The sequence below is a fragment of the Lathamus discolor genome, chromosome Z (genome assembly GCF_037157495.1).
Source record: "Lathamus discolor isolate bLatDis1 chromosome Z, bLatDis1.hap1, whole genome shotgun sequence".
In the NCBI taxonomy this organism is placed as follows: Eukaryota; Metazoa; Chordata; class Aves; order Psittaciformes; family Psittacidae; genus Lathamus; species Lathamus discolor.
In genome coordinates this window covers 397,022-541,200 of record NC_088909.1, presented here as the reverse complement: position 1 = coordinate 541,200, position 144,179 = coordinate 397,022, and the positions used below count along the sequence as shown (strand labels likewise).

General features: G+C 41.9%; 5 protein-coding genes across 7 annotated transcripts; 2 read left to right on the top strand and 3 right to left on the bottom strand.

Annotated features, from left to right (window-relative positions):
• Positions 1-14,949: 14,949 nt before the first annotated feature.
• On the bottom strand, positions 14,950-32,782 carry SHCBP1 (SHC binding and spindle associated 1). Its single transcript, XM_065663267.1, has 13 exons — positions 32,644-32,782; positions 29,030-29,200; positions 28,369-28,484; positions 27,539-27,747; positions 26,425-26,517; positions 23,874-24,107; positions 23,608-23,776; positions 22,244-22,364; positions 18,586-18,717; positions 17,591-17,709; positions 16,759-16,845; positions 16,290-16,431; positions 14,950-15,546 (listed from the first exon to the last, which is right to left on the bottom strand). The coding sequence occupies exons 1-13, from the start codon at positions 32,750-32,752 to the stop codon at positions 15,212-15,214; spliced, it is 2,037 nt and encodes a 678-aa protein (XP_065519339.1). The 5' UTR covers positions 32,753-32,782; the 3' UTR covers positions 14,950-15,211.
• A 23,696-nt stretch (positions 32,783-56,478) lies between these two features.
• LOC136004696 (histamine H3 receptor-like) lies at positions 56,479-61,766 on the top strand. The gene is made up of 3 exons (XM_065661451.1): positions 56,479-56,758; positions 56,838-57,004; positions 59,329-61,766. Exons 1-3 carry the CDS (start codon positions 56,503-56,505, stop codon positions 60,211-60,213), a joined length of 1,308 nt encoding a protein of 435 aa, XP_065517523.1. The 5' UTR covers positions 56,479-56,502; the 3' UTR covers positions 60,214-61,766.
• An 842-nt stretch (positions 61,767-62,608) lies between these two features.
• Positions 62,609-87,179, bottom strand: VPS35 (VPS35 retromer complex component). Its single transcript, XM_065661450.1, has 17 exons — positions 87,101-87,179; positions 80,524-80,622; positions 80,056-80,152; positions 79,166-79,289; positions 77,496-77,678; positions 76,139-76,352; positions 75,290-75,373; positions 74,714-74,823; positions 71,561-71,657; positions 71,322-71,470; positions 70,607-70,814; positions 69,947-70,102; positions 68,227-68,349; positions 67,096-67,275; positions 65,653-65,892; positions 64,818-64,961; positions 62,609-63,520 (listed from the first exon to the last, which is right to left on the bottom strand). Exons 1-17 carry the CDS (start codon positions 87,101-87,103, stop codon positions 63,341-63,343), a joined length of 2,391 nt encoding a protein of 796 aa, XP_065517522.1. The 5' UTR covers positions 87,104-87,179; the 3' UTR covers positions 62,609-63,340.
• A 117-nt stretch (positions 87,180-87,296) lies between these two features.
• Positions 87,297-94,125, top strand: ORC6 (origin recognition complex subunit 6). Its single transcript, XM_065663597.1, has 7 exons — positions 87,297-87,412; positions 87,745-87,874; positions 88,679-88,842; positions 89,959-90,048; positions 91,686-91,798; positions 92,989-93,060; positions 93,462-94,125. The coding sequence occupies exons 1-7, from the start codon at positions 87,348-87,350 to the stop codon at positions 93,602-93,604; spliced, it is 777 nt and encodes a 258-aa protein (XP_065519669.1). The 5' UTR covers positions 87,297-87,347; the 3' UTR covers positions 93,605-94,125.
• A 1,215-nt stretch (positions 94,126-95,340) lies between these two features.
• MYLK3 (myosin light chain kinase 3) lies at positions 95,341-137,742 on the bottom strand. Of its 3 annotated transcripts, XM_065663595.1 has the most exons (16): positions 137,673-137,742; positions 136,887-136,943; positions 135,176-135,316; positions 131,923-132,026; positions 114,823-114,913; positions 113,431-113,857; positions 110,229-110,746; positions 108,652-108,757; positions 107,467-107,560; positions 107,058-107,167; positions 106,209-106,350; positions 105,158-105,228; positions 100,688-100,816; positions 99,512-99,664; positions 98,074-98,206; positions 95,341-97,065 (listed from the first exon to the last, which is right to left on the bottom strand). In XM_065663595.1, the coding sequence occupies exons 4-16, from the start codon at positions 131,929-131,931 to the stop codon at positions 96,994-96,996; spliced, it is 2,055 nt and encodes a 684-aa protein (XP_065519667.1). In that variant the 5' UTR covers positions 131,932-132,026; positions 135,176-135,316; positions 136,887-136,943; positions 137,673-137,742; the 3' UTR covers positions 95,341-96,993. The 3 variants fall into 3 exon arrangements, with proteins under 3 accessions (XP_065519667.1, XP_065519665.1, XP_065519664.1); XM_065663593.1 differs by lacking the exons at positions 131,923-132,026; positions 135,176-135,316; positions 136,887-136,943; positions 137,673-137,742 and adding an exon at positions 130,560-130,693; XM_065663592.1 differs by lacking the exons at positions 131,923-132,026; positions 135,176-135,316; positions 136,887-136,943; positions 137,673-137,742 and adding an exon at positions 118,344-118,977.
• Between the last annotated feature and the right edge of the window lie 6,437 nt (positions 137,743-144,179).

Sequence of the window (144,179 nt, the reverse complement as noted above, 5' to 3'; positions counted from 1 at the left end):
AGATGTAGCAGTTTTAAAATTCTGCCTACGTATTAATGGCCTAGATGTTTAGATTTGCATAAAGAGCTGGTTCGGGGTAGGGTTTGCAAAGCCTCATTTTTGAAAAGTGTGAATATCAGAAAATATCTTTGTTTCTACAAACACGTATCATACATCCAAACCACAAGAAAATACACACTCAGCCACTGAAGGAAATCAGGTGGGAAGAAAATTCCTATTTTGTTAATTTTGCTTATTGTTTGCTCATATTTGCTTCTGACCTTCGTGAAAGATGCCCTCATGGGCAGGAATGAATGTTGTCAGCACTGGTTTTTATTATCTTGCAAACACTCCGCAGAGTTCATTCTGTGTCCATTTTCCATGATTGAATCATGCAAACAGTCCTCTCCCACAACAGGTGTAAACCGTTCATCTGTGGGAACATGAGAGGCCACTTTTTTCCTAGACCCATTTTGCATTCATCACTTCACAGTGTGGTTTCCTCTGCTTTCTCTAGCAAATGTTGCTCAAAGTTTCCTTATTCAAGGCTGTGTGGAGTGGCTCCATAGAGAATTATGGACACTGTGACAGATTGGCATCGAGGCACCCAAGGTAGTCAGCAACAGAGCTGAAGTACAGTATCTTTAATTATGAATTTCTGATTGCAATTTATCTCCACTGACCTGTATGTAAGACTGCTTACCACAGTCCCTAGCTCATGTGGGGAAACCTTGTAGTGACAGGCAACCAATACAGTTAGATATAGTCAGCTGTAAAGCAAAAGCTTTACAGCACCGAGCTGTATGGAACTCCACATCATCAGGCACTCCTGCAGGTAGACCATTCAGGAAAAGCCTCACTGAGTTTTTCACTGCAGCTATTTATGAAATGTAACAGAAGTAAAAAACAAAAACAACAAAACAAGGCAAACAAGCAACCAGCACAGAACGGTTTTGCTAATTCCTTCAAGTTTTCAGTTATTGCTGTTCTCAGAAGGAACACAGAAGTCCTAAAGACAGAATGGCTTGCCACACTTAATTGTAAAGCAAATAATTGCCCTTCAAATAGATTTTCAGGTTACTCAACCTCTACCCATCCAGCTTTTCTGTTTTCCTTTTGGAAGGAAGTGGGGAGAATTTTATTTTTTTTCCTGGATGAGATTTCACAATTTTTAACCTTTCAGCAACCGCTAAGAGTAATAAAATGTTGTTCAGCTCCCAAAGCCCAGGAATGGAGGTGAAAGAAAAGACACTGTCAGAATTGCTTTACTCTACATTCACTGCTTAAGGGAAGCAGGAAGACATCCCTGGATAAGGAAATAGCATAAACCACACTTGACCCTATAGAGGATTCCTCATGACTCACAGAGAATCCATCTGTTCAGTTTAACACCAGCACATTTGTCATTCTGTCAGTTACCACTAGAGATGTTACTTATTCATGCTTTCATAATCCCCTGCATATACAAAATATTCATCTGTGTGTCTTCAGTAATTAATGTCACATTACCAAAGGGGAAAACAATTTCTCAGTAAAGCACAAGTAACTCACATCTTACATGTTACTCCACAAACTCCATGTAGCAAAGACCTAGCAGAGATGATTATGCATAAAACCAGAGGGCCTTGACAAATAAGAACAGGATACCTGTCAGCCTTCTTCACTTGGGCTGTCCCTGAGGTAAGTAATGCAGAATGAATCAGATGTATTCCTATTTCTACAGAGAAAATACAGTTCACTGCTCTATTTTTGTGCTTTCAAACACTAGACACAGTTCCAGATTTTAAGCTCACAAAGTTATTTTATTAGGAACATGTATTTTATCTCCATCTGCAGGTTCAGTGTAAAACAACCACTGGTCTAATATGGAAGTTCTCTCTTCAGCAGACCACAGTGTAAATATGTGAGTGTACACATTTCACTACATACAGTGAAAACCTGTACTGAGAATGAACAGGCTACTGCAAAAGATGGTCAACTGCCAAGGGGGGTGGAAGAGTATTTCTAAAAGGAAGCAGTAGTGCTTCCCAAAGGAAACACAAAGCAGAAAGGCTCTTTAAAAGGGACTCTCAACTAATGCACAAGACTATTGAGTGCAAATCAGCCTTCTTCTGTCCTTATCCAACCTGGAATAGAGCCACAGTGGATAAATTTTATGCATGCAGAACTGAAACGCTATTAAAATCTGGTATAACATAGTGTTCACCAGCTCTTGCTCTACAAGGCATTGTCTCTGCAATTATAAATGAATACTGGCCAAATACAGCTGGCATTTGGCCTAGGAACAAGGCATGGGTTCTCTAAGGCAGAGGAATATGTAGAATTCCTTAAAACAACTGTTCACTTACAAATGAGACAACACAAGCCTCAGGGGAGCCATAGAGCTTTTGAGGTCTTAAATTTTTTCAAAGTGAAAACTAAATGGGGCTTTCTCCGCCAGTGACTTCACAATATAGCACAATAGTGATTCCAGTGTGTTCCTCTGACAAAGAAAGGGAAAAGACGTACCAAGAGCCCCAGGCAGTAGGAGTTTGAGAAGGAATTTGTACCATTACTACTCTCACATCCTTTTTGGTGTGTTACAGCTGTAATGGTACATATTCTTCCTGTACCACATTTGGCACATTACAGTGTAATACAGCAAGGAATGGAGGTGTTCTCCATGATTGCCACAACACTACAGGAGCTCCAAGGAACTGGTGAGAATGTTTACCACTGGTGGTGTACCACATGAGCAAACCATGCAAGAGGCACTGAGCAGCATTAGTCTTCCAGTAAATCTCTGTCATGTGCTAAGCCTGGCTAGGTACCAGAGCTTTAATCCAATTGCTCTTTCTGAATCATGTTTACGTCATATTCTTCTGCAGAAAATGACATTTCTCTGATTTTTTAGTGTTAGCTCCTCTTTCCTTTATGTGTGTGCAGCTCGGATTATGATGGATCATAGAATCATAGAATAGTTAGGGTTGGAAAGGACCTCAAGATCCTCTAGTTCCAACCCCCCTGCCATGGGCAGGGACACCTCACACTAAACCACAACACCCAAGGCTCTGTCCAGCCTGGCCTTGAACACTGCCAGGGATGGAGCATTCACAACCTCCCTGGGCAACCGATTCCAGTGCCTCACCCCCCTTACAGTAAGGAACTTCCTCCTTATATCCAATCTAAACTTCCCCTGTTTAAGTTTTAACCCGTTACCCCTTGTCCTGTCACTACAGTCCCTGATGAAGAGTCCCTCCCCAGCATCCCTATAGGCCCCCTTCAGGTACTGGAAGGCTGCTATTAGGTCTCCACGCAGCCTTATCTTCTCCAGGCTGAACAGCCCCAACTTCCTCAGCCTGTCTTCATACGGGAGGTGCTCCAGTCCCTGATCATCCTCGTGGCCCTCCTCTGGACTTGTTCCAACAGTTCCATGTCCTTTTTATGTTGAGGACACCAGAACTGCACACAATGCTCCAGGTGAGGTCTTACAAGAGCAGAGTAGAGGGGCAGGATCACCTCCTTCGACTTGCTGGTCATGCTCCTTTGGATGAAGCCCAGGATACGGTTGGCTTTCTGGGCTGCGAGCGCACACTGCCAGCTCATGTTCATTTTGTCATCGACCAGCACCCCCAAGTCCTTCTCTGCAGGGCCGCAGTGCCCTGCAGCATATCAACCGAACCACACAGCTTGGTGTCATTGGCAGACTTGCTGAGGGCGCACTCAATCTCACTGTCCATGTCAGTGACAAAGATGTTGAACAAAACCAGTCCCAACACTGATCCCTGAGGGACACCACTCGTTACTGGTCTCCAGCCAGACATTGGGCCATTGATCACAACTCTTTGTGTGCGGCCATCCAGACAGTTCTTTATCCACCCACTGGTCCATCCATCAGATTGATGTCTCTCCAATTTAGAGACAAGGATGTCGTGTGGGACAGTGTCAAACGCTTTGCACAAGTCCAGGTAGATGACGCCAACTGCTCCACCCCTGTCCGTCAGTTCTGTAGCTCCATCATAGAAGGCCACCAAATTGGTCAGGCAGGATTATGTTTACAAATATGTAAAGGGTAGGTGTCAGGATGATGGAGCTAGGCTTTTTTCAGTGATATCCAGTGATAGGACAAGGGGCAATGGGTGTAAACTGGAGCATAGGAAGTTCCACGTTAACATCAGGAAGAACTTCTTTACTGTAAGAGTGACAGAGCACTGGAACAGGTTGCCCAGGGGGGTTGTGGAGTCTCCTACACTGGAGATATTCAAGGCCCGCCTGGACAAGTTCCTGTGTGATGTACTGTAGGTTACCCTGCTCTTGCAGGGGGGTTGGACTAGATGATCTTTTTAGGTCCCTTCCAACCCTTGGGATTCTGTGATTCTGTGATTTCCCCTTAGTGAAGCCATGCTGGCTGTCACCAAGTACCTTGTTGTTTTTCATGTGCCTTAGCATGCTGTCCAGGAGAATGTGCTCCAAGATTTTGCCAGGCACAGAGGTGAGACTGACTGGTCTGTAATTCCCCGGCTCTTCCATTTTCCCCTTCTTGAAAATGGGGGTTATATTTCCCTTTTTCCAGCCATCAGGAACTTCACCTGACTGCCAGGATTTTTCAAATGACTTTTGATGATTTCGTGGCATAACTTTGTTTCTATGGCTTTTTTCCCACCCTTCTTCCTCCCCCCCCCACCCCACCCCACCTCCGCTGACACTCCCCAGGTGAGAAGTTTACTGAAATTGGACTGCTGCACAGGTCAAGTGTTCTCGCTTCTTGAACTCATCACAATTCACGAGCTGACTCTGTGTACCCATTTCATCAACTGAATCACACCCAACATCCATTGATGAACACAGTAGCATGCATTGATTGTGTCCATCTTTGAGGAGGCATATCAGCCTGATTTCAGCTGATTCCATTTGTTATTCTGGTCTGACTCTTCTGCCTGTCTCTTTAGTGAGGTGCTATGGGGATTCTCTTCAAATCTGTTTTCTTCTGTTCTTTTTGAAAGCACCAGTTTTTTCCCCTACTCCCTGTAACTAAGAGGTGAACATTGCCAGGGGGAAAAAAAACAAAACCAAAACCAAAATGCCCAAACAAACTCTTCCCCCCCACCCCCCCCCCCCCATTTTTTCTACTATGTTCCATTGCATTTGTACCTTCTAAAATACTTTTAGAAGCTTTTTGCATGTATTTCTGTTAAAAGACCTGGGGATCTTTCATCCCTTCTAAGAAAACAAAATCTTTCCAAGTACATACTCTTTTGCCAGTTCTTTACCAGGTTCTGTTCATCCCCAACACCTTGTATGTGTCTGTTTCTAGCACCCTCTGTCATGGTACTTTAAAATTATGAGATAGAAATGGACCTGACCTACTTGCAGAAGAAGCTGTGAAGACAAAGACTACACGATTTAAAACAAAAGCAAAAGGGTCAGCAGCATTCACCCTACTGCAGGACTGTTGATACATAACAGGTAGGGAGGAGATACTGACAATAGCCAGAACATCTCGTAACCAGTTTCCACAACAGCTTTCTAAGGCAGGCAGCTTGGCACAGTGTTTTCAAATCCAGTCAACAGTTACTCATGAAGTGTTGCCATCGGTAGCATGTTTCTGATCGCATGGCACCATCCTCCACTTAGCAAACTGGTGCATCCTTAGAACTGGCTATGAAGGCTTGGAGATCGGAGGTCACATTATTGTAACACATGCGAGGGGTTTTGTTACTTCTGATTTTTGCATCCTGGTGGTTCCTGTCCAGAGAAGAAGAATTTTTTCCTTGTATTCTGTTATTTTCCTCTTCTGCTTTGCAACTAACTAGATGAAAATACTTGCCACCTTCTCCCAGTGTTCCTATTGAGTATTCACTGCAAAATCTTTCAACATACTGAGTTTAAACTCCACCCTTTTGTTTCTCAGTTTCCTTTCCAAAGTAGGATTCGATTTTCTTGTCTTCTAAATTGTCGCAGTCGCAGTAATTCTTCTCCTTCTTAGTGGCTGGTGCAGTGCTGTGTTTTTGATTTTTGGCCTGGGAACAGTGCTGATAACGCCGATGTTTTCAGTTGCTGCTCAAATGTTTGCTCTGGCCAAGGACTTCCTGAGCCTCATGCTCTGCCAGGGAGAAGGGGAAGCCGGGAGGAAGCAGAGACAGGACACCTGACCCAAAGTAGCCAAAGAGGTATTCCATACCACAGCACGTCATGCCCAGTATAGAAACTGGGGGGGAGTTGCCCAGAAGGGCAGATCACTTCTCAGGTCGGGCTGGGTATCAGTCAGTGGGTGGTGAGCAGTTGCATTGTGCATCATTTATGTTTGTTGTTTTTTCCCCCTTCTCTTTTCAGTTTTATATTCCCTCCCCTTGGTATTTCCCTTATCAGTATCATTATTGGTGGTAGCAGCAGTGATTTGTGTTATACCTTAGTTATAGACTGTTCTTGTCTCAACCTGTGGGAGTTACATTCTTTTGATTCTCCTTCTCCCCATCCCACCAGGAGCAGGAGGGAAGAAGGGCAAAGTGAGCAAGTGGCTGCGTGGTTCTGAGTTACCGGCTGGGCTGAGGCTGACCACCTTCAGGTGTAATTTCTGAAGTGCTTTACTGGCTTTATCTGAAACCTGTGCTCCTAAATAATTCAGGCTCGTGACTCCAGTGCAATCACATTTAAGAAAAGCAACATGATGAATGAAGGCCAGACTGCTGTTTCTAGTAATGACCAGTGGCAGAAGCATAGAGTAAAACAATTAGCAATTTTATACAAAATTTCATAGAAACAGCATTATTGCAATTGCAAAACTAAGAGTATATTTCCTTATTAAAAGATACAGCTTAAATCAAGCTGGTTATCCAACCTATAATGTAATTATATTCTAAGAAGAATCCAAACACCACATGAAAGAAAGTGGATTCTGAGAATGCTTTCCCTATTAGCTATTTCTGGAATTAGGGTGGGAAGAAAAATGGTGAATTTCACCATAACATAGGGCCCTTATACATGATACTGGTTTCATCAAGGTTTCTGTCACAGCACTTATGTTCTGTAACATACATTTATCGGACTGAAAGATAATTTCATCTATGCCTTTACTATAATTTCCCTGTAACATCAGTCTCAGACAACTTTTCCCAATAATATAGCAATATAGACAAAGAAAATTCTATACAGCACTGCAAAATAGTTACTGGTTTGTTGAAATTACTCCCAGTCAGTGAAGGAAGAAGATCAAAACTACATTGCATTGAAATGTCGCAATTGATTTGTCATTAGGAGTAAAAATACAATTAGTTCACATACCTAATGGGAAAAAACAAAATCAATGTTCATCTGTGTGGGAGGGTTTTGGCAAGTTGTTTATTGATTTGAAATAAATTGCAGTTTAAAAATTCAAAGAGATTAATTGACTGAATCACTTAACTACTATTCAGCAGACAGCAGGAGTAAGCCTGGTGTGCACAGCCAAAGAGACAAAAATTATCATAACAGAATGTCCATGCATAAAAAGATACACTGAAATAACAACCTAAATCTGGTTAATTCAGCTGCTCTCCCTGAATTTAATTATTCTAATTAAAATCATCAAGCAGCTCCTGTGAGATGACTACAGGCTTGCTTCTTCATATCCAAACGAAAACACGAAGCTTCACAACTGAAAACCAATCTATTGATACAGGATACAGCACCAAAAAAGAAATAAAAAGCATGACAGTCTTAGGAACCCCCAAGAACAGAGATGGATTACTGGAATACAAGACAGCGACAGTGGAACGCTGGCTACACGAGGCAGTCACGTGCTTTACAGCATGTTCCTACTTAATCAGGTAGCACAAAGGAGGGACTTTGAAGACCGGGAAAGCAGTAAGATGCAAGACAAATGCCTTCACACCTCCTGTCATCCCATTTTAAGGCCAAAAGATTCTTGCTTTTTATCCCCATATTTCAGTCAGTCTAAACAGAAATATCTTATGTATGTTAAAAAAAGGACAAAAATTATCAGGAGTTCTGTCTGCCCCCTGTGTCAAACATACAAAAAATTCACACACGAAAATGTATTGTCCCTCCCATAGGATACCCACTTAGTACAAACTGTAGCAAAAAGTAATTGCAGATGAGTTCAACCCTAAAAAAATGGGTTTGAAATATCCTGGAGAGAAAACAGAATTTGAATCTCATTTTTGAAAGTATTTCTAGAAGTACTTGTCTCAAAATAACCAAGTCCAAAAATCCAGAAGCTTTTAGGTAGAAGAATGTTAACTCTAAGAAAAGGGGAGATGCTAGCATTGCAACATCTTCACCCCATACAGTGAAAAAAAGCACGTCAAGCCTCCTTCTTATTTACATGCATTGTGCTTTCAAATACTCATTTCTACATTTCTATAATCTGCTCCCAGGCCCTAAGGACAGTAAGAATTATTGTTTGCTCCTATTATGAAGTGTAGAAACCAAGAAAAAATGGAAGACATCATTGAACAGAAGAGTAGGGCAAGACCACTACATCATTATATTAGAGAGTAGAATAAAAGGGTATTTGCAGGCTGCTTAGGGTCTTATGGCACAGACAGCTTGACATGCAGTTACACCACATCCACACTGACAGAGGCGCAGGGAGGAAATACTCAGGTACTGGAAATGCCTTCCTAGTGTCATGAAACACTACTGATAGCTTAAATATCATTACAATACCAATATTCCAGTCACAATCTTATTTGTTTCAGAACCAAACAGGGTTGGAAAGCCTTAGAAGCGCTGAGCATTAGGCCACCTCACTTCAGAGAAAGGTACACTGCCAGCCAAACATGAACTTTAACCTGCAGTGCTTTTCTTCCAAACTGCAGTAGCACATCAGTGAATAGCACTTCCTTAAAAAATAGCTGCATAGGGTGACTTTATGAGGACTGAGAATGTGCTAATGTGATAAATTAAATATAATTAATTAATAATTTGTGACAAACATATTTCACACTATTAAATAAGCTCACCACACCTGGGGAGAAGTGTTTGAACAAAAGGGCATGTTTTAAGCGTTTGAAGGAAAGATCTAAAAGACTCTCAAGTAAAGTGATACTTCTCTTAGACTACTGCTTTCAAGGTTTAATTTTTAGCTGTGAGATTTAAGGTCTTACTCAAGTGGGTTGAGACTACCCAGTTACTTACCAAATATTACACAAGTGCCTCATACATTGCAAGTGACTCAACCTGCAAACCATGACATGCTAGTGGACCTACTACAGCAGCAGTCAATCACAGGAGTCAGTCAAGATCAACTATGGGCAAGCATGACAAAAGCTGAGATTAGTCTGAACACTAGTGCTCCTAATGAGCCACAGGAATAAAAGCATTTGTAAAAAGGAGGAAAGGGTAACTACTGCTGCTAGATTTTGATAATCAATTCACCAAGTAAGAAATCTGCCTAGGGGCATAAGGAGGAACTGAACCAAGGAGCTGTCTGAAAGTTAATCTGTGAGAAGTCCAGCACCTCCAGCCTATTTCCCAGCACACGACATCAAAACGTGAATTGCTGAGTTGCATCAGTATCTATTAATAAAGTGGCCTGTTACACATTTCAGTTACATGAGCATTGTCTTCCAAGGCATGTGTAGTATTACAAGTATTTGGACAGTGACGTTAGGAGTTGCACTCAAGTGATATCTACTCTACACATACATTCATTTCTATGTCCTCCATCTCCTCTCCTTCCCTGTCATTCAGAGCTTAGTTCCTTGAGATTCAAGTCTTATCAAGAGTTTAAGCACAATTTTATATGCAGTTCCTGCACAAAGGAAATTACTAGAAGTTGTGCTAGCAGCCTCATCTTTTCACATTCTGCTCCTTGACCGATTGACAGCCTGCACAGTAGAACCACTGTTGGCATCTGGCACAGGAACAGGCAAAATAATAAAAAAAATGGTGGTAATAAAAGCATAAGAGTTACATTTTTATCACTGTCTTCATAAATGTAAAGTTGAAATTTAAAACACTGAGATCAGAGTCCATCAAGAGATAAACGAAGCCTAAAATGCAGTGCAAGGGAAAGAAATGCTACCTAAACACCACAAAGGCCGCTCACTCAGGAGAATTAGTTTTGAAAAGATCACAGAAGAATGTTTTTAGCCCCAGTTCTTTAATAAGGATTTTACTCAGGTAATAAAGGCAAAATGTTAAAGCATGAAACATGGCCAAGTGACTTGATGAATAGCTTAAGATACTAAACTACTGCAGGCTTTGGCATTTGACTTTCACTTGACTCAAGTATTTCTTCATATTCAATAAGTGGGAAACATTCATGGTTTCTACACGCTGAGATACTGCAATGGCATTTGTGTTCATCAAAACGCAAAGCTTAGTCCTGAAGTCAAGTTTCCCAAGGACAAATCCAGCAGCAGTGGACTGGGAAAGCTGCAATGAATTCTGTGCTTTACACAGTGGGAAAAAAAAAATGCCTAGGAGTTACTCCTTTCTCTTTTCCTTTCTATCAGCTGCTCACACTAAAACAAGGCATGTACTGAAGAGAATTCTGATTGGTATCTCCATTTAAGAATGGCTAGAGTGAAGAATCTGGATCAGACTCTTCTCATCCACTTCCAGGCAATGCATTCCTTCCTTTCCAGTGAAAGCATAAACCTACTAAGCTGCTTTCACAAGTTATTCCACAGCCAATGCGCTGGCAAGGTGCTTTTCTCCCTCTTAATACTGTATCTGATTCTGTTTCAAACCGGGCACCACCAACCGCTGCCGGTCAATCGCTGAGGTGAGTAGCTCGGGAGAGGACGCCTTCAGCACCGGAGCGGGGAGAGATCAGCGTCCAGGAGCCTCAACTCAGAGCGCCCAGAGCCACCGAGGGAGCCTCGAGTCCTCGACAGGCCCTGCCCAGAGCCGGCAGCTCCGCGGACGCGAGCAGGGACTCACAGGGGGCGGAGCCGGGAGCAGCGGCACCAGCCCTGAGTGGGTAGAAACCTGCCCTAGGGGGCGCGAGCGACCGGGAGCGCGGCGAACAGAGCGGGACGAGGCAGTTGGCGCGGGCAGGCGAGTGGGATGGCGAGCACCCGTCCTATGGGCAGGGCCCGCTCTGGGAGCTCTGCTCTGGCTGCGCCGGCGGTGGCAGCGTAGGCACCCAGACGGAGCAGATGAGAGGGGAGGCTGCAGCGCAGAGCTCCGATTGTAGGGAGTGCCTGCACTGGTCTGGTGAGGGAACAGTGCAGGGTGGGCAGGGCTGCGCTCTGTGCTCCCTGGTGGAGCTCCTCCTGCAGCAGGGGCTGAGTTGCGGGATGCTGTTAATAGACTGCAAGACGTCAGGGTAGCTGAGAGGAAGCAGGGCTGCTTGCTCCAGCCCCAAACTGTGCGGGGGCCTCAAGCTTCCCCTCCAGCTCATGAAGGAAAGAAGGAGGCCGTTATCCCGGGTAGCTGGAAATTAGTGACAAAGAAGAATAACAAAAGAAGGAGGAAAAGGAAAATTAAAGGCAAGGGGCTTCCTCCTAAATCTGTTGTCCCCACGCAGAATCGCTTTGCTGTCCTGTAGGAGACTAACGAGGAAACGCACTTGCACCACAAACAGCCGGATTATGCACGGGTAAAGATCTCTACTGGCGCTACAAAGAAAAAGCGGCGGGTTGTAGTAATAGGGGACTCTACTTTGAAAGGGACAGAAGCACTCGTCTGTCGGCCTGACCCCATCTCGAGGGAGGTGTGCTGCCTACCAGGAGCACGGATCAGGGATGTTACAGAGAGGCTGCCTGCTCTAGTAAGTTCCACGGACTATTACCCGCTCCTGGTGATCCATGTGGGTGCTAGGGATGTAGGTGGTAGTAGACTGCGGACCATAAAGAAAGACTACAGAGCCCTGGGAGAGGTGGTTAGGGGCTCCGGTGCTCAGATAGTCTTTTTGTCAATTCTCCAGGACACAGGGGAGGACCAAGAAAAAGCTAGGAGGATTGGCCAGGTCAATAGATGGTTAAAAGGGTGGTGTCATAGTCAGGGGTTTGGGTGTCTTGAACATAGGACTGAAGTTAGTAGGCCAGGTCTGTTGGGGGCTGGTGGAGCTGCTCTGGCAAAGAAGGGAAAGAACAGTTTTGGTAGGAGGTTTGCCAGACTGGTCAAGGAGGCTTTAAACTAGATGTGTTGGGGGAGGGGGGCATCATTCCATCCCAACAGACCCAGTCAATTACCAGAACCTACAATAACCGCTCGGAATAATGTAGATGCATTCCAGCTGCTCCAGCCAACAAGCTGGCTTCAATTGGAGCTCGTCTCAGATGCCTCTATACAAATGCCCGTAGCATGGGGAACAAACAAGAGGAATTAGAGATGTGTGCACATCTACGGGGGTATGATATAATAGGCATCACAGAAACATGGTGGGATGGCTCCTATGACTGGAGTGTTGGAATGCAAGGTTACAGGCTCTATAGAAAGGACAGGCCTGGCAGGCAGGAGGGGGAGTTGCCCTTTATGTTAGGGATAGGCTGGAGAGTATGGAACTCTGGGGACAGGTGAGCAGTTAACAGAGAGGTTGTGGGTCAGGGTTAAAGGGAGAACAGAGATGGCAGATATTACTGTGGGGGGCTGTTACAGGCCACTTGATCGAGGAGAACCTGTGGATGAAGCACTCTACAGACAGATAGGAAAAGCCTCACGCTCGCAGGCCCTTGTTCTCCTGGGGGATTTCAACCACCCTGACATCTGTTGGAATGATGGCACTGCACGGCACAAGCAATCCAGGAGGTTCCTCGATTGTGTAGAAGACAACTTCCTTCTGCAAGTAATAGAGGAGCCGACAAGGACAGGTGCCATGCTTGACCTTGTGCTCAGCAACAGGGAAGGGCTTGTTGAGAATGTGGTGCTCCAGGGCAGCCTTGGATGCAGCGATCACGAGATGGTCGAATTTGAGATTCCCCGGACAGTGAGAAGAGCGTGCAGCAAGCTCATTGCCCTGGACTTCAAGAGAGCAGACTTTGGCCTCTTCAGGAGCCTGCTTAGTAAGGTTCCATGGGCTATAGCCCTGGAGGGCAGGGGGGCCCAAGACTCTTGGTTGATATTCAAGGATCACCTGCTACAAGCTCAGGAGTGCTGCATCCCAACTAAAAGGAAGTGCGGCAGGAGGGCCAGGAGACCTCCTTGGATGGATAAGGAGCTGCTGAGGAAAATTCAAAGGAAAAAAGAGGCTTATAAAAGGTAGAAGCAAGGACAGGCAGCCTGGGTAGAGTACAGGGATGTTGTCCGGGAAGCTAGGGACCAGGTTAGGAAAGCTAAGGCCCACTTAGAATTAAACCTAGCCAGGGATGTTAAGGATAATAGGAAAGGATTCTACAGGTATGTAGCAAACAAAAAACAGACTAGGGACAAAATAGGCCCCCTGAGGAAGCTTTCGGGAGAACTGGCTACACAGGATTTGGAGAAGGCTGAGGTTCTGAATGATTTCTTTGCCTCGGTCTTCACTGGCAAAGGCTCTGACTGCACCACCCAGTTCTTAGAAAGTAGATGCAGGGACTGTGAGAATGAAAACCTTGGGCCCACTGTAGGAGAGGATCTGGTTTGAGACCATCTTCAAAATCTGAATGCACACAAGTCCGTGGGACCTGATGAAATCCATCCGCGGGTCCTGAAGGAGCTGGCGAATGAAGTTGCTAAGCCACTGGCCATCGTATTTGAAAAATCCTGGCAGTCAGGTGAAGTTCCCGACGACTGGAAAAAGGGAAATATAACCCCCATTTTCAAGAAGGGGAAAATGGAAGAGCCGGGGAATTACAGACCAGTCAGTCTCACCTCTGTGCCTGGCAAAATCTTGGAGCACATTCTCCTGGAAGGCATGCTAAGGCACATGAAAAACAACAAGGTGCTTGGTGACAGCCAGCATGGCTTCACTAAGGGGAAATCCTGCCTGACCAATTTGGTGGCCTTCTATGATGGGGCTACAGAATTGATGGATAAGGGTAAAGCTGTGGATGTCGTCTACCTGGACTTGTGCAAAGCGTTTGACACTGTCCCACACAACATCCTTTTCTCTAAATTGGAGAGGTATCAATTTGATGGATGGACCACTCGGTGGATAAAGAACTGGCTGGACGGCCGCACACAAAGAGTTGTGGTCAATGGCTCGATATCTGGCAGGAGACCTGTAACGAGTGGTGTCCCTCAGGTATCCATTTTGGAACCGGTCTTGTTTAACATCTTCATCACCGACATGGACAGTGGTATTGAGTGCGCCCTCAGCAAGTTTGCCGATGACACCAAGCTGTGTGGTCCGGTTGATATGCTGGAGGGAAGAGATGGCATCCAGAGGGACCTGGACACGCTTGTGAGGTGGGCTGATGCCAACCTTATGAAGATCAACCATGACAAGTGCAAGGTCCTACACCTGGGTCGGAGCAATCCCAGGCACAGCTACAGACTGGGCAAAGAAGAGATTCAGAGCAGCCCTGTGGAGAAGGACTTGGGGGTGCTGGTCGATGAGAAAATGAACATGAGCCAGCAGTGTGCGCTCGCAGCCCAGAAAGCCAACCGTATCCTGGGCTGCATCAAAAGGAGCGTGACCAGCAGGTCGCAGGAGGTGATCCTGCCCCTCTACTCCGCTCTTGTGAGACCTCACCTGGAGCATTGTGTGCAGTTCTGGTGTCCTCAACATAAAAAGGACATGGAACTGCTGGAACAAGTCCAGAGGAGGGCCACGAGGATGATCAGAGGACTTGAGCACCTCCCGTATGAAGACAGGCTGAGGAAGTTGGGGCTGTTCAGCCTGGAGAAGAGGAGGCTGCATGGAGACCTCATAGCAGCCTTCCAGTACCTGAAGGGGGCCTATAGGGATGCTGGGGAGGGATTCTTCGTTAGGGACTGTAGTTACAGGAGTCAGCTGCAGACTAGTGATGCTTTAAAAAAAATATGAAGACATAGCAATAATGCTGCACATTTGTTGTCCCCTCTTCCATGATGAACCCTATCTATACCCAATCTATATTTTCTTTCTTTGCAGGTTTTGTTTGGGGTCTGGGTTTTTTTTTTTTGTATAATGAGAAGTTAAAATACACCAGAGAATTTAATAAGAGCCAGCAAAGCAGCAGCATCTGTAGATAAGCAGAATACATGCACAGTCTCCATGGTAGAGTTCTGTTTTCTACCATGTTATCCATACTTGCAGCAAGGAAGCAAAGCTCCCACATACTATACACATATACTATTAATAAATATTTGTGAAGTTTTAGTAATGTTATGGAAGGCTAATGGAACAGATTAACTTCTTGGAAGGCAGCAGTGAAAACAATCTCTTATTGCAATGCCATTAGGAGTCAGGGCAGAAAAGACAGGTACCAAAACTTCCTTTCCCATTCCATTTGAACTGATTGCCCACAATAGAAACAAACATTTCCTGTGACATGAAGTTGCCATCAGCTTGTGTAATTCCCAGTTCACTCAGTCTTCTCTTCTCCAGCTGTCTCTTCTTTGCCAAAGTAACCATGAGTTCATGTGCAATTCTGTAATTGCTTTCAGTTTGTTCAGAAATCTCAGCTTGCTCATAAAGCTCCAACTCCTCAGTTAAACATTCAGGTGGTATTTCTTGCCTGAAGCCCTCTACACAGGCTGTCCCATTGCCTGACTGGATAGGCTGAGTATTCCCTAGGTCAGGAAACAATAAGAATGTCATCAACAATCATGCTAAACTGCAAAATAATTTAAAACTCCTGGAATTAAGTTTTCTTCAGTCTTCACATTTTCATCTCATCTCACTCACTTTTTGGATAGCTAGTTAGTGACAGCCACCTATTCCAAATACCGTGTAAGATGTTTGAGGAAAAGGTTTCCTCTTGAGATGACATCAATTTGCCAAGCAATGTAAGACATGTAAGATAGTATGAAAAATACAGTGGCCACATTCTGTTTTCTGCAGAGAAAAAAAAACCAAACCCAAAAAACCTGTGCTGGGAGCACAACTCAGCTCTAACACACACAAAAACAAAAAACAAAACAAAAAAAAAAAAAAAAGAGAATTATCATGAACCAGAAAGACTGTAAAAGAAGCCATTTCTGCTTGCTGGCTGCTCACGCTCTTGTTTCCGTATGACCTGAGGAGGTCCATCAGTTATACAGGCTCTGCTTAGCAGGAAGCACAGATCAGGTTCATAAGGACTTTTCAGTGAAAGTGCACACATGCCATGAAGCACAGATATCCAAAGTGCTTCTCTGCAGCAGGTTTATCCTTCAAGAGATTCCAGTGTTCTGAGACTTACGAACATTCATTTCAGCTAAGTCAATGTAGATTTCATTAGAAAATTTAAGACGATTATGAATTAGGCAATCAAAAAACCTGGGTATACTACATTTACTAGCTTTGGGAGTTTCTTATAGGAAGAAAAAAATACCTTTTGTTCTCTCTGCTGATGCATCCTTCACATCAGAGTGCATTGTTGGTCTAACCAGGACCACACCACATTCTTCATTATTATGGATCATATTATTGGCCATGGTTATCTTGGGTATGTCATGGTGTTCACCTAAGAAGTTCTATGGCAAAGAAATGGAAATCCAACATGTTACGTACAGCTAAAGGGGTGCAAAATTTACATGTTTTAGGTAGCATAAGTTCTATGCATTGGCTAGAATTTTATCATTTGCCTATGCAGGTGATATTGTAAAAGGCATTTTCTTTCTGCAGATAAGAAAGAAAATAAGTATACTGCTTTGGTGAACAAATGTCGTTATCATCATGTGTGACATATAAAAGTTCTAACATAAGGCAGCAAGGTTATAAAGCCAGCCTAAACACAAATTGTTTGCATTAACTTTAGCAGCTATAAGCTTTAGAATTAGTACATTCTGCCTTGAACTTACATTTATGAGTATTCCCTCCTTGCAGTGGTGTATGCCATTGCCCAACAAGGTGCACGTACTACCTGGATATATTGCCACACCAGCACTCTACAAGATGAAATTGGTAGCAGTTTACAAGTAGTTCAGACATTTCCAATTTAACTAGACAGCTCCACTGCAGATCTTTTTATTCATCTAGCAAATTGTGCAACGCAAAGTTGTGTTACCACTCCAGCTTCACAGCTTTGCTAACCAACCTAAGCAGCATACTCAAGTTTGAGGCCTTGGGCATAGTGTTATAGCTACCAGTCCGTAAAAGCTCTGGTAAAGAGTAACTGCATAGTTGTGCATTACACTCGTGTTCTTCACTTAAGCACCTCAACACTCAAAGCCCCATCATTCTTTGAAATGTCCTAACTAGAGTTCGTGTCTGTTCTCTACCATCCCTCTGTGAGAATCAATGGACAAGCTTTTCAAAAAGGGCATTTCATTTGCAGAAAAAATGAAAGGTTTAATGAGAAAATTTGTGGGCAGAGAAAACAAAAGATCACTTCATTCTATTACATGAATCAGTCCAGCAATGCAGCAACAATTATGTCACAGATATACCCTGTTATTACATAATTTTCATATCATCACACGCAAATCAGCATGAGACACTTCACTAGGTACTCTTGGAGGCTACAAGATCCCTGGGACCAATCTCCTTAAACTCAGTAATGTGTAGTTGTCCCAAATGAGTTTGTAAAGGTTCTCTCAAGGGCAACACAAGTCACCCCACTATAGACAATTATTTCCAAGCAGAAACCTTTATTTTAATTTGGGAAACCAGCCACAGTTAAGAATTTTGTACCTTGGCACCATACAGATCTGAGTTTTTCATTAACAGCTCAGCTGAAGTTTGTACTGTTACACCTACAGTTTCACATTGTAACACACAATTCTCCAGCGTTGTTTTACCATGATGGACATCTATATACACAAAAAAGAAATACTGTTAAATTAATCAGTTATGCAAAAGCAAACCCTTCCTACACATAGATGGACTTGTAGCAATTTTGCAGTGTGATAAAATTACTATTTTAATCTTATCCACTTCAGGTCCACATGCATGGTGTGAGCTTATGCTATTTTTTTAGTATAAGCCAGAACCCTGTTGCAAGGGAGCACGAGTCAAGAATTTCTTAGGGGTTCTTTGGCTTTTTTTTTATTTCTTTGGTTGAAAGTGGCAGCAACTATTCTTTTTTTGATTTAATGAGATACTGAATGCACGCATACAGGTTACAAAAAAAAGATACTTTAACACCTTTAAAACCAAATGTCTGTGGAGGCAAAATTTTAATTTTCTGCAAAACCTTCTGCAAAGACAGAAGGACCATGGCCAATAAATTAATTGGGTACAATTTAGAATTATTTGAGCCTCAGTTTGACTGTGCTGTCAGGAAAGTTCTACACTACTTCTACAGCATATGGCATTCCTCAGTGGAGAGGGTTCTTTTTTGGAAAGAGAAATTATTTCCTCTTCCAGGTTGCCTGACAGAGGCTGTGCAGCAGTCAGAGCCAGGCAGCCTTAACAGCAGAAAAATGATCCAGTCAAATGATCTTACCCAAATATAAGAATAAAACACAAGAACCACAATAGCTTAAAAATGCAAAAAGTAGATCTTATTTTGAACTTCACATTATGAGCAAGTCAAAAAAAGGGGGGGAAGCCTGGATATTTATACTTTTAGGGCTCCTCTCTACAGTATTTTGTTAAAAGTAGTAAACTCCAACACTGTGTCCCAGCTTTAATTCTAAGAGCAAATTATGAAAGTCACAAAGAGATCAAGATACGTTTATACTTACTTAAAATCCCCTCCACAGCATCATGTTGCACTAATTTCAAACTGGAGATCCTTATATTGTTTCCTGTACAGTCAACAAAGTTGTCTCTTTTCCCTCGTTTTTCTATCACAATATCATCTGGCAAGCCATAGCCTTGAAGCAGAGGTGAAAGATTCAAGTTTGAGGAATAATTGGTAATAGGTGCTAAATTACAGACATTTAAATATGGAGGTTACAGCGCTGAGGTCTAATATCTTGAATATGATTTTCCACCCAGTGGCCAGGCTACACCATACATCCTCTCTGAACCAAGGTACAGGTTCTGAGAACTCAAGAGTTACCTTACTTCAATGACAAGCTATAAAATGTAAAGTTATTTTAGACAGTTGAGCAAAAGGGTAAGTGAGCTCAAATTTGCCAAGGCCAAAGTTCTCACTCCCAGAATTTACAGGTGAGCAGGGCAATGCAGTAGCCAAGGACACTGACACCTGCAGTCAACTTGCAAAGTGCAGAAGTTCAGAAGAGCAGGCAGAGGTTCCAAAGAGCAAGGGGGTATAAAAGCAGTCACCACCATGACACAAGGCAGGCAAGTGCAGAGGACTTGATATTCTTAGTAAGCTTCACTGAACTTTCATATTTAAGTGAAACTTGGGTCAAAATTTAATGTTCCTGCATTAATGGGCTTCCAGATTAATTCAGATCAGAAAAGAAACTTTCAAACATATGCCAACATTGATTTACAAAACCATCCACAGTTGTCAGCATTCAACCACTTACAGGGAAATTTATGAGCATGTAAAGCTCTTACTGCTTGTCACTGACAAGAATCATGATAGGGAAAGCAATAATGCAACATTTATTAAAGCAGCATGAGTCCTGTCATCAAACTCAGATAAGAAGTGCCTGAGCAGGATGCTAACTTTTAGCCAAGTACCTAAATAAATATGGTAATGTACAAGTAGAAAGCTTCAAAAGAAAAGCCTTTGAACAAGAGTTGGCAGAAAGTTTTAAAGACAGCAGATTTAATGCAAATTTAAGTGACTGACATAGACTGTACTACTAAGAAATCTTTTCCTACTGCTACTGATTTATGGTCACCCCTGGGGAGGTGGTATGGGGCAGTTTACTTCAGTACATAGAGAGAACACTACAGGACAGCAAATAGCACATATAGTTTAACTTCACACCGAAGGAGGTTATTATCCAGGGAAAGAGTTTTGGGAATAATTGTCCTACAGACTACTCGCAGTTTTTCCTAATGTAATGGTTTAAGCCCAGCTGCTAACTCAAAACCATGCAACAGCTAGCTCATTCCCACTCCTTTTATCCCTGCCCCTGCTGCCAGGGGAATGGGGAGTAGAATCGAAAGAATGCAAGTCCCGTGGGTTGAGGTAAGAACAGTCTGGTAACTAAGGTATAACACAAAACCACTACTCCTACTGCTAATAAGGGAAAAGACAAGGGGAAAGAACATAAAACTAAGAGGAAAAAGGAAAAAAAATTAAAAAATAAACACAAGTGATGCACAAACAATTGCTCACCACTCATTGACCGATACCGAGCCCGACCCGAGCAGTGACCTAGCCCTTCCGGGTAATTGACCCCAGTTTATATAGTGGGCATGACATGCTGTGGTATGGAATACCCCTTTGGCTAGTTTGGATCAGGTGTCCTGTCTCTGCTTCCTCCCAGCTTCTTGTGCCTGCCCCTCCTCACTTGCAGAGCAAGAGACTGAAAAGTCCTTGATTGGGGTAAGCTTAACGTAGCAACAACTAAAAACATCAGTGTGTTATCAGCACTGTTCTCATACTGAAAGTAAAAAACACAGCACTGCACCAGCTACTAAGGAGAAAAATAACTGTTACAGATGAACCCAGGGCACTTCGCCATGTTTTGGCTTGCTTAACACTGCACCTCTGAAGTAGCAGCTCTAGTGAAAAGGAAGCCGTGAAAAGATAAGGCATAGAGGAGGAAAGAGTCACCTGCTGTCAGTGGTGCTCAATACACAAGGTCATGGCAATATGCTGTAAGCTCAGTGACTGCCCAGGGGCTAACAGCAATAATCATCCAGTAACACTGACCACAAGGGTTAAATGGGCTGATGCTGCAGGTTCCCATCCAGCTCGAACAACTACTATACAAGCAGAAGGAAAGTCCTTAGGTGCCTTTGCTGCACACTTTTGTCAAGTGTTAATTTTACTGTGATTTCCTGCAGTTGCTACTGCTTTTACCTTTCAACCTTAGGACTGACTTGCACCATAGCTGGAAAAAAAAATAAAAGCTCCACTAAGCAAAGGGACGTTGTGTCTTCAATGAGTCACTCTTTCATCCCCAGAAAGCCACCCAGATGGCCAGCTGCTCAGATTAGTGTCAGCAGCATTATTCTTCATGCTCCTACTTCAAACAGTTTTGGCTGCTCCTATTGCTATCAAAACTTCTCTAACACAAGTCCATGTAAGATTAAATACCCTGGCAAGTACTCATTATTCAGAGTGACTCATACTGAAGATACATACGCATACGCCTTGCTCCTTAAAACAGAGCAGCGTATTCTTTAATAGGTGTGCTATTGCAGCATTTGTATTACTGCTTTCTCAGAGCTAGAAGAGCAGTGAATACCACCCCACAATTTTAGAACAATGTCACTCTTGCAGATAAATAAAGCACTTTAGTGCAACCCTTTATCCTACAGGTGCATTGTCTATCAGCATGTGTATCTAATAAATCAAACATACACAAGAGGACAAGAATGAAAATGACACCCATAAAACAAGGCGGGCAAGAAAAATCAAATCCAGAACAGCAGGAAATTAAACTCCTAGCCTTCTTCTCATTAAGAACTTTTGACAAAACAAAAATGCAGCTAAGTATCTGAACAGCTGCACAAGCCTCAGTGACGTACTGAGTATTACAATGCAGATTGTGCATGCCTAAAGCAGAGGAATTACACTGAGATAGGAGGAACTTTGAGGAAGAGATGCAACTTATCCTACACAAGACAGAAATACAGAAGTATTTAAACCAACTATTTTGCAAGAAAAATGTGATCACATATGCTGTGTCTATTTGAACAGCAAAAATAAATCCACAGCTCCCTCTTCTACCCATGTGCCTCACATAATGTAGATTCAAATTGGCAGCCCCCCCCACACACATCGTTGACAGGCAGTAAATGCCATAAATAGCACTTTGCTCTTGCTCTCTGTATTCACCAGGACAATACTGTCTGGGAGTCTCAGACTGCACCTCTGAAGCACATTAAGACAGGAAAAGAAGTACTTTTAAGTTACTGGTTCTAAAAACTGAAGCCTCTCAGAATGACTTTTCTGCTTCTGAGATTAAAAATGAAAACATCAAATCCCCTATATTTCTTTTGAATCTTCTGTATTATATATATATAAACAGGATTTATCCATACAAATGGTTAGCAGGAAATTATTAATTTGCTGTTAATCATCAAAAATTTGCAGTTTATTTGCAAAAGTAATTACAGCCAATGAAACAGCTTACTCCATCCCGCATTAGACATGGCTCTACAAACAGAAATAGGAACACTTTGAAGAAAAAAAAAATCAAAAAACAAATGCTCCCACCAGTCTCCACAGAAAGTAAATCCTTCTGCAAAGCTTGTTCAATACATTGTTTACTTTAAGGACCTTTATGCTATCAAACCTTCTACCTTCTAGTTCAACTGAATCAGCAATGCAGAACACGTCATCTACAACATAATGACCAGGACAGATGATGACTCTGTCTCCTTCATAACAGGCATTTACAGCTGCCAGTGGATCATTGTGAAACTGTAAAAGACAAACATAATCAGCTCCTGAAAATGCTGTAAAAGTGGATGCATTTATGCCCGTAAAAAGCTTGCTTTTCAATTAAAAGTTGCTGCCTTTGCTTAAAAGAAACCCCTTTTAATGCACCAATAATACAGAATATCTACTTTGAATTTATGAATCATATCACATTCTGGACAAAAACAGGCTTAAAACGTTCCTTCAGTATTTTTGTCATGTCCATTCCCCCAAGAGAAAACTGGGACAGAGACACAGATTGAAGAGCATATGCATCAGAAAGCAAACCTCAATACGGCCTTGGTTTGAAGCCAGCTTTTGAATTGTGCCTTAAGTGACCTACCATGAGTAACTACAGAAACAGACAACAGAAGGTAATGTAAACTCAGCCACTAGATTTGAACTGGTTTGAACACTGACATAACCCTTTACTCCTGCTGCAAGTCACCCCAAGATAGAGTTCAGATATTACAGTAGTAAATATGGGGTCCAGATAGTCTTTTTTCTTGCCTGAAGAGGGCGGGCTGATACCCTTCACAAATACTATTGGGGATTCTGTACTAAAGGATTACAAACAGTGCAGAAAAAGTGCACATTTATTGCTTCCCAGCAAATTCCAGGGTAAGCACAAGAAGAGCACTTTCAATTGTCAAGTTAGAAAATCTGATTTATAGCCCAGAAGTTAATCTAGGACCTTCCCTGTAGCTCCATTGCGGCCATCTGCAAGTCATGAACATGATCAGAAAACAGCAAGCAATTTTATTTGGGCCCAAGGAATTCAAACTGTTAACCGGTAAAGTGGTAAGTCCTGTCTGAATTCACTAGAACTAGACTGCTCTAAAATAAATGTATCTCCTACTCGGAACTAAAACAAGAGAATGACATTTCTTCCTTGAAATTCTAGGTCATTATGAGCAACATCAAAAGAAAACAGTATATCAGAATTATATAGAAGTATTATACCATAATCATGTTTCATTGTAGAATTACAGGTTTATCTCATTTCATACGCACAGGAAGGAAACTGCCTGTATAGAGTACTCAGCAGACAAATGAATTAAAAGAAATTATTTGTATCATCCAGTCTTACCACTTACAGTTAAAATTCTACTGCTTTTTTTGAACTGACAAAAAAAGAACACTACAAATGTAGTGTCTCGTACATGATAAATTAACTTACTCTTCGTTATTGTTTCTCAAGCAGAAAAAAAACCTATTAGCAGTCAGACAAGTCCTGCTGCTGTACCTGTATTTCTTGTTCTTCACCACAAGATTCAGGGCAAAGTTTGTCCCTTATCAATGACTGCAGCATGCTTGCAACCATGGTTGAGGACACAACATGAGTGATCTTGGCACCTGTTGGTCTCAGTCCTTTAGCTTGGAGACTGCTGTATTTTTGGGAACCACACACGTACCTAGAACAAGAGCAGTGAAGCCGTCATTGTTTTATTTAAGACTGCCCATGTATAGTTTCCCATATGGCCCTCCTCCTTGCATAAACCCACCAAGTACCTCAGCAGAGGATGCTCAATTAGTTTTAGCTTTCGTTTTAAGTGCTCTATTTTCTCATGCAATTTTAGGCCTTCCACCATGGAGACATTTTCTACTTCCGAGTCCAAATCACTGCTTGATAGGTGGTTCCTCACATCTAAAAACTTGCTGTAAAGCTCTTCACATTGAGACAAGCAGTTCTGGTAATTGGCCACAAGCCCAGAAGGCACACGGTGTTCAAGGATGTCATAATGCCTGCAGTTCAGAGCAAGGGGTCAATTATTTCACACTAACAATTTTTAAATACAGAATATGAGAACAATTTTTAAACACATTAAGTACATCAGTACTTCAGTCTAGATTCTCTGCAGTTTATATCAACACTGCTAGTTTCTGAAAGCAGCAAACCAAAAATATGAAGAGACACAAATAAATTACTTGCTAAAGAGTTGGCCATCCACCTTGAAAGATTATACGCAATTATCAGAAATCATGGTAAAACAAAAGCATAAGCACAGCTCTAAAAAATGGTAAGTACTTACAAGGTAATTATATATAAAAATTAGTCTTTTAAGCGTTTAATAGAAAAACTGAAATCAAAGAAAAATCCTGTAATGTAAAGTCTCTATTAGCACGAATCTAAACTACCTGAACAAAACTGCAGAATGAGAATAAGAAAGGCTTTATCAGCACCAGATGAAGATGGGAAGGCACTGCACAGCAAAATCTGCACCATCCCAAGAGTAACCTCTACAAATGAAACTGCAAGCCAGAAAATGCCAGCCCATAGCTGCATTGCCAAGGTCAAAAGATGAGGACATCTGCTAGCTAGAGAGTGCCAAGAGCTTCAGGGCCAATTCAAGTAGGACCAATCACGGTCACTACAGAAAAGCTGGACATCAATTAATGACACAAATAAAACAAGATTTAATTATCTCATACCATTTTTGTAGGGAACCAACTGAACACAGTATACATAACTCTATTTGAGAGGCTGTGTGAAATAAAAGCAAAGTTGAGTTCCCTCAACTTTCAGAGATTCTTTAAAGGGTGCACTTAAAGCATGCTCCATGAAAATTTGTAGTCACAGCAGTCAGTATCTATACAGAGTGAACAAAAACACAGAGCCTCACAAAATTTTGGCAATGGCGTTATTAGAAACAGAGTAAGTCAATGCAGCATGATTAACAGCAGATGATTTTATAGCAATATAGAAATACAAAAGATCTGAAGGAAACAATTTTGTACACAATTCATTCTACAGTTTAGAGCACACACTATGAAAGTGCATAAACCTATCTTGATTTTTCAAGCTTTAGTTATGTAGTTCATACAGCTTTACTTAACTAACATGCAATGTAAAGCTACTGTCTGTTCCCATTAAAACAGCACACACCAGACACCTGAGAAGTTTAAAGCATATTGTGTTTCCATGCACTGAAGGTTAACGTTATTCATGTGCTGAAGCATCAGAGAATAAGAAAGCATAACATTCACTTTTCTACTTGAAGATATTTTTTAAACATGTTGGATTCTTGCTAAAATGGCGGTAAGGCCACACAGTCTTAAAAAAAATAATAAAACATTATCCTATGGCACATCATTCTATCCTAGTTTCATGCCATGGCAGATCTCCATGAGGCTGGAAAAACTCAACAACAGAACAGCCATTTGCTGGAGAGAACTGGTATAAACACTTCAGAAACATGTATAGTTTCCATATATAACACTTCCTCCTCATTTGCGTGATATCAGAAAAATACAGGCATATCCCAGTCCTGTTTGAAAGAGTCACATTGTGTCCTGTTTGAAAGAGAGGCCTCCAGCCACCTTTCTAATGTGGAGAATTTACTCATTTTCTTTGTTAAGTACGTGCTACATGCTACATTCTAAATAGCATTTCAGGGTAGGTTGCGAATATTCACTGATTTAGTTCCCCAGTATCACAGCAGTATCAAACCTGTATCTCAATGACACACAAACTTCCAGATACTCATGGTGCTAAGTTATGATACTTACAATTATTCTTTCCAGGTATATTTTATGCTTTGGTTATTTGATACCCTCAAAACTATAACCAGATCATGTCCTTATGCACTGCTTCAGTTCCACATGACAGGACAGCATTTAAAACCAACCTACAGAAAACCTAATGCTGACTAATCCCACTAGGGAAAGCAATGCATACATTCCTCCTTCAACATGACCGATTCATAATTTTTGTTTACATTCAATTCCATTCCAGTTCTTTCTCTACACCCAGAGGCATCAGAGCATCCCCTGCTAGTATTACAGTTCCCATTCACATGAAGGAGGCTATAGCTAGGTCTGGAGTGCCATCTGATGGAAGGTCAAAGATTATAGGGAAAAACAGAGGGTTCAGAAATCAAGTGGCAGTCTCAGCTGCACTCTTTTTCCATAAAAGGTTTTGACTATCAGAAGTGAATGCTGTTAGAATACATTTGCTCAAATTTACCAGTAAGAAAAGTTTTTAAAATCTAGCTGTGTCACTATTCCCACACTACCTTTCCCTGTGGTTCTATCCAAATAATATCAAAGGTTTTGCACTTACAGTTTCAGTCGAGGCTCAACACATCGCACAAAGTAATCAAAATCATCATCCTCCTCCTCATCCCAGGCTCTCCAGATGCACTGGTAGAAGAACCTTTTGAAGCAAAGTAAGCATTTAATCACACAAAGGAGACCACGTTTACCTGAGCAGGAAGAACAGCACTGAAAATGCAAATGTAACCAGTTTGAGAATTCATCTCAAAGCATCAACTTCCCCCAATTCCGTGTTACTGTAAAATATTTAGCACACACAAGTTCTCTGTTGTCTACCTGCATAAAGAGTTTTATTTTGTGCACTAGAGTTGAAAATCCCTAAAAAGCCCAAGTTCCATTTTCATCAAGACAGTGAACAGATAAAAGCTGGATTTGGATGTTGTTTGGTTTTGGGGAGGCATCCTTCAGCTAAACTTTCTTTTTGGCAATGAGCTTGTCACCTCCATCGTTTAAGCTTAGATATCTAATACAGAGTACCTCTCAGCAGAATGTGTCTCTTCTCTCCTTTTTCACCCACCACTTCTGAAATGGCCCATTTTCTAGACAGGAAGGTCATTCCCCCTGTTTTAGCTGTTTCATCCATCTACTGCCTATTTGTACACAGTATTTAGTATACGAAAGCAAGGGAGATGGAAAAGAGACAGAGGTGATAAAGAAAAGAAAATAGAAGACATGAACACTTGAAAAATAGAGAAAATTCAGGGGAGGAGGCAAAAAAGAGAAAAAATAGAATAGAACAGAAAAGAAAAAATCCACCAAAATGTCACAGAAAATAAAGGAACACTGCACTAGAGCCAGCAAGGTGATACAGCCCAAGGAAATCTAGGCAAAAAGAAGGAAAACACAAATTATTTCCTTCCAAGCTCTTGACACAGCAAGCAGACTGACAATAAGCTGCAGCCAAACATACCTGGTTATTGTGTGATTACCTGCAGCTGCAGAGGACACCACAGATTTTTCTTTGCACGCAGTCTTCACACAATACCAGTCACCAGTTTTGCTTTGGAAAGCTTAGCTTGTGGAGCTGTCAGCATGACCACAAGAACTCAGTGCACCACCCACTGGATGCTATCAGAGTGTCATTGTTCAAGACAAAAATTAAACTTTGGGTGTTTTCCTACCTGACATGCTCCACAGCTAGTGCTGTGTTGTCAAACTCTCCTGACTCGTCATACACAACCCACAGCTCCTGCAGCAGTATCTTGCACTCCTTCAGCTCCAAGAGCTCCTTCACGCACTCCAAAGTAAAGGTGCTGTCCAGCGACTCACACAGGAAAGGCTCACTGAGTTGCACAACTGCTTTCAGAGCTGAATACTCCACATCAACAACCTGTTAGAACAAATAGTTCTGAAGATTTCTCAGAACCTTAGCTGAGGAGGGCTAACATGACATGTGTATGTCAGCAGCATGTACTCATCAAATATGTAATGGAAATGCCAGTTTGAACATCCAAGGTTTGCAAAAAGATGTATGACTTGGACACTGAGATACCTAGAAAAGAAATATCCCAAACCAGCAATCCTCAGTGGGTCTGTGACAGGAGCACAATGTAGAAGAGCAATTGTCAGTACCAAAGTGGGCTAAAAGGAAGAATTTTGCTGATTAAAAAAACCACAAAAAAACCAAAAAGCCCTGAGAAATTATCAGATCCTGATACTTGAAAAGATTACATTACACCAGCCAGCTCTGGACCAAGTATTTATTCCCTCTGTGCCCAGTTCTACCTCACAGCTTGCTCACACTGACTTGGTGTTCCCCTTCCAGTTTCAAACAAGGACCCTTAAAAGAAATTTCCATTGCTCTAGCCATCACTAGCAATTAAATATGAAAACATTACTATTTTCTGTCAGCTCCTAAACTTATAAGTGATCTGTCTGTTAGAGGTAAATTATGTTAGTTGGAGACAATGCCTGAGCATTGTCTCTCACTGAGCAACTGCATTCTATTTACCTCAACAAGGACTTCAAATACATTAGTGCGCCAGATTGCCTGCCATCCAGATGGTTCAAGGACCTTCGCCAGGTACTCAGCTGTGAATTCTTTCACTTCAGAAACTTTGCAGTCAGCTAAAGAAATTGAAGACAGCAATTTATGCAAAGATAGAAGTCATTCAGCTCACCAGAAAATGAAAGTAAACACAGTTGGAGTCTTTCATATTTGAAGTTTGAATTCTTTCTGGTTTGTTCATAACCAGCAGCATTTCTGCTGTGCGTCTCTCTCAGAAAGCTGGAGAGACATCTGTTTTGTCCTTCTCTAGAGGAAAAGATTCAGTACTCAAACTTCCAGGTACTGAAGGTTTCAGTGCCAGTAGTATTAAACAGCTAGCCTGTGCCTTACTACACACAAAAAAAGTACTAGTAAGATCAGTTAAAACAAGGCACAGAATCCAGTATTATTACCTCTGCCTTTCAGAGTTTATTTACTTACACTGAAACCATTGCCTCCTGATCCATCAGCAATAGCAGCATAAGTGATCACAGCACACTACATCTTTGCTAAACCCAATTAAGATCACCTTACAGTTTAATACAGAATCAGCTCCACTTAAACTGGATTATTTAATAAGTCACTACAAGAAACCTCACTGCATATTCTGTAAGAAATTACTTACCTAAAATATAATCCTGGTAAGCTTTAAATCGCTCATAAAACAAAAGATGATTGGTGTTAAAAATATCCGGAAAAAGCATATTCTCATTTGGCACAGTCCTTCCTAAAGCAGTCCCTGGTTTATCGCCACTGCCATAATCGCTGCTGGAATCATCATCTTCCTGGAACAGATCTGGGGAGAGGAGTGGGAACAAAGCAAAGCCCACATGCTGTCAGTTCAATGCAATCATCAGTCACTCTATTCCAATAGAATTACTTTTCAGCTCAAGATCTATCACAAACCTGCTTTCTACAACATGTTTTAAATTATCCTCAGTGAAGAGACTGCCTTATTTAGTTACTTGTTCTCTTCTTCAGGATGGTTACTGATTTGGAGAAAACTCCAGGAACAAACTTGCCAACAAAGTTTTCAAGCTGACAAGCAGGTATTCTTTATTGCGGCGCTGGGAGACACGGCGGATAGCTCCTCCTAACGTGTGTCCTTGTATTGCTACATGAGCCGCCCTTATATAGTCCCTGGGCATATGTACATATTCATGAGGCTACATATGGATTACATCATTTTCCAGAAAGTTCCCCGCATGCATACAGAACTGTGGGGGTGGTCTCTGAGGGTCATCTACTTCTTCCAACAATCTCCATCACTTCTGGCAGCCTTTGAAGCACGCGCACTAGATGCTTATACCAGCTTAATTGGTTTGTTAGCACCAGAGGCATAATAATCCTCCTGTCCTCCTACTTATCAGTTGGTTTAACTGTAGCCCATCCTGGACACCTGCCATTCTCAGATACTCCTTATCCCTGTGTCCTGTTCTTCTAGACTGTTTTTCTTAAAATTATGTCAACTATAAAGATTTATCTTGTACAAGAATTCTTACTATGTTCTCTAGCTGTACTTTTTTTTTTTGTTATCATGCAACTCCGTAATTTTCCATTGCTACTGTTACAAAGCCATCAAACTTAACATTACTTAAAACTGATTCTAAAGGTTTATATATTCCCTTTTGTAAATTTGTGCCCCCCCCTTGTCTCATTACCCTATATGAGAAGACGATTTCCCTTTTTGCTGCCACATGGCTGAGCTGCAGCTACATACTAGCTTACTTGGTGACATGGTTCAGTGGGAGGTGTCCCTGCCCATGGCAGGGGGGTTGGAACTAGATGATCTTGAGGTCCTTTCCAACCCTAACTATTCTATGATTCTATAAAATCCTTTAGGTAATACGTTACCATGCATGTACATATTATGCCTTGTTTAGTACACTGCACACTGCCTGCATCACCCAGACGTGGTATCAGTCAATAATCCAACTGCTTTTGTAACCTATAAAACCAGCTAATCCTATACACAACTGATCCAAAACAATGCACAGTACTGTGAGCAAAGAACAAAACATACCCAAGATGCATGATAAAAATTCAATACAAGTCTCAGCTAAAGATGCGTCTTCACAGCTACCCTTAAGTCTTTTCCTGTTCTTCAGTGCAGGCACTGATTTTGCATTTTAATAAATTAACAAATAACATGGAAATTCCAAGGAACATATTCAGTCAGAAGGGGAAGTGTAATTTTTAGCACACTTAAATGGACACTGGTTGAATCTGTTCTTTGAAGGTTACTAGGCAATGATAGCATCCCTTTAGAGTTCTCCAGAAAGTGTCTCCACTTGTGTTCCCATTACAAACTCAGTCATGATTGGTCTTATGGTATCACTCAGTCCTGGTCATCCCTAAGTTCAACAAATAGCATGGAAATGACTGCAGTAAACCAACGGCGATGATGATGTGGTTTTTTCCTTTTCATTAATGCAACACAATCAAGACACCCTCTTTCCCATAACTTGATACTTTAACAATTCCTAGGCTTCTGCATTTTTATTAACTACAGTCTGTCCTTTACCACATATCTAGATGTAATACGCAGATAGACTCTACAACTCATTAGAGTTGTAAAGTAGGTATGCTTTATTCAGCTCTGAGGTGCATGGGGATCACTCCTCCAAAAGCATGCGCACCTTTCCTCTGCCACTCAGTTCATTTGTATTACATATAATGATTACCTAAACATGAGATTGCTTCACACCTAATACATACGCAAAACCTATTTCCGTCTAGTATTATAATTAGTTTTCTGGCATTCGTCCCATTGGTGTGCCTGCGCAGTGCCTCCTGGTGGTGGTCGTTAGGGGGTCGTGAGGATGAAGGCTGCTTCATCACTGCACTTTCACGCAGACTCAATAGGGTTTCGGCTCCTATCCAAACCTCGGGTTCGGTACAAGCCAGTTTTACGTATCTTAAAGCAGAAACTTGTCAAGTTTGCAAATTTTGTTACTCTGGCTATCTTTTGTTCCTTCTCTTTCTAACGATACTATTTAAACAAGAATGTCTTCAATATTAAGCTATGAATCTTATTTACTGGAATTCTGCCTAGCAGCTGTAACTCCTACAATTCTGCTTCACCATTCTAGCAACTTTGACTCTGGTTCTGCTTCACCAAGCACAGCAACTGCTTAAGCAAGCAGGCACAATGTAACCCTTTATTACCAGGTATCAGATGTAGATATGTAAAAGAAAAAAAATCACGTTCTGTTTTTAACTCATCCCTTACATTTCAGGATGCTTCATGAAAGTTAGCAGTTTTGACCTCAAATTTGTTAAAATTTTACATATGTGGGGCAAAACTCAATCAGCAAAACCTAATCAGAAACAGTGCATGAGTCAGTTACAAGTGTTTAGGCAATGTAAATTTTCTTTGTAGCAGAAACACAAATAAAGGAAAAGCTGATTTTAAATCAAGAACGATTTATGAAATATTTTAAGCGCTTATTGTAGAACTGTAGCTATGCTGTAAATAAGGGTTTTTTTCCTACACACGCATAATCAGATCCAGGAACTACAATAGCCATACCCTGTACTAGAGCACAGCATACACTCCAGAACAAGCCATTTAATTCAGCTTGCACTTTGTTTACAAACTGCAAGCCTGTAACTTCGTATCAATAATGACCTGGCACTGAGCAATGATATTCCCTAGATACTAAAAGCGTCGATATTCCCATGCTGCGCTATTAAAGCAGAGGGCAGCGGTCTCTTCCAGGAAAGCGTTTTTCCTGTCAGCGTTTCAAACGCACGGATGTTCCTGGACGCCGACGCAAGTGTCTGCGGTTTGTACCCGAGACACCCCCCACGCTCACAGCATTAAAAAGAAGGACCGCTGTGTTCGTGTGCGCAGACTCCGGTGTTCCACCGCAGGGCCCCGCTCCCGGCGCGGTCCCGCCCCACGCACCTGCGGCCTCACGCACCGGGAAGCGCCGAGACGCTGCCGGGCGCGGCTCAGGGCGCCGCAGCCCCGTCCCGCCCGGGCGCGCCGGAAGCTGCACAGCAGAGGCTGAGGCGCGGCGAGCCCCTCCGCGGCCTGCTCTGGCTCACAGCCGCCCGCCTCCGCGGCCGCCTCACTGCCCGGCCGAGCCCCACTGCGGCTGTAGAGCCGGCCCCGGCAAACCGCGCGCCCCCGCCCGCGGCCTTCCCCGCGGTTCGCCGATCTCCTCCCGACCGCCGCCAGAACCGGGGCGCGCCCGGCCGCAGGCGGCCCCCGCGGGACGGGCAAGCCCCCACCTCGCTTCGCCTCCCCGGCGCGCTCCTGCCCGGCGGCGCTGCCCGCGGCTCCGTCCCGGCCCTCGCGCTGCGGCCCAGCCGCGCTCTCCGGCAGCCGCTGCTCCTCCATGCTGCGCGCGCCAAAAGTTCAAACTGCGCCAGCGCCACACCCCCCACAACGGCACCGGCAGCGGCTGCTCTTATTGGCTAGCGGCCGCCGCGGGAGGGCGGGGCTGCGCTGCGTTAAACAGCCAATAGCGGCCGCCCTCCCCCAGAGCCGCTGTCCCCCTCGCGTCGCCCGCGCAGCCCCCGGGAGCCTGGCGCGGGTGCGGCCGCGCTTGGCTCCCGGCTCCGGGCCCGGGCCAGCGGCCGCGCAAGGGGCGCGTGAGCGGTTTTAGCGCGCGGGGCTCCGCCGGGCGCGTTCTGGAGCCCCTGCGTTTCGGCTCCCGCGCTCTCGGCGCCGGCGCCGCCCGCTCGTCACCGACGCCTCGCAGCCCAGCGCGGCTCTTCCCGCCGCCGTCCGTGTGGTGAGCTGTCAGTGCAAGTGCCAAGGCCTGAAGGCAGACCGATGCGAGCAACGCTGGGCAGCTGAAGAGGTTCATTCTGAATGTGTTTAACCTACCAGATCCTGAGCAAAGAAAAGGTGACTGCAGGACGGGAGGGAAGTAGAGAAAGGAGAACCCCAGCCGCTGCAGGGAGCATTCAGTGCCCAGGGGATCATTGCCTGAAGCATTCACTTCTCCTCCAAATAAGAGCTATTTTCAGTCGGCTTTTGGAACAGTTGCTTCAGAACATAAACGGCCACGAGAGGGCTGCCTTAGGTTTAAACAGCTCCCAGCTCAGAGTTCGTGTTCACTTCCTGAACGTTGACAGCTTTCACAGTAGCAGGGCAGTGCCTACAGCAGTTTTCAGATCCGGAGCAAGCCAACAGCCCTGTCCATCCCGACATCACACGAGTCTGAGTCGCCGCGGGTCCGCTGAAACCAACCGTTGCCCATCGTAACCCCAAAAGGAAAGAGTTTCTCAGTCCCGAGGCCTTGTCTGTAGCGTGCCATCAGAACTTAACCGTTGCACTGGCCATGCATGTCTAATACTGATGTAGTTTTCACCTATCCTAATGAGATGGAAAAGTCCACTAAAACATATAAATTTCACCATGAATCCTATTTCTGGGGGAAGGTCAGCCTTGAAAGCAGAATGTGCCCATAAATGAAGTGTCTCTAAAATTATTTAAGTAATTAAGAGTTGGAAGTTTGTCCCTACTAAACTTACAATACAATGGAACACGGTGTTATATTTGAAGTGGGTTCCCCAAAATTTAAAGAGCAGAGTGACGCAGTCATTCACAGCATCAAGATTCTGCAATAGGCAACACACATTTGTATATTCACGCATGGGAATTTCTCTGATATGAAAGAAACTCCACAGAACGAGTAAGGGTTTTGAATCCACCCTCAGCAACACATACTAGGAAAACTGTATTTCAGCTGCACACTGAGTCAGGAGCAGGAGAGTAATGGTCAAAAAGAGGAAAAAAAAAAAAGTCAGTAACAGAGAGGAAAGATAATGAAGAAGCAGCAATAAGAACCTTCACAATAGGAACAGGAAGGAAGAGAGTATTTGGAAAGAAAAGTACTGGAAAAGGGATATTCCACCAAGATGAAGAAGATCATCTTTCAGCATTTAGGCCTTATGGGATGTTCCTTGTCTTGTACTTTTTTCAGCACCTAGAATGCAAAGACTATCAGCATGAAAGGACAGAAACAGCAAACACAACAGAGACAAAAACCAAGAAATGCCAAACAAAAGAGCAGAAAAGCAGAATGCCAGAAATAGCCTGGAAGATGTATGAGGAGCCAAAGTGAGCTCAAAAAATCAGAAAATGTTTTTGTGAGTGCAAGAGCACATGAGCAAGTGTTTTCCTGAACACAGGAGCTAAGTAAAGGATTCACTAAAAAAGCGTGAGGTGGCTACAGAAGGAAAGAAAAGGGGTAGCAAGTGAAGAGCACGCAAAAAATCTCATTCCATGATATATTTTAGAGGTCTGCTGTTACTCTTGCCTGTAAGTATAACTGTATGCATGGAGTAACTATATAACCATAGTAATGATATAATTGTAAAGTTATAGCTAGTTATAGGTATGTAGATTCCATATCATTTAAATGTTTATCTTATTTTTTTCTCCTCATACACAAGGTGAATTTCATCAGCGATTGCAACAGGAAGGTCAGTTTTTTTCACACCAAGGTGAAATACTGGCACAACATTGCAAACAGGACAATCCTTTTACCCCTATTTATTCGGTTTTCAGCATAGCTGGGGCAGAATGAATTCTATGTAAGACACTTCTGTAATGTTCACTTAATCATCCCCAATCCTTACAGCAGAGCTGGCTGATTTTTTTTCAAAGACGCAGTCCTGGCAGGGATTGCTGCTGCTGCAGGCAACTATGTCATGGACCACACAAGCTCCACTGTGGTCAGAAAAAAAACCGCTATTGTTGTTTTCCTTCCCCTCATATTGGAAATAGAAACTCAGTCCTCTTATTGTTGGAAATTTTCCACTTTCCAGCTTGAATGTGTATGCATAACGCAGACCATCCGTTATTTTCTTGAGCTTAAACAGTTCTTTTTCTCCCTTGATATTTGTCCTTCCAGTTTGTTCTTGAGCATAAATTAATGCTTTCCTGAAACTCTTTTGGTAAATCATGGTCTGTCTCTCCTTTTGAACAGCAGGGTCTCCATTTCCCTCATCTCACTAGTTGCCCTTCTTTTCACTTTTCCCAAAGCTTATTTATTTCTTGAGTAAGAGTGACCAAAAAAATCTGAACGTGCACAAGTCCATGGGACCTGATGAAATCCATCCGCGGGTCCTGAAGGAGCTGGCGAATGAAGTTGCTAAGCCACTGGCCATCGTATTTGAAAAATCATGGCAGTTAGGTGAAGTTCCTGATGACTGGAAAAAGGGAAATATAACCCCCATTTTCAAGAAGGGGAAAATGGATGATCCAGGGAATTACAGACCAGTCAGTGTCACCTCTGTGCTTGGCAGAATCTTGGAGCACATTCTCCTGGAAGGCATGCTAAGGCACATGAAAAACAACAAGGTGCTTGGTGACAGCCAGCATGGCTTCACTAAGGGGAAATCCTGCCTGACCAATTTGGTGGCCTTCTATGATGGAGCTACAGAACTGATGGACAGGGGTAGAGCAGTTGATGTCATCTACCTGGACTCATGCAAAGTGTTTGACGCTGTCCCACACGGCATCCTTGTCTCTAAATTGGAGAGACATCAATTTGATGGATGGACCACTCGGTGGATAAAGAACTGGCTGGATGGCTGCACACAAAGATTTGTGCTCAATGGCTCAGTGTCCGGGTGGAGACCGGTAACGAGTGGTGTCCCTCAGGGATTAGTTTTGGGACTGGTCTTGTTCAACATCTTTGCCACTGACATGGACAGTGGGATTGAGCAAGTTTGCCGATGACACCGAGCTGTGTGGCTCGGTTGATATGCTGGAGGGAAGGGATGCCATCCAGAGGGACCTTGACACGCTTGTGAGGTGGGCTGATGCCAACCTTATGTAGTTCAACCATGCCAAGTGCAGGGTCCTACACCTGGGTCGGAGCAATCCCGGGCAAAGCTACAGATTAGGCAAAGAAGAGATTCAGAGCGGCCCTGCAGAGAAGGACTTGGGGGTGCTGGTCGATGAGAAAATGAACATGAGCCGGCTGCAGTGTGCGCTCGCAGCCCAGAAAGCCAACCGTATCCTGGGCTGCATCAAAAGGAGCGTGACCAGCAGGTCGAAAGAGGTGATCCTGCCCCTCTACTCTCTTGTGAGACCTCACCTGGAGCATTGTGTGCAGTTCTGGTGTCCTCAATGTAAAAAGGACATGGAACTGTTGGAACAAATCCAGAGGAGGCCACGAGGATGATCAGAGGACTGAAGCACCTCCTGTATGAAGACAGGCTGAGAAAGTTGGGGCTGTTCAGCCTGGAGAAGAGGAGGCTGCATGGAGACCTCATAACAGCCTTCCATTATCTGAAGGGGCCTATAGAGATGCTGAGGAGGGACTCTTCATCAGGGACTGTAGTGACAGGACAGGGGGTAACGGGTTCAAGCTTAGACAGGGGAAGTTTAGAATGGATGTAAGGAGGAAATTCTTTCCTGTTAGGGTGGTGAGACACTGGAATTGGTTGCCCAGGGAGGTTGTGAATGCTCCATCCCTGGCAGTGTTCAAGGCCAGGTTGGATGAAGCCTTGTGTGGGATGTTTTAGTGAGAGGTGTCCCTGTCCATGGCAGGGGGGTTGGAACTAGATGATCTTGAGGTCCTTTCCAACCCTAACTATTCTATGATTCTATGGTTCTATGATTCTATGATTCTAAAATCAGCTGTCATACTTTTTAATGAAATCTCATTGCTATTGCTCTGGTCAATGAGATGTGTGCACTGCAGTCACCTAGATATTTCTAAAATGCTTAGCCTTATGTGAAGTTAGGTTGCCTTTCCCCTGAAATACTGAAACAGTGAGGAGTGCTGGCAGCAGAACTCTGACTTTTGAAATCTGAAATGTACCTTCACTCAAAAACATGACAGGGCAGTTATACAGTGTGTAAATCACAGAAGGCCATTAATTGCTTTACAGAAATAGATGCGAGTGCAGTATCTAAGGGAATGCAGAGAGGAACTTGTGTCTTGGCACTAGAAGATCATTTTATTTTGGTATTTAACTAGTTTAACCAAAGGAACACAATGGTAAAACAGATCCCAAATGTGAGATTTGGCCAGTCTGGGTGTCCTGACAACAGGCACATCGGAAGTAGTCAGATTACAGTAGCTCCAATGCAGATGTCACGTAGGCAGCAGTAAGAGTGTTTTGGCTCAAAGCCTGGTGGAAACCCACTGCCTGGCTAAGAGAAGCAGCCAGCCATAAGGGCTGCTAAAGCTGACGTGCAAGTCAGCCTACAACCCCCTGTGGAGCAGGGCTGAGCTGCAGTGGAGAATTACTGCTGTGCAAAATTATGCTGAGCTGTTGCATCAGCTTTCCTCAGCGCTAGGAAGATGGCTGCCTGTTATTAGAGATAAAAGTGTGCAGTTCACAGGTTCAGGACAGCCCTTCCTTTTATGCGTGAGCTTATGAAGAAAAAATACCCATCTACAGAAATGTATGTAGGAGAACAAACTTACCTGGTGACTCTGGACTAGAACTTCTTTATGTGCCATTGATTTCACTGGAGCAATGTCTGTTCATGCCAACTGAGAATTTGATTCCAAAGTTAAAAACTCAAAGAAAAATACAGTGTTTTATACAGACTTCCTATTCAAAGAAAAAATACCTTCATTCTAATTTGCTGCTGGAAGATAAAACCCTTAATATTTGTGGACATACATAGACTTCCAGTTGAGACCACAGGCTATTTCCTCTTTAAGATTTCTTAAAATAAGATCTTCCTTGTCATGTCTGATTACAGGGCAACCTTAAAATACACATTAAATCAGAAAATCAAAGTATTTTGTTACATGTAATGAAAAAAATTTGTTAGTTAATTTAAGGCTTCCAAACCAGAAAATGTTTATCAAATGCAGAGAATAAGCAGCTGAGACAAACCAGCAGAGATGTGATAATGATGGGAAAGAAACACCAAATATGCAGAAAAGACAAAAAGCAAAAACAAAAAGAGACTGCTACAGAAGACAGTGAAACAAACATTGTATGCTGTTCTTTTTCTTGTCACAAATTTTCTTGCTTGCCATAGCAACCACTTTATTACATCTAGGCCTCCATTTGCCCCCTATAAAATGGAGATATTTTTTTACTGCATGATTTGTTACTTCATTTGCAAATACTTTTATGTCTGGGGTTGAATGGTGCCGCATAGCTGTTAATTACTTGGGTTATTATAGAATCATAGAATAGTTAGGGTTGGAAAGGACCTCAAGATCATCTAGTTCCAACCCCTCTGCCATAGGCAGGGACACCTCACACTGAACCATCCCACACAAGGCTTCATCCAACCTGGCCTTGAACACTGCCAGGGATGGAGCACTCACAACCTCCCTGGGCAACACATTCCAGTGCCTCACCACCTGTCCTGGGTTGAGCAGCAGCAGTCATTTTTCTCCTTCTTAGGAGCTAGTGCAGTGCTGTGTTTTGATCTTTTGGCCTGGGAACAGTGCTGATAACGCCGATGTTTTCAGTTGCTGCTCAAATGTTTGGTCTGGCCAAGGACTTTCTGAGCCTCACGCTCTGCCAGGGAGGAGGGGAAGCTGGGAGGAAGCAGAGACAGGACACCTGACCCAAACTAGCCAAAGAGGTATTCCATACCACAGCATGTCATGGCCAGGATGTAACAGGGAGTTACCCCGGAAGGGTTGGGACTGCAGGGTTGGACAAGGTATCGGTCAGTACTCAGCTGGGGGAAGTGGGGTGAGTTATCTGTTGGCTGGTGCTGAGGTGTTGTATTCTCTTCCCTTGTTATTTCCTTTATCATTATTATTATTGGTGGTAGCAGTAGTGATTTGTGTGATACATTAGTTACTAAACTGTTCTTATCTCAACCCATGGGAGTTGCATTCTTTTCTATTCTCCTCTCCATCCCTCCAGGAGCAGGGGGAGGGCAAGAAGTGGGGGGGAAGTGAGCAAACGAGGTTTGTGGTTGGGTTTAAACCACGACACTGGGCCTTAGCCTTCCTAACCTGGTCCCTAGCTTCCCGGACAACATCCCTGTACTCTACCCAGGCCGCCTGTCCTTGCTTCCACCTTTTATAAGCCTCTTTTTTCCTTTGAATTTTCCTCAGCAGCTCCTTATCCATCCAAGGAGGTCTCCTGGCCCTCCTGCCGCACTTCCTTTTAGTTGGGATGCAGCACTCCTGAGCTTGTAGCAGGTGATCCTTGAATATCAACCAAGAGTCTTGGGCCCCCCTGCCCTCCAGGGCTATAGCCCATGGAACCTTACTAAGCAGGCTCCTGAAGAGGCCAAAGTCTGCTCTCTTGAAGTCCAGGGCAATGAGCTTGCTACACGCTCTTCTCACTGTCCGGGAAATCTCAAATTTGACCATCTCGTGATCGCTGCATCCAAGGCTGCCCTGGAGTACCACATTCTCAACAAGCTCTTCCCTGTTTGTGAGCACAAGGTCAAGCATGGCACCTCTCCTTGTTGGCTCCTCTATTACTTGCAGAGGAAGTTGTCTTCCACACAATCGAGGAACCTCCTGGATTGCTCGTGCCGTGCAGTGCCATCATTCCAACAGATGTCAGGGTGGTTGAAATCCCCCATGAGAACAAGGGCCTGCAAGCGTGAGGCTTTTCCTCTCTGTCTGTAGAGTGCTTCATCCACAGGTTCTCTTTGATCAGGCGGCCTGTAACAGATCCCCACAGTACTGTCTCCCACGGCTGTTCTCCCTTTAACCCTGACCCACAAACTCTCTGTCGACTGCTCACCTGTCCCCAGAGAGAGTTCCATCCTCTCCAGCCTATCCCTAACATAAAGGGCAACTCCCCCTCCCCGCCTGCCAGGCCTGTCCTTTCTATAGAGCCTGTAACCTTCCATTCCAACACTCCAGTCATAGGAGCCATCCCACCATGTTTCTATGATGCCTATTATATCATACCCCTGTAGATGTGCACACATCTCTAATTCCTCTTGTTTGTTCCCCATGCTATGTGTGTTTGTATTAGCTATAACTCATGTTCTTTGACAAGATTCCATCAGTCTTTAGACTTCTTTTTATAGCTGTATAAACTGAAACCAATGTAAACCTAAATAAATTGAATCTACCCAGAAAAGCAATGAAACTTTTGAAAATCTGTATAATTCCATTCCCTCAAAAATTCAGATCCTGGTATTTTTTATTAGATATTTTGGAGCTTCACATATGAGTTCTCAACCAAATGTCTACATTTATCAAAGATGGAGCCATATCACTGAGATCAATATTATTTGACTTCCAGAAGTTGGAAAAAGAAGAGCTGGAAATCAGCTGTTCATATCACTGCTTCTCTCTTTATTATGAGAGGATGCTTTCTTAATTGTTCTCTACTGTGACTTGAGTAGTTTTCAGAATCTTCTTAATATCATCTTCTTCAGAAAGGTGCTGAGTGGCCTCAGAACTGGTCTAATGGCCACCTTACATTTTACAATCCCAGTAACAGCATTGCTGATTTGTTTTTTCCTGTTCATAGAACATTCTTTTCTCGCAATTCACCTTAACAGCTTCCAAGATTCTTACTGCTTTGCCTGATGAGCACTGGGGGTTTTACCTACAAACATGCCTCGTATTGCTAACTCCTTAACTTTCAGAAATACAAGTTTCACCTGACTGACCTTGCAAACTGAACCTTTGCTCTTCTTATCAAGGAGTTGGTAAAACAAATTTTCACATTTCCACTCATTGAAGAGGACACTGCAGTTCTGCTTTCAAGTTCCACTGAAGAGCAGGCAAGGTGCTTCAGTAGGGGTAGAACTGAAAATTGAGTCCAACCGAGAACTGATCTAATTCAGATGGATTTTTTGTTTGCTTGTTTGTTTTGTGTTTGGTTTGGTTTGGTTTTCCTTTACTTTTTTCCTTATTTCACATATATTGAGGTATGTGTGAAATATGCCTCTCAGCCATGCTTTCCTATCAGGGAACATTCAATCTAGATGCTGACTTAAGGAAGGAATCTGCATAATAATGGAAAATTCAAGTCTATGCAGATTACTCAACTAAAACACATCTACAACAGAAGTGCTATTCATCAAGCTCCATTAGTATTGGTAGGCCCCTTCTCCAGATACTCAGCTCTCTGCAAGAAGACCTTAGAAGAGTCAAGAAGCAGTCCTTTTCTAGATGTTTCACATTTGTCAAGAGCCCTAGAAGAACAGACTAAGCCTTACACAAGGTGCTCCTCAACTGACTGTAGAGATACAACTGGAATATAGTCCATTACAAAATGTTTTCTTTCTTTGGAGACAGTAGGTAGGCAGATTTTACAACAGATGTTAAAATTGAAGTTGAGTGTTGATGGGAAAAATTGAAATTGTAAACAGGCTTCAGCTTTATGACTAATACTGTGAGATTTATTTATCAGGCATTTAACATTGCATAACAGAGTGAATGCTGTATTTTGTCCTGTTACTGTGAAAATTTTTGCTGGAATTAGTAAGAATGAGCATCATGGCCATCACTGGCTTCTTAACTTTCTCTCCCTCTAGAGCTCCTGACCACATCTTTGAAAGAATAGCAAAGATGCAGTGAGCAAAGGAGGAAATCATGATTACTGCAGATGCAGAACATGAGCCATTCATTAGCTATAATTATGGCAGGAAGAAGGCATGCTAGGAAAGAATGAAAACTGCTTGCTCTAGTGATTTCACATGAGCACTGCACCGCTTCATTCACTGTAAAGAAAACAAAATAATGACACGAATGCAGCTGTTGATGATGGGATAAGTTCTTATGATAGACACTTCCTCTTGTTTCAGTGAAAATTTTGAACATGGCTTTTTAAAAGTGATTCTCCTATAATTTCACAATAGTTCATGTATTTAAAGCTCTTTTTTCCAAAAGACAGCTGCATCGTTATCTTGTCAGCTAATAATGGCTCTCAGGTCTTAAAAATTAACTGTTACAGTGTGTTGGAAAAGATATCAATTAGCACAAAGTCATTTCTGACAAACACTTGCCAGTGGGTTTAGAATTATGTCTTAACAGATGGTAGTTTGAAAGGCTGGAGCTATCTAAAGTGTGCTGCTTTGACTAATGGAACAGTGAAAGGCAGCCAGTTCATCCTGGAACTGTTGGAACAAGTCCAGAGGAGGGCCATGAGGATGATCATGGGACTGGAGCACCTCCCGTATGAAGATAGGCTGAGAAAGTTGGGGCTGTTCAGCCTGGAGAAGAGAAGGCTGCGTGGAGACCTCATAGCAGCCTTCCAGTACCTGAAGGGGGCCTATAAAAATGCTGGTGAGGGCCTCTTCGTTAGGGACTGTAGTGATAGGACAAGGGGTAACGGGTTCAAACTTAAACACGGGAAGTTTGGATTGGGTATAAGGAAGAAGTTCCTTACTGTGAGGGTGGTGAGACACTGTAATGGGTTGCCCAGGGAAGCTGTGAATGCTCCATCCCTGGTGGTGTTCAAGGCCAGGTTGGACAGAGCCTTGGGTGGCATGGCTCAGTGTGAGGTGTCCCTGCCCATGGCAGGGGGGTTGGAACTAGGTGGTCTTAAGGTCCTTTCCAACCCCAACTATTCTATGATTCTATGATAAGCACAGGCACACTGGGCTTTAGCTGCTTTCGTGTTCTTGACTTGGCTTTCTGTGCTCTGCAGTCTGCTTAGCTCTTTGTACATAATCACAATAATTTTCCTACATACTACAGAATTATGCATATATAAGAATAATGCAACATAATTACATATACACTCAAATGATATAGTCAACTCTTTTTCTAATCGAATTCTTAAAATATTTTGGAATTTTAAAAATATGTTGAAGGCCTTTCAGGAAAAAATATTTCAGACAAAATGCAGATTTTTCTGCTCAGCACAGCAGATAATGGAGTGCACTCTAAGATCATGGTTTATAAACCAGCAGAGTATGTGACCCAGTGATCGCGAACAACCGCAGTGTATTAAACTAGATAAGAGTGGTCTGAATCTTACTTTTTATAGGTAGAATAGCATGTATCTTATTATATAACATATACGAACATTGTTGTTAGTAACAAATGACCAAGATGAAAGTTACTGTTTTGTTTGGATACCATAATTTGTGGCAAAAAGCAGTTAACACAAAATAGTGACAGACTAAATGGCATATGCTATCACTGTGTTGTACAGCACTTCGAGACACTCAAACAACATTTGCCATAGCAGGATTGCTTCTTTTACAATATTTCCATTATATTATAATCCAGAGCACCAACATACTGGTTTAAACCAGATGTAAAGAAGTGTATGTCTTGAGCTTTTATGTTAGGCATTAGGAAAAAAGACACTGACATCCTTTTGGGAATTGCAGCCGCCTTAGATGTTTTTAAGAAGAAATAGACAAGCATCTGACACTAATGAAGTGGTAATAATGAGCTCATCTTCAGGCAGACAGCTGATGAAGCACAGCCCTACTTCCCACAACCCAGCGTGCTATTTTGTAAACAGCATATTGAAAGATGCTCCCATCATACGAATGCTTTTTCACCCTTTGAAAGGTGATAGATGAAGGTGAACTTAACCTGTGATTGAAGGCATCTTAAAGGAAATAAAGGGCATATCTACTTGATGTATGTGTAAGAGGTCCCCGACTTGTTTGTGCTTGCTTTCTGTTGAACCAGCTTGTGATGTTAAGTATAGCTTTCCAAAGACTGTTTTTTCCCCTCTTTCCCCATCTGCCACTACACACACAGAGCTATTTAGAATAGTTATAGAATCATAGAATAGTTAAGGTTGGAAAGGACCTCAAGATCATCTAGTTCCAACTCCCCTGCCATGGGCAGGGACACCTCACACTAAACCATCCCACACAAGGCTTCATCCAACCTGGCCTTGAACACTGCCAGGGATGGAGCACTCACAACCTCCCTGGACAACCGATTCCGGTGTCTCACCACCCTAACAGGAAAGAATTTCCTCCTTATATCCAATCTAAACTTCCCCTGTTTAAGTTTTAACTCGTTACCCCTTGTCCTGTCACTGCAGTCCCTGACGAAGAGTCCCTCCCCAGCATCCCTATAGGCCCCCTTCAGATAATGGAAGGCTGCTATGAGGCGTCCACGCAGCCTTCTCTTCTCCAGGCTGAACAGCCCCAACTTCCTCAGCCTGTCTTCATAAGGGAGGTGCTCCAGCCCCCTGATCATCCTCGTGGCCTCCTCCGGACTTGTTCCAGCAGTTCCATGTCCTTTTTATGTTGAGGACACCAGAACTGCAGAACTGCTCTGTCAGCGCTGAACTGTTGCAGAAAAACTTATGGACTCAGTCAGAGATCAATGTCATCAGACAAAAGCCATTTATTACAAAGCATCTAACCTTTTTATACTGTTGTCTGCATCTGCTTACAATAGCTTGCTGTATTGTAATCTGATACATATTCTTCTAGCACACAGCAACTACGGCTACATATACAATTGCTCGCTGTATTATAAATGGATACATATACAATAGCTTAGTATATTATGCTTTGATACATATTCTTGCAGCACACAGCAACTAGTATACAATTGATCAAATAAGCATATGGGAACTTAACCTTTAAAACTTGCTAACAGTTCACTATTTTGCATCTTAGCACATTCCAGTTTCTTCTTATCTTGCTTGCACCGTTACTTTTGCTTCCTTACCCACATCCTCCTTCATCCTCGATTCATGTCGAGCTCCACGTAGGCACTTACCGACTTGGAAACGTGGCCATTCTTTGCTAAAAATCCATCCACACTGAACCAAAGCAGGTGGAAAGAAAAGGCCCAGTCCTCAACATAAGAAGCTCAGCTAGGTGCTGTAGTGATTCACTGGTGTACTTCCAGACAGCACAGCAGTATCATGGGAAGTTACAATTTTACTTTTACGAATACCAGGCCCCAAGGCCAGTGGGAACGCTTGGAGCAAGGAAGACATGCCATCAGTGGAGGAGGAACAGATCAGGGAACATTTAAATGAAGTGGACATACACAGGTCCATGGGATGTACTCCGAAATGCTGAGGGAGCTGGCCAATGTCACTGTAAGGCCACTTTTGATGATCTCTGAAGGGTCATGTAGGTCAAGGAAAGTTTCAAGGAAGAAAGCAAATGACACTCCTATCTTCAAAAGGGGCAAGAACAAGGATGCAGGGAACTGCAGGCCAATCAGCTTCCCTCAATATCTGGGAAGGTGATAGAGCAAGTAATTCTGGAAGCCATTTTCAAACACATGAAAGACAAGAGAGTGATTTGGAGTAGTCAGCATTAGGAGCAGAAAATTTTGCTTGACTAACCTGAAACAGCTACTAGCTCAGTGGGTGAGTGTATAGCACTGGATGTTGCTTATTCTGACTTCAGCAAGGCCTTCATGCATTGCATTTTATTACATCCTTGTAGATAAACTGATGAAGTATGAACTAGATATGAGAACTGTGGATCAAAAACTGATAGAACTGCCTGGGTCAAAGGGTTGCTGACAGCAGTATGAGTCCAGCTGGAGGCACTCACTAGTGGTGTATCCCAGGGTTCAACAACAGGGCCGACGTTGCTAACCTCTTCATTAGCAACCTGGATGACGGGACAGGCTGCACTCTCAGCAAGTCTGCAGATTAAACAAAGCCCAGTGAAGTGGCTGATAGATGGAAATGCCCACCCCATTATCTGCTTTAATAAAAAATTATTCTCTTGCTGGCACAAGGGCAACTTCATTTAAACTAATATAAAAAAAAATACTTGGTTTGTTAAAGTTCTATGAAAATAACAATATTAATATTTTTAGATAGATAAAGCTCTTTATTATTGCCATGGTTTAAGCCCAGCCGTAACTCAGAACCATGCAGCCTCTTTCTCACTCTACCTCCTTCCTCCCCGCTGCTCCCAAAGGAATGGGGAAGAGAATCAAAAGAATCTAACTCCCACGGGTTGAGATAAGAACAGTCCAGTAACTAAAGTACAACACAAACCACTACTGCTACCACCAGTAATAATAATGATAAGGGAAATAACATGGGAAGAGAATACAACTGCTCACCACCCACCAACTGATACTCAGCCCGACCGAGCAGTGATCTATCCCTTCCAGGTAACTGCCCCCAGTTTGTACAGTGGGCATAACATGCTGTGGTATGGAATACCTCTTTGGATAGTTTGGGTCAGGTGTCCTGTCTCTGCTTCCTCCCGGCTTCCCCTCCTCCCTGGCAGAGCATAAGACTCAGAAAGTCCTTGGTCAGGCTAAACATTATTAAGCAGCAACTAAAACCATCGATGTTATCAGCGTTGTTCCCAGGCTGAAAGTCTGAACCAGCTACTAATACTGAGAAAAATGACTGCTACTGCTGAACCCAGGACAATTATATTTTAACCCTTTTTTATTTTACTACTTCTTTTCAGTCTCTCCTCCTCTGTTATCAGTGTCCTCAATTAGCAAGATACCATGCTATTTGAAATAAAGGGCAACTTAAAAGCAATGACTGTTTCTTAGCTAAAAAGCTCAGCCCCATCCATGGTAAGGCAGTGATCCCATCTGTTGTCAGACATGAAAACAAAGTTTTGGGGAAGCAAATAGTAAAAATCCAATTAAAGCTGCATTAAACCGGTAGACGTAGAGAGTGGCCTAATTCCCACAGCTCCCAGGCAGTACAGCTGTGGTGTACTCAGCACTGGTTCAAAGGGCTGGTGTGGGAGGGAATCATGGATGTGCTCCGCTGGACAGAAGTGGCGGGCAGCATGGTGCTCTCAACTGTCATTGTGTTCATGATAATGCTGAAGAACAAAGGTTGGCTTGATAACAGCATGCCCGTCTCCTAACTCAGCTGTAACATACTAAATATACAGCTCCCTGCAAGACAGATAAAACTCCAGTACACCCAATCTTGTCTATGGAAAGCATCTTTTACTAACTTCTCTCTACTGGTGTCGAGTTCTGCAACACCTACAACCGCACCACTAGCATTTGCGTTTCACTGATGCTTCTATTTCTGCATTACTTAACTCCATTCACAGTAACATGGAGATTCATATGTTGTCAGTAGCAACATTATGTTAGTCACCCTTACCATGGTGCCCTGCACAGCAGAGTATTTCCTATTCTCCTGGTGGATTCTGGAGAACTGAACCTCTTTCAGCAGGCACTGAAATACAGAAGGTGACCGGAAGAGCCTTTCCAGGTATATCATCAATATGCTTCTAAAAATGTGCTCAGAGAGAGATCACACTTCTGACACATTGCAAACAGACTCAAAGACTTCCAAGAAATGGAACAATCCTAATGCCCCACATGGGCTTCATAAAAAGGTGATGTTGGTACTTTGCCAGAGCTTTCACCTCTAAGAAAATAAGGCAGAGAGAGAGGCAGTCAGAGAAAATGCTTTTCTATGGCCTCTGTTCCTGAGAACAGGAAGAGGTTTTCTCTAACTGCATGAAACAAACCAGGTCCAAAATGTGTTCAAGGCCAGGTTGGATGAAGCCTTGGGTAGCATGGTTTAGTGTGAGGTGTCCCTGACCATGGCAGGGGGGTTGGAACTGGATGATCTTGAGGTCCTTTCCAACCCCAATTATTCTATGATTCTATGATTGTAAAATGGAATATCCAGTATTTCCATACAATTGTTTTCTTTATGCCTCGTCCATCCTTATCTTTAGCTGTTTCATAGAATCATATAATAGTTAGGGTTGGAAAGGACCTTAAGATCATCTAGTTCCAACCCCCCTGCCATGGGCAGGGACACCTCACACTAAACCATCCCACCCAAGGCTCTGTCTAGCCCGGCCCTGAACACTGCCAGGGATGGAGCATTAACAACTTCCCTGGCAACTCATTACAGTGCCTCACCACCCTCACAGTAAGGAACTTCCTCCTTATATCCAATCTAAACTTCCCCTGTTTAAGTTTTAACCCATTGCCCCTTGTCCTGTCACAGAATAGCCCATCCCCAGCATCCCTGTAGCCCCCCTTCAGATACTGGAAGGCTGCTATGAGGTCTCCACACAGCCTTCTCGTCTCCAGGCTGAACAGCCCCAACTTCCTCAGCCTGTCTTCATATGGGAGGTGTTCCAGTCCCCTGACCATCCTTGTGGCCCTCCTCTGGACTTGTTCCAACAGTTCCATGTCCTTTTTATGTTGAGGACACCAGAACTGCACACAATGCTCCAGGTGAGGTCTCACAAGGGCAGAGTAGAGGGGCAGGATCACCTCCTTCGACCTGCTGGTCACGCTTCTTTTGATGCAGCCCAGGTTACGGTTGGCTTTCTGGGCTGCGAGCGCACACTGAAGCTGGCTCATGTCCATTTTCTCATCAACCAACACCCCCAAGTCCTTCTCCGCAGGGCCACTCTGAATCTCTTCTTTGCCCAATCTGTAGCTGTGCCTGGGATTGCTCCGACCCAGGGGTAGGACCTTGCACTTGTCATGGTTGAACTTCATAAGGTTGGTACCAGCCCACCTCACAAGTTTGTCAAGGTCCCTCTGGATAGCATTCCTTCCCTCCAGCGTATCAACTGAACCACACCGCTTGGTGTCATCAACAATTTGCTGAGGGCGCACTCAATCCCACTGTCCATGTCTCTGAGAAAGATGTTGAACCCTGTTTTTCCCTGAGTCTATCAAACATTATTCTGTATGGAACACTGTTCTGTATGGAACATTATTCTGTATGGAACACTGCATAATACGAACATACAGCCATGCTTTTCAAAACATATAATAGAACAAAATGAAATATCCCATATATTCCACTGGTAATATTTAAATAAGATACTGTACTCATTACGTGTCAATTAGCCTGGTAAAAACAAATTGTCACTACTACTTGCCAGAATTGATATGTACTTGAGGATGACAAAAAACAGTAGCTCTTAATAAAAGTCCAGGACTGAATCTGGTTATTTTCACTGTTAATCACACTGCAATGCCACTTATATTGAGCTGCTGTACTGCATGGGAACCAAGAAGTCCTGAAGAAACTTACATAGCCAGAACAAACAACTCAAGGATAAAGCATACAAGCAGGGCTGAAAGAGCAAAGCAGTAGGACAAATCCAAGCACAAGCAGTGAGTTTTAAGGTAGAACAACAAGGGGTGTGTGTTTGTATGTGCGTATAAATGTGCATGGAGAGACCTTAGTTAACCTAGGAAAAGACAACATGAAATCAGTAACAGAACAGACTATAGCTGCGCCCAAAAAAAGCACAGGTGAAACAAACCCACTTCTTTCTTAGGCACTAGAAAGAAAAGTATAGTAAATATTATACTGTGAATAGAAGAGGAGGTTTCTGGGGACATTCTTACATGATAGATACTGTAAGACATACTTACATGATAGGCCTGTAGACACATGATATTTTCTTATATTCTGCATCTAGAAGATTATATTAATCTATTCTTTCTGAGGCCCTGGACTTCTCCACAAATAATTTATAAAAAAGAAGGCTCAGTCTGGCATCACTTCTCTCTTCTAAAGCATCCCCCTTCAATACAGGTAGGTAGCATGGCTGTAAGCGTAACAAGCTAAACAGTTATTTCAGAGCCATGAACTTTGCATGTAACTGAGATTTTAAAGTACAAATACCTGCTCAGAAACAGGAAACCATGCCCTAATTACTGCTTTGAAGAGCTTGGGCATGTTATTACTACCTAAAATTGATTTCATGTTGACTATATAACTACATAGGTTATCTAATTCCTGTGCAATGAGCTAAAGTAGTCAACAGCTCCATGGATTACACAGTAAACAACAATTCAACTGTTAGAACATACCACAAGTTCTTCAGCAGTAATTTATGATGATACATAATTAATCACAAGAACACTAAGAAATACCATTTAATGAAATACACAGTGAATGCAGTGTACTACTGAAGAACACTAAGAGCTTATGCTTCTAACACAACTTATCCCAAAATTCATTATACTTACACTAGCAATTACAGCATGACAAAGTTTCAGTTAATACCTAGATTTTGCCTTTTACTTCAGTGACAGCAGAATGTCCTCTTGCCCATGATGTTCAAATACTTTTTTTTTTTCTTTCTATAAATATATATAAAATGCCAGCTGGTACTGTACCTTTGCTTGTGGCCTGTGCAGTGTTCAGGCATGCAGCTTTCTGTATTTAACACTGCATTTTACATTTGCCTGGCCTCCTTCTATTCAGTTCTGTGACAATGCATCTTTCATGCTTGTGTACCAGACACTGTGTTTATGTGCACGTGGCCATTACCTATGCCACAGCAAGCTCCAGAATTTGTTGTATCAGTGCAGTGGCCATCTAATGCAAACACCTGTGGATTTTAGCCTTCTTCATAATGAAGAACTGGGTAGTTCCTAATCATACTGAATTGGTAAGCTTTGTTCAGAATTTGAGTAAGGGTTGTTTTGGTTTGGGTTGGGTTTTGTTTGTTTGGGGTTTTTTGTTTGGTTGGTTTATTTTTGTTGTGGTTTTGTTGTTTGCATGGGTGTTTGGGTTTTTTTTTAGTGTAATTTTAAATAACAAACTGTGGTAGGGTAATTTGCAAAAACTAAGAGGCAGATATGTCTCAGTTTCTTTGCTACTAGAAATTGTACATTTCAAGTGTCCCATCATTTTTCTTGCAGTTTATTTTGCCTAGAAAATTTTTGCATAGCTACAGAAATATAAGCAGAACAATAAAATACCTTACTTACTCGATTCCTATTTATTTTGCCCTTAAAATGAGGTTCGTTACTAGAATAAGTGTGAATGTTATCTTAACAGACCTTACAACACGCAGCAGAGAAACTTACTATCAGCTTGCCACGGAAATACCCTCCTGGCTTGGGTTGAAGGAAGATGAAGAAAGCAAGATGTCAGATGTGCTTGGTCCTGGGGAAGGCCATAAAATTATAGAAAAGAAGATAGTGAGCAAATGTATCCAAATGCCAGAAACACTGTCTCCCAGGACTTCAGTATCACTTAGGCTAGAAATATTGTTGCAGATCAGCAAGATTACAAATCTGGACATTATTAGTGCAAACAAAAGAGGCGACAGGCCAGGAGAAAAAGAACTTTCCAAGGATTAAAGAAGAAGGAATTAAGAATGAGAAATAGGCCATAGTCTGGGTACCTCTGATTTTTAAAATGTCCTCATCACCAATACATTGTTAAAGAGATATTTTTTGGAAGTCTGTCCAGCTCTGAGTACAACCAAACAACATTCAGTCCTCTGTAATGTACCTGCAGCCAAGAGACAAAATTGTGATGACATTTTTTGATGCTGGAAAAGTGAAGCTACCTAAGTGAAATACTGATACATCAAGTCACCAGGATGGGAAGGATATGAATGCCAAATATGTTGCATTACTAAACTAGGTAATACAGGGTACTAATAATAATGGATGAAACTGCTGAATGTATCCAGAAGGAACAAAAGGAAATAAAACTATTTGTAGTGCCCATAACATTTTTCATTATGATGCTTCTCAATGCTAATATAATTTTGGTGTAACTTTAAGGCAGTCATCTATAGGATGACTATTTCTGGTACCTTATTGCAGTCTAATTATCCGAGTTCATCAGTTAAATTGTATTTCAAATCTCCCATCTATATTCATCAAAATCGTAAGTCTTACTTCTTGACAAATGGTTATTAGAACTATAAAGGCAGATGTAGAGGCGATGGCAGCCTCCTGCAGAACATGGTGCAGAAATGAATCCTCCTAATCACCTTGTTACCTCCTTGATACTGCATTCATGTTTACAAGTAAGCCCTACACAACTTCATTATAAGCAAATCACACTGGAAGAGAATGGAAACCAGTTTATTGATGTCTGAACAGGTGAGAATGGGGCTCATCAAGAACTGAGGGGACAGCAGTCTGCTTTCTTTGTGCTGTTAAGGACTTTAAGGTCTAGCCATGCCTTTACAAGTGCCTTAAAACCAGGGTGGGATAACTATAGCCAGCTGTTGCTAACAATACCTGCTATCCCACAAGCATCATTATGCACAGGACTTTATGATACTGAATGTTTCTTTACTAAAGAAAATAAAAGTCATCATCAGTAAATAGTAGGTAACAGTGTGTACTCTGAAGATGCCTTCCCACTGGCACAGACCAAATAGGTGTTTTTTCTCTACATGTGCAGGAACAAGAAGAATTAAAATATGAATTGCATCATATACATGGACAAATCTACAGAACATTAAACAAAATTAAGGGAAATCAGTATGCAAGCAAAACCCTGACTGGTAAAGGATATGAGGTTAATAGGAAATTATAGCAGAATTTAGTTTTCCCTGTTAATTTTATTAGGATCAGCTCTATCTGATAGCAGAATATGGTTATCCCGGTTACGGTAACCCTGTAACAGTTACCCATTATGGTGGTAACAGGTTCAAACTTAAACAGGGGAAGTGCAGATTGGATATAAGGAAGAAATTGTTTAGTGTAAGGATGATGAGGCACTAGAATGGGTTGCCCAAGGAAGTTGTGAATGCTCCATCCCTGGTGGTGTTCAAGGCCAGGCTGGACAGAGCCTTGGGTGGCATGGCTCAGTGTGAGGTGTCCCTGCCCATGGCAGGGGGGTTGGAACTAGGTGGTCTTAAGGTCCTTTCCAACCCCAACTATTCTATGATTCTATGATAAGCACAGGCACACTGGGCTTTAGCTGCTTTCGTGTTCTTGACTTGGCTTTCTGTGCTCTGCAGTCTGCTTAGCTCTTTGTACATAATCACAATAATTTTCCTACATACTACAGAATTATGCATATATAAGAATAATGCAACATAATCACATATACACTCAAATGATATAGTCAACTATTTTTCCCCCTGGCAGGAGGGTTGGAACTAGATGATCTTAAGGTCCTTTCGAACCCTAACTATTCTATGATTCCATGATTATACAATTTATTGGTTGAAAAACTATTCTATGATTCTATGATTCTATTTTTATGTTTTCTCAGGCAGTCTTTTCCTGGCCAAGGAAGCTTTTTTTCTGTCAAATACCAATCACTCATAGCAAGAGAACTGTTGACAACAACCTACAAATATAAAATAGGACCATTAGCAAGGAAATACCTTATTGTAAATTTGCAAAACTACCAGTGAATAGTTTCCCTTATGTAAGTGAAGGTTCCGTACACTTCACTGAAATGTGCAAGAAATGCCCTTCAGTCTACTAGGCAGAAAACCTTAAGTAAAGCTTTGGTACCATACAGCTTGTGGCACACTGAGAGTTAACATGTAGATGAAATCCTACAAATAACACAAAGTATCTTTAAAAGGAACAAACAGAGGAATAAACATTATATACAGTATGTTATCTGGTAAAAACCAAAACAATTAGCTTTGAGCTCAGATTCAGGAAAGATCCAAAGTAAGTGCGCTTACTACCTTCCTTAATCATACTTCAAAGAAGGTCTTCTTCATCTTCCAGCCAGCTGGATTCTGCCCACTATGTGGTTGCCCAAGTCAGTTTGGAAGCTGAATTTGGCCTCTTCTGGGAAAACTGTAATCTATCTGTGGTATGGGAAAAACATTCTGGTTTCCTGTCATTTATGTAGATCTACTCACCCACATATGCTAGAATCATGGGAAACTGCATGCTTCAGACCCCCATTTCAAAAATTACGTAAGGAAGTCTTATGGAAATGAAAACAATTACCACTAAAGAAATCACAGAAAATGAAAAACTAAAATTTCAGAACACGTCAGTATTGCTATGCCTTGGAAAATGTTGCATTTTTCATTATTTTATTGGGATATTGTTAATTCCTCTTTATCAAATCTAATCCATTGTGTCTCTTGCTTCCAAGGTTGGATAAAGATCAGAAACAAAATATGGATTCATTAATCATAGTGTTCTCCCTCCAGAACAGAACACTCAGACAATGAAACTGATGAGGTATAACTCTCTTCTCTTTCCTGTGCTTTTTTTAAGACCTTTTTTCCCCAATGTGTGCACATACATATACCACCATAAAGTGTATTTTAAGTAAAGTGAAGTTCTTCTCCCAAGAATTAATGTTCTTAAAAAGAAGTCAACGCAGTTCAGTAAAAAAAGATGGTAACTCACAGGACATGACAAAACCCTTTTTCAAGGGAGGGGAAAAAAAAAAGCTGGAAATCCAGGTTTGTAAAACCTGCTGTTCTCAGAGTGCTGAGACTTGCATGCATACTTGGGTTTGCTGTCTGCAAGGGTCTCTGGACAGCACAAATGCAGTCTTCAGCAGTAAGTCCTCAAATTGCAGAGTTACGGACTGATGGTTCATGCTTTTAGGAACAGAATTCTGTTGACAGTTGCAGTCATCATGCCTTGCCAAAGCAGCAGTAATAATGGAGCATCAGAATGCATTAAATGCAATTATGGGACTTACTGAGAATCTCAAAATATTGCAGGAGGTATTACACTACAAAAGCTGCTCCAAATACAGTACACAAGCATACATGCTCCAAACTCACTGAGCTGCTGTGAAATTACCTTAAAGGAGTTAAAGAATATAGTAATTATTTGTGAAAGAATAAATGAATCCTGCCACATTTTCCTGGTGATTGATGGAGATTTTTTTTTCTTTGTCTCTCTTGGCTGCCTCTTTTTTCTTTTATATTCCACACCACCACCAGATAGCAGTAATCATTAACAAGCTTGATCCTGCCCAAACTGGGCACAAAGAGAAGTGAAAATGGGTCCCCAGATTAAGAAAGAACAATAATAACCGTGATAATAAGCTAAAGAGTTGGTGTTCCTGTCAATTGTGCTTTGTGTGGCTTTAATTATTTGCTTTAGGGAGATGATGATGTGGGGGCATGTAAAAAGAGTATTTTGCTCATCCACATCAGACATGTAGCTGTCATTTCTGACATAAACAGACAGGTCCTGTCATCAGCAATGTAAATTGTAAAATCTCCCCTGTAAAGCTACTGATTTATAGGGATTACCTGGCCTGGAATTTGTACGTCCAACATTGACACTGGGTTAATGCTTCTCTTGGAGGAAAGGGCACTGCTACCCTGAGAACATGTGTTTACCCTCAGCCACATAACAGACAAGTTATTAAGCCATTCTTACTTGTCTTACCTGAAGTCCCTTTAAAAAGATTTTTAGAAAGCTACCAAACCTTCCTCTATATTTGTTATTTCAAACTGCAGATTCATACTAATCTTCTATAAAAGAGCTTACTGCATGTGGGACATTGGCTGAATTAAGTGAAGATTATGTACGTCCCATGATAGGTTTTGAGCAAGTTCTGTTTTCTTTTAATGATAAAGGACCTGTAATGAAGACAGCAAGTCTCAAACTGCTTAGCCTCTAGGGAACTCTCACGGGAGGGAAGACAAAGCCTATCAGTGGTGACGTATTTTAAGGCAGATGATGATACAATGGGCCAAATAACAGTAGTAGAGGTAGGCTGCATTTCCTCTCTTGAGTTATCCTTCAGCTTCGACAGGCCTCAGCAGCCTCTGCAGCTCATTCAGAGGTTGCTGTGTCCCACTCCTCCGCCTCAGCACTGTCAGCCATATTGGCAGAAGCTCGAAGACACCTTAGCCTGCTCCTGGCTGCTCATGCTGGGTTTCTGGAACAGACCTGACTTCTGTGATAAAACTGGGTCTCCAACGTATTTGTTACAACGCACTTTAAAATACACCTAAATCCACTACCAGTTTTGGAAAGTCAGGTCTCAGAAATACTGCGTTCCCCCAGGTTTTGTGGACAGGAGTGGCTGGGCACAGCAAAGCGCCCTTCCCGGTGCTGAGAGGCCGAGGTGACTGCAGCCCGGCCCGTGCCGGGGCCTCGGGGCTGGAGATCACCGGAGGCACAAGATGGCTGCCCAGACCTTAATGCGGCACGGCGGAAAGCAGCGCTCACCCGAGGGCCCCGAGGCCAGCAGGGCGGAGCGGAAGGGACGGCGTCGGGCACGAGCCACAGAAACAGCGCCGCCGACTGAGGGTGCCCCACCAGCGACAGCACGTGAGGAGGGCACTGGGAGCGCCGCTGGGGGCACGGGCGGGCGGGCACCGCGGAGCCGCGAGGAGCGGCAGGCGCTCGCTGGAACCGCTACTGCATGAGCGTGGCGAGGCGGGCTCGGGACGGAGCCCACCCGCTGCAGCCGAGCTCTCCCGGCCGCAGCCGCAGGCTCCGGCAGGCTCTGCCAGCCCGCCGCGCCGTGTCCGGCCCGTCCTTCCGCCGGCGAGGGCTGTGGCGGGGCGGTGGCAGGGGAGGAGCCACGCTGGGCTGCGGCTGGGCGCGGGGAGCGGTGCGGGTCTCAGCGAGAGCCATGGGCCAGGACTTGCCCTGGTTCAACCACTCCGGCAGCCCGCGGGCGGCGGGCAGCGCTCGTACGGGGGCCGGGCAGCGCGGCGGGCCCTTCTCGGCCGCCACCGCCGCGCTGCTGGTGGCGTTCATGGGTCTGCTGGTGCTGGCCACCGTGCTGGGCAATGCCCTGGTCATTCTGGCGTTCGTGGCGGACCGGAGCCTCCGTAAGCAGGGCAACTTCTTCTTCCTTAACCTGGCCATCGCCGACCTCCTGGTGGGTATGTTCCGGGGCGCCGGGAGGGGCAGAGGGCACCGGCCCGCGGGGCTGCCGGTGTCACCGCCGAGCTCTGTCCGCAGGCGGCTTTTGCATCCCCCTCTACATTCCCTACGTGCTGACGGGCGAGTGGAGACTCGGCAGGGGCTTGTGTAAGCTGTGGCTGGTGGTGGACTACCTGGTGTGCACCGCCTCAGTCTTCAACATCGTCCTCATCAGCTTCGACAGGTTCATCTCGGTCACCAGAGCGGTAAGGGCTGGGCTGGAGTCGGGGGGCTAGGTGGGCTGCCCTGTCAAGCAGCGGGATTTGCTTCAGTCACCGGGCTCTCAGCCGCATCGAACCTCACTCAACCCCCCCCAGCAGACGGGGGAATCAAGGCAGTTCCCCTCGGTCCTGGAAATAGTTCTGGGAGTAATCAACTTTGCCACAAACGACATTTGCTTCTCACTTTAACATTGGAAGAGGTACTCTGCTTTACCAACAGGCACAGCCGTAGGTGCTGCTGTTTCAGCTGAGTACAAGAGAGGTTCCACTCTTCTACACATTCTTAGCTATTTTTCAGCCCACTGCCCCACCCACACTTCCTTAAAACGTTATTTTAGCTTCATTGCTCATTCTAAGTCACGCTAAAAGACAATTATGCTTTTTGGCAAACAGCACAAAGAGGCTGCAAGATAGTTTTAACAATTCATATGCAATGATGTTTTACCAAATTCTTTTTTTGAAGAGGGAAAAATGAACAGATTAATTCGTAAACAGTCAACACACGGAATTCCTTTATTTTCTAGGTTCTGAATTAGCCATGATTTTTGCTTTCATAAAACAAACTCATGACTATACCAATAGTATAAACTGGATGGTTTAATCAAGGAAAACTGGTTATAATAAATTATAATAACCAGCCACTTTTAAATACTTCAAATCAATCCCCATATAAAAATCCCTTCCCAGGCAAGAGTACAGAAGCTGCCAGTTGGGTTAGGGCACTGTAAGAGCATACAAACAGGAATTTATGAAGTTCTAAATTATTCTCTATATCAATAAAAACACTAATCTTCCTACAAGACTGCCCCTGAAATCATTCATAGCTTTCTTAGGGATTGTAAAATCAGACCTGATTCAGACAAACTCGGGATTCCTCATCTTTGTGGGTATTCTACCAGAACAGCATTGGCTTTGGAGAGTGAGATCCACAGACTGGGGCAGTAATCATGAATCCTGTACAGAATTCAAGCTTGAGGACTTCATAACCCAAAACACTGTGTGGCCACATTAAAGCTGTGAAGACTGAATTCCCATTCACTATATGAATGCTGTCCAGTATACCAGGGAATTAGCCTGTTGAGAAGATCATCTTGATTTTAAGATTCTACTGAATGTTACTGCTAATTTGGTTTACTGACATTTTTTTGTACCTTAGTTTATTTTCAAAATAAGGGAAATCAGTTACTCTTCCTGTAAAGCACTTTGCGGGCCACAACACTCTATCTATACATCTTAATTGCAGAGAAGAGTTCTGCAAGTCTTCAAAAAAGAAAGTCATAAAAGAATGAAATTAAGGATATCAAAAGTAAAAGCTGTTACCCATTAATTTTCTTGTGGTGCTATTTTCACATTAAGGAAAAAAAAAGTATCTTTCTACAAAGCACAAAGAAAAGAACTTGCATGGGTGTTCTATGATCCTTTTATGTATTAAACTAATTAAAAATTAAACTATTTAAAAAATCTAAATGAGTGGATTCTGAAGTGCTGCTTTTAGACATTATGTAAATTGGCGTCACAGGTAATGCAACTGAATACATAAGCAACCGGTGACAACCACTTCTAGGAATAGTGGCAGTTGTTTGCCTTGGAAAAGCCTTGGTTTTCCAGCTTTTAAGATCTGATGCACATTCTCAAAACATATCCAGCCGCCTTGATACTGTTTGTTGGAATCCCTGTTTCAGAAACAGCTTTTCCATGGTACTGGTAAGCTCGGTATAACTCCTCACCCCTCACAAGTCACTGAGGGGGCCATCTCCGGCCAGCCATTTTTGAGATACTAGCAATGTATGTGACATGGAACTGTTGGAACAAGTCCAGACGAGGGCCATGAGGATCATCAGGGGACTGGAGCACCTCCTGTATGAAGATGGGCTGAGAAAGTTGGGGCTGTTCAGCCAGGACAAGAGAAGGCTGCATGGACACTTCATAGCAGCCTTCCATTATCTGAAGGGGGCCTATAGGGATGCTGGGGAGGGACTCTTCATTAGGGACTGTAGTGACAGGACAGGGGGTAACGGGTTAAAACTTAAACAGGGGAAGTTTAGACTGGATATGAGGAAGAAATTCTTTACTGTAAGGGTGGTGAGGCGCTGGAATCTGTTGCCCAGGGAAGCTGTGAATGCTCCATCCTTCATGGTGTTCAAGGCCAGGTTGGATGAAGCCTTGGGTGAGATGGTTTAGTGTGAGGTGCCCCTGCCCATGGCAGGGGGGTTGGAACTAGATGATCTTAAAGTCCTTTCCAACCCGAACTATTCTGTGATTCTCTTGTATGCTTCTATGATTCACTTCTCTCTCTTTCTCTCTCTCAGGTCAGTTACCGGGCTCAGAAGGGGATGACCAGAAATGCAGCGCTAAAGATGATCACTGTATGGATTGCTGCTTTTCTTCTCTATGGTCCAGCTATTTTGAGCTGGGAGCACATTGCCCAAAAGAGCATTCTCCCTGAAAGAGAATGTCATGCAGAATTCTTCTACAACTGGTATTTCCTAATGATTGCCTCTACTATTGAATTCTTTACACCTTTCATCACTGTTACATACTTTAACTTAAGTATTTACCTCAACATCAGGAAACGCACATCCCTCAGGAAAGAAAACCTATCACCTGTTCAAGAGGACTGTGAAATGAGTTTCCTGGGGGAAAAAAGGGAACACACTATATTTTTTGTAAAACCTGCTGCCAGACACAAACATGAGAAGAGAGCTAGCAGCATTTCTCCCCCCAGAAAGGCTTCAAGGGTTAGTCAACATAAGTGTGGCAATCAGTCACTAAATTTGAATGTCAATCAAGACCTTCCACCACTCCAGGTGGAAGTCGAGACCAAGCCTCATGGGAGTGGTTTCTACAAAACTACAGAAGGCATATACAGCACTATCAGCCGAGTGGATATGGCTAACACCATGGCAAACAGATTTAGACTTTCCCGGGATAAGAGAGTAGCAAAGTCTTTAGCAATTATTGTATGTGTGTTTGGTTTGTGTTGGGCCCCATATACGCTTTTGATGATCATCAGAGCAGCTTGCCATGGCCACTGTGTGCAGTATTCTCTCTATGAGACCTCATTTTGGCTTCTGTGGGTGAATTCAGCTATTAACCCTGTTCTATACCCGCTGTGTCACATGAGCTTCAGGAGAGCCTTTACAAAACTCCTGTGTTCAGGAAAAGCCAAAATTCATCCTCAAATTTTTATGTGAAAAGTGTGAAGTATCTTCCTTTCAGTGGGAGCATGAACTGGCTAATATTCATCTGCAAATATTACAATCATACACATAGCTGGAGAAATCACAGCAATGAAGAGAAAGGTAATTTCTCAATGCTCTTTGGGAATTACGGCAACAGTATATTTTCTGGTAACACTGCACTAGCATTACAGTGCTGAAAAGGGAATACAACATTTATGGCCAATAATAAGAGCTCAGGCTCTCACTTTTCGTAATTGTAAATACTGGTGGTAAGGAATTTCATAGTCTTAACCTTGGACCTGTTACATTTTATCCCCAAACCCACTCTAAGACACCAACAGTCTCAGCTGTTAAATGTAGGACGCTTTTCCCTCCACTTAGTGACAAGGCAGATGAGATCATGACCAATGCAAAAAACTAAATACTGGTGTCTAGGAAAAGCATGGAACAAGAGGAACCAGACTGATGAGGTTACCAGAGCAGCTGAGCAATTGTAGCAGGTAAGAGAGCACTGATTTCAGTGGAAAATGTGACTAAGAAATTGTACGACTAAGTTCAATAATAGGAATAAAAAGGGGGGTTGAGCTCTGAATAGAAGCTATGAGAATTGAGACAGTTCATGCACTGGAAGAGTTTCACCATGAGTTTCCCACCTCAGCTATGATTTCCTCCCTGCCCCCTGTCTGGATCCTGCATTGACAGGAATCTACTCAAGTCAAGCCTCTGCTCCTCCTCACAAGAGTGACAGGTATTACTCTTCTATCTTTTGCTGCAAGTATTGAGTAAGCATGATTAGCCTGAGATCTATGTCAGACATATCTTGCTATAGACACAGCTTTAGGTAAAGAGTAATTTTTACATTTCCCATTAGACTTTTACTGGTTCTGGCGAGTTCTGAAAAAATGTTGTCTTCCCCTACCCCATCCATTGGATCAAGTCACACTGGGAAAAAAAAAAAAAAAAAGAAGTGAAGCGTTCAGACATTTTCAAAGTCATGCACCATGAACAGCACAACTTAGAAAAGTCTGTTAAACTTTATAGCCTTGCTATTGTGTGTTTGAAAATCAAGAACCAACAACTACATACTGCTCTTACCATTTTGCCTGTGCCACTAGAGAAGCTTACACAGGTAGATCACCAAGTTTTGACTGTATTTGTCCTATAAGAGGTATCAATTTAAACGTTACTAATGATACAAGTTTGTTTCCACCATCATAAGCATTTTCTGCATAGCTGAACAGACACTTTACTGGCAGGTGATAGCTACTGAACAGCTGTAGTTGTCCACTGCCACAGCCAAAATGCATATTAGTACAGTCAATCTTTAAGTTTATAGACAGTATTTTGAAATAATTTACTTTGTAAAATTTCAATAAAAGCAATTATAACTGTGGACGAGTCATAGCTTTGTAGCCTTAACAAGTGGTACATGGGAAAAAGCACTAGTTACAACATTTGGGTTACTGCAGTTGAAACCACCACAAAACCGTTATTCAAAGACAGTTCCTAAGTTACAAGGACCAACCTTGAGCTTTAAAAAAACATGGTTAGCAGATACTGTATACTAGGAGGGCATACTGCTACTACATGAGTGGATCTACAAGAACATGATCATCATGTTCTGCTATGGATGTTTTATAATAAAGCAATCAGCTTAACAGTTCTCTTAGGAGGAACATTATCCAGATACAGAGCAACATTAAGGTTTTTCAACAGCATTAATTACACCACTTGGGCAAGTAAAGCCATTAGATCATCTACTTATTCCTCCTCCCCTCCAAGGCAGACTTACACATCAGTAGATCAATGAACTCATTGTTGTCTACTCCCTAATTCCTGTTTCTTAGCATCATATTTGCCTTTTTTATAAAACAGGTTACACTAAATTATTGGAGTCTCATTCACTATCTAATCAAGCCAGGTCAATTTTCACAAGCCGTCAAGAAACAAGGAAGTTCAATCAGTTAAACTTTATAACATTACATTCAATTAAGGTAAAACAAAATTTCAAAGCTTTCAGCAACTGGCATTAACTAACAGACCAGACCAGTTTTCAAAGGAGTTGCCATTGGCAGTTGTTCTACCACTCTGTTTCCTGTGGCTTTTCATGTAATTGCCACTCATTACTCTAGCACAGACCTAGAATCCAGTAGGATTTTCTACCACTCTCAAGATATGTCATAAAAGCATTTTGAAACGTGAACACATCATCTTGGCATCAGTTGGAAAAATACTGTGTTTGAATGATAAACTTCCACATCAGAAACATAGGAGCTTCCCAGCTTGTCCAGGTTAACTATGCCTTGCTTTTTCTGTCCCTACAGAACAGAAGTTCTTTTGGTTTTATCAAAAGGTTCAACATTAACACTGGATTCAACAGTGGGCTCTGAAGAGACATGAAACAACATGCGTTAATAGCAACTTTATTGTTTCACTGGTGCAAAATCATGATACTGAATAAACTTGTGTAATGTGTTTCCCCCTAAATTTACAGTAATGAAGGTTATACATATCTATATAGATTGCAATTTCTCTATTTTTATACTATTTCGGACAAAGTTATCTTGATAAATATACCCTGTGCACAGTATTGGCCCTCACTGAATGTCACAGAGCCTTAATATGCAAAATATAACTTCTGGTTTTGAACATGGTGCTTTAAAATTCTCCAAACATGCATTAATATATTCTAGTTTTTAGGGAAAAATATTACACTTAGTCTTAACTTGCATTAAAAGAGAAGCACAAGCAGAATCTGACATACAGTAATAGCAAAAATCGATGCTCTGTGTAAGGATCAGACACAGTTTCAGATGACAGTCACTGCCAATTTAGAACTCTAGTGCTACAGAAGCAACAGTGAAAAAACAGAAGAAAAATCAGAACCTGCAGAGCCTTACCATGTCACATGGATTTCAAAGAAAGTTTCAGCCATGCTAACTGACAAAACCTGCAGTCGCTGGTCCAACCTTTCAAATTGTTAAGAGTACCCCACACAAGTGTTTGAAGAGCCAGACTGAACACATGAATGTTAACTTGACATTTCTGAAAGGCTCAACCTATGAATCTACCTTAAAAAGAAAAACAAATAAACCATATGGTATGTAAATGAAAAGAAGTAAGTACAGTGTGTATCCTCCTAAAGAACAAGACCTTCATAAATTGGCCCCTCAGATTCTGGTGATTCCCTCCTCAGACGCAAGTGCTCCAGTGTGTTGTCAAAGTGTTTGTTAATTTGTTCTGTTTCTTCGGTAGACTCAAGGTTTGGGAGATCTTCTCTTATCTTCTGTATCAGCTGATTCAAAACCTGAATTGTCACCTACAGGAGAACATAAACAGAAGTCATCAGCAAGACCCACACAGAAGTGCATTGACATTGTCTTTAAAAGATTTGTGTCTAAACAGTTGGTATTTGGACAGTTCTTAGAAATATTGGCAAGGCTGTATGCAGACAAACTGTTGGAGACAGCCTTCTCTTGCTTCTCATAGGGCTACTCTGATTTCAGAGCTTTGTGGAAATTGCCCCCATGCCAGCAAATGTAGTTTAATCAGTCATTAATCTGATAGATTTATGACTTTTACTACAGCATTTCTCTACAGTTTATTCGACATAAATTGAAAAAGCTTTAAACCAAAAAAGCAGATAAATCAGATTGTCTGTGCGCTCTAATATAATGTTTCTTGTAAAAGTCAGTCAGGATGGTAATACCACATTTAAAGTAGTTCTTAGTGACTAAGTCACTGCCTAGGAAAGCACATTTGCCTAGTGAGTCCTGCAACGCACAGAACACACTGAATCCAAAGACTGTTTTTACATTTGCCAAGTGTTTTGAAAGTCAAGATTTTATTTTCATCTCCATCAGATACTGCATCTCCTATACTAGAACACTACAGCAGGAAGCCAGATCAGTTGTTGTGAAGTCAACAAATCCCTAAAATCGCTTTAGACATTCTTTCAGAAGTACAGGGTATTCATTGACATCTGCTCTTGACCAAATAATGACACTGGGGGGGGGATGTTGATCTCTACTTGATCAAACAGCTTTTTCAAAAAGTTTACTAGTTATGATCAAACAGCTTTTTCAAAAAGTTTACTAGTTATCTGCTAACAGCAAGTATATGCAACAACTATCCCAGATTGCAGATGCAAAATTTAAAATGGTACATGAGATGTCATTATCTGTTTCTCAGAACTAAAGCTTACACCAACCATTTGATGCACTCAGCAGTGACCTTAGTTACTTTCAAGTAGTGAATCACTTTCTTTCCCTTATGTACATATTAAGTTATGTACCTGTAAAGTTAGATGAGCAAGTAGTAAGATTTCAAGTCCTAGTAAGTTTTAATCTAACAAATATTTCTGGTATCTAAGTCCCACAATGTTTACGTTCATAACTAAATAGAAAACTTTTGGTGTTTTCACCCATGTAAGAATGAAGCTTTATCCCAAATTTTACTACCATATCCATAATTGGCTACTCTTACTGCCAGAACTTGTGCCTCTTACAACTACAGAGCAAGTTGAAGACACATGATTTGGGGTATAAGCATGAATGAAGAGCTTAAAGAAATCCTCTTTTAAAAAGATGCAATAGAGAGAGTGCATTTCCACTCACTGCCTCATTTTCCTTCTCATAAAAGTAGATGTATCTGTTCAGAATTTCTATGAAAAGCTGGACTTGCAGAGAGGGGTCCATGCACTGATTCGCTATCTTTAGAGCCTTCTTTAGGCATTCCATCACTCTTTTTCCTCCATGAAGCTAGAAGGAAAAAAACAAAGATTAGAAGATATAACAACCTTAGGGAGCTCCAGTGTTCTCTTCCCTTGGCACATTTCCTGGTGGTCCACTACAAACACAAAACTACACAAACTGGGCAAACAAGCTGTCATTGAAAAATTGACAGTTTAAGTCTTGTTAAATCAGGCAAAAACATGAACAGTTGTTGACAGCCCTCGATAATGAGATGAACTCAATCTTGTTAATACATATACTCATGCATACTTTTAGAGAAACAGATTTCAAACACTGCTTTTCATAATTACAACAGTTTATGTCACCAGCCCTGAAGAACACACAATTACTTTTTTACATTTAATTTCAATAATGCGTATCTTTAATTTGGTAGTTTAGTAGCTCACATGTAACACATCTACAATGGCAGACACATGCAAAATGCAGACTCTACTTTAGCAGCCAGTCACCAATTCCTCTCCAAAGTTTGCATGGTACTTCCACCCTTAAAATTGAGTTGTCTCTGTTTTGGTATTTATGCATGCAGCTTACACTGCAGTGCGATTTAGAAGCTTTATACATTAGAATACATTTCAACAAAGTCTACATCACTAAGTGATATATCTACTTCAGAAGCAAGTGCCTTCAGAAGAAGGGCAGAGCAAGGAGAAGGAAGGCAGAGGTAGGATGTGTTACACTGCTGTCCCTTTATTCTTACCTCCTCTCCGTTCTTGTCAGTATTTCGGCCAGACCAAAACAGATGGGCACAAGTACTCACAGCCCGGCACTGGTCTGGCTTCTTAAGGAGCTTAGAGGCCGCCAATGCACACTGAGTCCTCAAAGGCTCGTGGTTCTCCTCACTGAAACACTTCATCCTCTCAAATGTCCCAATTATCAAGGTGATTGCAGCCAGCTGCGCTTTTGAGTCACTAATTTCATCTTCATACAGAGAGAAGGCCTAGTCAAAGGAGAAAGCAAGACTCTTAATCACTGCTTTAGAACACATCTGCAAAAAAACCCAAATCACACGTGTCAGTGACAAGGCAGTAATGTGTCCAGTTTTACATTAGTTAAAAGCTTCATGCAGGAAAACAGATCTTTCATTGAGAGTGTCAAAATTATGTTAAGTACACAGACTGGAAATAAATCTTCCACAAAATACTTCTTAAGTGATCATAATAAACAAATGCGATTCTACATATAACCTGAAGATTGAGTTTTCCTCATTTCAAGCATCTGTTTGAATATGGAACCTCTGTAGCAGTAGTAGTCTGTGGAGAGCATTTGGTTATTTGAAACACACAGAACAGTAGAGCAGAAGTTGAGGGGTAGGTCAGTAACCAGCGCAGGTAAAAATCATTGGCACTGCTGCTACAATGATGAAGAGCCTTGAGAGAAAATACGAGACTAAAAATCTGATGAAACTATGAACCATCTCCAATAGAAGGCATGTAACTGCCATGCTGCTCTCATCTTCAGAATTGTGCTATAAAAGCAACTGATACAAGACAGTGAGGAAAGGCTGAGGTTATCAGCTACTTGGTTTAAGAATAAGCATTAGTAGCAGTATTAGAGGAAACGTTAGGACAAATCTTGAAACATGGATAACATTAAATACATTGGTTCTTTATCTGATTGGAAGGATGGCAATGTTTTTGCAACAAGTAAGGCTTAAGGCCAAGAAACAGACTGAAGTGGATTTTCACACTAGTTTATAATCGGTTTCAATACAAGGATTTTAATTAGAAAAGCCCAGCAGGACAGGTGTGAACAGTGCAAATTTTAGAGAACTTTCAAAGAGGGCTTGTGGTCAGGACAACACCTGCGTGACAGCAGGAGCTGTGACAGGCTTGGAAGCAGTGAAGGAGCATTTTTATGTTGAGAAAGCTGCACTCCTCCAGTGAGCCAACTACGCGAGCAGGAGGCAGTATTGCAACATACCACATGTTGTCAAACTGAGTATTCAAATCAGTGGCAACGGAACTTAATTCCACAGCAGCCTGGGAAGCAAGAATTAAGATGAGGAGTTTCTACTTAGTAGCATTAGCTGTCAGTCATTTCAAGATGTTTTAATTACACTGAATGGTTTAGTGTTCAGGAAACCTACCCAAGCCAAATTTAAGGTAGTACAGGACAGTGAGTGTAATAGTTGGACACTCACCTGGGACATGAATTCATAGGCCACAGTTTCATGATTCTCAAAGCCAATCTCTCCTGCAGCCAGTGCTCCTTGTAGGAAGAGACGGAGAGGCAGCTCTGCCAGTTCTGCTTTGATCAGAGCACTGATGGTCTGATGAGCAAACGAGAAGATCTTCTGGCATTTCTTTTCCCATTTGTCATCCTAGAGAAGAGGAACAAGCCAAAGCTTGCACAAGACTATTGCTACAAAGAGAATCTAAATTGTAACAAGATCTGTCAAATGCTCGTCTGTTTTCTTCTGTGTGCCACACCGGCACTTACTGAAGCAGTATTGAGTGCCCTAGCAGTACTGTGTTGACCTCAGTGGATGTTCACAAAAGTATTTCTTCCATTTACAAGAAGTTCACACCTATTTTTCCTACCAGCTCATAGAAACCTTCCTGACAAGTAACTGCAGTTACCACAGTTATGCTTAGAACATAGCTAATGAGGCTTTTGCTCAGTTAAATGGAGAAAAATTCTATTCAGTCTGGAGCATCAATCAGGAAGGGAGAAGAATTTTAAAACATTTTGAGGAGTGTTTTAACAAACAGCATTTTACCTTATTTCCCCACAATATATCCTCCAAATAAGGAAAAGTAATATTTTAGCTAAGTATTTCAATCAGAAAGCATTAAAGGGCCAAGATGGACCAGTGATTGTTTTAGTGTGCACTTCTGCAACTACTGTATGAGTTAAACTACAAAGAAACACTTGCTTTTAGAAACATTAAAATAGCATAGCTACAGATTTAGAAGTTGATGAATTTCAATATCTGGATTTAAATTGGTTTCATGCCAGCACTTGCAGTGTCCCAGCTCTCTGGTCTCCCCAGATAAAAACACACCAGTCACCTTCATGAATAAATAACTAACCAATTTCTGCTTCACCATTCCTCAACTGCTGAGGTAATTTAGTATGAATTGATAAAAATCCTCCATAAGTTAGAAAGCTCTTTACTTTTACCTCTAGTAAAAATCTGCCTCAAGAAAAAGCAAACAAAAACCTTAGCATTCTACATCAAGTTTTAGCATACAGACATAGCCAGACAAAATGCATTTTTAAGAAAGCCCTAAAGATGCAAGTACACAAGAGTACCTAGAGGTCAGCTTACCACTTTGGAGTTTTCTTTGTAGCGAAAAGCAAGCTGGTATGCAGCAAAAACCAATGGTGGCAGTGTAAAACGAATACGTTGGTTCCCACCTGCACCAAAGTGCTTCCGGGCAGTGTTGAGGATCTAGAATAGAAGCACTGTAAGCTTACAGCACCCTTGAAAATGTGTGTTATTCATATCTGTAACTTAGTCTGCGCTCTACAAAATCAGAAAGACACGGTGGCAGCATCAGACAGACTGCAGTATTTTGGAAGGACTACATACAAGTTGCTTTACTTGAATTAAATGTGTGCAGTCTGTATTATCTCCACAAACTTTTCTTGTTGTATTATATTTATTGCAGACACATTTCAGACTGTGCAGGAAGATGGAAGTTGCCTGAGCTTCCATTTAATAATGACATCAGATACATTCTGTCCTCAATGCAATGGAAGCTACAAAAGCGCCATTTTTCCCTACAGTAGCCTGTAAGAACATAGAAGTAAGAAGCTAAGTTTCATGAAACTCAACACACAAGTTCGTAAGGCAGCTCATACTCTGAGAGAGACTATAGCACTACATTCTGATAGCCACACCTGCAACTGTTGCCATTTCCCACTGCTGTTAGGTTTTCATTATGCTCATTAATGCTTCTTTTATTGCATTTCTCAGTTTTAAGCACAAGCCGCACATACAATATGAACACAATATTTGCCTTTTGCCCTTGTTCTCAATGAGTGGAGAGAGACTAATGAGCTCTCCTTGTTTGTACTCTTAGCTTCTCCCCTTCCCCTTATTTTGGGATTATTTCTATCCATTGATACAATTAGTCATGTATTCTCACAACCAGAATTCTTGGCAATAGCAAGAATCTCAGATATCGGAAATCATTCAATCCATTCAAGGCAAACTAAACATTAGAATAACCTGACTCCCTTTCAAATGGGACAACTCAGATACACCATATTTCACACTAAAACTTTAGAAACCAAATTTCAGGTAATTTCTACTAGAGATCAGAGTTAAAAAGTGAGATTTTTTTATTTTAAGTGTCAGAACAGTGATGGCTAATTTACTACAGCCAGGTATTATTACCTTGCTGTCTAGTCACAGCAGTCCATTACCACCTTGAAACAAGCACTGGAAGTGAAGCTCACTGTCCAACCCTACATACATTTTTAGATTACCTGAATTCTAGTTACTAGAATTCATGTAAACAACATGAGTAAATAGAAATCTGTCATCACCCATTACTCACTTTATTAGACACTTTAGCTTGTAATGCACTAAGGTGAATGAATTTGCATTTCAGCCCTCTTCCATACAGAATGCGTAATTTAAAGTGAAATACTGTGAAAGAGTTACGAAAATCCCATAGTCCTGGATTTTTTCCTACTGTTCCTGTAATGCAGGAAAATCTGATACAAGCATTTGTGATGCTTATCAAAAAGTACAAACTAATACAGTTGCATCAAAACTGCCACCTTATGCTTTTAAGTCGTTATCTGCTTTTTCCAAATACAAGCCATTTCATACTAGCATTAAACGTGTCACACAATGTTCTCTACCAAATATGTAGCGCCACAGCAGTGATGCCCCAGCACACTGTGATGTCCCAGCTACACACTGATGTCCCAAACACTACAGTCATGTCCCAGACATGCTGAAGTCTTGTACAGTAAATAAAGGAAGAACTGACAATTTACGGAACACAAGCATTTCAAAGCACTGATAGCCATACCAGATACTGTTGGTCGGGGTCATCTGAATGCAAGAGATGAATAAATCGCCCCACAAGACTCTGCTCATCAGCAAAGTCCTCAGGGTCAGGATCTTCAGCAGGCTGATCCGGTTGATCCTGGATCAGTGTGGATACCAAATTCATGATAGCATCAACCTGTCAAAGTCAATAATAGCTCTGTTTAAACCAAAGCAGCCTATAAGCATAAGTTGAAGTGAACTGGGAGCATCTTTACAGCCATTCACAGAGCTGATGAAGCATGAGCAAAGTCAGAGTTGGTGATGCTTTAGAAAGTATTAGTCTTACTCCCTGAAGTACGGTCCCTCCTAGCAGAAGTGGGACAGCACAGCAGTACAGAGGAAATTCCGATTCCAAAAGTACTATCCAGGTCTTCTTCAGGTAATTTTAAGGGGGTTCAGGGTCTTCGCTCAAACTTAACAGAAACAGTCTCTAGGATGAGGTTAGGTAAGATGTGCAAAGACAAGATATTTAAGAACATGGGTGAATGACTTATGTGGGATAAAGCTCTCCTACAAAGATGGGAAGAGAGGTACACAGGCTAGGAAAAAAAGCATGCCTTCCATGAAGTCTATGATTCTAAGTCACTCAGTATTTGTTTTCAAATCTTCAAATAGCAGTTCAAATTAACTTATGTCATACCTGTTCTTGGGATACAATTTCTGTGTTATAATCCAATACATTGCTAAGCACGTAACAACTCATGCTCTTCCTGGACTCATAATCAAAGTATTCAAAGAGTGGGTGAAAATGTTTTAGTTTCAGAACTGTCAGGATGTTGCTGTAAGTATCAACAGGGATTTTCAAAAGTCTAGTCAGCTCCTTTGAAACAGCACTGCTTGTTGCAATACTGAAAAAAAATACATGCAAAACACAAAATTAATAGTTCACACATGCAGACAGATTTAAAGTCTGTCTCAATACCAATTCTGATGTATAGCACAACATCTAAGCAACTTGCTGATACAGAGAAAGGAAAAGGTATCAAAACTTTTATCTTGCTCTTTAGGACATACAGTGGAAAATTCACATTTTAAGTTGCTGATGGCAGAAGCAGAGATTGTGGCTGCAAATTCAGCAAGGGGAGAACTCAGCTGCTGTAAGGGATGAACAGATAATGACTACACACTGCTTGGCACACACATTGTGTACTGTAGAGTGGCACAGTAGGATTTATGCACAGGTGAGCAAGTCCTGGTTAGTCAGTAGTATATCATGATCCTCTATAGCTTGGACCAAAGGCATTAATACTACACATCAAAGCATGTTTGCTATTTTGCTAAATATGAAACATAGAAGTCAAGATTTTCAAGTATTAATCACCACACCAAAGAGAATGCAGGAGATATTTACTTACTGTTCTAAATTAAGTTTGTTGAATATTTCCACGGTTGTCTCCAACACCTTATCAACATAGTCAACACGGTCTGGGTAGCATTTCATAGCCAAGTTAATGAGAGAAACTTGCAAAGACACCACATCCTCTGAGGGCATGTCCTGACGAGACTGAAATTTAAGACAGCACTGAGTGGATTAAAAAAAAGCACATAACTTGCAAAATCATCCCAAAACTGCATGCAAGAATACCCAGCATACCTGTATAACAGTAGCCACCTGCTGTGAAAATATGTCAAACAGTTTGATATCTGCTGGGATACCAGGTCCATCTTCACGATGTGCAAATAAAGCTAACCTAGTAACACATAAAGGAAAGCAGCTTGGTCAGCAAAGTCTTTCAACTTCTCAGATGCAGGCGAGAAAGAGATACTGACAAGCAAAGCAAGTCCTTTGGTATATTTGCAAGCTCTATTACAAGCAAAAAGAAAATTAATGGAAGTCAGAAATCTCAAGAGAAATTGAGCCTGGTAAATATCAGTCCTGGAAAAATGTGTTGACAGATAGCAAGCTGAAGAGCGAGCGAGAAGGACATTTCATAATCCCATGTTTTTCAGCTAGGAGCAAATATTCTGTTCTAGTAGAGAAAGAAGTATTCTACTCAGCTGATGGAAGAGCAAATATCCTGCATCTATTCAGTGATTTTACTGAAGTCAGATATCCAGTAGCACTCTCTGCAAAACAGTCTCTAGAGAAAAAACAGAAGAAGTATGCTGACTTAACTATGCTTTGTCTCCAAAGACAGACCAACATGTTTGGTACTTCCAATGTTTGCAAAGAACAAACTATAATGCAAATTTGAAGTGGAGAAGAATACTTTGGTGGGTTTTTTTTTTGGTGGGGGGTGGGGAACCGAAGCAAGAGATCACTATCCAGCACACATCCAAAGGATGCTGTAGACCTGTCTCTATCTGTAATAATGTCTCTATCTGTAATAAGAGAAAGTCACTCCAACCACCGTTTCTGCAAAAATCAGACACAACATAAGAAACACTACAGGAAGGCAAGCAATTTACCAAGGCTGCAGCATAAAAAACGCTCAGCATTGCTGTCTTTGCTTTTTAATTGCTAAGGGATTATTCTATACTGAATTACAGAAAGACCTACATACTAAAAATAAAAGTATTTAGGAAAAAGCACCTGATCAAAGTTTTTAAGTTATTAAACTTTAATTTTGAATGTACTTTGGGTCTGAAACAAAAAGGCAGATAAGAAAAGGCTGAGGTGCCAAGAAACCTCACTGCCAGTTAAAAACAGACATTGAACTACTATTGTATTTCATTAGTGTGGTAACAAGAAGACTTTCTAAAGCCAGGAACAATCACTGCTTTTTCTCAAAAGGACAAGGCAGCTTTTCTTGGCAACAGGTCAAAAGGTAAGGCCAGCATGTTACAAAGTAGGATAAATTGCAGGCAGATGGCAGCATAATTAAAAGCTGTGAATGGCTGAGTAAGGCAAGAAAGATCCCAAAGCAGCAAGGCTATTTGCAGAAAGATTGCATAACGGGAAAGCCCCATGGGAATACGGACTACAGCTTCACAAGCTTCCTCAGCAGTCACAGATGTTCAATTATCCTATACCAGCTGAGATAAAGATGAGAAATGCCAACAGGCACTATCTCCATGGGGCAGATTTGCACCTTAACTACACAATACTGAAACACACAACAGTTGCTCCTAACAACTCCAATCTAAGCACAAGAACATCTTCCCTACATACATGGGACAGATTCATCCTCCAATACTTGCAGTAACACTGCAGTAAGAAGCACAACTTGCCATAGTACAAAAATGATGAACATCACACCACCACACTTTTACCTGTGTCCTACAGCCAAATGAGAAAGCTCTGGAAGACACTACTAGTGGCCCAACAAAACACAGTAGTGGTAAGTCTAGGAGGACAGCAGGCTCAGTCTTAAGTCAGTTGCTTGCTGTTGTTTTTAACAGTGAAAACTTACTGTGGAGGTAATACCAAAGCTGTTCGAGTCCTCCAAGTAGACATGACTGCAAAAGCTACTTGAGGAAAACCTGGCAAGAATCACATTGCTATGCATTAATGTAAGTAAGAAGCTAGCAAAAAGTTGTGACCTCTGTTGAAAGCAGTCACAAGACAGACAGTTTCAGAAATCAGGATGTTATAGGCAATGCCTTTGGGGTTTGGAGGTTTTGTGCTTGTTTTTTTGTTGTGGGGTTTGTTGTTTTTTTTAAAGCTAACTAAATTGTGAAAACCCTCACAAAACCACAGCTGCAAAGTGCAGAAAACCAATGAACTCCTGTGAACATGTCCAGACGAAGGTAGAGCTGTTTCTCTGCCAAGTGCACAAATACTGAAAGATACTCCAGTAAGACTGAAGTCCTTTACAAATAGATCTGATGTAACCTGAAGAAAACAAGCTACAGATTTGTTTTTACTATAAGATCCTAAGTTATACCATTCATGCTTAATATATACATGTTCCATCTCCAGACATTAGAGAAGACAAAGAAACAAAACCACAACAACTATACTCATTGTTGAATGCCAGTAGGACTCAAGATCCCTATAGGAACTGAAGTCCATATATTGGTATGTGGACCAAATACACAAAGGAACATACATTTGTGTGCAAATGCCAGGACAAAGCTTTTCTGAGGCTTCAAAAACCCAGGAAAGTGCACCTCCTTTCCACAATATGAAAGTATACGCATTCACTGATAATTTGTATTGCTTCCTTTCAGGATACAGATCAAAACTTCAGTTTGATCTTAAAGGTCTTTTCCAAACTAAACGATTCTATAATTCCTCCCCCATATCTGAATTCAGTGCAAGCAGTCTTAAGCTGTACCTCCACAGGAAAAACATGTTTGGGAGAACAGGCAGGAAGTTTTTGGTAAACTAAGAAATTAAGAAGGCAGCTCCATTTTCTACTAGCTCTTTTATGAAGAGGTGTTATGTTATGCTCTTATCAAAACTGCAAGGTAAAGTACCCTTGATATGTGATTTAGCCATGAGGATTTTCAGGATTTCAAGAGATACTTATGATCGATATGGCTGTCAAAGCAGAACACTGCTACCACTTTAGCTCAGAAACATGAAATTGGTCGATACTAAATGGGTTGTTTTCTGGCTTAATCTGTTTACAAGTTTTAATCAGTCCTTAAGGCAGGTTTCATTGGAAGCTGTAAAAGCAGAGTCCAGAGGGCAGAAGCTATGTTACTCACAGCCTTAATTACAGCTAATGGAAATACACAGAAACAGTGAAGTTACATGATATCAAAAGTGGAAAATTTTCAAATGCTGGAAGAACTATCATCTCCTTGTGCACAACACAAACTTAATTTTGAGCCAATTTCCACCCCCATGGTCACTCACCTGTCAATTAAAGCAATAATTATATTTTTCACATTCACATTTTGGTGCAGCTCAGCACAGGCTCTGAGAAATGGGTTCAGGGTTTGGAGGTGAAATTCATCGGGAAAAACCTGAAGTTTTAGATCAATAGTCATCATTAGTTACCAAAAAAATACATCAAATTGAGTTTGCCAATTGTTACACAACAGTAAAATGCAACAGAGTAATTCTAAAGCAGACAGCCACACAGTAAATATGGACTGGCCTACCAGTGCTCTAGCTGACCATGACTGGGTAAATGCATGAAGCAAGAGGTGCAAGACAAACGGGTAACTTGAGGGACCAGCTATCTATTATAATTCATACTGCAGGCACTGCAGCTCAGATGTTTACAAGATTCTGCAGCAGAAGGAGCACAAAATCAATTTGTTTCCACTTTGCTCATCTGTTAAAAAATATGGGATAAGGCACTAGGTAAGAGTAAGATTGATGAAGTTTTCCATTTCATGAGAAAGAGGTGAAAGCCTGAATCTGACTAAAAATAGAGGAATAAGTGTCGCTGTGTCCCATCACTGAAATTGAATTTAAGCAGCTCACCTGTATGATGCACTCCATGAGGTACTCCTGAGCTAAAGCATCTCTACAGTTTACAACTTGCTCCAATATTCCAGAAAGAACAATCTGGAATAGGAGAAAGAGTTTTGCAGTGATTTGACAATTACTAAGTTTATATTCAAACTTGCACATTTAATCCAAGCAGACCAGTATTTCTAACATTTCTCAAATTTTTCCTTACTTTTTCTCATAAAAAGTCCCAGTTTTCAGCAGTTCCATCCTTCAGAAGAAAAAAAAAAATAAAATCTCCTGGTCTTAGACATCTGTCCCTTTCATACATTGTACAATTTGCAAACTGATTTAGAACATCAGTGCTACTAGCTTTGCTGGCACATACTACTACTCAGTCTCAGCAGCATTGCTTAAAAATATTTTTCAGCAACTATATGGTAGAACTCTCAAAGGACAAACTTCTAAATAAGGTATTTGCTTGACTATCATTTCATGCAGTAACAGTTCTCTTGAATGCTTTGGGAAGCATAGCTTTGTTTAAGTAGTAAAGTCTACCACAGAACTTTGTATGCGTACACATCCCTTCAAATCAACTCATTCTATAAGTAAAATGGGAATCGAGAAGGGAAGTTTTAAAACTTCTTGTCAACATTACCCACAAACTTAAAGGAAAAATGCATGACTCATCCTCAGCCTCACAACACGTTAACACAGCTTTATTAGCCTTCAGAACTTTTACTCAGGTGAAGAGCTTGAGAAGCACCAGGATTACTGAACTTTCAGCATAGCTGTGACACTTCAAGCTGCCTATCTGAAAGTCCAAACTGGTTTCATTTGGAAAAAGTAAAAGAAGTCAAAAAGCATGGACAGACATCCTACCTGCTTGTATCGTTCCACATTAACACCTTCCAACTGACTGAGGCGAACCAGGTTTGTTCCCACTAGGATCCTGAGTTCCTGCCTTTCTCGCTCCCTTTTCTCTCTGTCCCGACTATGGCCCTGGTGTTGCATTCGCACCCAAAGTTTGTTCATCTCAGCAAAGTTCAGCAGCACAAAATCCATTGAATCACTAATGTCTCCAGTGGTTTCTTCACTGCAATTGAGGAGAGGTTAGGAACAGGAAGTCTGTCAGAGGTATTCATCCCTCCATCTGGTGAACATCCCATTTTAAGCAGGTAAGAGGGTACAGAAGTGTATAGTGGGCTTGTAAGAAAGTTTCATACCCTCTCCTGTGAGATACCTTAGTTCTGAAATTCTGTTGCGGTTTAAGCACAGGTGGTAACTCAGAACCATGCAGCTGCTTGCTCACTCCCCCTCTTCTTCCCTCCCCACCAGCTCCAAGAGGAATGGGGAGGAGAACCGACAGAATGTAAATCCCACACGTTGAGATAAGAACAGTCCAGTAACTAAAGTATAACACAAACCACTACTGCTACCACCAATAATAATAAAGGGAATAACAAGGGGAGAGAATACAAAACTAAAAGAGGAAAACAGTAAGTATAAGTGATGCACAATGCAATTGCTCACCACCTGCTAAACAATACCCAGCCCAACCTGAGCAGTGATCTGAGCCTCCTGGGTAGCTCCCCCAGTTTCTATACTGGGCATGATGTGCTGTGGTATGAAATACTCCTTTGGCTACTTTGGGTCAGGTGTCCTGTCTCTGCTTCCTCCCAGCTTCTCATGCCCCTCCTCACTGGCAGAGCATGAGACTGAAAAGTCTTGATCAGAGTAAGCAACACTTAACAATAACTAAAAACACTGGTGTGCTATCAGTATTGTTCTCAGACTAGAGCTGAAAACACAGCACTACACCCACTACTAGAAAGGAGAAAAATAACTGCTACAGCTAAACACAGGTTCATACCCTGCGTTGTGAGAAACCTTAGATCTGAAAGAGAATTCTTAATGGACAAAATACCCGTTAGAACTCTACGCTTGACAGATCTACTTATCTCAGACCCAAAGAAAGTCATACAGAACATTTAAATAGGTTATGTTTAAAACAATTTTTTAAAAATTCTTCCTTGTGAGGGTGCTGAGGCGCTGGCACAGGGTGCCCAGAGAAGTTGTGGCTGCCCCATCCCTGGCAGTGTTCAAGCCCAGGCTGGACACAGGGGCTTGGAGCAACCTGCTCTAGTGGAAGGTGTCCCTGCCCATGTCAGGGGGTTGGAACTGGCTGAGCTTTAAGGTCCCTTCCCATCCAAACCAGCCTGGGATTCTATGATCTTACTCTGCTTGCTCGCCTTCATCTGGTAAGATATTCCTCGTACACTGCAGGAGATAGTTCCTAAGAAAGAGGCCTCTAAGAGGATGCTGTACTCCACGGCACATCTCCACCAGGTCTTTCAAAATATCTTTCCTGGACTGTGGAAATGACTTGACATAGACAACACCCACTGTTATCAGGAGATATCTGCAAAAGGCACAGAATCAAACAATAAATTATAAATAACATCATACTTAGAGGTAACAGTTCCTTTCTTCCATCCTGGCAGTATTACCAAAGCACAGAAAGCAATACAACGTCATCTAGGTCCCATAATTTTGCATATTAAATTAACTTTCAACTCCTGTTTTCCTCTGCTAGACAGCAACAGAAAGTCTGAATAGCCACCCAGCCTCATCACAACACTTTATGCATTGAATCTTTAAATGCTCAGCATACCTCAAGTTCTGAATGCTCTCAGGTTAGCTTGTCTATACTTCCAGCACCCCACTAAACTGGAAAACATCTCCAATGCATATAGATAAGCAATCTGTTATGGTGAAGCAGTTAAGCCTCTTTCACACTTTAGTCTAGCAGGAGAGGTGTTATGCTCTTCAAAAATCCCCAGGCCTATACTCATTCTTTCAGCATCTCTGTATTAAGTGAAACGTAGAAGAGACATGCAAGACACAAAGGACTGATGCTCCAGTGTACTGAGGTCCCCTTCAGCTTAAGAGAAAAAACTTACAATACTCAGGACTTTCACATATTCTGTTTAGAGGCCTCAAGCCTCTGACACCTCTGTCTCCTGCATGGATGTGCACAGAACCTTCATGAAAGCACCAGAAATGTTCATGAGGGATAGTAAGAGTCAACATCAAGCAAGCAAGAAGACAACTCAAATGATTATGCAGAGGGGTAAAGACATTGTGGTAGTCATTAGTCAAACTCCAGAAACTGCATGAGGATGCAGACTTGTGTCTACAAAGCCACTTCCTGGCATGAACATAATGTCAGGAGTTAGTAACTGCATTACCAAACAAAATCTGAGTCCTAAGTCTGACTATCTAGATCGACTCCAGCCCAATGGTAATATATTTAAAGGTAAGCCTTCCAATAACATCTCTAGCACACTAACACCAAAAGCACATATTTAGAACCACAAAGATTTTTAAAATTAAGTCACAGAGGTTTTCAGCTTCCTTTTCACATTTCTTACCCTCCAAGAGACAGACAGTTATGAGGCATCTGCTCTTTGTGAGAATCTAAGACTTGGATCCTCAGGTACAAGTTCATTAACAGATAATTGAAAATGTTAATAAATGTGTAATCAATCTTAGTGATCAGAAAGTGGTACTTTTGTGGTACTAATTTTCCATTAGTACTGTGGTACTCATCTTCCACTGGTCAGCTAGTTACTCAAAAGCCAACTTTTTTCCAGTATCAATGCACTTCCATCTTGGTCATGTGCAAAACAACACACTGGCAGGAAGAACTGACCTTCTAAAGCTGCACTCTTGGCCTAAATCTCAGAAGTATCACAGCAATCCTCTCTTAACATATGCAGAAATACTGCTCACCATTGCAAACTGCGTACTTGCTGTGAAGCAAGAATGCAGAGTCAATCATTACCTGCACCCAGAGTCCAACCACTATTAACTACTTTTAACACACGGTAACATATACACACTTACAGTCTTGGAATAATATTTCCAGCATACTGTACTAGCTCGTAAAGGTCTGCCACTTTCCTTCCTTTGGCAAATTCATCTGTCAGGTAGACTTCCAAGTAGTGCAGCTCATCAGAAATTGCCATGTCTTTCTCATAGTTAAGGATTTTAATTTTAAATATCTAAAACAGATTTACATACTAATTTGCTCATTCACACCAAAAAGGAAAGATGCTGTACCAAGTACAATCATGCCCAAGTAGGCAGTACCTCTGAAACAATATAAACACTATTGGGATAAACATGCACAACTAACCCCAAGCCTTCAACTGTCAGTTTTAGTATATTAGGAAAGGGAAAAAAAAACATAAATCAAAAGAGCAAGCAAATGAATGTGATTGAACAGAGTATCTAAAGTAACTGCATACTATGTCTTTAGAAGAACACCATCCACTCCAGGAGAAAGCAGTATTTGAATATATTCACATTCTGTTCCTAAGTCGCATAAACTTCTTCAGATAACACAGTATGCACAAGTAAACACACTGAGGAACTACATGTGATTAGAAGCTAATAAAATAACGAAGGGCAAAAAATAAGTTGGTTTTACAGATTTTGGGGCTAGCATAGTGCAAGCAGAGTTGTTTTACAGAGCTGATATTTTTTATGGAACTAGACTACTGAAAGCTTCCAAAAGAAGACAGAAAATACATGGAAGACTTGCTCTGTACCAAAGGGAAAAGACAAATTTACACAGTGGGCAAATAAGTGTGTCTTCTCCTACAATATATTCAGGTAACTAAATGCTGAGGAAAAAATGCTAGTAAACATGAGATAGAGGAGATGCCATTATACCAAAAAAGCAGAACATTTCACTGAGCACTTCAACTATTTGTTTCCTCTTCAAAGGATACAGAGCTCATAATAGCTCTTCGGGGATAACATAGAAGTCCGCAGCTCACCAAGCATGTTGGAAGCATGTTTCAGAGCATCCATGAGCTTGTTTTTGTCCTGTAGAAGAAGAAAGAGAGAATATTCTGTAAGAAATACCAGGCAACCACAGTATTTTAGAAAGCTACACTTTTAGCCTTTAAAAAAAGCAGATGGAGAATACACACTGTCAGCAGACTACTGTTAGAATTCTTCTTTTCCTACTTCTTGCCCAACACCACCACCCTACTGAAAGCCACAGCTTATTAGGCTTCATATAGACTTATGATGCATATAATCACCTGGCACCACAGGATACATGGCAAACTTCTAATCTACCACCTATATATACTTGGGTTACTTCTCTTCACAGTACTGGAGATGAGTATTGATTCACTGGCTTACTCCTAACAGACAAGAAGCTTCATTGCATTTTAAAGTCACATTCTTACCAAGCATCTCTTCATCTGGAAAGACTGCACCTTCACAGCCTGTATGGCTTCATCCAGGAGTTTTTCCTGTTCATCCTGAGGAGACTGCTGTGTTATTGGCTGGAGGGAGAAAAAAAAACAACAACAAAACAAACAAACAAAACCAAACAGAACTCAGTAATTTTTATGAAGCTGTTTATGACTTGATTCAAACCAGATTCCTGCAGTCTAGAATACCATGCAAGTGACACTGCAGTGTAACCACTCAAGAGCTATCAAACAGCTGTGTGACATGCAAGTGAGAGAGCTCCCAGGACCTCACAAAAAACCTCAGGTCAGGGGTGAGATCGGTTATGAGTAGCCTGTGAACACCACTGCTTCTTGCAGTGCACAGCCAAGGGGACAGAACAGGGTCAACTTTTCCCTCCTAACATTTAGAGGTCAAGAATCCAGCACAAGATCTGACAAGAAAAATCTTCAAGAGAATGCAAAGACATCCCTATGCTGAGAGGAAGCACTGTTACTTCATTACACAGAGTTTCGAAGCAAAGCCCAGACTGCACATGCTGCAAGTGCGCAGATGCTTTCCTGTACTCACAATTCTCAATTACCTGCTGTCTGAGGCACAGGACTCTATTAAGGACAAGCTTCAGATAAGCAAAGGATAAAGTACAGCCAGTGCTTTCTGGAAGGTAGAAGTGACTTACAAAAGGCGATAGAAAACTGAAGAGAAGCAACAACTCTTCATGTCCACTACTAATCCCAGTGACCTCCTCCTCTTACCTCTCCTCAAAGGCCTTCAACACCTTTTGCCTTTTCATGTTTCATATTGCGTTTCTTTATGACTCAGAGAGTATCGCCTTTTTCACTATATCTCAGTAACAAGCTAGTAGGCTATGAGCTACATCATCCTAACATTCTTAAAACTAGTATCCTCAGTACCAACTCCTCCCACACAGCCCACGAGTGCACTCCTCATAAATGTCTTCTGAGCACTGAGGTTAAAACTGAGGTCTTCATTAAAATAGAGAGGTTTTACCTTATCAGAACTTCCAGGTTATAGAGCACTGCAGTCTTGATACACCCCTGTTCTCTCCCATACTTAATTACATTCTTGTTCTGCAATTGGAATCTCCCTAAAGAGACACAGACAGTATTTCCCCTTTGTTCTTCCCATACCCTTTTCCACATACAGATTACCTCCATCACACCCAAACAGGCAGTGAAACTGCCCTTGAAGGTTTTCTATCACCCAGCTAGATAAAACCAAGGCTGATCCAACATTCGTGAAAATCCTCCTTCAAGGAGGAAGTTATAGGAGATAAAGGTTCCTTCCAACCAATACTTCCATGACTCAATGTGCCTCAGTAATCTTCAAACCATGCACAATAACTAATTAACAAGTCTATTTAGTCAACAGAAAAAGCCACTTATGCTAATTAGAGTGACTGCACATCTTACAAAGCTCTCTATAATAAATAACAAAGTGCAGCTCTTTCAAGAAAGAATTTAAGCATAAGGCAACAGTAGCATCCACGGCTAGATGACCCTACTTCCCAGGCCATTCAGTAGGTACAAACTCTTAGAAAACCTCCATCTGTGAAGCAAGAATGTTCTGCCAGCAAACTTTGCTGCAATTCCTAAGCTTTATTTATTCCACAACAGATTAGAATTTCAAGGAACAGAAGATGACAGTGCTGGGACTGGTGTGCAACAATATCAAACCATCTTGTAACAGACTTGCTGAATTATGCCTATGACAGAACATTTGTCATACTCTACCATACCCTGAATCTAGCACTAGTGTTTTAGAGAAGATACATCACTACTAAGCTGAGTACCATATGCTGTAACCACATCAGATATCTCTATGTTAAATCGCAGTCAGAAACAGCCCAGTAACATTGACACTAACCACAACTTCCCATGTCCCCTTTTTCTAATGGGCATTAAGCTTACACAGTCACCAGTCCTGCTGTGCCACCCTCAGTTGTCCACAGGGCTGAGTAGTGCTGGGAAAGCCATTCAGGCTGTAAAGCACCAAATAAGCCAGAAGACTAGCCCAGCTGATCCACAGTTTACCATTCATGCTACAACCACATAAAATATTGCAAGCAGGACTGTGAGAAGGCAGCCTTTTGAGAGCAACACCAAGTTAAAAGCATTTATTGAAACACTTATTTGCTACAGCCCCAAGAAGTAGTTGGCAGAGTACATGTGCATCACTTTCCTTACTTTTGGTGTGAAAAACACTGGTTAAAGCATAATGGCTACTATGTGTTTGAGACTATGTTTTACATCATACCAATAATAATCTCATCAGAAATATCTAACTGAAGGTATACACTCTTATGCAACTTTAACCACTGCCTTTTACCAACAACTAAGGAACTAATGGAGTTTCAGAGTCTTGCTTTCAGATCTAGCTTTCACATTTATACTGAAACAGTCAGCTTTGTATCAAATTCTGCCTGCATCAACAGAAGACATTGACAGTATTTCCATTTCTGCTCTAAATCTGAGCAGCAAGGTCCCACGCTGTATTCAACACTGGGACTGTACAAAATACATGACTGAATTAATTGACAAGCATTTCCACAATAGCACAAGTGATCAATTTTTTTTTTCTGTATCTCTTCAAGATTAAGACTAAAATCACACTTGTATCTGTTCCAGAATAACGACTGAGAAGGTGACCAGTCTAAACAAAGATGTCTGTACTACAAGGGTACTGTACTTCATGTCTAAACAAGGCGGTATTGGCATTGTACAGCCGCACAGGTTGTGAGATAACCTACCACTGCCACCAGCATATAAAAGAAGCAGTCTAAAGTGGTGTTTGTAACAGCTTCACTTCTATATGAAAACATCTTAACAGCAGCAACACTGAACAAGTTCTAACTCTTTCTTCCATTTCAAAGTCTGAGTATTTATCAGCTTACCCTTTTCTTTCTACTTCAGAAAGCAAGCTACTTTCAGATTCAGAATGACAGAGGTTTCCACGCATGGTTATTATCAACTGACACACAAGATCATATCAAGATACACATACCCTGATAACACGCACCTGAAGTTTGAGGAAGTTGTGGCAAAAAACAGCTGAAGGAAAGAGAACACACATAAAAGACTACCAACCACAGTTAGCAGGGCACACACCAAACTGAAAACTAGTTCTTCTGTCAGGTACAGTGTTGAATAAAGCTGTTTCGGTTCTCTGTCTTCCACTTTAAAAAAGGAACCCAATAAAAAAAAAATGGCAATTTCAAGTGCTATTTTATCAAAAAAATGTGATTGTGCTGTGGAGTCCTATGCCAACCTACAAACAAAAATCTGGAACATAAGCTTTTGAAGCAGAAGATTTTGGCACTGGAGAAAAGCAGCAGTACTCCATAATCATAGCACAGAAATGTTCTGGCTTGTCAACAACATATACAATAAGGCATAAACTCCTGCATAAACACAAGATAAGCAATTTATAGGCTTTTAGAAATGCCTGAGCCTTACCCCTATTAGATACACTGCAAATGTTGAAGAAAAAAGGAGAGTTGATGTGAACACAATTTTCTGCTTTATTTGCTCCCTAACCTTTTTTCCTCTGAGAAAAGGTTTAAACCATGACAAGTGACAAGGACAGAGAACTGCCTCATTAGCTGCACTATCAGCAGCTGTTGAGGGGAGCTGGTTTTTGGTGTGTGCTGTGTGGGGGTTTTTGTTCCTTTCAGGTTTGTTTCTTTGTTGTTTAGGTTTGTGGTTTGTTTTTAATTTTGGGGTATTTTTGTTTGTTTGTTTGCTTGCTTGTTCGTTTGTTCATTAGCTGCACTATCAGCAGCTGTTGAGGGGAGCTGGTTTTTGGTGTGTGCTGTGTGGGGGTTTTTGTTCCTTTCAGGTTTGTTTCTTTGTTGTTTAGGTTTGTGGTTTGTTTTTAATTTTGGGGTATTTTTGTTTGTTTGTTTGCTTGCTTGTTCGTTTGTTCTTTGTTTTAATAAAGGCTGGTGATCTGCAAGTTGCCCTGGACTTTGAAAACAAGATGTATTTTTTTTTAACCCCAAACTAGCCTGGGAGAAGTCTACTGCACAAATGATCAGAGTGGGCAATACAAGTTATTTTGCAGATAACAATTAGAAAAGTGTATTATCACAGCAGCAAACATAATTCTGGACCATGCCTTTCTTCATAATAGCTTTAACATACATAATATTCTTCAACACACAAAGTAAATATTACACCTATTGTGTAGAATTTTCTTACTTTCTAATAGCTCCTTGGGAAGACTCCATAAACTCCACACTTAGTTTCACACTTGATTTAGCTGCATTCTGTAGATGGTTATTATTTTGAGTCAATGTGTGACTAGTTACAATGCTCATTTCACTTACAAATCTGGTAACTTTCAGTACTCAAGAGAAAGAATTACATGGTATTGAAATACAGCAGAATTCATGGCAAGCTTATGGAGCCTACCAAACAGCCCAAATTCTGACTATACTGGTACGCTAAGTTGGATACAGAGTACCAATAAAACAAGCAGAAGGTTTTGCTTCTGTTCCATTCTAAAGCGCATTTTCATCTAATCTCCAAATGATTAAATACTTTTCTTTAGATAACTCACGTGCTCACATCCTGTTCCACACATGACTTTTCCTTCTGTTTACTCACATGCTTTTGCTTAGTACCTGCAAGGTCCTACACCTGGGTCAGGGCAACAACCCCAGGCACAGCTACAGCTTGGGAAGAGAACAGATTCAGAGCAGCCCTGCAGAGAAGGACGTGAGGGTAGTGGCTGATGAGAAGCTGAACACGAGCTAGCTTCAGTGTGCGCTTGCAGCCCAGAAAGCCAATTGTATCCCCGGCTGCACCAAAAGGAGTGTGACCAGCAGGTCGAAGGAAGTGATCCTGCCCCTCTACTCTGCTCTTGTGAGATGATCTTAAGGTCCTTTCCTACCCTAACTTTTTTAATGATTCTATGATTTTACAATGAATGAGATTTATCCAAGGTCTTTCTGTCTCCTCCTAGCTGGATATATTAGGACTACTACCAACCAGTTACCCTTGAGATATTTAAAATGAACACTACCCAACAGAAGATGGGTTAGCTACAGAAGCAGATCAGGACAGCTGCCAGCCTACAAAAGAAACCTCGGTGCACACAAGGCAATTCAATAAAAATCACTGAGCTGCCTGGAAGTCACCAAAAACGCATAAGCATTTTATATCACATAGAAAGCATTACTCTGCAATACTGAAGCCAACTCCAGAACTCTATAGATAGGAGCTCAAAGATGAACCAGAGAGAAGAAAATATTTTTCACATATTTAAACTGCTACTTACTGCCACAGGAAGCCACAAGACATTAACAAGAATTAAGGGGCTGGACTTTGTATTCAGGGGATGGTCAAGAACAGCCAGTGCCCTGTTAAAATCAGTCTTGTTAAAGGTACTTAAACATCTATGTAGATTTAGCATTTCACATCGCCTAATTAATTTTCTTCCATTCATCTCACACATAACATTCAGGTTTTGCCCCCTCCACCTCTAGAGAATGTAGTATTAAACTGAAAACAACATATACATAACTTGAAAGTCTATTCCAAAAGCCTAAGAACTGTGCGATTCCTGCTTCATAAAGCTTGCACTTAGTTTCCGCCCCACAGTCTACATACTATTGCTACTGTTTATACTCTACACTTAGGTCAATTAACATGCTGTGATGGTTACAGCAAGTGCTGCTTAAAGTCTGACTGATTATTAAATGCTGCAGAAGACACACTAAACAGGCAGACTTTCAGTTTTACCAGAAAACTTGGTTGTCCCCTTATTTTTACTGGAAACTGAAGAGCATTTCTCAATAAAACCTATTTCCATGCTGAAATTTCAGGTCTGCCTCTCTAATAAACACCATAATGTGCTCCAGACGCTCTATGGAGATGCGCTCAGCAACGCAAAGCAACCTTTCTCTGCAGGAAGAGAAAGGATGTTCGCTGGGACAGTCTGAAACAGCAACTCTGGAGGGTCGGGGGAGGAACTGCCCCGGGGTAGGCTGCGATGCGGACAAGAGGAACAAGTCTGCCAGCGCTGGAGAGGACACAGCCTGGGGCCAGCATGAACAGCATGCTACACCACAAAACTCGGGCCAGAGGCGCAGCAGGGGTTCCCCAGCCAACACACCGACCTCCACTGCAGCCCCACAAACGAACTCGGTGCAGCCCACCACGGCAGTGACTGCTCTGGCCCGGGCAGGGGCGGGCCGCGGGCAGCGAACTGCTACCGCGAGCATCGCAGGCCCAGCCCTCAACTCAGCCTTGCCCGGGCCTGCCGGCGGCCTCTGGGCCCAACTCCAGCCCCCATACCCGGCCGGGAGCGCCCTCAGGGCCACCGGGCGCGGCCGTTGACGGCGCTCCCTAGCAGGAGCCCCTGGTCCAGCCCGGCCCCGGGCGCACGGGCCTGCCTCTGGGCCACCGGCGGGCGCGGGCCGGACCCCCCCCACTCGGACACACAGCAGCGCTCGGGCCGCACCCAGTGCCCCCCGCCAGGCCAGGCCAGGCCAGGCCAGGCCAGGCCAGCCCCGCCACCGCCCGGCCCAGCCCCACCGTCTCTCACCATGGTCGCGCCGCCACCACAGACCACCCCCGCCAGCAGCACCCCGCAGAGCCGCGCACCGTCATATGACTGCTCCGCCCCACCCCGCCCTTTCCATTGGTTCGCTTCGAGGAAGTGGGGCGCTCCAGGGCGATTGGCTTAGGGGCCGATGATTGGCGGCGGGGCTGGCCAGTCCCCTGCCGGACCTTGCTGCCCGTCAGCGCTCCGCGCCTTGCAGCGGGGGAGCGGGAGTGGTGGCGGCCGCCGCATGGAGCGGGCGGAGGTGCGGCGGTTGGGCGCGCGGCTGGGCCTTACCCAGCCCGGCGTCATCAGGTACCGCGGGGGGATAACGGGAGCGGGGCTGGCGGGGCCTGGCAGCGCTGCGCTCCTTCCCGGTCTGTCCCGGCCTCCTTCGAGCTCCGGTTGGTGTGAGAGAAGCCACGGGCTTGAGGGTGTGGCCGTCGATGGAGTCGCTTCCGCGGGCCCCGGGCTGCCAGTGATGAGGGAAGGGCGGCGTGAGCCTGGATCGCCGAGCTCGGCCGCAGCCCTTTCCGTGAGCGCGCTCTGCAGCCGCGGCTCTGGGCTGGACAAACCCGGGCTCAGCCCCAGTCCCGTCGCTCTCACGGGCTTGGCTGACCGGGGTTTGTACGCGGGGTGTTTCGCAGAAAAGCAGAAGAGTACCTGCGGCTGTCCCAGGTGAAGTGCACGGGACTGATGGCTCAGATGTCAGCTACAGGTGGTGCTGTGATGTGCCTGGACCTGGCAGCTACCTTCATGAAACAGCCAGTTGACAAAGTAAGCTGCAGCGTGTGACTTGGCTGGCTGGTGTGTTGTCTGTAAATGCACTGAAATCCCTGTTATGTTTAGTGTGTGTCGGGAGCAGGAAAGGGGTAGTAATGGTAACCGATGTTACCCTAGACCCAGTAGTGTGCTGCTAGACCCAGTAGTGTGCTGGAGCTTTCACTACTCAGATTTTGAAACAGGGCAAATTGAGCCCAGTCACTTTGCAAGCTGAGCTTGCTTTGCTATAATTTCAGCGGTTTTAGCTGAATAAATCCACAGCAAGGGTGTTAAATTTAAGATCTGTCTCATTTAGTGTGGAAGGGAAGCAGTGGCTGTAAGGAATCTTTCTCTATAGTGGTACCTGTAAACCTCCATCTGCAGACCTGCAGGTAGATGGTAATGGTCTGGTACAAGTTGTTTGTGACAGTCCAGTCACAGACAGAGGAGAATTTAATTGAAGCTGACCAATGAGGAATAGCATGAAACTATTGCTCATCTCTTCAAGTTGTCCAGATCTTGGTTACCTTTGTTTTTAACCAAATAAAAGGCTTGATAAAGGGCCATGACATAATATATGGAAAAGACAAGCTTTATTTCCAGGGAAAAAGTCTAAAAATACCACTGAATTAAGAGATGTGGCATTCCTAGGTTGTTAATGTTTCTGTGTACACTCAAACTTACATCATTCATTGCACAAATACGTTTAATGTAGCAATTGAACTTGGCACTGTGTAGTTTCTCCCTAATCTATTTTGGTTGCCCGAATAAGATGTTGGCAGGAATCTTGCTAATTCTTGTGGTTTGTTTTCTTGAAAGAGCTGTTTCGTTAAACTCTCTGGCTTGAACAAGACTACCTACCAGAGCTCCATGAAGTCTTTGGAGTGTTTGCTAGAGGTGAACCCCAGACTGAGAATGCGAGACTTGGCTGTGCAGTTCTGTTGCACAGAGGCAGTGAACACTGCTTCAGAAATACTCCAGAGGTGAGGAAGCTCTCATGAGAACACTGGTAACCACTAGTAAAATTCTTTGTTTGTTAGATGTGTAAAGATCTTGATAGTTGGAAGGGCCAGGTATCTCCTGCTGATGAGTGGTGAGGTGAGTTCTTAGTACAGACAGTCCAGCCATTTATCTAGGCCACCTTTTAGAATGCATGTTAGAAAGACTTAGTCTGTGAATCTTAGCATTGTCTGAGTGAATCCCAATTCTTCAATTGGGAATAGTTTAAAAAATACAGGACTCTTAGACCCTGTATTTGTCCATACCACCACACTGTCTTCCATTTAACTTCTGGTCATGTCACAGTTGAGATGTAATGCTCAGTAGAAACAAATCTTCCCTTCTGGAGAAGGAAATGTCTCAAAATGCACATTACTGTAACTGTAAAAACAATATGTTCTTACACATCAGCAGAGATACGACAGATTTAACTAACATTTTGCACTCTGTAATATGTACTTTAACAAGAGCAGTCACTGAAGAGCTCTGGTCTTGAGTGCTGTCATCCTGATTGCACGTGTTTAAATGCTGTTAGGTCAGTGAATAAAGGCTGGGTATGCCTGTCAGTGCTTAATACAAGCAAAACTAATATATAGCCTGGAGACAGGTGGACAATAAAAAATTAAATTCTTTGGTGCTCACATTCACTCTGTCCTTTTCCATATTTCCACATTTAAGTCTTCATATACACATATGTGTAATACACAGAGGAGTCAAAGAAACTGTAATTCTATCCTCTGTTATAGGATGGATTAATACAAAGCAGCTCATTGTAACTTTCAGATGTAATGTAGAGATAAAGATGCTGTGTAGATGGGGAGCACAAGAATTAGATTTTGCTGGCATGCCTTGATCCAGATCCCTAATTTAAAGTATCTTTAATGCAAAAAGAGGAGGTGATCCCATTGGCCTTCTTTTCTCTATTCTCTTTCGCTCTTCTCATCCAGTAGTGGCTGTTCCTGCTTCACTGTGTTGCAAAGGACTAAGCGTTCTAACGGGAGACCTGTTCAACTGCTGAGTACTACATGACAAATTAATGTCAACAGCTTCATCTGAGGCAAGTGCATTATACAATTATCACTTGTATTGTTGTTCTTTAGGTACGAATCCAGCCTCTCTGAAGCACAGCAAATGGACCTTGATTTCTCAAAACCACTCTTTGTAACGGCTGCACTATTCACTGCATGCAGGTGAGTAGAGCTTGAGGGATCTTTATGGGCTTAAATGCTTAGTGAGATACCAAACAGAAATAGCACTTACAATGTAAGCAGCTGATTCATTCAGTCTCTCTGAAGGGTCTTGCTTAGCCCATCCTCCTGGAAATCGAGACAGCTGTAGCAAACCAGGCATTTCTTTAACAGTGAAGTTTCCAGCCTACACTGTATTTGCCTTCAGGAGAAAGCAGAAGTAACTGATGCTGTGATAATTGCATTAGTATGTATCCATGGCTGAAAAACTTTTGTTAGTGTTTAGCACTTCACTCTCCTTCCTCTCAGCCTAACCAGCATAACATAATCCCTAGTAACATTTTTCAGATTTAGTGGTCTTGTGGTTTAAGCCCAGCCAGTAATTCAGCACCATGCAGCTGCTCACTCACTGCCCCTCTTCTTCCCTCCAGCTCCTGGCAGGATGGGGAGGAGAATGGTAAGAATGTAAACCCCACAGGTTGAGATAAGAACAGTCCAAAAACTCAAGTAAATACAAACCACTACTACTACTAACAATCATAAGGGAAATAACAAGGGGAGAGAATATAAAACTAAAAGGGGAAAAGGAAAAGAAAACAATAAACACAACTGATGCACAATGCAATTGCTCACCACTTGCTGACCTGAGCAGCGATCTGGGCCTTCTGGGTGACTCCTCCCAGTTTCTCTACTGGGCATGACGTGCTGAGGTATGGAATACCACTTTGGGTAGTTTGGGTCCGGTGTCCTGTCTCTCCTTTCTCCCAGCTTCCCGTGCCTCTCCTCACTGGCAGACCGTGAGAGACTGAAATGTCCTTGATCACAGTAAGCGCTGCTGAGCAGCAACTAAATAATTGGTGTGTTACCAGCATTGTTCTCAGACTAAATCCCAAACACAGCACTGCACCAGATAAGGAGGAGAAAAATACCTGTTACAGCTGAACCTGGGAAAAGTGGGATTTTTTTTTTTTTCCATTGCCGGGATAGATTTTGAGCTGGGCGCAGCAAAAGGTTGCACAGCTTTTGGTGAAATGCTGCTTATGGTGCAAGGATAACAGCTAGCTTACTGCTGAGCAGAAGCAGCAGCCATGCTGAGGAAGAAAAAGCCCTAAGCCCCACGCCGTCACACCCTGAGGGTGCTCTAACCTTTGAGCAATGGATATAATAGATGTAGGCCTGTATCAGCTTGGAAGATACGTGTCAGGAGCACCTAACTCAGCCAGCCCTTTGTAAGAGTTTTCTTGCATGCAGATGTCTTCCTTCTTCAGTATTAAACCTTGTAAAAGTCTTATGAAGCAATTCAGGAGCTGTTAGTTGCACAGCTCCTGACAAATGTTCTTGTGACATAGGGGTTCCATTCAGTTTTTTGCAGTAGTAGGATTTTATTCAAATCTGAAAAGTCCCTTTTCCTAATAGAATTTCTTTATGTAACCTCAACTAACTGTGACTCTCAGTTCCTGAGCTGTATTGATTGATTGCATGGTAGAGGGGTCTTTTTTTAAGCAAGCTTGGGACAGACAATGATTAGATAGGAAAAAAATCAGGCCCATCTTCATCTTTCTCACGGGCAGTGTTGGTATCGTAAATGTCTCCTCACCTGAGTAATAGTTGCTGGAGTTACAAAGATAACTCTCTTGTAGGTGTTTGAAGCTAAAAGTGGACAAAACTAAAATGTTGGCTATATCTGGGGTGAAAAAAGCAATATTTGACCGACTCTGCAATCAGCTGGAGAAGATGAACCAGCAGCATAGCAGTAAGTTTTCAGCCTTATCCCTGTAATACAGCCCTTTCTCTAATTTCCACTGGCAATTTCATTCTGATCACCCACCTGTCCCCTGCCAGCCCAGCCATTCCAAAATTTCCCCCAGTCCCTGTTGCAGTCATGGCTTCTGGGGATGTCACAAGAGCTTGGCACGTGACAAGGCCAGAAATAACTATTTTCCTCTCTAATCAAAATCTCAGTGCTCCTTACGTCCTCTTCTGTTGCAATTTATTTCTCTGCTTCTCCCATATTACCTGACCTTCTTAGATTCCTCCTTCTTGCTTGCTTTCTGCATCCTGTTGTGTGCCATGTTGCCATGTTAACATAAGCATCTTGCTGCCTTTCTTGCTTTGACTCGCTTCTGCATTTTCCTTCCTCCACTGCAGGATTAACAAGCCTAAGCCTTGCTTTTCTGGTACTGATTTCATCCACTAGCTGTCACCATCACTTCTCACCATTTGAACCTGCAGCTCTCTCCACTTCTTTTTGTGGAGGAGGAAGATTGAAATACGATACACATCTTCCTGTCCTTGAATCTGCTCCTTCCTACTTGCCTCCTTTTTCCTTTCCCAGGCTTTCATTCTTACTCTCCCACAGACAGTGTGCCTGCTTCACCCTCTCTTCATGCTTCATATCATGAAGTCTTCTAGAATGCTGCCTGAACCCAAACCAAAAGCTGCTGCTCTCTCCCTAGGCATGGACATTTCCATAGTGCAGTGCCCTATAGAAACCCCAAAACCTTACTCTACCACTGAGGCAGCTAATGACAGCTGGGAATTTGTGTGTCAGTTCAGGGAAGAATGTGCATCTGTATGTATGGACAGCCCATGCATGTTGTGGGCATCTGAAAAACAAAGTGTGGAAATAGGATAGAAGGAGAAGAAATAACTAATAATCCTGCCTGAGCAATGAAGGGTAGCAGTGTGGGTTTGGGATATGAACATGGTGGATCACTGTGATTACAAATGCAGCAGAAATACTAGTTAAAGCAGCCAGTCAGTCTGCAACCCTTGAAGTGTGTTGGCATCTTTGCATGTACAGCTTGAGCATCTGTCTGAACCAGGGAATGCTCTGAATGGGAGACAGCACTTTTGGAAGGTGACCTTGCTGTTAAAGAATTCCATCTACAGCACCACCCTTGGAGCCCCAGACACCAAGCAGCTTTGTTATTTTTTTTTTAGAAGATGTTCCAGTGGTTGCAGAGACACCTGGAAGCTTTCAGACCAATCTGAAGCACTGCGAGAAAGAAGATGGTAAGTTTTGTTCAGCTATGAACTAAAACTCACCTCACCAGTGCAGTTCTGAGCTATATTGCTGCTTAGTATTTTAGTTGTGCAATATGCCACAGTACTCATTTCACGGCAATTTACTCCATTCTGCAGACAACTGGCTCATGAAAGGACAAAGAGAAGCAGCAGAAGGACAGTGGTATTTATGCTGAGTAGTCCTAGTAGAATTCAGGGCTACTATTCCATTCAAACACAAAGGTGAATAGGTGACTGTTTTGGCAGCTGAGGAGCAGCAAACCATCCACAACACAGTGACAGACCCTGTGCTTGTGTCTGTCTGTACATCTGCTCACTGCCATGGTTATTCCCAGCAACATATATATTGTTCACAGTGGCCTGTCATGGGCTTTCTCCTTCTCTTGTAGAATCTGAAGATGATGAGCAGATGCCATGTAAACGGCCAAAGACTGAAACACAGCAAGACTATGAAGAATGGAAAAAGAAAATCCTGGAAAATGCTGCTAAGGCACAAGAGACAAGTAGGGGTACTGTCTGTACCACCACTTAGAAATGTATCTTCTGCTTGCTCAGAATTTTAACTCTCCCTCTGCTCTAACAAGAGACCGTGTAGCATATAAGTGATGGCTGTCTGGTAGCCAGCTTACTTATTAGGTAGTTTTTAAGAATGTTATTTTTAGTAAGTGACACCAGAATTGAGGCGATCTTACAAGGGACATGTCTGACTACTCGCCAGGCTGGTACCTGAGCAGCTATGGAATTGGGTGGTAGGACAGCCTCATTCTGTCACTGCAAGAAGCAGGTAACGTTTTAATGCTTTAAGTTCTAAGTTATATGCACCTGGGCCCCTGCCTGGAAGTAGTCAGAAAAAGAAAAAAAGAGGGAGGGGACTAAGTGCCTTCTTAGTAGAGGAATTAAGACTTGAATTTTAATAGATTTTGTACTGTTGAAGAAACATTGTTTAGTCACTGAATTTGATTTATTTTTCATGACCTATATGGGACTGAAGTCTCTTGTGCTTGTAAGGGGTCCCAGATATTCCAAGAAACAATAAAAACAGTAGAAGGAAAAGTTTTGTATTATGGCATCAGATTCTTGGCACTCGTCATGTATAAACCTCTTAGAATGCAAAATGAAACACAAACAGGTGATGTCTTCACTTTAACGCAGCAGATGTCCAGGGGACAAGGATCTTGTCTGGGCAATACAGGTTTTTGCATCTAGCAGTCATAATCTTAGGGAAGAGGCAAGTGCCCTGCGCTGTAGTCCTTAGAGGCAGCTTCTGTGGTCCTACATGATCATCCCAGCTACTCAAAATACAGTTTTGAAGGAAAAGCATTACTTTTAGCAGTACAATTATGAAATGAATCAAAGTCTTCAGCCCATTTCTCTTGCTTTGTTGTTCAAAACAATCCAAAAAACCCAAGTGTCCATAGCATTTAGATTTGAAACGCTGCCCAATCTGAGCTTCTTCTCAGCAGTATTTTAATGGCTTGCCAAAGGCCTCGCTGCTGTGCATCCTCCTGCTTACCTGGGTGGCACCACACTAGGATTGCAGTAGTTGATGCCATTAACTGCTTTAGATATTAGTGTATGGGCTAGTTTTTTGTCACAATTACTGTTCTAGTGACTCACAGGTCACCTGTTGTTTGTCCTTTTAGCTTTTCATAGACCCCAAACCAAAATGCATAGGATGTGGTGAAACATCCTATAAGGCTACATAGGTGGGTTCCCCTATACTGCAGAACCATGGGATGGCTGCCAAATCTAATGGGATTTCTATTAGAAACAAAATAGTAATCCTGCTGGCCAGATGCACCTTTGTTTGTAGAAAAGGGAGAAGACATACATACAAGACTGCAAAGAGCATCTGTGTGTTACTCTCTTAGGCAGGAAGAAGCACACAGTACTTGGAAAATTAAAACTTACCATTCTCCTTTCAGTTCTCCTAATACATGAAAAAGGAGAACACTTGAAGCCAACTTTAACTAGCAAGAGCTAATTTCATTCCAGAGAAGAGTTATGAAATGTAACAGTAACTACTGGGGGAATAGACTCCAAACTAATGCTCGATGGGCAGAGAGAATATTGGATAATTAACCCACACTGAGTAAAAGCTGTAGCGAAATGTCTGGTGTTGAAAGGCTGATGTAATATGTAGCAGAGGGTCCTCAGGATGGGAGAAAATCCAGCCTGCTACCATTAGCATTCTGCCATTAAGATCTTCTCAGAAATGTTTTGGGTTTTTTTTGGTGGGAGGGATTAAACCAAAACTGAGGAATAGGCTTGTTCCACCGTAATGACATTTATTAGTATTAATTCAGAAATATACAAACCAATTAATACAATCACATTTAGCATGCAGAACCACTGTGGGAGGAAAACATGGACAAAAGTGGGCCTTCACAGAAGGTGATACACTGTCAAGATTATTACACTTGATTTTAATAATGATCTGTCTCAATTCTGGAAATGCTAAAGTCCAAAATTCAGGACTTTGCAAAGTGAGAAGCACTAGAGTGGAAAAAATAACTACAGTAGGGCAAGTCAGTTTTAAAACCTCTTCATTAGCAACCAGTACTTTTGCTAATTCAAGGGACATGCAAGTTCATAAAATTAAAGGGAACTTTACAGCGGTTTGACGCCTTTGCTGGAAAGCTAGTTTTAGTGCTATAGTTTCTCATTTTGATAGGGAGTCCATCCAGCTCACACAGTGTTTTGCAGAATCTAGAACAGGAATAAAGGAAACCAGAGGCTTAATAAATAATGTTATACTTTTAGCTGAGAGACTGCAAGTGGCTCCAGCTCTTTATGCATCATGAAAAAGTTTAAAATACAAAAGAAGTTAGTATTGTGAAGAAAATATTTAATGTTCAGGAGCAAAGTGGGAGGGGAAAGGGCTTCAGCCTACTAACTGGGCTGAAGGCAGATTCCAGCAGCACACCATGTCCCTGGCACTAAATAGTAATAAAACCTGTTTTGCACATCACACTGTATCAACCTCTCAGACTTCATTAAAATTGTCTGAGAGGAAAATAAAATCCCCAAACTAAAACTTACAGAACTAATGGCTGCAGTTGAAGCCACTTACAAGTTTAAATACATGTAAAGGGTATCTGGAGTCTCTTCTCTTCTGGACAACATGAAATCTTTTTGCATAGACCCAGGGGTCATTAGGTGATTTTGATTTGTGGCAGTTTCACCCATCTGATTCCACAAGTTCAATCCATTCAGCTCAACCCAACCCACCATAAGAAACAGCAGCAATGGCGAACTGACTTCAGTTGCTTCAAACGAGGATTCCTCCTATTTCCTAGCTATGGAGTTATAGGATAAAACTGTTTTTTTTTAAAGAGAGTAGAATAAAAAAAGCCAACAAACCCAAACCATTCAACTCTGTGTAGTTGCACTGAATCATCATCATGTTTTGGGGAAAAAAATAATCTTTTTGAAAAAATTACAGAAGAAAAGGATATTTGGTATCTTTTGTTCTATGTAACCAGGGGAAAAATTGTGCCACTGTTGTGGCAGTGCTCTTCAGTCATGAAGATAGTCTTCAGAGATCCCATGTTCACTGTGAGAAACAGAAGACTGACAAGGTGTTGTATGGTATGAACATCCCAACAACACTCTGCAGAATCAAAGCCTTCAGCAAGAAGTCAGCCCCAGTAACAGCCATGTTTTTCCATCACTACGTACAACAACTGAAAACTTGTAAAAACAAAACAAGGTAACTTCTGCTTTTAGAAATAATTCCAGTACTTCTTCCTCAAAGCACTTCTGGAAGCTCTGAAGTACACACACAATATTTGAGGACAGACCTGAAACCTTATATTAGAAAACAAAGGGGTAGAAATTACTGAAGATACTGAGTTCTTCTTCCATGATTTCGTGTCATGTCTTCCATGGCTCTGGGAGTAGTAGATGCTTCACACAAGCTTATGCAAGCTTGACAGACATAGTTCGAAATCTCTTCAGCCTGTTAGCAGCAGCCACTACATAAAAATGTTTCTGTGAACAGAACACAACAGTACAAATGGGAGTACAGCTGAGGTAAAGGACCTTTTCTGTAGCTGACAGATTTTTCTCCCTGATAAATGAATTTACCTCTAGTGACCCACACCTTGTGTGGATTGCAGTGCAGAACAGCTTTATACTGGGAGATGACCACTGCAGAACAAGACTGATGGCACCATGAGCTTCTGCAGCATTATTACAATTGTATGGTGATACGTCTTTAGATTATGTATTTTTTAAAACACAAGTGGAGAAGTCTGCAACCAAACAGCTGGGCTGCAGGAGTGGAAAATGTGTAAACCTCTGGTTTAGCTCCTTGGCAAGGAACTACAGTTCTCCAGTGACAAAAGAAAAGGAAATGGTCCTCACTGAGTTTTCCTCACATTTCCACAGGCTTCTTTGTACCAAGAACGATCACTGTGTTCACCTTTCAGGATCCATTACTTACAGTCCAATAGAGACTCCAGTAAAAATTCTTATTTATCAGTTCCTCATAAAACATTTAGTTCTGAAGGAGCATGAGGTGATCAGGTCCTGAGAGTTCTCTGGATGGGTTTAAGCCTAACATTTTCTCTCTCCCACACTTCTAGCTGCAACAAGAGACAAAACTGCCTTCTATTGTGCCCCTACTCCACAGTGACAACAGAACAATGGAACTGTTGTCAATGGAAAAAATGTCTCCAGTATCAAACGAAGAACATTTAAAGCTAAACAGTATCTGAAGTCTCTGAACTTGTAAGGAAAAAAAGGTGTAAAACTTTTAAAGACCAATCAGAAGGAGTAAAAATTGAAACCAAACTTGCTAAAACTAGAATCAGTATAACTGTGCAGGAGAAAAACCCTTAGTTTACCAGTGAAAATATACTTTCCAAACTTGTATTTACAAGAAAGAAGCCTGTGGACAGCAGTGAGCCACTGTACAAAAAACAAAGGAGGGAATGGCTCTGCCTGTGTTGAGTTGATTTTCCCTCTGGAACTAGATTTACCAGTTTGTCTATTTACCTTCCACTTTCTGTGAGCCATGTAACTCTGCAGCAACAACTGGGACTTCAGGCGAAGCTTGAACTTCTTGGCTTTAGCAGGTAGGTTGTTTAACCACTCGTGTTTCAGACACTGCGTTGCACTCATCCGGCAGCTGTGGAAGAGGAAATCGGCCATGTAAACCCAGCTGCCCTAGCTGCCATTGTCTCAGTGCCCTGTGCTCCTCAGCATTACTGATAAAGAAACTGCCTTAAATGGACCAACACAAGTTGAGTGGCAATTCCTGCACTCTCTAGTTCAAGGGGTGAGTGGTGTGAAAAGCCTGCAGTGGGTTGCTTGAGCTCTGGTTATATGCTGGATTTTGCCTTTTTATGGTTTGAGTGTGTTTGTTTTTCTCATGTCTGAAAAAATCTCTTTGTGTTCTCTTGCTGGCAATATGGAATCACAGAGTTTGGGTTGAAGGGACCTTAAGATCATCTAGTTCCAACCCCCTGCCATGGGTAGGGACATCTCCATGTCACTCAAGACTGTCCAGCCTGGCCATGAACACTGACAGGAATGGAGCATTTACCACTCTTCTGGAAAAAACTTGTGCCAGTGCCTCACCACCCTCACAGGGAAGAGCTTCTTCCTTATATCCAACCTGAATTCCCCTGCTGATGTTCTTTTTATGCTTTTCATATCACTTATTGTTCAAATGTGATTAGTACTAGAACTGACTTGTCTGATTTAGATAATGATATGGAAGTTGTTAGTATTCTAAGCACTCCTTTGAATTCCCCTCAGACATACAATTTGTTTTAGTGTATGCCTCATTTCCTGGCTTAATTAGTATTATATCACGATCAGCAAGAGAAAAATATCTCTACTCACTCACCCAGCCCCATTGCCACAGTCTGACATCAATGTCATCCTCACTCCCCCCTGTTGTTTCACGTTGTGCAATCACTTTTTATTTCAGTGGAGCCAAGACTGAGAAGCCACATGCAGTTAAGTCACAAATGCTCCTTAATATCCACCAAATGCATGTAGAGAGCTTTAGAAGAGAACAATGTGCATTTTTGCAGCTGCAGCTTCCATTTACCCTCAATGACATTCCAGAGACATTTTAGCAATTTGTGTCAGGCTTGTGAGAATCCAAGGCAACAACAGAAACAGCTTTTGCTTAGAGAAGAAATACTAAAGACATTTCTACACAGAAAAGTCCTCCCAGATTTCCTCAGATCTCCCTATATTGAGCCTATTGTGAAAAGCAACTTTCTTCAGTCAAGGTACATAGACATTTTCCTTTTAAATAGGGGCTTTTGAATCACTGAGGAATTGCTCACCAAACACAGATACAGCATAAAAAGTGTCAGGTAGTGACTTCTCATTGCTGCATGCAATCAACACAGTTGGCTAGGAGAAATTTAATGATGTCATTAGGTGCTACTGTCCTCATAATTGGACAAAGAAGTACCTTTTCTCCTTCACGAGTAGTCTGGAAATAAAGTCTTTAGCTTCCTCCGACAGCTGTTCAAATGCTTCTGCATCAAAATCCCAGCTGCAATTGAGTACATAATTCATTGTCTCTGCATCAGTTTCTCCCAGGAATGGGGACAGGCCACTAAGCCTTAAAAAAAGACAGAAGGGAAGGGAAATCAGTAGTTGTTAAATGCAAGATGTGGTTTTCCTTCTGTGAATCCTCTGCTTTACAACTGTTGTTAGCTTATGGAGAGGAAAAGACTCTCAGCTATGGGGTGTTCCACTCAGTCCCTACCAAGACAAGCCAACAGTCTGGAACAATACAGCATTGTAAATGTTAGTGTTACTCTCTAGCAGTTCACTCAGCTACGTCAGAGAGCATTACTAATAGGGAGAGCTCAAAGGGAATTAATTCGGTCGGGCTCTAGGTACATACATCAGTGCCTTCCCAGCTGGGACAGCTAGGGGGACTCGAGAGCTTTCCTGAATCAAGGCCCATATCCTTACGTGGCTTGAATTAAACGCAATTCTGACCTATAGTGTACTTTTTTCAGTTAGCCTCTAAGCCCAGATTTATTGCTTCAGTCGTTTATTACTTAACCCAGTTGGGCTTTGGATCACACAAAAATTTAAACCAGAAATGCATCCAGTTTACAGAAAGCATCTGTGAAAGATTCTGGGATGCAAAGTCAGCTCGCCAGAAGGCAGACAATTCGGACAGACAAGTTGTCCATGGCCACCACCCAGATACCAAAGAAAAGTTTTAGCCCTATTTGTGACATGACATTTTTTAGACCCACAGTGTAACACTGTGCAGATGCACGCCACGTCCAAGCTACTAAAATGATCAGATTGCAAATCTGAAAATAATCCATGTCCTCAAGAACACCATCAAAAATGAAAACACTGACATGCTTGTGGCAACTTTTCTGAGTAAAAAGAGACGTGATCCATTTTACCATACTGAGCAAGGTGGTGACAACATGTACACATTTATCAAAAGGATTATTTGTTGTTTAGAGACTTAGTATGGACAGCAAGGTGCCTTTGCATTAAGGGCTGGGTTTTTAACAGAATGAGTTAGGAGTCACAGGCAGATGGGCTCAGAGGCAGCCACATTCTTCCTCGGCAGAGCCCCCCCGCCTTTGGCAGAGCCCCCAGGATTACTCACAACATGTACGTGATAACACCAACACTCCACATGTCTGTTGGGAAGGAAACGAAGTCATAGTTCACCACTTCAGGAGCCAAGAACTCTGGAGTTCCAAAATTAACCTTCAGTTTCTCACGAGGTTTGTACCTTTACCAGAAAGAGAGAGAAATCAGTGCTGAGAGCAGGCTGGGAAACATCTCATCTGTAAAAAATCAAGGCATGGCTTTTGGCCAGGCAAGTACAGCAGAGCAATCATAGCAGACTCCACAGGCAATCAGGACAGCACAACAGTCTTTAAAGAATAAACTGACTGCAGGTGAATATACGATCAGCTATACCCTTGGCCAGAGCAAAGCGAAAAGGAAGACTAAAGGCAGTAAAACCTGCAAAGGCCTGCCCACATACTGCTGGCAGATTCACTCTCTGCCAGGACCCTATCCAGCAGATACTGTCCAACACAAACCAAATAAAGCAGCTTCCATTGAAACAGGTTTGGAAAGTATTTGCTTTAGTGGGATGCACCCAGCTACAGCTCAGGGTAAAGGTCTGTATAACAGATGTGAGCACAAGATAACCGCTGAGGTGGGACTCTCAAGAGCATTACTTGGGCTTGGTAACAAGTTTAACAGTGATGCAATACAGGGACAAAATGATTCTGTTCTATTGCTTAAAAGGGAAAGACTACAAAAGTGAACCAGTGTTGACTGTGGCTGATGGTACTTGGAGTTACATCTGTGTACAGACAGAACAAACCATTAAAGCACTGCTAAAGCACTGCTTTTACATCTCTTTTTCCTGGAAGATCTGGTTTTCAAAACTGCTTTAGTACAAGTTTGTATGTCTACTTCCCAATTAAAAAAAAAAGACAAAAACCAAACAAACCCAAAACAAAACAAAACCCACCCTCAATGTGTCCATTTATTTTTAGAAAATACTTCTGAAGAAGTCCTTGGACAGATATATACACACATATTGGTACATATATTGTGCTGGGGGAAGGGGACATCATTCCATCCCAGCACTCCCAGTCAGTTGCCAGCACCTATAATAAATGCTCGGAACAATGTAGAGATATTCCAGCCACTCCAGCCGGCTTCATTTGGAACTCAGCTCAGATGCCTCCATAGCCCGTAGCATGGGGAACAAACAGGAGGAATTAGAGATGTGTGCACATCTACGGGGGTGTGATATAACAGGCATCACAGAAACGTGGTGGGATGGCTCCTATGACTGGAGTGTTGGAATGGAAGGTTCCAGGCTCTTTAGAAAAGACAGGCCTGGCAGGAGGGGAGGGGGAGTTGCCCTTTATGTTAGGAATAGGTTGGAGAGTATGGAACTCTGTCTGGGGACAGGTGAGCAGTTTGCAGAGAGTTTGTGGGTCAGGGTTAAAGGGAAAACAGCCATGGGAGACATTACTGTGGGGTTCTGTTACAGACCGCCTGATCAAGGAGAACCTGCAGATGAAGCACTCTATAGATAGATAGAAACAGCCTCACGCTCACAGGCCCTTGTTCTCACGGGTGACTTCAACCACCCTGACATCTGTTGGAGCTACAGTACTGCAAGGCACAAGCAACCCAGGAGGTTCCTCGATTGTGTGGAACACAACTTCCTTCTGCAAGTAACAGAGGAGCCGACAAGGAGAGGTGCCATGCTTGACCTCGTGCTCACCAGCAGGGGAGGGCTGGTTGGAAATGTGATTCTCCAGGACAGCCCTGGATGCAGTGACCATGAGATGGTTGAATTCGAGATCCTCAGGACACTGAGAAGAGCGTGCCCTGGACTTCAAAAGAGCAGACTTTGACCTCTCCAGGAGCCTGCTTAGTAAGGTTCCATGGGATATAGCCCTGGAGGGCAAGGGGGCCCAAGACTGTTGGTTGATATTCAAGGATCACCTGTTACAAGCTCAGGAGTGCTGCATCCCAACTAGAAGTAAGTGCGGCAGGAGGGCCAGGAGACCTCCTTGGATGGGTAAGGAGCTGCTGAGGAAAATTCAAAGGAAAAAAGAGGCTTATAAAAGGTGGAAGCAAGGACAGGCGGACTGGGAAGAATACAGGGATGTTGTCCGGGAAGCTAGGGACCAGGTTAGGAAGGCTAAGGCCCAGTTAGAATTAAACTTGGCCAGGGATTTGGAGAAGGCTGAGGTTCCCAATGACTTCTTTTCCTCAGTCTTCACTGGCAGAGGCTCTGACCGCACCACCCAAGTCTTAGAAGGCAGACGCAGGGACTATGAGAATGAAGACCTTGGGCCCACTGTAGGAGAGGATCTGGTTCGAGACCATCTTAAGAACCTGAACGTGCACAAGTCCATGGGACCAGACGAAATCCATCCGCGGGTCCTGAAGGAGCTGGCGAATGAAGTTGCTAAGCCACTGACCATCATATTTGAAAAATCATGGCAGTCAGGTGATGTTCCCGACGACTGGAAAAAGGGAAATATAACCCCCATTTTCAAAAAGGGGAAAATGGAAGACCCGGGGAATTACAGACCAGTCAGTCTCACCTCTGTGCCTGGTAAAATCTTGGAGCACATTCTCCTGGACAGCATGCTAAGGCACATGAAAAACAACAAGGTGCTTGATGACAGCCAGCATGGCTTCACTAAGGGGAAATCCTGCCTGACCAATTTGGTGGCCTTCTATGATGGGGCTACAGAACTGATGGACAGGGGTAGAGCAGCTGATGTCATCTACCTGGACTTATGCAAAGTGTTTGACACTGTCCCACACAACATCCTTGTCTCTAAATTGGAGAGACATCAATTTGATAGGTGGACCACTCAGTGGATAAAGAACTGGCTGGATGGCCACACACAAAGAGTTGTGGTCAATGGCTCAATGTCCGGCTGGAGACCAGTAACGAGTGGTGTCCCTCAGGGATCGGTGTTGGGACCGGTCCTGTTCAACATCTTTGTCAGTGACCTGGACAGTGGGATTGAGTGCACCCTCAGCAAGTTTGCTGATGACACCAAGCTGTGTGGTCCGGTTGATATGCTGGAGGGAAGGGATGCCATCCAGAGGGACCTGGACACGCTTGTGAGGTGGGCTGATGCCAACCTTATGAAGTTCAACCATGACAAGTGCAAGGTCCTACACCTGGGTCGAAGCAATCCCAGCCACAGCAACAAGTTGGGCAAAGAAGTGATTCAGAGCAGCCCTGCAGGGAACGACTTGGGGGTCTTGGCCGATGAGAAAATGAACATGAGCTGGCTTCAGTGTGCGCTCGCAGCCCAGAAAGCCAACTGTATCCTGGGCTGCATCAAAAGGAGCGTGACCAGCAGGTCGAAGGAGGTGATCCTGCCCCTCTACTCTGCTCTTGTGAGACCTCACATGGAGTACTGTGTGCAGTTCTGGTGTCCTCAACATAAAAAGGACATGGAACTGTTGGAACAAATCCAGAGGAAGCCACGAGGATGATCGGGGGACTGGAGCACCTCCTGTACGAAGACAGGCTGAGAAATTTGGGGCTGTTCAGCCTGGAGAAGAGAAGGCTGCGTGGAGACCTCGTAGCAGCCTTCCAGTACCTGAAGGGGGCTTATAGGGATGCTGGGGAGGGACTCTTCATTAGGGACTGTAGTGATAGGACAAGGGGTAACAGGTTCAAACTTAAACAGGGGAAGTTTAGACTGGATATAAGGAGGAAGTTCTTTACTGTGAGGGTGGTGAGGCACTGGAATGGGTTGCCCAAGGAAGTTGTGAATGCTCCATCCCTGGCGGTGTTCAAGGCTAGGTTGAACAGAGCCTTGGGTGACATGATTTAGCGTGAGGTGTCCCTGCCCATGGCAGTGGGGTTGGAACTGGATGATCTTAAGGTCCTTTCCAACCCTAACCTTTCTTATGATTCTATGATACATGCATGAATGTACCAGATTTGGGCTTAAGAAAAGCCTCAAAGGGTTTAGAAAAGAAATTGAGAAATGCTGTTGCTCTTACTGTTATACTAACAGGAGTCATACCTTTGTATTTTATGGGAATTGGCTCATGCTTTGACATCTTTCTTTTAACACAGTCATGTGAGCAAAGAAAAAGAATGGAGAAAAGTCCATATTTCTTTGAGGGTTTCACTTGGGATGGCTCAAACATAATTGAAGGAAGAAAGCAACTTGTCTATGTAAAGAGTTTTGCAGAAAATCTCCACAAGTAGAACTTGCACAGCAAAACTCAGCAGTCAAGAAGTCAAAGGGCCTGTCTGGATTTCCTGGAGTAAAAGCTTTACATGGGGAATCATTGTGAGATAATTAGAACAGCAGTATAGCTTTTTCCAACACAAATGTTATTTGAAAAAGTAATTAGATAATTAATGCACACAGCAGAAAACTTACACCCACAGCAGCATACTGCTTAGTTCATTTACATTGCAGAATTACGTTAGAGCCACCAAAATGCGTAAGGCCCCCCTAAGAACTATCAAAGTCACATCAGAGGTTTGTGCGGTTGCTTTGGTTTTGTTGTTTTTTGGGTTAATACATTCATAACTGAACTCTCTTACCTCCTTGCTAATCCAAAGTCAATGATTTTAATCTGGTTTCCTGTGTGATTTACACATAATATATTTTCAGGCTACAAAAAGAGAAGATAGTATTTTGAGTTAAAAAATATCTAATTGTTTGAGAGATATAGCAAAACAGTATAAACATGTCAGATTGTAATGGTACTTTTTAGTATAATACTTTTCTTTCTATTCCTATCATGGGAGAGAAGGATTTGACTGCCATACAGAGTTAGTGACAGGTTTTGGGTTTCAGCCTCTCATAAAGAAGTTTAACTTCTATTCCTGTACAACAATATTCCATAGATGACAAAGATTTTAAAATGGAAAGGCCCTTCTGTGTAAAATGGTAGTGTCACTCAAACTGTTGAGGCTTACCGACTGGATTTATTCCCTAAGAGTAACTCCATAAAAAGCTTCATGAAACATGTCAAATGCATCCTTTGGTTTGCCCATGAAGGCAAAAACTTGATTTTTTCCATTAAGAATAATTTTCAAGGTGGTAGTGGGGGACAACAGTGTCCAAACTTATTGTAACTGCAGTGCTGTCTACAGGCCAACCAGGTCTAATATAATTGTGTAAGGCACTATATAAACAAGCAGGAAAAAAATCAGTATTTCTGTTTAAAAAGGCCAGTTACTAAGGGGCCATTAGGAAAACACTAGGAAGATGGTATTTGAACACAGCTACCAGGGGCTAGGGGGACGTGAAAGGAAGAATGAAGGCATTTCTAGCCGAAAAGGGTTTGAGGTTTGGTTTTTTCTCATTAATGATAGAAGGGCATTGTTTAATTTCACACAGAGTTAAAGGCTTCTGATTTGAGAGAGGTAAAAGCACAGAATCCTGTTCTTTTCACTATTCTCGGCAAGCTACTAAATAGACACTAAAAAAAAGCAATGAATCTCTAAAGCCCCATTCATCATGGCTGTTGAATTAAGTGAGTCTACTCCTTTATGACAGAGTCCACAGGCTGGGAGATGACTCTTGTAATTAAGAGACTGTGGTGGTTCAAGTCATAGCATTGTCACGCAAAGAGCTTAAACTACTGACCTTCAGATCCAAATGGAGAATATAATGCTGGTGCAGGTAATGGACTCCTTCACAAATCTGCTTGGTAAATAGGATTGCATCCAACTCAGTCAGATTGTAGTTTTCATCTGTGATCCGGTCAAATAATTCACCACCATCAAGACTAAAATTTTGCCATAGGAAAGTGTTAGAACCCTGAAATTCCTCATTAGCTCAATTAATTTCCAAGCTGGGAACTTAGGTGCCCTAATTTAGCAAGGGTCCTAACAGCACATCCAGTATAAAGTGTATCAGTAGTCTCAATGACTTCAAGCAAATTATTTCTGAGTGTGAAATTAAGTATCAGTATAAATTAAAATTGAAAAGTTGTTGCTAATAGCTGGGGGGGGACGTCAAACGCAAACCCAGATGACCTGGTGATCTGATGGGGATATGAAGAACCTATAGGAAGTCCCAAAGTATCTATTATTTGATCATCTTAGTAGTCTAGAAAAAATAAGTCTTCAATCTATAAAATTTACTAAATGAAACTGAGAATTAAGCTTAACTTAAAAGAAAAGTGAATGATAGTGGAGCTCTGTTCATTAACAATCTTGTCATTTGGGTCATACTTTTGAGGACAGTTGCCTTTCTTATCATTTGTTGTAATCTTGTAATCATCTTGTAGTCTTGCCAAACAATTTTTAACCTGAAGAAGTTACTTTTAAAACATGGTTTGCTTTTTTTCTTTTCCTTCCGAAAGTGATTTCAACTCTCCGGCTGGGATACTACTCAAGTCTTCCTCACACCTCGTAATCATCATTCCCTATTTCCTCTAGTGACCTGAAAAAACCCAAACATATAACAATTCCTGAGATACTTTAAACTTACTATTCCATGATCAAGGTGATACTATTTTTGGCTTCAAAAGCATCATATAGCTGGATCAGATTCACATGATTTATTTGATTCATGATATTAATTTCATTTTTTACTTCCTCCTGAAAAAATAACAAATTAACAAAAAATGAGCAAAATATACCCCTTAAATTCCAATATATTAAAATACAATTGTTTGTGAACCCAATTACAGCAATACCACAGGTCTCCTGTGAACAGATGTTTTAATCACAAACAGAGGAGATGACAGTCATATAAAGGCCAAGCTTCTACTTATTAAGACAGATTTTACAGTATTCGATACTACCCAATGCTGATTGAGGGATGTGGTGTTAAGGTGCCTGCAATGAGGCAGGTTTAGAGTGTGCTCACTTGAGTTCACAGCAGCTCAGTTAGTTACCTTCTCTCTTGCTCCTTTCACTTTTATGATTTTGGCTGCCAGGTTCAGCCCAGTTGATATCTCTGTGCACTTGTGAACTTGTCCAAACCGCCCACTGTGGGTACGAAGGAGATGGGAACACAGCTTAACACAGCTCACCAGAAACCACACACGCAACTAGTTCTATCGTCCGTTAAAAATAGCACAGTACAAAGTGAATGGCATCAGGTGGCCAGCAGCATGAATCTCCTTTTTCTCTCAGCTTATGAAGGATTAGTTTCATCTTTCCAGCCAGTTGTTCAGTGCTTACATTAAAATATTATGCCCCTACTGTATTCCCACATTTCACTGTGGTAAGATGACCTGATGATATTCTTTTTTTGCTCTGTAACTGTACCCACTTTCTGTTCTTCAGTGATGCATTTGTGGGTATATCAACAAGGGTATTTCTATCCTTGTCTCCTAAATTTTCAAATGATTTTAAGACCAGTAACTGCAGCCACTCCACAGACTTCATCTCTTACGCACTATAAAGTCTCCCCCATGTCACCCAGACACATCAATGGCCCTTGGGATAATTTCTAAACGTTATCTCCTCTGCTATGGTATCATATTGCTTATATTATTATTGAGCTCTATTTGTACTTGGATCAACCTGTAAATTAAACCTTGTCAGGTAACTAAGGATACAAGAACACAAAGGCTGAAGCAGCTGCAAACTTTTCTTCCGTGAATATTAAACATAAGGTCAAAATAATAACTGCTCCCTTAGTTTTCTTTAATGTGCAGTTCAGCAGGGTAAAAAAAATTTGCAATCTGTCTGATTTCAGATGCTCTGAGTGTGTTTGCCTGAAGGGCACAGGTTTTCTTCCTGACACCAGGTATGGCCAGGATCATTGTGACAAATGCAAAACCAGTCATCCCAGGGATCTGAAACAGGACCTGGAGCAGAAACCAGTAACCTAAGGGACACCCCACACATACTCCCCACAAACTATAAAAGGTTGATACAAGGAACCCAGCAACTGTGATGGCCCAAAAGGAATCAAGGATGAACCTGCTTGCTCTGGCTGCAGTGACCCTGTCGCACCTTACCCACAAACCTTGGGGGTGTCTGAAGAAGAAAGGTCTAGTTCTCCAGCTCATTGCATTTCTCCATGCCTTAGCTACCAACAGCAGTGCAGCATTAGGGACAGGGATACTTACCCTCCCAGTACTTCATGCCGACACACCGAGTAGCATGTTGTCACCTCTGTTTGCTTGACACTCACCATGCGGTGCTCAAAAGGAGCTGGAGGAGAAGGACTATCATCTAAAGAGGAGACAAGCTGGTCACTGAGATGTGCGCAGATACACTGAGATGTATCTGCGCGTATCACCGCACTCGATTCCATCTTCATTACACCAGTGATTTCTACCACAGGACACACACATCACCTTGCTGTGTTTGCTAAATGTAGAAAGAATTCTCAACTGCTTTCTGTGCTCCCAGTATCCACAGCTCTACCAAACTATACCCCTGTGCTCCTCCTACCCTCGGCATCACTGTTTCTGAGGGGATGAGCCCTGTTTGTCAGCCTGGCATCGCTGAGGCTGCCCTCAGTGCTTCTGTGGGGCTCTAAGAGAGCAACTCCAGTACTGACACAAACAGAGACAAGCCAGCCTACCACTGCTGCCAATACACTGTCAATGCAAACACACAAAACACAACTTTATACTCAAGTGCACTGCTCTCTCCCAGCTTTTCTTTCTGCTTTGTGTTCTCCACCATGCCAGCGTTATTATTTCTGCTTGAATTCAGACAAGCACTGAAGTATCTGGATAACATTAAGTGTGATTCTTTCACTATTTTTAGAGTGGCATGCAAGTAAAACAACCATTGCATTTGCAGGAGCTGCGAAAAGGGATGTGCTGAAAAGATCCAAAACTATCCTGTTACTTCAAGTGAGGGACTTTTACTGCTAAGACCTTTTTACAGATGAGGAATAAAGTGCCAGAGAACAGGATCCCATCTTCTGAATCAGAACCCTGGTTTTATAACACAGAAGCTAAATCAATTAACCATGACGTACTTAATGTCCAAGTTTTTCTGCAGTGAAGCTTCCATAAACACACTTTTGGTGTCTCCCATTCAAAACAATTTTACAATTAATCTCCAGGTATCTTGGGCTACAATTTAACATGTACTCATCTAACCTCCAGTCACTGCTGTGAAAGCCAGATTCAGGTCAGGACATCTACAGATGGAAGTACATTCTGAGAATACATATGCTGCCTGGAGAGAGTACTCCCTGAAACTATGCAGCTGAGTGTTCACACAGTAACTGAGATCTACAGCCAGTAACACAGCAAAGACTACAAGATACTCCTCCCGCAATGTTTTGCTGGTCTCTGGATCTCCAGCCCACAGCTGCTAAAGCATACCTGGTTTGCATATTCTATCTTAAGGAATAAATGCTTTAATCTAAAAAAAATGTTTTTTTTTTCAAAACGGCTCATACTTCTGGACACATGTACACTTCACCCAATTTTATCTTAATGGAACCTCTTTTTTTCCCCCCCCAAAAAAACCCAGTTTAAAAGGAAAACTACTGTTACATGCATTTGTACAAAAGTTAATTCAGTTATTTACATAGTCAAAGATATCCATGGCAAAATTCTCTTGAACTGTAAAACACAGGTGGTCTTCTGAGCACTGCTCCAGCTATTATTGCACAAGTAACACAAGAGTAGCACTAAATCCTCAGTGCAGAAGTTTCTGAGAGTAACTGTGAGTAACTTACCGATGATCGTTTCATACTGAGTGGGCAGCTCTTTGGTAGCTTCCAGTGTCTCAGTCTTCTCTGGTGTCATTCCTTCACACTTGGATTCTCTCTTCTCAACACTGGCATCTATTTGGGATTCTTCTGCTTTTGCTGTTTCTTGATGGATTTTCCCTCCTACCCCCAGATCCTTCATAGAGTCCTTTGCAGAGGTATTCTGTGAGGTCACGGGCTTGCATTTTAATTCTGATTTCTCTTCAACCATTCTACCTGATTTGGGCTTGCTCAGTAATGGCTGTTGCTTTCCATTTTGAGGTGTAGGTTCATTTTGCTTATCAACCACTGTAATTTCTTGATTTGGATCACTGCTAATGTTTTTAGGACTCTGTTGAAGTTTTAATTTGTCAGGCAGCTCTTTGACTCTTTCCACTTCTGCTGTTGTGGAGGGTGGGGATTTTACTTTGGGATCATTTAAGTTTCCTTCCTTGATCTTCTCAATCTTTTCTTCCACTTCAGTCATATGTACATCGATGGATATCCTGCAGAGCAAACAGTTGATATTTTATGCGGATGACTAGCCTTGCTTTTGTAACTTGGGGAGGAGGGGAGGCAAGGGAGGGGAAGAAAAATCTGTAGCTCCCAAATCACAGATTTCTACAGCATTAAAAAAATCAAACTGTACCAATCCTTTTAGAAAATACAACACTAAGGGAAAAGCACCATAAAGTATGCTGGTGTGTGTTCTCATCTGTGTGTATGTCTGCTTTCTGCTGAACACAAAATGTCTCACACTGAAAAGTGTTAATCCTACATTTGAAAGCTTACCTGCTTTATGCGACTATTACAGTTGGTCTAATAAAATGCCACTCGTCTGGGCTGAGAGGGGGTAGTGATTCCTTTCACAAATTACAGGCTGATCATCTAAATGGCTGACTGCTCATACGGCTCTACAAATCCAGAGGTTTGCATCCATTCCAGTACACTTCTATCTGGCTGACCTGCACACTCAGACATCTGTGTTTGTGTCTTCTGATGGGACAGCATTTCTTTCATTGCCTTCTGTTAAAAATGTAACTTCCATAAACTTTCGTTCCATCAATACTCTCTTCTTGCCATTCTAGCTACTGCAAAAGCTTAATATTTTTTTTCCTCTTCTGTTACCTAAGAGGAGTATGTGTTAAAACCAACTGCCTACGCTCCTAAAACCCAAAGACATTCATGTGACAATTTTTGAGACAACAGTTACTGCTCCAACTGCCATGAACACAGTCTGATTTCAGTGAGGCTGAACAGAAAATTGTGAAGTTGTAAAGCAGATTTTATACAACAGCAAGTAAAGAAAATTTCTGATGTCTGGGAAAGAACATATCTCATTTTCACAAAACTTACTGCTTCTTTTGGTGGAGCAACATTATTACAAAAGATGTTACAAAATGCTACTGCTTTCACATAACAAGATTCTGAAGTGTCCCATTTTCAGCACCTTTAGCACCATTGTGTTATGCTATGAATCTAAGCTGCACCCAAATGAGCCATCAGAGCAGCTCCAAGCAAACACTTCCACTGCTATGTGGTAAAGTTTGAACTCCGCAGGACTCATTACTCCAAGCAGGGGAACACAATGTCCTTCTGACACTTCTGTGTGGGCTTACAGACCTCACTGAAAGTTGCATTCATTTTAGAGAGGCATTCACCACCATCATGTGACTCCACACACAAACAGCCACCAGGTTTCCTGTGCAGGAAGGCAGCAGCTTCCCTCCCCAGACCAATGTCGTTAGGGCTCATAAACCTCCTGTCCTATCCAAACCAACCAGCTGCTTCAGAACCTGCTGCCTTTGCACAAGTTCACCACCACAATCAACGAGCACCGACTTCCACAGGTAACAGCAACTGTTCCCCCACTGCTTCCCAAACACCTTGGGCCATCCTCAGTGCACAGAACAGGCTGAGCCCCCAGGGCAGTGCTCTGTGGGCAGCTGGGATGGACCCAGAGCACAGCACCTACAATTACCAGTCAGAGCCTAAATCCCACAGGGAAAACACAAGGGAGTCCCCAAGTCCCTCTGGGTTTAGTGCCATTACAACAACCAGTTCGGAGGTAACGTTGCCTATAAACTGCACACAAAGTTCTTCCTGAATGCTTGTAAAGAAGCCACAACAGTGAAGGATTCTATGCTCTAATGCCACATCCTGACACTCTACCTCTTAGGAGAAAAACATCCGTGTGACAAAAGTAATGCCATGTTCTTATCTGGGTTTCAGACACCAGTTTGTATACATGAACAATGGGGAAATTCCACACTCAAAGTGGCATACATATATATTTATGTGCATGTGTGTGTGTGTGTGTATCATCCCACCCCTACACTCACATCTATAAACAGCTCTATAGCCACCAGCCCAGACAGAGAAGGCATGGCAGTTAAAATTTGCCACAGAATTTCCATCTGTTGGGGTTTGGTTGGTACCATTTTTGGTTGTGGGGTTTGGGTGTGGTGTTTGTTGTTGTTTTTTTGGGGGGTTGGTTGTTGGGGTTTTTTTCTGTTATGTTGTTTGGTTTGGTTTGGTTTTGTTAGGGTTTTTTGTTGTGCTTTTTATTTTTTTTAACTTAAATACATGGAATTAAAATCAAATCCTAAATAAATAGTTAAAAAAAAATGGACTATGAAAGGTATATTACTAAACACCTTTATGAGGAAAAGATTGGGGTAATAGAGATTGTTAATAAATGAACAATCATTAAAGGTCATACCTTGAAGTGACCAAGGCATACAAATCCCATAAAAACAATGAGGGCAGCAAACAAAATAAGTAGTTTAGTTTTGGCATATACTAGCAAATACCTCAAATTCCTTTCACCCCCATGGTTATAGAAACAGGAAAGCAATGAGTGGTTTATAAATGTCCAAATACTTGAGCTCTACTAGGGTGGTCACCTTTCTCTCTTAACACACAGGAATACCGATCATATAAAAAAAATATCTCATACACCTAAGTGCTCACTGGCTTCACGGGAATTTACATTCGACCCTTACTGCTTTGATTTTTTTTGCCTTAACCACTTGTAAGGTCTCATCACTCTTATCCCAGCATGGCTGTTTTTCCCCTGGATCATGTCTCGGCAGGAGCTGCCTCCTTTAATGATCTTGCTTTCCTTTTTCTCCTTCTAGCACATGAAATGGTTTCAGATCACACAGAAAGCTACCAACAGGGCCAGTACCTGGTATGTGTCACTTCACACACTGTGTCAGATATAGCCTGGGATGTGGAGGGCACAGCTTCCCAGGATGCCACACTCGACAATGAAGGTCTGTTTTCATCTTCTCCAAGTTTCTGATGAACAAGCTGTCTGTGGCACTCGTCTAGGTCCACATCGTGTGCTTTAGCAGGAACATTTTGGTTGCTCACATGATCTTGATTTATGAAGGGGAGACCGTTGTGTTGATTCAAATCTTTGACACCAAGTTCCTTTTGCTGTTGACAGCTCTTAGAGCTGTGTGTTTTGCCAGCACCTTCTACTACTTGCTGCTGTGTTGTTCTCTCCTTAACTTCGAGTTTGGAGTCAGTTTTGTGGGTTACAGCACTAGAAATGTTCATCGTCTCACATGCTCCCTTGTTGTCATCCAGTTTTTTCCTACTTTTTGTCTCTGAATAAAATAAGCCATTAATAAACTATCCTTGATAAAAGTGACAACAAAACAGAGAGGGAATAAAGTAATTCACCACTCAAAATTACCTACACAGTTACACATCTGAAAAGGTACCAAGAAATCCCCCAAAAGGTTTAAAATCCTCACATCGACAAGCTTGAGACAGCCATTATTAATGCTCATGGCTTAATCAGAGGTTTAATTCTCTGATGGCTTTCCAGCACTGTTACAGATTGAACACGGATTTCCATAAAGCAAGCAAAAAAACTTGCAGGGCTCAAGCTCAGTGCACCTACAATCTGAAATCACTCTGCAGGCAAATACAATGGGTAGCTCTGGCACTGCAGACCCATCCAGGACCCTCCGCATCCTGGTAACACCCTCTATCTGCTTAGAGGGCAGAGACGGAGTGAGCAAGACTCCGACGGATGTCTTGAAGCAGTGCCTCTTGGCTTTTCCTAAAAAAGACAAGAAGGCAGTGCCCTGACAGATGCATCCTAAACAGGAATCTAGCCCTGACATGGCAGTGAAACTTGCTGATCAAAACCAGATATTCCCAATGCCAACATGCCCCTTTTTCAGAGAGTGGAGGAGGGAGGGATGGTTCAGATTTGTTAAGGGGAAAAAAAATATTAGGTTTGCTATATGATACTGCCACCACCTTCGTGGTATCTCTGAATGACTACTGCTCTCAGTTTGGCTCATTGTAACTGCAAAGCAAAACAACCACAAAACTATACACCCAAAAGGTGCTGCTTTTAATGTATTGATTTTCCAGCATTTTGTGGCATTTGATCCAGGGGACAATCATCTTTGAGGAGATGAGAACAATTCTGTTTTCCCAGTACTGGTCAACAAAGGTAGTTATATTTGAGTAATTCAGGTAGTGGGAAATAGCAGGCTATTAACTTACAGGTTGTCTGGAAGAGTCAAAGCTTGAGCATGCCTGGAGTAATACATACCTTCCAGAGGCTTCTTGCTTTCATTTTGGGTTCCTCTGTTATTAAGCACATGCTTAGGTTTTGCACCACTCTCCTCAGGCTTATCTTTGGCCTAAAAAGGCAGGGGAACACAAAAATAGCAGTTATGGCCAAGAGTGTTTATTTCCCACTAGGTTCCTCCAACTGCATAGGTATTTAGACTCTGTAAAAGAATATCGACATCTCTGATTTTCTGAATTTTTAGTTACTACTGTGTTTACTCCCTTTTTCCAATCTCTTCCCACTTTTGCATACAGGCATACTTCTGAAACAAGACAACACAGAAAATTACATTAGCTCACTGCTTTCCGAAATTTTGCCTGTCAGGTTTTCCCTCCTGTCATATTTACTCATATTCATTAAAAACCATGATATATAAAACATGAGAGAGATTAAAAGAAGAAATTGTACATTATTTTTGTTACTTTTTCATCAGTGACTGAAAGATAAGAAATGTCTCTGAAGATATTGTTAATGTGTTTGTCTCAAGGCATCTAAAGATTCATGGTTTCAACTATGAAAGAGGTAATACCAAAAAAGAGACTCTGGCTTTATGGCAACTCTTGTACATGTACTTGACATTACGTGTTTCACAGACATGGTTAAAACCAGACCTACTATCTTTCAGAAATCGATTTTGATTTTTAAGCAAATGTTTTCTTCCAATTAAGAAAGCACAGAGGAGGGATATTTTGTAATAGCCCCACTAAACACTTCACACAGCAATACACTTGAAATAAAAGTAAAGAACCAGTATTTAGCACTAAAAAAAAAGCATTACATGAAAATAGGAACAGGCTTAACATATTTCTTGGATGGTATATAGTTAAAAATCCAGTAATAAGCAGTCTCCTATCCTTATTTGTAGAAGCAAATAAGTAATATTTAAAATATTTCTGCAGACAACTGATTACAAGACTGCTGCAAAGCAGCCCCTTCGTTAGTAAAAGTGCTTTAGCATCTGATGCTTCAATCACATAGATCCCACGGAGCCCCCCAATCTCCCCTTCCCAGAAAACAGAACACCCGAAAAGCAGTAAAAAAATCATTACCATTTTTATTACAGCTCTAAGCAAACCTGCAACAATAACCAGGGGGAACATTATTCTTGCAGAATCCTACATGCAAAAAAAGCCTTGGATAACTGGACGCCTAATGCTGGTGGGTTTTTTCCATCTGTTCGGTTTTTAAGTCAAAAGTTAGAGGTTTGGATCCTGTGAGCTCAACGCACAGTCTTTCATCAATTTGACTCCAACCTCACAAAACTTCCATAAGCATTCCCATGGCATCCCTGGAATGCTGTCATACCATCAACAAACAGCTTCACCCAACAATGAAAACATGACCTCTCCGTTCCCATCCCCATACTGGGTAACACTGCATGAAGCCAAGTCCGTGACAAGCAGCCCACTGTTATAAAACAGCAAAAGTTGGAACACACAAACAAGCAGGTAGCAGATTCTGTTTATGTGCAACCCCCATGCAACTGTGGAGCTCTTTGGACCTTGTCTATATTGCTATCACAGAACAGGCTGCAAAAGCCTGACCAAAGTTAGCACATGGCTTGGTGCAAGCTGATTTGTTTTTAAATTCACCCATGCTCTGCTCCACATTACTCCAGCTCGGTCACATACATATACTAACTTATTAATTCAAGCCTAGTTCAAAGATCACTCAGCAGCCTGACATATCTTAAGATCTTATAACTGATCGTATTTTCCAATTTCAGAAACTGTTCGTGACCAGAAACAAAAAAAGGAGAAAAAGGAAAAAAGGAAATATAAGTAGTAATTTATATTACAAAACGAGTTAGCCATAAAACTCTCCACTTGTCCAATGCACATTGCCTGTTCTACTGTTGAGGCAGTGGTAAGAGCCTGGGACACAGACCTCCAGCCCATCTTAGCCTATCAGGTCACCAACAGCAGGTCATTTCACCTATGGCTCTCTATCCCCCTGTCCATAAAACCCAGATGAATGTCTGACCTCCTTCAGCCTCCTTTTTTGCAAACACAGATGAAGAGGCAGTGCTAGGTTGACAACTAATCCTGACAGTATGCTAGAGGTCTATGTGAAACATTCCTCTAGTATCCCTCACGCCACCTCCATTTACATCCCTTCTTAGTGGTCTTTTAACTTAGAAACTGGCAGTCTGGAAACAAAATTAGTTTGTCATCTTTACGCTCCTCTTCACCTGGCCACACTGCGCACTGGCAGCTCAGCTGAAGGTGTAAACCCTGCAAAGGGCTCTCTGTTTCCAGGCAGAGACTTGTAACAATGCAGCTTTAACCAAAATATACCAAAATTTTTCAGGTCTTCAAAAACGTGTAGAACTGAAATTGAACTGCAAGTAGAATCTATCATCGCTATCCAGATTTAAGATAGATACCTAATGTATGATTTATAGTTCTCAACAATAATTGAAACTCTGTAAATTCTTTTGTCTCGTAACAGTCTAATTCACTTGTCAGTCTCTGTCCCTTAAAAAAGGAGACAAGGAAAGCAGCACTCAAAACCTGAAAAGATTTGCCAGCGTCTAGCATTGCCCTATTCTTGTAAAAGTTTACGTGTATCTTCCACCAAAACATTTTACATTTTTGGTGAAAAATACTTGGATTAAGATACAAATGGACATTTCCATTTAAGCCAAGTTCTCCTTACTCCAATCACACCTCTGCATACAAGGAGATTCTTGGAATGAACAAACCTATTCTAACTCTTGCAGTTTCCTCTCACCTTCTTCCTCCTGCAGGATACAAGCCATAGTGAAAACTGAAAACTCCCATTAGCTAAATCTAACTCCAGAAGTCTGTAACTTTTAAAAGCTATGTTAATCGATTCCAAAACACCGTATCAACTACGTACCAGTCTTGCCTGTTCCTCTCTCACTGTCCTTGATAATTAAGAAACTTTCAGGAACTGATGTCTAGGAATTTGCAAACACAAGAACTATTTGATTTGAGAAGCGAACAATGTCAATGGAGTTGATAAAGTTTCATCATGAAGATGTAGCTAAAGACAACTTTGACGTCCACGGACATATAAATCAGCTCTGTAATACGACCATAAGTCAGCATAGGTTTTAGTAACTGGTGTTATGTTCAGAACTCATGATCAATCAAGCAAATAGCTTATTCCAACAAAAGATGTTTCCGGTATGTTACTTATACTTCTCACTAAGGCTTCAATTCAGTCACTAATTTGAATGACATTGATGATCTTCAATCACTGGTAGAAGCTAAATTTCCCTTTACAGTAACAATCTACTCCTCATACTTGTTAAATGATTGCCTGGAGCATTTTGGGAACCCCGGACATCAAAGCATGCTTTGAGCCTTCATCTCTGCCTTCAGAGCCTTGCAATTCACAGGTCATAGTAGTACTCTGTAACAGGATACCGAAAGGAAAACCTGAACTATATGTTATGCAAGCAGGCAGCAGGAGAGCCTAAAGACCTGCTACACCACAAAGAGAAATGTGAAGAACAGCAAAACAAAACCAACCTCAACAAGGATTTCCAGCAGACTCCCCTTCTTCCAGGGCACAGTGCCTTTGAGAATAAAATCCACTACTTTAGAATTTTTTAATACTTCTTCTACAAACGTAATAACTTTATCCAGTGTATCAACCCTTTTCTCTATTTTTGCCAGCCTCTCCTTATGCTTCGAGGCATCTAGCTGGGCAGCCTTCACCAATTTCAACACTTCTGAGCATACGCTCTGGATGTCAGTCTGGTGAGTACTGTCCGATACTTTTAGGCCTATTTTCACTGCATCTGTCTCATCAGGAGGTGCTGGGGACACTGTTAGCTTGTTAATGCCTTTTTCTACATCATCAATGCCTTTGTTAATTCGCTGCAGTTTGCCTGTCAGATCTTCATGAAAATGCAACAGTTTGTCCATCTTTTCATTCAAGAGGTTCAGTTTTTTGTCCATCAAACTTAAATTGTTCACTTTTGTAGGCTGTAACTTTGTCAGGGCATTTCCTTCTGCAAGGTCCGAGCTACCCGCAGACATTTTGTCCAGACAGCAGGATGTCAGATAGATTAGGCTGGCTTTTCATTAACCATGAATTAGAAAACGAAGATCTGAAAGTTCATCTTCTTTAGCTATTCCTACACCAGACATCCTCACTTACTAGAGTCGCTAGAGCGTATCATGAGATAGGTACTGCACTAAAGATTTATTTCTGTGTTATCTGTTTCTTACCGCATGCTTGCAAAGATGGAGGTAATCTGGCACCAGGGTGTATTTTCTTGGGCCTCCTTGACGTCACAAAACCATTTAAAATTCTTTCTTGAGAGGCTGTTGATAGGCAAGCATCTAACAACTGCCAATGCCTGAGCAGACCTCTGGAGGGATAGGATTGTTTTTACGACCTGTTTTAGTTCTATGATAGTGAAAACAACTTGCTAGAGTGTTTCTTGTCATTAAATAGGAAAAATATAAAAGTAAATCTGGTGACCTTGTGCTAAGGCTTGTTAGAATTCAGCTTTGCAGCACGAATGCAGAGGACCCAGGACAGACACAGAGTGTGCTCTTTAGGCTGGCTGGCACTTGAATTTAAAAATAGAGTACAATGACAAGGATCTGAAATACGTATCTAACACCAGTACGTCTTTGTCAACTGAAACGTCTAAAATTAAATATTTCTCCCAACCTACAAAAATTAACAGAGTAAAAAAAATCTTCATGAAGGCACAGCAGAATTAGTCCAACTACCAGCCACAAAATTATTTTATCATAAATATTAAAGGATTTTGTTACTCAGTTGCTTTCACTTCTGAATCACAGCATGTCTGCTACAGAAATTAGTCAGTCACTACAGAACAGAAAGGTAGTCACTTGCACTGCCTTGTCTGCCCCAGCTCTGATTGCTTCAAAACCATTAATGAACGCATCCATGAAACAGAATGACAGACACTTCCAAAGGGGATGAACTGTGGCATTAAGAGATAAAGCAATCTGTCCCATCCCAGACACGCCAGTGTCTAGTTCCCCTTTTCACTGCTGTATGAATGTGGAACAAGGCAGGGAAAGCACTGGGAAAATCCTGCTGCAGCAGTCTTGGTGCAACAGAACATACCATATCAAAACCATGGGCTTTGAGATACAGAACATCCCTTTGCCTCCAATCCCGTCTTCATTTTTAGAACAGACGTATGAGAAGAAAGTGCAGCTCTTGGAATGAACTTGTGGTATGAAATAGGATTTTCTAGAAATTAAAATCCTACCTCTACACACTGCAGAGCAGTAGCATTATTAAAATTACCCTCTCAAGAAGTTAAATTCTTGCCTCTTCTGTAAGACAAGGGTTTTTTAGCTCTACAACTAAAAAAAAAAAAAAGTAATGTTTTTATGTCTACCAAGGCCAACAAATAAGTGTAACTAACTTCTGTGACATTTAGAGGCCAGTAACTGGCTTTCCAGAATAGCAAAATCTTTGAGACTTGGACTGTTCATCACCTTGAAGGGAGAGGTTGAATACCAAGCAATGACTTTAGAAAAGAATTCAGCTTGTGAAAGCTGGTAGGAGTCAGCTCCCTGATCAAAAAATGTTTTAAAGTCACTGTTTTTTTCACAGTGGTCTGTGATAGTAGGGCATAAGTGTTATGATATCCCATATAATCTTATTTCAATAATCAGCATACAATGCAGTAAAATATACAGCTCTATCTTGAAAGTACAGGACATTGGCAATGAAAAATTTGCGCTGCTACTAATACATTTAAATAATCAGGTTTTGGCCAAATGCCTTTAAGTAATTAATGATTTCAAGTCTACAAACATGCCTAATGATAAATAAAACAGCCAACATTTTTATTAAATCAAGAGTACCAGCTGAATGTTGCCCTCTTAGGACAAAAAGAAGGCAGATTCATTAGACTGTTGTAGTTAAAGTCAGACAACTTGCAGCAAATATTTCAATAAGGAAACCTAGCCAAACAAAGTCATCTGCAGTTGCATACTTGGAACTTCAGTTGCCACCACCAGTGTGCTATTACAGGCGCAGCCTGCATGGTTGTGAAACAATGCAAGTATAATAGAAGTGAACAAGTGACCTCTGTGTGTATTTGTGGGCAAATGGGAGTCTTTGGAAATCTGGAACCAGCTTCTTAGTCATTTAACAATTGAGAGCAAGAAGCATTAATGTTGCCCCACTGTTATTCACCAGTGTGTAATTCATGTTAACTGATGATTTAGTCCTACTCACATACCATGGACTCTAATGGTAAATGCTATAGCTATGTAAAAAAGCCCAAACAACCAAAACAGAACAAAGGGGACTCTCTGAATCTGTATTGTGACTGCAGCTTAAGGGCACAGTCCATCTCCTCCTCCTTCAGACTTGGCCACATGCGCAGTGTATTTCAGCTACATGGAATGGTTTTCACCACCTAATACCTCTTCACACAGTACACTGAGATGTGTAAGATAATGCACTATGAAGAATTCTTGATACATGCAGCAAATATTCCTTGCTGGTGTGTCTGATGCACATATAGGGAAGATACAGCCCAGACTGCCTCCTGCTCAGATACAGCCGTTCAACTTGTAACACTACTCACATGATACTGTGCATGCATGAGCAACTGCAAAATTATGGGTGCAATGAGGGATAAAGAAAGAGGCCTTATTTGGCCCATAGTAGGAAGTTTTAAACATCTGTCACACAGTTGTTAAGGTCACTTTTTCTTTTTTCTTCTAATTCCCGCCTCCTCTCTCTTCCCTGTAGAACTGCTGGCAAACACACAATGAAAAAACAGCTCCAACAGATCGAGCTGATTGTTTGCCTTCAGGATGATAATATGCTCCAGTACTGGAAAAAATCTTTTCTTCTTTTTGCTTTGAATGACAATAGAAGGCAATTTTTGTTCAGAACATCAATCTGGTGCCCAAAGTTTGCATCTTGCCTGAGAAGTCTGAAGAGAGCATTCAGTTCCATCGACAGTCTCAAGCCTTTCAATGCTTACCAAAAAAATAGCAGAAAAATTCCTTAATTGCTTGACTGTGTATTACAGATCATAGTATAACCACCCTTAGACGTCACAAGAAATGCAGTAGCAAAAGCAATAGCCTATTACATTCACTTTTTTTTTTTTGTCAGGAGCTATTGCTTATGACGACATTTTGTAGTTACAAATTGCAAAACACATGTTGCTTCATCTTCAGCATTCCTGAAACCACTTCTGAAGAACTTGAAGTGTTGTATGACCTACAAATACCAGTGAATCTTGCAGGAGCTCTGCAGATTGCAGAGCCATGCTCAGTCACCCTGTGTTATCACTGGCAAAACAAACTGGTGATCCATAAGACTTCATCATAGTCTGGATGTAATTTAAAGTTTCTGATGCTAATTGGTCTCCTATGGATTTCTGCTTGTTTCTTTCCGGTAACAAAAAACCCAAGCACCTTGATCTGGAGCGTGTAGGCAACTGCCTCCATTCCAAGAAGAGATGAACTGCAATTAACTTCTTGGATACCTTTAAAATCTCCAAGGTATCACATATCCCAGGAGTGCCAGAGAAAAGGAACACAAACCCTGGAGAACCAGAACTACAAGTGACCTTGCACCAGTGATGCCAAAGAGACTTCTATTCTCAAGAGGGAAATGAGAGTTTATTCTTCTTTGGCTTCAATCCCATTCATACTCTTGCAGTCACAAAAGAGAGATGTCAGAAAACAAGAGAAAAATTCACATGCAACACATGGAATCAATGATATGGCAGTTCAGTTCTGATCCCTCCTTCCTACCTCTGACCCAAAGGAAGGAAAAAAACAAAGATTTGGGGTGAATAAAAAAGTAAAAAGAAAAAAAAAATCTACAGCATGTACTGAGGTACTAACCAAGAAATGTCACAGAGGTTAAAAAATAGGTATGTAAGTGAAAAAATAACCTTTCATATGGCCTAAACAAACCCGAACCTTAACAGAAAACTTGAGGGCTTTGGGAGAACTTTGAAGTCACTGCAATGCACAAAGTTCTAAGAAGATGAAGAATTTCATGTGGTAAAACACCAGGAGTTTACACAAAGGAAAAAAAACAAACAGCAGATAAGCTCAAAATGATCTGGCTGCACCTGCTGGACACTACTCAGCCAAAAAGTATCTTTTAAGTATTTAGAAAACAGCTATCAAACTTTTCAGGTTACACTGGAAATCTACTAGTTGCTGCAGCTCATTAACATGAGCTTTTTAGTTTTCCCCCAGCAAATTAAAGAGTAACTAGACTTCTTTGGGGTACCTAAACTTTTGAAAAATTAAGCCCTACACTACCGAGTAATTTCTCATGAACAGCATGATTCCTAGACACAGAAAAGGTAATAAATCATGTCCACAGAGTAATGGTGCAGCTACAGAACCATTCCAATGAGAAATGGCGAACACTGAAATGGATATTGGCTCTAATTTAGAGGAGTAACTTCCAAGGGCAAGATATGCCATGCAGTCTGGTAAGTCTATCCAGTCCAACAGTCGGTCTCCTGCTGAGATCAGATCTTACTAGGAACTGGCCTATGCCTGCTTTAGAAGGACGAGAACCTGACGTTTAACACATCATTCATTTCCACCTTGGTTGAAACTTACCTGCACAGAAAAAGGGTCTATAAGGCACTCTCAGTTTCCCCAACTGACCCTGGCATGATGCATTTCAATATTGCCTACCTTACACAGCACAACATTACTGTAGGATCAGATCATCTCAATCTTAACAATCACTATATAAACTTTTTCTCCCCCTTTTTCTGTGCATTTAGTTACAAAAAACTTCAACCCAGTAAGTTACGAAACACCCCTGCAAGTCCTGACTTCTTCCTCCCCTTCTGTTTTATTCTTTTCCAAACAGCTGATTCTAAGGATAATGCTCCCAGGCGGTGGCAATGAGCTAAGGACAGGTTAATGAATTTGAGATCATGTGTAGTATTGTATCCCTGTCAAGCAGCTGACAGCAGATAGCTGAACAGATCAATTGTGACATTTCATTTACATCAAAGCGATGAGATTTCTAGATAATACTGTTTACCATTTGTCTACAAGGCTTAACGAGAACCTTTAAGTCCTTCCTCCAGGTTACTTTGCCTCTCAGGAGGCCAAGAGAGCACCTGCTGCCTGTCACTCCACCCAAGTCTATCACAGAAACTACATTGAAAGTATTGAGACAGCTTCTTAATCTCAACTCTTTCAATTTTTATTTCTTTTTCGTTTTTAACCCAAGCACCCTCCCACTCCTCCACAGCCTCCAACAAAGACTCCTCTGGAAACTGAAAAATCATTTTGTTCACTCTGCTTTCCCTGAAATTCAGTGATCTTACAACTAATGCAGTAAGCTCCTTGTAAAGCCTCCTGATTTCAACAGTCAGCCACAAAAGCTACCCTTGCATTCAAGAAGCTCCAGCTCCTCATTTACAAGATGCTCAGCAGAGAACACTAAGGCACCTTTTACACCTGCCAAAAGCTCTTGTGGCAGTTTGCTCAGGTAGAAGGAACTGTAAGTCAGTTGGCATCTGCCATAATGTAGAAGAGTAGCCTTGGCTGTGTTGCAATGCCAATAGGAATGAAACCAGTAAAATCAAATTCTTGTCACTGAAGTGACGCAACAGGCCTCTCAGTAGAAATATATACAGATCTGTTGCAGAAGGAAGGGATATTTCTAAAAAGGCTACTTTTCAGAAAAATCCAGAACTTTACACAATCCAGAGTTTGCTACAAAACACATTGGAACTAGCGCAATTGTTCTTGCTGACTTGAAACAGGACTGGCTTCAAACCAAACCCTTCAGAAAAGGCTCTCCTGTGCCAGCAACATGCTTTCGTTTGAGAAGACGAAAATACCAAAGTGCTCTGTGCTTTGTGCTGTCTTGTTCCCTTCCTGCTTCAGAAAATCTTTTCAGCTTCAAGTTTGAAAAATCACCACAAAAAAGAGCATGCAGAGCTGTACTAACATGTACATTTGTAACCATTGTTTCCAGTTTCACCATTCTAAATACCCTGAATAACAACTGCTGTAAAAATATATTTGGCTTTTTAATTTGCTCCTCCACTTATGTTTCCAAAGTTACAAGGCAGTAACACCATTCCTCCAGCTACCCTTCTGCCCTTCCCAGTCACGGACTGAAATATGATCACTTTCAGTACAATTTTGCACTACATTGATTCAAGTGTTTGAAAGGTAAAACATACAAGCAACTCAAATCATGGCACTGGAATTAAGGAAACATTCACAGACAGTCAAATGAGCAGCAGCCTCCAGCTACTCACACACACTCTTGGAAACCTTTCTAATTGCAAAATCAGTCACTGCCATCATTTCAGGCCTTGTGCAAGCTGGACTCTCAGCTATTGGTTTTTATTGTCCCCTCATGTTTTCAGCACAGTTGTCGTTGCAGCACAACAAATACCAAGTACTGTGCTCGCTGTTCCTCACTAGTAACAGTCTTTGCAGGACCACAACAAATAAAAACAAAAAAACATTGTTAAGTAAGAATACTCTTTGACATTGCTATTCCCCACTAATAACCAGAACATTATATTAAGGAAATTCTAGATCAAGTAAATAGTCATCTGTCCTACAATAAAGCCTGTTATGTGCTATGTTCACCTGCTGATTTAGATCTCTGACATTTTGCTTTGACGTCATTCACAAACACAGGAATAACTTCAACCATTCAGGCTTAGTCTCAACACAAACTCTGCTTTGGAAAGGATTCAGAGTAAAAGAGTATGTGTATAAGAGCTGCTGGTTTTGAAATCTCTTCTCAGTAATCAAATACTGAGAGAAGTTGCTTGCACTTCTTTAGGTGAATGTTTAAATGTCTGTCAAAAAACTGCATCCACTTCAGACGTGCAAAACAGCTCCAGCTAAATTTATAATGGTTTTCATCAAGTTGGAAGAAAGATGCAGGCACTGAAAAAAAAAAAAAAAAAAGAACGCCATTTGCAGAAAAGCTTGCCTAAAAGAAAATTTTACCACATGCCAGTGGAATTGCAGAAAGCAGCTAAAACCAGGCACAAAGCTTTCCACAACAAGGAATGAGAAGGCACTTTTAAAAGTTTATCTCTCTAAAGCAGATAGTTTAAGAACAGTTGGGTGTGAATTAGAAGCCTTGTATTAGGACCCCAGTGGTATGACTAAGCACAGTGATCCTTTTTTTTCCATCTGAAATTGCAATCTTAGTACGAATCTCTATTAAAAATAGAAATCCAGAGGATGTTTGGTGCAGCCATTTCCACTCACAGAACAGTAAGTACCTCCTAGTGCTTCTCTGCAGAGCTTCTATCAGAACTCAGGAAGCTTTGCTTCTGAACCACCTTGCTACCCTAAATCAACAGCCAAAAGACTCCAGAGTGTTAATTTTAAACAACCATACTGAAGGCTCTCTGCACGCAGAAAAAGCTCCAGAATTAAAAATACAAAACCATCAATTTTGCATTTCTGCTATTAGATGAGTGATAAATTAATCTCCAGATGCACTGTAGAGACAGCTGTAGTATAAACCCAGATACACTGATGATCAGCACTAGATTGAAAAAACCCAGCACCAAGTCCTGGCATCGTAAAGCAAAAATCACTCAGAGAAAAGCAAGGAAATAATACTGTTGATAAAAGAGCCAGGATATATATGGTTTGGATTTCATATCAGGTGATAATCAGCAGTATTTTGTCACTGAAGAGTAGTTAGACAGTGCCAGCCACACGTACATCAAGATCTTCTGAACGTGAGAAATTAGGAGAGTAGTTAAAACGCTGGGCTGAATGCTGGAAAAGACCACAGAAATATTCTGCAGAGGTAAGCAAAATACACCTGGCAAGAATATCCACATACAGTCCACGAAAATGGGGGAATAAAGAGCTCCTTGGCTCTTGTTCAGCCACAAAAGCAGAAGTGGGAAAACTTTGCAAGTTTCTCTAAAATGAATCTAGTGAAGAAAAGATCTGATGAAATTCTGCATTGGCCATCACCCATTGAAAAGTGCACTGAAAAAAGTTCAATGCCCCTCAGCAGCGAATGGCAGCTTTCTACCTGGCTTACCAAGACAATCACTGACAGCCACAGTAAGAACTTCCTCACAGAACAGGATGACCCAGACAGCCATTTGGCAACTTGCACCAATGTTTTCAGGCCCTAAAACTGATAATTTTGTACAAAACAAACCCAGGAACAAGGTCAGTCCATGATCAAATCTGTAGCAAACTGTTCTTTTTACAGCAAGAGAGGCCAAGGAAAAAGCAATTCAAGCTGTACCAATTCTGTAAAGTGGTGCTGAGAATTAACCAGGACCCTGAAGCTGAAGCTCCCCACACCAGGCTTCTGGGGGACTTCAGATGGAACTGGGAACAGGAACCTACCAAGAAAATATCCAGAACAAAGCTATTTATACAAAAGGGGCATTTATTTTATATTCTGCCCAGCCCTAGACAATGCCACTCAGCATGCAATGAGAGTGCTGGAATCAAGTCCCTGAAAATAAGCATTCAGGACCTAAGTCAGAGGCATACGTAAGTAAGTTTGATGAGCCAGAAAGCACATGTACTGCTCAAACCTGAAACTAAAATGAGCACACAAATGAGAGTGAAAGGAGAGACACAAATATAAAGACAACAGCAGGAAGACCTGCTAGCTCTTGCTGTCACAACTCAGCCCAGGGTGAAGGTGTAAACAAACCTGTTTGTAATGTCAGAGACTATATATAGTTTACTGTTCTAGTTTCTGGGATATGAACTGTCTGAAAGGATACTCAGCAGAATATATGTAGACCACAAACCACTATACAGTCGTGCAAAATTTAAAGCACTGCATACGACATCTTTCTCTTGAGTTCCCACAAAGCCTGGGAAGACAATATTAACAATCGAGATGCCCAGAAATTTTCCAGCCCTGAATTTTATTAAAATTCCCAATCCCTTAAAATGGCTTACTAATTCCATTGATCTATTTTTTTATTGTTCAGATTGTCTGCCTTTCTGCTCGCTCTCCGGAGTAGCCTGCTCTCAGCCTGCCAAGGCTCTGGACCCATAGATGGCAGTTTGGGCCCCTGCAGTATGCAGCCTGCCCCAGAGCCTGGGATCCCAGATCTGTCTGCTGAGTACAGGGGTGAATCTCCAGGTAAATGCCAAAGCTGTTCAGCTCATGGGAAGGAAAAGCTTGAAGGAAATACAGGCAACCTGGTCTTCAGGCACATGTTAGAACACTCCTATCACTGCCTCTCCTAACAAAGAGTCCAATTAATATGAAAACCACAAAATACCTCATCTGTCAGAAATACCTCATCTGCTACAGGTATGAACTATGCCCTTCACAGACCATCTGAACAGTAACAAACTTCCAAGCGACTTGTGAAAACACTCAGGCCACTGTTTACAGAGCTGCCTACTGTTAGGAGTCCTCCCATAACACCAGGATCAGCTGAGCTAGCCACTTACATGAGTACAAGCAACCAGATCATCAAGTACTATACCGGAAAGAGACTGTGGTCAACATGCAAACAACACGTTCCACACTGCAACCACTGACATTGGAAGTGTATATAATCCTCAGCTCCTGCTGGAATAGGCTCAAACCCACCTTACAGGCTCCCATTCCACGTGGAAGAAGGGAGCTTTCAGTAGGGTTAATATTAAACATACAGATTAGACCAATTCTCATCAATTGTAGTAAGAACTGCACACAAGGTCCAAGACACTATTTATCATTACATGTTTCTCTACTGGTCTTACCCTGCAAAAGCATCATTCCTTTTATAATGTTCCATGAATTTCAGTGCTAACTTTATGAACAAAACAAAGAATGATTTTCCAAGATATAAACATAACAGGTGTGGCAAACCAGCCAGAGTGACACAATCCAATGCAAGACATCCAAAATGAAGTAATTTTTGATTCTTAGCACACTGAGGACTAAGAAAGCCAACAAATCAAACTGAATCTAAGATAGCTTTTACCTGTGGGTGACCTTAAAGTGTTGTCAGAAGAGAAGTAGCATTATCACTAGTTTTACAGAAAGGGAAATTGAAGCAATGAGTACAAAAGGATTACTCAGTCACCCAGCAGATCAATTACAGAGAAACAAGATGCTCTGAATCTCATTATAGCCTTCATATTACTACAAAATACTAACTGATCTCACAAAGCCAAGCCATAGAATACCATGTAAGCAGATAACTGAGACATAACTAGGGAAAAAAAAAAACAACAACAAAATGGAAAAAAAACCCCAACTGGCTCATTTGCTAAAGCTACCTTCTGTAGTCCTTCTTGAAATATCCTTCATTTGCACTCCTCCAGCAAAAAGCAAAAGAGAAAAAAAAAAAGCCTATTTCAGGCTTTAGTATCTTTAACAAAAACCTGAACATCAACAATTTAAACACATCATCTGTTCAGCACAAACAACAGTTTAGTAGTATATTAAAATTAATAGACCAAAGTGTTTTTCTGCTATGCTGCCATAAATTGACAATAAATCATGTGGCCACAAGAGTATGAAATGTTGCTAGTCTTCTGAGCCATTCTGTTTCTTATGTGATAAATTATAACAAAAAAATAATGTTATACTCTTGGCTATATTTAAATCCAGTACATGACATGACATTAGATGAATTTAAGGCTTTGGAACATTATCCAGCTTCTTGAAATTAGTAGAAATTTTGTCCTTTTCTTCAACTGGGCCAGAATTGGGTTTATTACTATTGGTTTAGTTCATCTACTCCACTAGCTCTTTAAAGGACAAAGATGAGTACACTATTGTTGAAGAAAATACATATGGAAATACTTTATTCAAAATTTTCAAAGAGAATGGTCTTAAAATGACAATCTGATCCGTTCTCATTTAAAATACAATTCCTACAGCTTTTTTTTTCATTACTTGAATACTATTATATCCACATGACATTCTTTTTAAGATTGATTAAGTCCATTTTCTGTTTCTGTCGTTTCAGCAATTCAAGAGGTAGGCAAATGCAAACAAACCAAAGAAAAATTGCATTTCCCCAGACTTCCTACCACTGTAGCAACCGAAACTTAACTCCAAATGCATGTTTACAACACAGTGTGGTTTGATGGATAGTTTACAGTAGTAGAAAAGTAGATTCCTATTCCTGTTCCACCAGTGACATCTCTATGCCTCTCTCCTCTTACACAGTTTGTGGTCTGTTGATCTGTGGTTAAGCCTTCAGACTCATTCTCTTTCATTCTGTTTCTTCAGACCCTTGCACAATGGGGTTCTAATCTCACAACTTTAATTCTTAGCCAAGAGCACACATTTCAGGTGCTGAGTGCCCACTGCTCTAGTCAATTGCACTGCTTTTACCACAAATCAAATGCCTTATGCAGAATTTGGCTCCTTATTAAATCAACTCAGCCCAACAGTTCATTTTCTTAAAGCTCTCAGACATATGACAACTAAAGTAAAAAGCTGTGAGAATCAACCTCCACATAATTCAAATTACAGTCTGGCATCCTATGCTACAAATACACCACTTAGAAGTTTTAATGTGCCAAGGCTCTCACAAAATATAAATTTCTTTACAAAGGCAAAGCCTTCACTTATCATTTCAGAAACATCTCTGACATCGGCAGGTGCTTTGCAAGCCAAGAGACCACTCAACCTGGCCAAGAATGTCAGACACACGTAGCTCTTTTCAAAAGTCACAGAAAACAATACTGTGCCATCTAGAAAGTTTTTACTTCCTAACTAGGCTCACAACAAAACACTACAGAGTTCCTTACCGTAAACCTCTTTATGTAATCAGAAACGCAAAATCCTCCCATGCTCAAACGAAGGGACCTGTGCAGGGAAGATTCTTGATATAAAGTTCCCATCCTGTTTGGCTTGTACAGTGGTCACCCAGGTACCCTGCAGCCTTTTACTGAGTAAAGCTGCACAGCCTCCCTGGATCTTGCTAGAATTCTGCTTGTGTGATAAACCAGGCATTTCATCTTATCTAACACTGCACCAGGCATTTCAATAATTTCACTTTCTTATCAGCAGTACTAAGCTCTATCTGGATCCCAGCAGCTCACTTCCTGAACTAGTGATAACAGCTACTGTAAGGTATGGAAACAATGGGAGACGACAGCCAAGCCTCTTGAGTCACTAAGAGTCCCTTCTTTGCATTTCTGTTCCTTTGCTTATTTTTGTTCAGTTTAACTTTGCTTTAGCTGTAACTCAAGGACAGCATGTTTGCTTCAGCCAAGCACTGACAAGACTGTCATTCAACTGTTCTTTTTTTCAGTGACACTGACTACTGCTGCACGATGTTTGCCTTAACACGATTATTATTCATTTCTTTTATTTCCAATTTCTTCAGCATAGGAACAGAGGGACCAAAAGAATGAACAAAAAAGGACATTCATCCCCCACCAGAAGTTACATACCCATTTACACTTTGAAGCACTGTTTCTACCATTATGCTACACACACTGAGCCATTTACTTCAGTTTGTAAAATACCTTTCAATCAAACAGAAGTCTTCACACAAGTCTCCTACAAAGTCCATCCAGGGATTCACAAATATGCCTACACTGAGAATCTAGTAATTTTTTTTCTACTTACTAAGCAAACATAATGCATGTAAATGTCCCTCCTAATACATTTGGTCCTCAACGGATAAATTCCTTTTTATTTTGCCCTGTGTAAAATACATACCATCTCTGAGTTCTTACCTGAATGATCATGTCAGTGGAGTACAAATATACAAAGACAACAGATACCAAGATGTTGGATGATCTAAGAAGGAAACCAAGTTCTGGAGACGTAGATGCAAAACAGTTTTTCATCTGTGCTGTGCATTCCTTTCCCACTTGGCAACAAGCTGCAGTAGAATTAGCCCTGTTTGATTACTAGCTACAACTGATCTAACATTAACATGAATCACATCACGTGTGGGTATACAAAATGACAGCCACTCACTATGGACCAGAGGCCTCTGAGCAGATGGACAAGCACCTCAGACAGCAGTATGTGGGCTAAGCATGGGCCATGTCTTCACTGTATAAATCAAAAGCAAAAGCAAAAGCATGTTTCACCACAGGATGAGTGCACACTCTCCCCTAAAATAATCAAGGGAGCAATGGAGGTAAGGTACAGTACCTTTATCATTATGATCTAAGACAGTCAGGTCCAGAGGTGTGGGTATAGATCTGGCTAGCCCTCTCACAGTGAAAATGAGTGCTTCGTTTCCACTTGGGTTTGTTCTGCAAGTTAACTAATATGCTGTTAAAAAAAACCAACCAAACAAAACAATATGAGTACGTACAAAACCAGTGAGTTAAGCTGAATGAGAACCTCTTACAGGGCAAAAGCCAGGGAGGAGATGGCCACGCTTGCTGTGCTTCAGGTATTTTCTACTGCCTAGCATGGAATGTTTTTCAGGCCATTCACCAAACAACTGATAAGACTAGAGGTGGCCTGTGGTACAGGGGGATTTGATGGTAGCTCATAGAGGTGAGAGCTTTACCAAGAGGTTAATAGTCTAATATCCTGATAAAGGGACACAGGTCACCTGAAGCTGCCCAAGACATTACATGTAGACCTCCACAAATGTGAGGCCAGTCTCAGCTGCCTAATTTCTGACCCCATCTCTGTGCCTTGGCTTTTCAACTGTAAATGAGTTAAACTCTCCCTAGCTCACAGAACATTTTCAGAGCCTTACAATCTATTATTACTATTCCCTCTTTTAAAAGGTAAACCCAGTCCATAAATTCTAGGTCAAACTGTCCCAAAAATTTTAAGAAGCATCAGCTAGCTCCATAGAATGGTGCAGGAAAACTGGTGTCTCCTAGGCATTAAGCAAGGAGACTGCTGCTGAGCCATTTTGCCTGGACAGGGTAAAACACCTGGATGCTTTCTGGCAGCAGCTCCAACAGTATTCCTGGCATTTGCACAAGGAACACTATCCAGCCACTCTCACTTGGTGAGGAGACTATCCACATGGGCATCAAGCTCTTGACCTCAGCCATAAGCTTTTATTAACGTGTAACTGATTGTATGAATTAGAGAACCCTAGTCAAGATCCTATGAAAACAACAAATACTACTCCTGTTCAAAAGGTATAGTGCTTAACAAATGAGTCAGGAGATACTTTTTTGCCCTCCCTGAGTCTGGGTATTTTTAATACATTTCTGTCTTACTCCAATAGCGCAAATAATTTATGTTGTTACTCCAGGTTTAATACAGAGACCCTATTACTCAGTGTGGCCGCAGAGGCATGTACGTCATGGAAGCACCATGCTACAGGGGAAAGCTTGTATGACAAAGAGAATCCTTTAGGAAATTTGGCAAGCACTCCAGAACAAGCAACGATTGGCCTGCAGCCTTCCATTATCAGATCTAAATACAGGACTGCAGTGTAAGACAACACCTTCCTGCAGTATTTTTATTAATTAGTACTAAGAATATAATTATTATGAGCTTCACTGACTTTGCTTTTCCTCCATTTTAGCTGCAGAGAAAAATAAAATTGGAGCTTTTCTCTGCCCCACTTTCATTTCATATCTTACAATGCCCATTCTGGACTGTGTTTTCAGAACAGTATTAAAAGCAACAGATCAGGAGCAACTATATAACATCCAATCCACAACAAGGAAATAGTTTCCTTTCTAGAAAGTTAAATGTATTGCTGTGGATAGAAAACAGGCAATGGACATGGGACTACATTTTCTTCAGTACCAAGGAAAAGCCTATTTGATTTTACATACAAGTCAAAATAGAGTTTGGTGTCTTGCCCTAAAATACTGAGAGCTAGAGGCAATGAAAGTGCTCCTTTTGAGTAGAGGTATCCAGTACAGGCTTTGCAGATGTCACAGGACATTATTTTCTTACAAAGTAAATGCAAAGGTTTTCCAAAAATCATGAAAGCTAACATCCAACAAATTATGTGAAGATCAAGGTTACTACTTCAGTTTTTAGAGCAACTCTTTGAATCTGCTATGCTTAAACTCCAAAACTCCTCCTTCAAACCAAAAGAGGTGTTTGACAGCTAGATCAGCTCATTCAAAGACCAAGAAAAGGAAAAAGGTAATATTAAGAGGCTAGCTGTTATTACTAGCTGCCCCAGCCTGCTATTGACAGATATGTCAAGTCTTTGCACTAAATACAGAGCAAAATGAAGGGGCTCAGCATTCTTGGGGTGACCTCTCTCATCCCCCAGCATTAGCCTCTGTGAATTGACAGGAGGTGCACTCCACAAGTACATTTCATTTTTAGAGAATTTATAATCTAAACAACATTCCTTAGCTGAAATTGTTAATACAGAGAATTAACATTCCTGAGAATAAGTAAGGAGAAGCTTTAGTCCCCTGGCACATTACTCTCAAACACACTTAAAAGTTAATAAATTACTTAAGTATTTTAGATCCTTTTGTCACCAGTAATCAGGGACAGGGAGCTAGTAACACTGATGTCACCCAGTTTAACTCATGACTATGCCCAAAACATCTAACTGAAGATTCACAGTTCTCTTTGAAAAGGGATTTCCAAATTCTACCGATAACTTACCCTTTCATTATGCTTCCATCCATGCAACAAGCTAGAACTGAATGCCAGCATACAGTAGTGTTCCAAGGAAATGCACACAGAATCAGCAGGCAGGGTACTGATACCAGAAATGCTCAAGTCCCTTTCTGTATCTGATCAGTATTCAGGAGTCTGTGAAGACTTTGACTGATGAGGCATTTCTAGGAGCAGTCAATTACTGGTTGTCCCTGTGCCGGTATCAGCGCATTTCTAGAGCTGCTCCACTCACAATGGATTAGTATTAAAGGCCAGGTCTGAAAGCTTCCCCCCCCCCCCACCTCATTAATATTCAGTCTAGGTTTTAAATCCCATTTACACAAGAACTCATCCTCAAGGCTAGATACCTCAAATTATATTCCATTTTTAAATCTGCAGCATTCATTACCACTGTTTCAGAAGGAAAACTCTAGCAGCTTCAGGCAGGCTGCTGTTGTTTAAAAGAATAGTATCTAAAGCTCTGCATTAACTTCATTAGCCCACAAAGATCTGCACTAGAATGAATCCTGCCTGCAAAGCTCAAACACAACTGTCAGCAGATTTTCATTCTTTCATTATTCTGCTCTTGTTCCAGCTGCCAAAGCTGGTGGGTATATCTGCAGCTGAACAAAGTCACTAAAAAGGCAGCTTGCATAGCGAACACTTCAAAAATAGTTACAGCCACCATAAAAACAAATTAAGAGAGTGACAGTAACTCAGTATCTGCTTTGTCTCTTGGCAAGCATGGGTAGAGGATTTTTGTAACATGGTATGCATTCAAAGCATACCACCTTACATAGCAAACCTGGCTTTGATGGTCATAAAAAAGGTCCAAAGGAGAACAGACTCAAACCTTCTCTGTAAGGATGAGGTCCAGTTTACTTTTCTTTTTTTCACTTTCTTTTACTTTTGTATAGCTCAGAGCTTTGCTACACAGGTAGCCTGTAGAAAGCAGCAACTTCAGGATGTAAGGCAGTCACCCTTCTGGTCCCCACTAGTGAAGGAATGAACAACAAAAAGATAAATTCTAGTTTTGCCATATTCTCTTTTACAAAGCATATTTTGTAACAGATTTACTATTCAACAGCCTATTTTTTAACATGGAGAGGTAACCTTCTGCAAAAAAACCCAACAAAGCAGAAAACAGAAGAATTTTACATCATTCCTCCACTCACCCATCAGAAACCTACAGCTGTGAGATCAGATCAAGCATCTTTCCCAGAAGATGTGATAGGCAGGCTGTCATTTGCATTGGATGACAGATTTATATAAAGTTCCTACTTTGCACGCTCACCATTCTGTATTTTTAATAAAGAACTAACTCATACCTTCTTGCCCAGGCTGAGGCAACCACAAAGCATAGTTGGTCATTATAAGCTCTCTTTCAATGGTCTATTAACTTGAGAAGACATAATCTTTGTGAGAAAGCCCCCTAAAATACAAATGCTGCACCAAAATTGTATGTCCAATGAACATACACACAGAAAACAGATTTACAGGATTACTTTACATTTGAATTTGAAATTCAGAGGTTAAGTATTTTAGATGTATTTTAACTCTGGCAGTCTGGATTGCTCGTTTTATTTTTTTCTTTTTAAATCAGTGTTCACTAACTAGATTCATTCCAGTCCTCAAAAACCTTCCTTACAAAATGTTTCCTTATTTTCAATTAGCTCTGAAGAACAAGGATTAACACTCTCAGTCCCTCTCCCAGTAGTGGAGGGGGATCTTGTTTATCTTACACATTGCATCTGAATGTTTCCCACAAGAAAAGCCCAGTAAACTCACAACTAAGGATACAGATGGGGAAGCCTATACAACAGAGGAAAAAAAGAATCTAGCCTCTGGAGAATTTGTTTCTCAAACTACCTAAGTTTTTGGTAAAAACAAAAGGCTCAACTCTGAGAACAGCTTGAGTAGCAGTATCCTCCCACAAATTCAGCACCCCTCTATTCACCTCTCCGTCATTCTCTGAATTGCTTTGCTCCTTCTCACATGCTCAGTAATCTGACACACGTGCATTGACTTCACCATCACAATATTCTACAGGAGGTCTCCATTTCTCTCTCCAAACAGCCTTAACACACTCATCTTTAATTCTCATTGTTATACCCTTCTCCATTCTCTATCGAAAGTCTAACTTTTCTTCTTAATCTCCTCACCATTCCTAACTTGGTCCATCCTGCCTTGTCCCCACATCTGCAGTGAGCTGCAATTACCTTCCTCCCTTTGCTATATAATGAAACTCCACTGAAGCTAAAACACTGGCTAATAATGAGAACTGCATGACTTGAGTTTCTTCTTTTTCAATGGAATTGAAAGGTAAAACTACAGCATCTGGCTCTGAATCAGACTTGGACAAGACTTGACATAACTCAATGTCTCAAGCACTTCATAATTTACTCTATTGTTCATTGTTCAGCTGGGTTCAGCTGTAACAGGGTTCAGCTTTAACAGTTATTTTTCTCCTTCCTAGTAGCTGCTGCAGTGCTCTGTTTCAGCTGTAGTATGAGAATAACACTGATAACACACCAATGCTTTAGTTATTGCTCAGTAGTACTTACCCTGATCAAAGACATTTCAGTCTCTCATGCTCTGTCAGTGAGGAGGGGCACACAAAGCTGGGAGGAAGCAGAGACAGGACACCTGACCCAAACTATCCAAAGCGGTATTCCGTAACACAGCACAGCACGTCATGCACAGTATATAAACTGGCAGGAGTTACCCAGAAAGCCCAGATTGCTGCTGCCATCGGGCTAGGTATCAGTTGGTGGATACTGAGGAATTGTATTGTGCATCACTAGTGTTTATTGGTTTTTTTGGGCTGGGTTATTTTTTTCCCTTGCCCCTTTTAGTTTTATATTCTCCTCCCCCCCCCCCCCCGTTATTTCCCTTATCATTATTATTAGTGGTAGTAGTAGTAGTTTTGTATTGTACTTTAGTTTCTGGACTGTTCTTAATTTGTCGGATTTACATTCCTTCCATTCTCCTCCCCGTCCCACCGAGAGGGAGTAGAAGGGGAGGAAGAAGAGTGGGAGTTACTGCTGGGCTTAAACCGCAACATTCATTCTTTGGAATCGCTCTGTCTTCAAGAACAGAGATTTGTTACTTTTTCAAAATAACAGGAAGTAATCATTATCCTCCACTGTTTCAGAAAGCTAATGTAAAAAGCAATTATATCTTAACCCTCATTCTACAGTAACAAAGGTTCCCTAATGAACTTACAAAAATTGAGCCTTGCATTTCTAACTTCTTTCATTGGAGGTCACAAATCAACATTTCTTAGTTTTAATGCAGTCCCCCAGCTGACAGTCTCAGGCAAAATAAAGAGCCATTCAAGAGTTTCTTACATTCATGCCTTTTCTTTGACTTCTGTCTGGTGTTCTAAGAGAAAACCTGTGCTACCTTCAGGACATTCTGTAATTTCATGAGATAGGTTTAGTACTTAGTGCACCTCTCAGGACATATTTACATCTAAAGATTCATGAATTATGCTGTTAATGAAATGTATCCTTTTACTTACACAAAATTGTCCTTTAATACATCAGGATTAATTTATTTGTCAAAGAAGTAAACTCCATAAACAAACATTACTTTCAAATACATTACAAACTACCGTGCAATGCCAGTAAAATCAGTGTAGCATGCAGTCTCATTTATTCATTTTACTGAAAACCAGAACTCCTGGCTCACCTCCTGCTCCAGCTAGTTCAGTGACCTTAGATGAAACACTACATCCGGCTGCTGAGGATGAGGACCTGGGGTCCAGACCACCTACATAGACTTCAGCCATGCATCTCATTGTTACATGTGCTCACATGCGCATTTACAAACGCACACACACACACTCTGCTCCACAACTTCTCCAAATAAAGCAACTTTGATCTCAAGCTGAAGTTTTTTCTCTTTTTTAGCAAGCTATTTTCAATACAGCTCAAAAGCTGTTTATTCTGAGACAAAACAAAAAGCACTGAGCCTTGAAAAACTGCCAGACTGTCAATGTTTGCACTCACTGTTCTTAACACCATTTTATGGTCTTCAACACAGTCCAGGATTAAATATAGTATTTATTAATACTTACGATACAATTGAAGACAGCTGTGTTTGAAATGGAGTTCAGGTTCTATGTGCAAGAAAAGCAGTTTATAGGGGATGGGGAGAAAATGAGGGAGGGGTACCTGACTCTTTGCGGGGGGATATGCTGCATGATGACACCGAAAATTCATGAGCTTGAAATTAAATAAGTTCAGTGAAAGCAGGTTTAGGTTTGTTTCTGGGAAAACAAACAAACAAAAAAACCCAAACCCACAGATTTATCAGTTTCCACTGCTTTATGCCTAATACATTTTCTTGCTTTTTATTTAGATTGTACATGCCAATCAACAGCCAGCAGCTATGAACAACTTTTTTTTAAGTAAGAGCAGGAAAAAAAACCCCAAACAAACCCAACACTATTACATTGTTTTACAGATACTTTCAGTTCATTATGAATTCACAGTATCTACTGAAATCATGTAGTGTATTTCTGCAGTGCCTGATTAGACATAAGGCAGCAAATTTGATCATCCTCATCTCAACAGAAAAACTGCTTAATCAGATACAACTTCAGGGCTGCCAGACTGTTCAAATTCTGTAACTACCAGTAAGTTTTGAAAATGACAACCTAAACAAGAGAGGGGGGTGTCCTATCTCACTGCTATCTAGGTGGCAACCTCCAAAAAGGCAAATATATAAAAGCAATTATATAGGCAAATATATAAAGGGACAGAAAAAACTTGAAATGCTACGGTTAGATTCACTAGAGGTTTGTTTGCCAGAATCCACAGTGAAATAAAAAACTAGAAAGTCAACTACAAAACACTAATGACATTGTTAATACTTTAAGGGATAAATCATTTTATAGACTCACCTGAAAGCACTGGTTAAAGTTGTTAAAATTTGCTCTGCTGTATCTTCTTTAACAAGAAGTTAGGCACAACAGGGAATCTGTAGAGTGAAACAGTTGGTACTCAGGGCCCAACACCTGCTACATGTAGACCTGCTCCTACAGACCAAGCACCCACTAACAGCTGAAGGACATCTTCAAGGTCAATTTTTCTGTAAAAGGAATCTTATTCCTGCTCCCCAAGACCATTCCAAGATGAAAACATAAAAACTGGAAGTATTAGGCTATTATGAGACTTGCTTGAAACGCACACTTCTAAGCCAAACACACTTTTTAGATACACCCAGAGATACAATATTGGACACCAATACCTACACATGTCCATGCATGCAGAGAAACCATATTCTAGAGAACAGCAATTAAAAAAAGACTTAAGCTAAGAAGTGGCTTAAGTCAGCTTTCTGGTTACACTATTTAATTACAGTTTATCAATACCTGAAAGGTTATCAATAAGCTCAAGAACAAAAGTCAAGCACCATGTCCTGTTAGGCAGTAAGATACTAAGCATCCTTGATAATACAGTCCAAGATACAAAGAACAGATACAGTGCTGCTAAGTAGCCTACATGAATCACTGTTCCACCCTAAAAAAAGCACTAAAAAAAACTAAGAAATAAAAAACATTAAGTCAAACCAACCCAAACACCTACTTTGGGACCTGATATTTGAAGCAAGCATCTTAATTCCAGTCTTCCTCTCTGTATACCCTGCTGGCCAACCACAGGGTGATGATAATCTGTGAAGTATTCCCTAATATCTTGCCCCATTTTCAGCTTTTTTTTTTAATCAACTATAACAGTATTAAAGTAACAGGAAACTTAGAAATGCTGGTAAAATTTCATCAAAGAAAACTTACATTATGGGACTTCAGGGAAGGTGAAGAAGAGTTTCCTAAACCATTTTTTATTAAAGTGCCAACTGAAAGTTCAGAGTTCTTTGGTCTTGACACAATATTCATCTCTACCAATTTTCACAGCTCAAGAGCTAACACCCCACACAACTACTACTACTACTACTACCTACTTTTAGCTTAGATAGCCAGTAACACCTTAGCAGGATTTAAGCTTCCATGCTATAAGTGATGTTCTAAGAAAAAATAAACTTTCAGTGTACATTCACTGAAAACTGAATACTTTGCTCTACCTAGTATCAATAGTAAGAATGCCTGACTAGACAGTAAGCCTTATTCCAGTGTCTTTGGAATAAGGCTGCCACCTAGTAGCAGATGACAGTAGATACAGACAAACCTCCCGGAAGAATTTGAACTGTGAACCTGCCTGACAGTCTGGCATGCTGCTGTCACACAGAGTTACAAACACTAGAAGCCTAGTTCTTCCAGGGAAGGGAAAAAAAGAAAAAAAAGAAAGGAAAAAAAGGAAAAGAAGTGACAGAAAGCAGAACTTTCCAGATAGTGGTTTATCACCAGACCATTCTCCAGTATAATTCTAAACTATTCAGTTCAAAACATCCAAGTTTATCTAGTCAGACAAGTCAGCATGTAGAGGCAGTACAGAGGTGGAGTGGTATTTTTGTGATGGTGAGATACTTGATCATCTTTCAAGTTAATTAAACCACAGGCCAATTCCCTTTTTGTGAAAGACCACCATTTTTCTGTGTGAGGTCTCATGCCACAAAATGCAGCGAAACAAATTAAGTTAGACTGAACCACAAAGACATTCAAAAGCAGGGACTAAAATCTTATGCTGGAATCGGAACCATAAAAAAACCTGCATAAGCAACTTCCTGAAATGTTACCACATTTATTCATGCTTCTTAGAAACACGCTATCGTTTCTGAATAAGTCAGAGCTACATTAAATATAATTCTACTCTCTCCTCATCTAGCTGTACCAATACATTTTAGAACTATAAACTACACTGATTTGCCACAGTGTTGATCATTTCTAACAGTGATCATCCATTGATCATTTCTAACAGTGAAAAGAGCTCTTCACATGCCATCATGTTGCTGCCTATTTCATACAATGCAGACACTTTCCAGTTCAGTCACTAACTTCAAAGAAACCTGTGTCTTGGTGTTCCAAAGCCAGAGTTACGAGGGCTTTCGAAAGACGTTTAAGTATTCTGTCTATATGGGAAAGAACGATTTGTTTCTGGTTGGTGTGAAGAGAAAGCCAGGACGCCTGCTTTACAAGATCCACTGGCAACCACTCACTCTCTAAAATATTTTCAAGGCCACCTGCTTCCACCATAGCTTTCTCAAAGAAACTAGAAGAAAAACAGCATGGCAAGGGATGTGAAAGGTAACAGGAAGGAATTCTGCAGGTATGTAGCAGACAAAAGACAAAGGACAACGTGGGCCCCCTCCAGAAGCTATCAGTAGAACTGGCTACCCTGGATTTGGAGAAGGCTGAGGTTCTCAATGACTTCTTTGCCTCCGTCTTCACCAGCAAATGCTCTGACCACATCACCTAAGTCTTGGAAGGCAGACGCTGGGACTGTGAGAATGAAGACCCTGGGCCCACTGTAGGAGAGGATCTGCTTTGACACCATCTTAAGAACCTGAACGTGCACAAGTCCATGGGACCTGATGAAATCAATCCATGGGTCCTGAAGGAGATGGCGAATGAAGTTGTTAAGCCATCATATTTGAAAAATCATGACAGTCAGGTGAAGTTCCCGACGACTGGAAAAAGGGAAATATAACCCCCATTTTCAAGAAGGGGAAAATGGAAGACCCGGGGAATTACAGACCAGTCAGTCTCACCTCTGTGCCTGGCAAAATCTTGGAGCACATTCTCCTGGACAGCATGCTAAGGCACATGAATAACAAGGTGCTTGGTGACAGCCAGCATGGCTTCACTAAGGGGAAACTCTGCCTGACAAATTTGGTGACCTTCTATGACGGGGCTACAGTGCTGATGGATGGGGCAGAGCAGTTGATGTCATCTACCTGGACTTGTGCAAAGCATTCAGCACTTTCCTGCATGACATCCTTGTCTCTAAATTGGAGAGGTACCAATTTGATGGATGGACCACTCGGTGGATAAAGAACTGGCTGGATGGCCACACACAAAGAGTTGTGGTCAATGGCTCGATGTCCGGCCGGAGACCAGTAACGAGTGGTGTCCCTCAGGGATCGGTCTTGTTCAACATCTTTGTCGGTGAAAAGGACAGTGGGATTGAGTGCGCCCTCAGCAAGTTTGCTGATAACGCCAAGCTGTGTGGTTCGGTTGATATGCTGGAGGGAAGGGACGCCACCCAGAGGTACCTTGACACGCTTGTGAGGTGGGCTGATGCCAACCTCATGAAGTTCAACCATGCCAAGTGCAAGGTCCTACACCTGGGTCGGAACAATCCCAGGCACAGCTACAGGTTGAGCAGAGAAGAGATTAAGAACAGCCATGCAGAGAACGATCTGGGGGTATTGGTCAATGAGAAACTGAACATGAGCCAGCTTCAGTGTGCGCTCACAGCCCAGAAAGCCAACAGTATCCTGGGCTGCATCAAAAGGAGCGTGACCAGCAGGTCGAAGGAGGTGATCCTGCCCATATGCTCTCGTGAGACCTCACTTGGAGTATTGTGTGCAGTTCTGGTGTCCTCAACATAAAAAGGACATGGAACTGCTGGAACAAGTCCAGAGGAGGCAATGAGGATGATCAGGGGACTGGAGCACCTCCCGTATGAAGACAGGCTGAGAAAGTTGGGGCTGTTCAGCCTGGGGAAGAGAAGGCTGCGTGGAGACCTCATCGCAGCCTTCCAGTATCTGAAGGGGGCCTACAAGGATGCTGGAAAGGGACTATTCATTAGGCAGTGTAAGAATAGGACAAGCAGTAATGGGTTCAAACTTCAACAGGGAAAGTTTAGGTCAGATATAAGGAAGAAGTTCTTTACTGTGAGGGTCGCGAGGCACTGGTATGGGTTGCCCAAAGAAGTTTTGAATGCTCCATCCCTGGCAGTGTTCAAGGCCAGGTTGGACAGAGCCTTGGGTGACTTGGTTTAGTGTGAGGTGTTCCTGCCCATGGCAGGGGGGTTGGAATTCAGTGATCTTCAGATCCTTTCCAATCCTATGTATTCTATGATTCTATGACAAGTGGGAAAGAGCTGACAGAAGAGACCTGGGGAAGTTGAAGGGAGGAAGTGCAGGAACAGAAATCAACCACTATTTCAAGAGCCTCCAGCAATGAAGAGAAAGAAACAGCCTTACGTTTTTGAGATATGACCGTATTTTTAAGTACTTATCAGAGAAGGCACCAATCTATATATAAAAATCCTAATTTAAATTTTGCCTTATCTAATACACCATCTAACAGTGATCTCTGAGGATCACTAACTCCATGCACAGAGCAGAAACGAAAAGGTAACTGCAGAAACGCAGGTCAGAGCAAAGGGACTGCATTATTAGTTCTCTTTGTCCCTGAATACAGATCTCATTCTAGCAACAGAAACAACACAAGCCTGATCATATCCTTAAATTTTCAAAATCAGAACTTCTCTTTCGTCATTCTGACTTAATAACTTACCATGCAAACATATCCTCTATCCTTAAGAGTTACACATGTCCTTACTACTGGTATCTGTGACAGGCTATAGTTCCAGAAAGCAAAAACCTACATGATGTAGAGAAGTAGGTTTTGTGCTCACAATTCCTTGCTTACTGGAATAAAGGCAAGCGTGTATTAGTGGTTTAAGTGTGTTTCCACATCCATCCCTCTCATCCAGTCTTAGAAGGACCCCAATTACTCCTTTAGAGTTAAGAATTAGAAATCACTTTCCAAGTTTCCTGATTCTGCTTACAAAGCTTCCATCTGATCAGTCAGTCCCTTGTGTCTTAACTCAAAAATATCATAGCTCTTTCCCTACAACAATAACTAACAGTCAATATCTGATAGCCTAGCATTATTAATAAAAACCTCTGCTTCTACCCAGAGATCAGTTCTATAGCATAATCTC

What these genes read in the sequence shown, in the direction of transcription:
- ORC6 (XM_065663597.1), top strand. Translation starts at nt 87,348, where the DNA reads ATGGAGCGGGCGGAGGTGCGGCGGTTGGGCGCGCGGCTGGGCCTTACC. An exon ending in GCTTCAGAAATACTCCAGAG is followed by an intron (nt 88,843 to 89,958) that starts GTGAGGAAGCTC and finishes GTTGTTCTTTAG; the next exon opens with GTACGAATCCAGCCTCTCTG. An exon ending in GATGAACCAGCAGCATAGCA is followed by an intron (nt 91,799 to 92,988) that starts GTAAGTTTTCAG and finishes TTTTTTTTTTAG; the next exon opens with AAGATGTTCCAGTGGTTGCA.
- MYLK3 (XM_065663592.1), bottom strand. Translation starts at nt 118,856, where the DNA reads ATGTCTGCGGGTAGCTCGGACCTTGCAGAAGGAAATGCCCTGACAAAG. An exon ending in TGAAAGGAGCAAGAGAGAAG is followed by an intron (nt 107,168 to 107,466) that starts GTAACTAACTGA and finishes TTATTTTTTCAG; the next exon opens with GAGGAAGTAAAAAATGAAAT. An exon ending in GACTTTGGATTAGCAAGGAG is followed by an intron (nt 100,817 to 105,157) that starts GTAAGAGAGTTC and finishes TTTCTGGTAAAG; the next exon opens with GTACAAACCTCGTGAGAAAC.
- VPS35 (XM_065661450.1), bottom strand. An exon ending in ATTATTGCTTTAATTGACAG is followed by an intron (nt 71,658 to 74,713) that starts GTGAGTGACCAT and finishes ATGTGTTACTAG; the next exon opens with GTTAGCTTTATTTGCACATC. An exon ending in ACCCCGACCAACAGTATCTG is followed by an intron (nt 68,350 to 69,946) that starts GTATGGCTATCA and finishes CTTCTATTCTAG; the next exon opens with ATCCTCAACACTGCCCGGAA.
- LOC136004696 (XM_065661451.1), top strand. Translation starts at nt 56,503, where the DNA reads ATGGGCCAGGACTTGCCCTGGTTCAACCACTCCGGCAGCCCGCGGGCG. An exon ending in CATCGCCGACCTCCTGGTGG is followed by an intron (nt 56,759 to 56,837) that starts GTATGTTCCGGG and finishes CTCTGTCCGCAG; the next exon opens with GCGGCTTTTGCATCCCCCTC. An exon ending in TCATCTCGGTCACCAGAGCG is followed by an intron (nt 57,005 to 59,328) that starts GTAAGGGCTGGG and finishes TCTCTCTCTCAG; the next exon opens with GTCAGTTACCGGGCTCAGAA.
- SHCBP1 (XM_065663267.1), bottom strand. Translation starts at nt 32,752, where the DNA reads ATGGAGGAGCAGCGGCTGCCGGAGAGCGCGGCTGGGCCGCAGCGCGAG. An exon ending in CTAGCTGTGGAGCATGTCAG is followed by an intron (nt 26,518 to 27,538) that starts GTAGGAAAACAC and finishes TTGCTTCAAAAG; the next exon opens with GTTCTTCTACCAGTGCATCT. An exon ending in ATCAGCAGAGAGAACAAAAG is followed by an intron (nt 15,547 to 16,289) that starts GTATTTTTTTCT and finishes TTCCTGACCTAG; the next exon opens with GGAATACTCAGCCTATCCAG.